This window comes from Aphelocoma coerulescens, chromosome 2 (assembly GCF_041296385.1).
Source record: "Aphelocoma coerulescens isolate FSJ_1873_10779 chromosome 2, UR_Acoe_1.0, whole genome shotgun sequence".
Lineage (NCBI taxonomy): Eukaryota > Metazoa > Chordata > Aves > Passeriformes > Corvidae > Aphelocoma > Aphelocoma coerulescens.
In genome coordinates this window covers 33,084,567-33,193,314 of record NC_091015.1, presented here as the reverse complement: position 1 = coordinate 33,193,314, position 108,748 = coordinate 33,084,567, and the positions used below count along the sequence as shown (strand labels likewise).

Sequence of the window (108,748 nt, the reverse complement as noted above, 5' to 3'; positions counted from 1 at the left end):
TGCAAGTTTTTCCACATGGCTCAGGCAAAAGAAATGTCATTCCATCATTTGTTTCCTGTCAGTGTCTTTCAAGTCTTGTCTGTTCATGTAGAAATGGAAACTTTATTTAATCTGATCTTTGGCCAAGAAATCCTCTCCCTGCTATCCTGCCAAACCATTGGTGGGGAGAAGGTTTTTCTTCCTTATACATATCACAACATAAACAGAATTGAATTCTATTTTTTAGCACTTAGCCATGAATTCTTATTATGTAATCCAGTTTAAAGAAAAAGATCTGGTCTGAACAAAATACTTATATTTTGGCAGATAAGGTACATTCAAGTCAGGGTTCCCCTGAACGAGACAAGCAGAGACTAAAATATACAGCAAACAGCAATAATCATAAGTTGATAACCTGTAGTTTCAAACATGAGCAATCTGTGATTGTCATGAGTGGAATTCTTTTATATAGGAAGCCATTAATAGTTAAAAATGGGAGCTCATTAATATCACTAATTTGGCAACTTCAGAAGATTGTGCTGCTTTTACATAGAACATGTCAAACTACTTGAAAGATCAAGAATAGCTTCAAAAAAAGAAATTTGTCCTGAAAGATCTGAAGAAAATCTGCTAATGATAACAAAACTGCGTATTCTAGCAGTTTATCAGAAAGGCAAATATTAGCATATGAAGGCCTAAACTAAGACTAGTAAAGCCTTTTTTCAGTTACTCTGAGGAGACTTTTGCATCCATTCTTAAACATTCTGCTGTTAAATTATTCAAGAAATGCACAGCTATGGCTATAATAAAATAGAATTTTCAAGAGAGGAAAACATGAATTATACACTGCGTACAACTGCTTACTTTGAAATGGTGGTTGTGCCTGCATTAAAAGCTAGAAATCTTAAGAATGGTCAAAAGAGCTGTATTTCACACAGCTTTCCCTCATGAGCCCTCAGCACTGAACTCTGCATTAACACCACAACACAGACAACTATTAGTTACCAGCATAACTAGAACGATGGCAGCTAGTTGCAGAAAATTTATGATCTCATGGAAAAGACTAAATGTTTCACCTGTTAGGATTTGCTAAGAATCAATCCTGGTAAAACTCATTTCATGTTAGACTATTTAGGTGGGAAAACTGCTAGAAAGCATTCCATAAACCAGATTAGTTGACAAAGTGAGTAAGATCCTCCAGGGTGAATGATGCCTGTCGCATACCTTGATTCATCAGATGAGTATCATATGTAGATATATGGTATAGAAAGCTCTCCTTTCCAACATCATTGAGAAAGATTCAGACTTGAAAATGTTACTAATTTAACTATTTCAAACCAGAAGAGCAGAAATAAGAGATAGTTGAGACCCTCACCATAATTCAGTAATTATCTCTTCATGGAAATATTTTGTTATTGAAACAACATTAATTTTCTATTGAAAATTTTTTCTTTACAGTCTGAATCTAGAATATAGAACATAATGGGGTTTGGCAGTCTGCAAAAGCATTATTTTAGAGTATTTCTTGTGCAGCAGATACCCATTGTTACTCTTAAAGAACATCAAGTAAGCCAAACTGGGAGAAGAGGGAGAAGTATACTAGGAGGGAGAGATATCCTTGATGGTCAGAGCTTATGAGTGTACTTGACATTGCCAGTAAATAACACACAAGCAAATCTGATTACTGAGTTCAGAAATTGCCACCGGAAAATCAGGTAGCATTTTGGGCCATAAAGAAGACAGCAAGTTTTCCAACTCTGTTCAAATTCAGTGACACTTTGGAGCTTATACTGACAGTCTAGAAAGAGCAGAAGATGAGAGAGAGAGAAAAACAGAGGCCAGAGTTCACAAAATACAGCACACCACTGCTGCCTTGCAGCGTGCAATGTATTGCCAAGAAGGAAAAATTTGGCTGGATTGCTCCACCCGGAAGCTGATGCTTATGCCTCTATTTGAGTTCATATTTTAGTAGTATGTGTTCCACACCCTCTTGGTAACATGAACGCAGGCTTGTTACAATTGCATTACTGGAATTTGTTTCTCCTTTTTCCTTTTCAAAAATCTAGTAATTTGAAGAAATAAAATTGAGAAAACAGCTGTTTATCTCAAAACAGCTCTCTGTTACTTATAGAATGTAACCTCAAATATTGTTTCCCATACCTTGGTTATCTGTCATGTACTTTGATTCTCTTTTTCCCTTCCAAACAGGTACTGTCTTGCTAACGCACCATCAATGAAAGTTCTCTCTTAAAGCTAGATTCGGTAGTCAATTTAATTTAGTGCATAAAAGCATTAAATACTTAATTATTGTGTTCTGTATGGCATCAGATAATGAACATAGGCCAGCCAAAAATATGCCTTTATTTTGGAAAAGCGATGTTCTTTGCCAAAGCATAGAAACAATATCACAGTGCTGCAGTCACTGTAGAAGTACAGGTTACCAGTTAGAGGCATTAGTTCTGTGCTAACACTAAAACACTCGAGTGAGAGAAAGAGAAATCAAGACGGGGTCACACCATTGAAAAGAAAAATGAGAACACTGACATCAGGTTGAAACACAAAACGTAAGAATTAATGAGTCAAAATCTGCAAATTTAACTATGCCATATTTAAGAAAGGGAAGGCACACTCCCATGAATCAGTATAACATTATAGAGGAAAAGGATTACATAAATACTTGCATGAAACAGAACAAGCAATTGCACGACACAGAAGAGAAAAGCTTGTGAAGGGTCTGGGCCATTGCCCAGGACAAAAACGGCCACCAACAGCTGCTATAAGGTAGCCAGCTTTGCACAGGCAGAACCATCGAGCCACGAGGGTAACAGAAAAGCAAACCCAGGAGCCCAGGTGCTGAATAGCGGGTGTGACAGTGAACCTCGGGGGTGTTCTGTGTAAAAGCCCGAGGATTTTACACCCGAGCCCGACGGCGAGCGGCCGCACCGCCCGGCGGCTCTTTGGCGCCTCGTGTCGGCTGGAAGGGGCCGTGCCGCCCCCGGCGCAGCGCGGTCCGAGCCTCCCGCAGGCACCACCGCGGGGAAAACGCGGGGGAAAAGGTGGGAAAAGTACTGCGTTTCACTATTGCTCTGCAGGGTTATGTTCCGCTAGCCCTGCAAGTACATTGTGCACCTTTAGGCAAGGGAAACCTCTTGCCATTTCACTGTCAAGTCAATGCCAAAATCCACACAAGATAGCTGGAAAACGAAGCTTCCATTTTTCGGAAGCTCCACTTCCTGTCCTTCGAGAGAAGGGCTGCATTCTGGAAAGCTGCATTACGTTACAAATACCCTGATACAGCACATATTTCTGGTAAGAACAAAGTAGATGCACACTCTCTCAGAAGGGAAGCAGCCCCAGAAGAACGTGAGAAGCTGTAACTTGTATTGGTAAGTATTTGACTAGACCGGCACGGTGGGTCTATTAGGTAATAGATCCTGCTCACCAGGACGAGAAAGTTCTGTCTAAACCAGAGGCAAACAGCACTCTTGCTACCAAGGCAAGGTATATTTACATACAACCCACCCATCCATTTTCACCTAACAAATAATGTCTGATTTGGTCATTTGTATGCTAACTGTGAAATGACAAAGAGACCGAAGAGCTCCAGGGTTCATCTGCTGAATGGCACTCAGGCCTGAGAGATTATTCCAGTGCCCTCTGTTAAGGGTGAGTGTTTTCACTTATTCAGGCGTAGAGTCATGCACACTTTAGCAGAATAACAAGATCCCTTAGTAAATAAGCTGAGAGTAGGGTTTGGACCTAAATATTTGTATATGCTGGTGTCTGGACAGCAAAAGCAAGTACTGCAAGCAGGCTGCCTCATAGCTCAGTAGAAGCAAACATACCAAAATCAAGATTCTACGAGTGAATGGGACAGGATGCAGAACCAAGAAGAAATAGAATGCAGAATTTTAACTGTTTTACCAAGGACTTTACTTAAATACAATTTATGCAAAAAATCTGTGTAATGAGGTTATGTTACTAGTTTTTCCTCTGTATTGTGTCACATTGCTCTACATAATACACCTCTTACAAATGCCCAACCTCTCTTCCAGGCAGTATTTTGTTATCTAAGAAAAATAGCTGTAAAGAAGGGGGAGGAGAGGACTGGACGGAAGGGTGAATGAAGGGAAGTGAGATTGCAGAGGTCTAAACAGCAGTCTGCATTAGTTTTACATCATGCCGTGTGAAAGAAAAATCACATTTAGGAATAGATGGTGAGGAGGCGGAGGCAGAAGGGAAATACAGGTGGGTACAAAACTGCCAACAGCCTGTTGGATCTGAGAGGGAAGTTGTAAAGAGTGCATGAGGAGCAAAAGTACTTGACCCTTATTTATCTGTTTTGGATGTAGTGGAATTTTCAGATAAGGAATAAAATGACAGAAACAAAAGAAAGGTTAGCTGCTTGTGCCCATGCCTCTATATAGGCATCTTTGAGAGTCCTACCAGTGCCTTGACTGCAATGCCTATCAGGCATGAAATCACTGGCTTTGGTTCCTGTAGGTTGTATGGCAGAGACACCATCTAATCAGTCCCAAATAATCCCAGCTGTAGGTAAACAGTTTTACTTCATATTTCAGTAACTCCAGCTTGTCCTGTAACAGGAACAGGAAAAGAAGTTTTTAAAAATAAAAAGGAAGGAAGCAGCTCAAGCAGAGCAACAAGGGGATGATTAGCTTGCATGGCAGTGTTCCTCCCAGACTGCACAGAGGACTGAAAAAGAACTCAGAAACAACAGGCAAGTAACTGGACTAGGAGAGGGGGAGGACAAGAGAGCATTATCCTTGTCTCCTATACTTGAGAACTTACTCAATCAGCTTTGCACAACTGTTCTACAAGAGCATATACAGGCAGTGAAGAGACTGATCTCATTGCACAAAGACATTCTTTCATTATCTCATTGCAAGGAAAGAAAGTAGATATTTAATATAGTGTGAGGTAGTAGTAACTCACAGTGCTACTACTGGTAATGCTCAGTGCCATTCAGAGAAGGAAAAAGAACACAGTGCACCAAATCTCCCGAAACAGCTGAGAGAGTGGGAGTTTAATAAATCCCAAATTCACTAACACTACAGTTCGCCCATGCATGGTGTTTTCAGCAGTTTAAGTGCTTTGGGGAGGCCATCTGAAGCTATACATAGATGCATGCCTGCAAATGGGTACCACATTACTATTTTACTATCTTTCTAAAAAGTAAGAGAATGCTAGGCATAAGTTTAACTATGATCATTTTTCACTTCCCACAATTGCAAAGCTGCCAAGTCCGTGCCAGATGCCTGAAGAAGATTTGTGGATTGCTGGAGGGAGTCTGCACCTAGTAAGTGAGTTTGAGATGTTGCTATTTTTCGTTTTCATTGTTCTCCATCCTCCCTGGACAGCAGAGGGTGGCATTATCATGAATGGATCATTTGTTAAGAAGGAACTTCTCATAACTTCTCAATATAAATTCACTTAAGTATCAGAACATAGGACACACTAGTGTATTACCTGTTTTAAGTTTAAAAAGACAACTGAGACAACTTACCAGAAAAAAAATGTGGAAAAAATCTTTTCCACTGCAAAGAGAAAACACTGAATGAAATTCTTCTGCCTTAACTACTGCAAATTTACATTGTATCAAGACACCAAATCCTGGGGTTTTTAATCAGGATGAAGATTCTCAAATCATCAAATTATGCCACAGCTTTCTTGAATCCATTATGTTTAAAAATTAGGGGCTGCTCAGTAACACTGTGAATCACTAAAGAGAATGGCAAATGTCCTGACTATACTGACCTATGCTGATCACTAGAAATGTCTGCACACCTCCCAAACTGCAGAAAGCACTGGCTTGTTTAAAAGTTAAGTTTAGGACTCTGAACCTGTACTGTAAAGGTAGAGATATGGACAATACACGCATAAGGCTAAAATACTTATTTTTAGGCAGGCCTTCTGATTTCCTATTACCTCTTAAATGTCCCAAACACTTCTTATTTACCTTTTAAATAGATTTTCTGAAGCTTGCATTCACTACTGCTATAAGAGTGAACTCATTAAATAGTCAGCAGAACAGTCTGTTGGCAATAGAACAAAAATTGGGAAATATATTGAACAGTGGGGGGCAAGGCAAAAGAAGGAGAAGATATTATAGGGAAATATGAATGTATATATTACCACTTAGACCTTTCTTTTAATATGCTGAGTAAAACTGGGATGCAGTAGTAATGCAAAAGGGTAAGTAAAGCATCCTTCCAAGGACACTATGTATCCCATGTTACTAAAGGAAAAAGAAAAAACTCTATTATGATCAAAAGACAGGCTGGACAAGTCACTCTAGGATCTCAGTAAAACTAATCAGCTTCCTTCACCCTCTTAATTTTTATGGGCCTATTCATACAGATAAGTTTTAGAAAAATTGCTTGTACTATTTTCCCCATTTATACTTAGCATCCTCTCTGCCCTTGTGGTCTGAAGTCTGGCAACTGATGCTAGCAGGAAGTTCAAGGATTCAGAATATCAAAATTGAAGCCTTTATTTTTTTTTCTGCCTTCTTCCACCGAAGCCTTTGCTCTATCAAACTATCTAATTGCAAGGAATCACTTCTGCTGCATTGCTCTTTCAGAAAATCAACTTCCTGTCCACTTCTATTCTTCCTCCTTCCTTGTCAAACTGTCTTCATAGATGTAAACCATGTGATTCAGCACTGATGGAGATCACTGACCATGCAGCCTTGTATAAAATTTTGCCTTTTCCCTTTCATTTGTAGTGAGCTTGAAAAGCATAAACTTTAAATGAGATATCCAACCATTTGTAATTAATACCATTACTAAGATACACAGTATTTCTCAGACTAAAACTCCCTGTAATACTTTGTACCACTGAATATGTAATTACCCATGATACTTATCAGCTGTGTTTGTAGTCAGAGACTGTAATGCCAGAAATCTTGAGTTTGATCATGCCTTCCATTTCAGCCATAACTCAGTAACAAGGTCATCGTGGATGCAATATCAAAAAAAGAAAATTAAGAACTTGCTGATGAAATGAGAAAGCTTGCTAGGACATAAGTCAATAGGGGTATGACCCTCAGGCCACATAGGTGGGGAAGTTAAAGAAGTTTTTTCTGGGCATGAATCATGAATTTTTCATTAACTGATTCATCTGTAACACAAGAAATTTTAAAGAGGACACATACAGAACAGTCTGTGTTTTTCATGGAAGGCTCAAAATTGGAGAAGAAAAATAGATGCTCCAGAGGAGAACACTATTTTTTAAATTAGCATGCTAATCTTGGGCACGATTATGACAATGTTTATCTAACTTTTTGCTTTCTTAGAGCTGAACACAGCTCATCACAAAACAGACTGTCTTTAAAGAGTAATTGTTGCAGGCTATACTGCCTTAAAATGTTCTAAAAGTAGAAATTCATGTTAATTAGAAAGTTGTTCATGTCTCATGAAGTACCACTTGTTCCGTGTTGCTGTTTGAGAAGGGAGCTGATCTGTTTTATTTATTTTACCTACCTTATGTAGGTGTATTTGATTCTGTTATTTCAAATATGTGCAGGATTACGTGTATAAAGTAACAAGGTAATATGAGGTAGTATTTTCTAAAAAAAAGCAGAAGTCCTAAATATTGGGCTATGCCATAATTACTTCTGTGTAAACTTTGAAAGCTGACTGTGTATATTTAAACAATAGCAGGCAATACGAAATCATTGTGATGATGCTTATTTTTATGTTCTTATTTCATTGTTTAGTCAAGCCTGTACAGACAATTTCAATGAAATCCAGATCAAAATTCTACATTTTTTAAAACTCTTTTAAAAATTACTGAATGGAAAGGTTAGAGACTAAAATCAGGAGTTCTGCTGGAGGGTTGTGGCCATGTAGATTGCTACAGTATACTGGAAACCTCTCCCCCATCAATAACAAACAGAAGGCATAACCTTTTTTGCAGTAGGTATATGTAGGCACTCTCCTTTTCCCCTGCTTCTCAGTTGAGTCAATCACAGTTCATGATAAACACACAGGGGAAAGACAACTACTAAGCCCTTCCTGTGGCATAATCTCATCCTACCACACAAGCTGTGGTCTTTTCTCTAAATGGTTACAGAGCAGAGAGAAGCATGCAAAAAGCTTCTGCACCTCCCACATTAGAATGCCATGTTTAGACACAGAAAACAAGGAGAAGGTCATCTCCATCCCCCTTGACTACAGAGTCTATAGCTTTGCTTGCCCAAACAAGGCAGAGCAGGGCTGTCAGTATTGTCTTCTTTACCTGTGCACACAGGCAAGGGTTAAGTATATAGGGCCACTGAGGGAGGGGAAGCAAGCAGAGCATTGTTCCCTGGAGCCATTTTTTTGAGTGGTCAGGAAGGCCTGAAACATAGTGGTACAAGTCTCCCAAAATACTGCCCAGAATTCAGTCTTTCTAGAGTTGTGTGGGAGTGCAGATGATTGACCCTGGCTGGACACCAGCTGCCCCCCAAAGCTGCTCTATCACTCCCCTCCTCAGCTGGACAGAGGAGAGAAAATATAACAAAAGGCTTGTGGGTCGAGATAAGGGCAGGGAGAGATCACCCAGCAGTTATGGTCATGGGCAAAACAGACTTGACTTGGGGAAATAAGTTTAATTTATTACCAATCTAATCAGAGTAGGATACTGAAAAAATAAAAAAAAAAAATCTTAAAACACCTTCCCCCATCCCTCCCTTCTTCCTGGGTACAACCTTACTCCCCAGTTCTCTACCTCCATCCCCCTCAGAACATTGGGAGAGGGAATGGACGCTGTGGTCAGTTAATCACATATTGTCTCTGACACTCCTTCCTCCTTTGGGGAAGCTGCTCCAGTGTGCACCCCTCCCACAGGGTGCAGTTGCTCAGGAACAGCCTGCTCCAGTGTGGGTCCCCCATGGGGTTTCCCTGCCAGCAAAACTGCTCCAGCATGGGCTTCTCTCTCCTTGAGGCCACAGGTCCTGCCAAGAGCCTGCACCAGCATGGGCTGCCCACAAGGTCGCAGCCTCCTTTGGGCATCCACCTTCTCTGGCATGGGGTCCTCCACAGTCTGCAGGTGGATCTCTGCTCCACCATGGATCTCCGTGGGCTGCAGGGGCACAGCTGCCTCACCATGGGCTGCACCATGGGCTGCAGGGGAATGAATCTCTGCTCCAGTGCCTGATGCACCTCCTCCCCCTCCTTCTCTGGCCTTGCCATCTGCAGGGGTTTTTCTCTCATACATTCTCACTTCTGTCTTATCTGGCTGCAATTGCTTCCACCAATAATTTTTTTCTCCTCCTTAACTATGTTATCCCAGAGGCTCTACCACCACAAGTGATGGGCTCAGCCTTGGCCAGCGGTGAGTCCATCTTGGAGCTAGCTGGCACTGGCTCTGATATAGGAGAAGCTTTTATCAACTTGACTCTGAAGTCACCACTGTAGCCTCCTGCTACCAGAACCTTGCCATGCAAACCAAATACATTGTGGGAACATTTTGCCTCTTGAAAAGAGCACAGTATAAATCCCTGTCAGATTTCTGTGTAAGTCACAGTCATTACCAAGGACAAAAACATAACCCTGCTTATTAGAGTAGATCCTCTTTTAGCCTAAGTCAGCATTGTTTGAGTCACTTTGCAACAGCCTAACTCATGTATCACCAGGGCATCTGCTGAGTTTTTGTGAATCTAACCCCTCTGCTATAAAAACTGAGCAGAAGACAGCCTTTAATTTCAGTGAAATCAGGAACAGATCAGTCCTTGGGAAGGTTATGCTTCTGACATACTGAATTATAGGTGTTTCTTGGGTGCTGCTTTTACTTGGTCCTGAAAAAATTCCTTGCCAGTTGCTCTAGGATCTTCTGATCTAGCAGCCCTTTCTTTCCTTAAAAAAAATGACTTCAGTAAGTTTAACTCAAGAAGTGGTATCTTAAAGGGAATACCTGATATTATTTCAGACACAAACAGTATGATGCTTATGTACTAAAAATAATCCTAGGCTATGTCGTACACCTTGTAATATCTGCGTAAGAAATGAAGAAGGAATGTAGCAATTCAAGCAGTAGCTGGAAGTAATGATAAATGGGTTGTAATTCTTGAGCTGCTCCCCACCATTGTAAAAGTAGAAGTGAAACTATTTTGACACTTAGCATACTCTTTTTGTCTCTTACCTAACCTTACTTACACTTTTAGGCTTACTTTTCATAAATTTAACAACTTGCAGAAAAAGAGACATCTTATTTGGAGGACTACTTAGTGGTCATTAAGTTACTTCTTGCCAAATTATCGAATAATTGCCTCAAAGGTTTCTGTAACATAAAATGTATTTGACATACATAATTGGAAGAGACAACATAAAACATATATTGCATCTTTTAAATAAACAAATATGTTTGGTTTACACAAGACTACATAAACAAGTAACAAAGACTTTGCTGGCAGAATTTTCTCACTGGGTCATTAAAATAATTCTGCTTTCATGCTTCTGCCCTTCCACGGGAATTGGATTTTTCTTTCTTTTTTAGTTTAAAATTACTACCATTATCCTTGCAGATAAAAACTTAACCACAGCATATTGATGTTAGACATGAATTTCACAGTAACAACCTTCTTTTAAATGACTCTTGTGACATTCTGAGCAGTGCTTTTTCTATCCTAGCTTACATTTTTTAGAAGTGCCTTCAAGCTTTTCATCTCATAATGAAGTTCAAATAGTAAAACACAATAGAACATAGATCACTGATGATCAAGCGTAATATAGGAGAATAAGCACACAGTGGACAGATTTTTAGTGATTGTAAAGTATTTGGTGCTCATATTTCTTCAATGAAAAGCTTACTTACTGAGAAAATGTTCATTCTTTCCTTGGATGTGTAAGAAAAAATTGTAGATCTGATAGTTTTGCCTTCTGCTGCAATACTACACTTTACAAAAGCGTTAATTATCCATTAGCATTTTTCTACCAAGATTCTCAAAAATGAAAAGTGCTACATCATGAACTCTGGCTTGTACCGTATCAAACTTACATTAATTCCAGCAGTGAGGCCTACCTTATGCAGTTTGAGGAGAGTATGGCTGTAGATTCCGCAGTCAGGACTACACAAGTCCTTCTCTAACCTCTAGAAATATAGGCTCTCCTGAGAGGGGAGAAAATGCTTGTTGCTTCACTGAAAGCTTTCCTAAACACCTACATTCTTATAATAACAGAGGGAACTGAATGGGTTCAATATAAAGAAGACTGCAGCATATAACCATAGCTACAGGAGAAAGTCACAGTAAATTTGATGTGATTTCGAAGCAATTTAGTTAGCAGCACACTAATCTGCACAAAACATTTATTTCAGTGAGCGTGATAGCAATATTTACCAAAAAATTAGTATCTCATGCAGGTCTGTAGATTAGGCTGATTACAATGAATTAACCAGCTTAAAGTTTGATTTTAAGTACAATTTTCTCATGAAGACAAGCCCACTTTCTTGGAACTTTGCCCACATTTATCACACTTGGACATTTTGTTCAGAGCAGACATAACATTTTTGATAATATGAAGTATGTAGGATAAAGCTGCAGTAGTTTGTCACGGGTGGGCTGATCCTCGCCCACTCGAGTTAGACAGGTTTTGGAGGACTTGTGAGAACAGCAGAGCTTCTCTCGTGATTAATAGGCACGCAGTGTTGTTCCATCTCCCAGGAAACGGTGCTGTTGGATTGGGGCATGCTGTGATGAAATGGCACTTGTGTCAGCCCTGTCCTTTGTTCCACTGTCTCCTATCAGATGTTTAGGAACCACCACCATTTCTGCTGTTCCCATATGAATATCATCACATTCTTCCTCACTACACTGCTCAGACCTCCAGAATAAGCAGCAGCCCTGATGCCTTTTTATCCAGAAGAATAAGTGTTTGAAATTTATAATTCATCAGTGATAATAGTCTTCAGTTTCTCCTTTAATAAGTTTCTCATCTTCCCTAGTGTCTCTGGTCAGCAGTTAGGGATCTAGCTCAGAGAACAGTAGGGAACAGCATTAAGCAGCTTACCAATACTAGCATTTGGTGGCCTGTCACACACCCCATCCACAGCAAGTCTGTTTTACAGACTGTAGGAAAGAGAAGGACCAGGCTCTTTCCCAGCATAACTTCAGTTAGGTCACCTGTTCACAGGAATGAAGATTTTTGTGATGTCCTTCTCTCCTGGAAGTCAAGGCAGGCATAGAACTGGGTAAACACAAGCAGTAAGAAGTGAATAAACTCTTCTAGGCATTAAAAACAGCAAATAGTCTTTATTTTTGTTTACCTTTGATCACCAGACCTGTACAGGGCAGTAATTTAACATGAAGACATTTTAAAACTTACAGTAGGAAACCTGAAATTAGAATTCAAGGACAAATTGAACACTACTTTCCCCATTTAAACTGCACAGCTCTTGCTTACAGGGTCTCTTTGTGCATGGCTAAGGGGGCCAAAATACAGTGCCCCAAAGACAGAGCATAACTGTCCTTCATCTGCCACCCCATCCTCCTCCTGTGTTCTTTAATATTGCCAGTAATACACCTGAGTTTTTATCTCAGAAGCTCACAAAAATACATCTTTAATGTAGAAAAATCCTTTTCATGCTTTTTTTTTTTAATGCAAGCATATTTTTTTGTATTTTAGCTTCATGTCCAAGCTAAGAAAAAATACTTTAAAATTTGAGTCTTCATTTTTCAATACAGTAACTGCCATCAGTGTTTACAACACAGTAATTACTGGTAAGAGACAGAAATGGGATTTCTTAATTTAATCACTGGATTAGATCATTAATCACCTCTGTATCTGATATATTTTACAATACAAAAACAACAATATTCTCCCACGGGTTATGTTATTTCAACCAACTTCAAAAGAAAAAAAAAATTCCAAACACTGTGATAAAAATCTATGTGCACTTTTCCTTTTTCTCTCTTTATGTTTGTGAAATGGAGACCAAAATAATTATACATAGGCATGTATTAAATACTCAAACCCAAAACCACTGGAAAACCAAATGATGGTAAAGAATATAAAAACTAGTTTAAGTTAAAATACATTTTTAAAAAACATACCTTGACATTTACCCTCCTATAATTCACATTTAAATTGTGCTATATTAAAACTCAGCTTATTGGTCAAATTTAATTCTTGGTAAGGAAACTCTTCTGGTCTTTTCTGTGCATCAGCATTTCTAGAGAACTGCAACTTAGCTGCAAGATTTGTGGAACCTGCTTTCTTCTCCTTTTGGAGGGCATCTTTCATAACAATATCACAGATCTAAAAGAGGGCAGACATCTCTGTGTCCTTTCCATATTTTTTTCTCCCATGAATGAAATGCAGTGTTCCTTCTCTTCTCAGTATTTCAGGAAAATAATCCCAATGACTATGACTATGGAAATCAGATAATGGCCAGTTTAACAGAGCACCTCATTAGACTTCAGAGTGACTTTTTTGTTACCTCACATCACTCTTGAGGGATTCTTCTCCCTCCCGTGAAATTGCAATAAACATCCCCCATTGTAGCTAATACTCAGGCATGGTAAGAGGGCACTCAACACTGTGCAAAAACCAGCACAGTTCAGTTCTGGAGACAGGTCAATGCTCATGCCTGGAAAGCCCTCCTCAGGGATACTTTCTGCAGGATCATTTAATAGCCTCTCAAATTTTGTATTCATGACATGACTGTATCTCCACCACACATATAACTCACCTTCTCATGACCACTACTCCCTCCTCACCTTCCCTGGACTATGAGCATTTAGATTTAACAGAGAGTTTCCCTTCCTATCATTCAGGAGTCTACAAGCAGAATACAAGGTATACAACAACCCTACAAGGAGAACATAGTGGTTTTCCCTTTTAATACAGCAAGAATGAACCTTACAGGTATACAAAGCTGACTTGGTCTCCTTCCAGATATCTTATTTCCCCCCCTCATTCAAAACATAAGCTTTAGTGCCTTCCATTAAACAGTGGAGAAGTAAATCTTTGCCCACTGGTAAAAAGGAAGATTATTATTTGACTGTTTCAAGATTCATCAGTTCTCACTCTCTGGTTCCCATGGAAACTATCCCCAGTGAAGTTTGAGAGGGGCTTTGTGTGCAGCAGAAATGGCAATAATTATGGAGAGAATTAGGTTTCTGCAAGGGAAAATCTTAAGTAATTTTCAAATTTGGTCCAGACCTTAGAGAACAAATCATCCACTAGTTTAACTTTTGCCAAATAATGAAGTATTAATGAGTATTTTGCTATGTTGATTTATAGTTCATGAGATTTTTTAGGGAAAAAAGGTACTGGAATAAAGAAGCATATTTTATCTGAACAGAGACCAATGTGATCAGCATAAAATAAAAAGTACACAGTTAGACTGAAGTTAGTCCAACAATGTTTTCTGAGAGAAGTTGTATCTAAATTTATAGATAAAATTCTGTTGTGAGAGGTGTATCTACCAACTCCCTTGAAACAGACTATTTCACTGCACCTCTACTATAAATTAATTTGATGGAGGAAAAAGTAAACTGGCCCTGCCTCTTCAGCAGAAAAATACAGAGGTAAGAGGTTACAGTAAAAAAATGAGAGGAAATAAAGGGCTGACTTAAATATGAAATTTGATAAGATATATGAGTGCTCTATTAAATTCTGGTCCTTGATGAATGAATTCAATGATGACAGTATTTCCTAAAAAACCTATGCTTATTATTGAATCTAGTTATGTTCTGTAGAAAAAAATTATATAGATTTAAAACAAGATGGATATTAGAAAGAAGTAGTTGTAGTGATGAGCAATATTACAGAGACATAACTATCAGGTAAAGTATTATAGAAATTATGATTAGTAACTATTTTATATCTCTCTTTTTTAAGATTTGGAAATAGAATAGGCAAAGAGACAGCAAAAGGAGCAGGGACACTAACATGGGGCCCTACTCAGTTAAGACTACATACAACAGGGAATTTAAACACGGATATAATTGTATAGCAATTCCAAAACTATAAACCAGGCATCTACAAGTGCCTACTCCAAGGGGCACCTCCCACTTAAATCTGGAAGTTTTCTGAAAGTTTTGCTTCTTAACGAGCCAAAAATGAAACATCTTGGCAGCTGTGTCACTTGCCTATTCTAAATGAAGACCCAAACCCCCCAGGTGACACTGGCCCCTAAGGAGCCAATACCTGTACTCAAAACACACCCAGCCTACAGCTGGAGCTCACAGTACTTCACAAAATGAACAGGTAAACCTTTTCTTGTAAAACACAGCTGGAGAGGACAAAATTGTTGCAAGTGTTTATTTTCCTACAGTTTCCTGCTGGTTAGAGCGCTCACTGGAAAAAAACATGAGACACCTGGGTTAAAGGCCTCTTCAGCATGAGGAGGTTCCTCTCTCCTCCTCTTTCTCCTGCCTTAAAAATGTGCTTAAATGGAGGGTAGGCAATGCAGAGAGGGAGGGAGGCAAAAGACATGATAGAGTACATGTTTACCACTGAGCAGTTCGGGCTGTCACCTGAATAACAAAAATACAGGTTGGACCCCTTGGACTTGTTTTGGAGTTGTGTTTAAAATGCACCAAGTCTGGAAGATGGGACTCTGCTCCCCTCCCTGCCAGGAGAGCCAAGTCACGAGTCATCCTCCTCCAGGCCCCAGCACTCCCAGCTTACTCACACAGCCTTGCAGCACAGCTCCCTCCCTAGTTCCAGCCTCCTGGGCAGCCTGCTAACTTGGGCATTCCCCTAGGACCTGGGAAATGCATCTTCAACATGCCCAAGTGAGCAGTAAGCCCTCCCAGTCAATGCTTGTGCTACTGATTCATGTATAAGAGATGTGAGGAAGAGGGAAACCACCATGGGTTTGGTGGGGGGTTGTGTGTTGTTTTTGTTTTTTTAAATAAAAGACACAGAAGGATAGGAACATGTACCAAACCTCAAAGCTTGCATGCACTGGCAGGAGAGACAGTGTGCCAAAGGAGGTGTCGCTGGCCCATAGAGAGCTAAATGCCAAAGCTGCAGAAGGAGGCAGAGGTCCCAAAACATCCCTGTTATTGCTAATTGGCTCAAAGCAGCTTCCTACTGAGAATGCCAATGCTTTCTGATCACTCTTCCCCATATGCAACATTCATCACCCCAACTGTTTAACAGAGGTAATTAGGGTGCCAAACACCTGGAAATTATGCACAGGAGCCTGGTGTTTCTTCCCTCTGAAGGCTAGATAAAATTCTAGCCTCTACGAAACACTGTTTTCCCTTTGTTAAAAATACATTAAAAATAAGCTTTGTATTCTGCTGGGTTGTCAAGGATAAATGTGCTGAACATTGAGATGCTCAGGCATCCAGCAATGAGAGCTGTAGCACAGGATAAACCTCATAGAGATAAGATCCCTGTCTGAAATCTTACCTATGCAAGCAATAAACATAACTGAGAAGAGTAATATGAATGTGATACAAAACTATTAGAATATTGAGTTGGTTAAAATAGAATGACCAACCAATATTGTGGGAGGAATATACCCCTACAGGCAATGCTAAAATCACAAGCTTTCTGCATAAAAGCAGCAAAACTGCCTTCAAAATTCTCTCCCAGTTCTGCTACATACATGAAGGAAAAACAGTAATAGCCTAGGCCAATAATTACCCCTTCCCATCAGCAAAGTATAAGTAAGGAAGGGAAAATCATAAGGAACTGGCACAACCAAAACAAAATAGAATTTTTTTATCCTTGGACTGGGGAGGGATGAACGACTACAGAAGTGAAAAGCTTTGCATAAAATGGAGTGGGGCTCAGATTTTGACCCTGCTGCTAGGGCTGCCTGAAGAAAGACATTTCTGCTTCATGAAAGCTGAAATTTCAAAATCTGGCTTTAAGCCAAACCAAGCTAGATTTTTCCAAGCTGATAGTTTCCAAACATGACTTTTGGAAAATAAGCAAGATGCTTGATTTTCCATCCAGCAATTATTCTGTAATGCAAAAACAGCATTTGTCATAAAACCACAGAATTTAAGCTTTAGCATCAGAATTTTTTTGGTTTTGTCAATGCAACTTCAGTTGTAACTACATGATTTAATAAAAATTTCTAAAATAATTGCATTTTTTGATTAATTTCTCTGTGAAGTTTCTGTCATTAACTATTCATGAGTAAGATTCATGATGAACACAAAACCACAAAAAAGGCAGGAACTGGACACAAAAATCAAGTCAGAAAAATAAGTACTAACTAAGAGAAAAGATGAATCTTTTAAGGTATGAGAATGAATGCAGGATGAAGGCTATGTACCTTATCTTGTCTCAAGAGCGTATGTTATGCAGAGCTTCACAATGATAGTGATTGCCATTAAAAGTACTCTGATATGGGCAAGACTAGTGGGCTGTGTGAATAAAGCCTTAATAATTCATTAAGACAAGAGCAAGTATACTAAAATTCATCAGAATAAATAGTTCCTTTCTCATTTTTTGCCAAACTGTTTCTGCTTTATCACTGTGCCACAGGAGCTTCAGCACAGATTGATAGCAGAGCCTCACTCCTGTATATAATCGAAGTCACAGTCTGACACACAGAGATAGTAGATCTAAGGTGTCCTAACCTCCCCTTCCTTCAGGCACAGAAATTCATTTGAGAAGTTGCCATTTTTCAACTGAAGGACATACATTCTGTCGTATATGTAGAAATACATGAAAATAGAATAGATGGATAAAAATAAGCTCAATCTGGGAGAACCCAGAATTTTCTAACATTCACCACTGTGAACTGTTAGGAGCTGCAGAGCTGTTTTGCAGAGGCCCGAGTTCGGAAGCCTAAGGTTGCCATCTTTTGGAATTGCGTGTGAATTGTGTAGCTCCCACGCAGTGCCATTTCATGAGGTCAGGAAAAAGCAGTAGCTTAGTGAACAAAATTTTGGATCAGACAAATTGTCTGTACTGCTAAAAACTCTTTACCTCAAAGTGTTTTAATCTCTAGTAGCATCCAACTTCAGAAGAAATTTCCATGCCTGTCATCAGTCCTCACATCACCTAGGTAATTTTAATAATAGTTCTACACAGGTAACTGTGAAGGACCTGAAATCAACCTCCATCTTCTGTGGAAATGACACAGAATCTACATTTGAAAGGAACATATGGAAAGGGTTTCTATTTTAACCTCCACCCAGTTCCCCTGCCTTGTCCCCATGCTCCTTCAAAGTGTCTTCCTCCTCATCCTGGATGAGAGCTGGCCCAGGGCCTACACCGGAGCTTTTCCATCTCCCTTCTTGTATGGAGTTACTTACTCCTTCCCTTCCATGTCCTACTCTGCACTCCAGCCTCCCCATATCATGCAAGTTGTGCTGTTCTCCCAGAAGATGCCATCTTTGCTCTCCTTTATCCAGTGTGCAGCAAATTGGACAAGAGGCAGCCAGTATTCCTCTTCTGGCCAATATGCCTCCTTTCCAGCTCAGGACCCAGAAAATGTAAGCAGATTAAGCTGTTTTCCAGAATAATGAGGTTCAGTTTTTATCCTCAACTTCAACACAAGTTGCTCCTGAGTCTAATGAGATTTTCATTTAAAGATACTATACAAAAGTCATATGCACCACTCTAGTGATGGAAATAGTATCTGTGTAAAGCAAATTTTCTTACCAACACCTCATGGTGGATATGCCTGGTACAGTTGGTGACTGAGAAAACTGGATCATGAATGACATGGGGACCATACCATCCAAAGTTCACTATATTCTTACTTTAATTCAATTCTCTGGCTTCTGTCAAGCCAAACTTGACAGAAGTTTGGTGTTGGCAAAGATGGCCAGCATCCTTCTGGGCTATATTAAGAAAAATGTTGCCAGCAGGTTGACAGGTTCCCCTCCCTCCACTCAGCAGTGGTAAAACACTCCTGGAGTACTGAGTCAAGGTCTGGCCCCCACAGTGTGACACAAACATTGAACTGGAACAATTCCAGCGAAATGCCATGAAGGTGACCAAGTGACTGAAACACCTGTCACACAATAAAAGGCTGGGAGAACAGGGGTTGTTATTGGAGAACAGATTGGAGAACAGAAAGCTCAGGGGAATCTTGTCAGTGTGTATAAATACTGGATGGGAGTGTGTAAAGAAGATGGAGCCAGGCTCTTTTCAGTAGTTCCCAGTAACAGGATAAAAGCAATGGACACAAATTGAAATATAAGAAATTCCACTTACATGTAAGAAAATACTTTATGACAGTGAGGATGGCCAAACACTGGAACCCTGGTCTAAACTAGGGTCTAAACTTCCCATCAGTTCACAATGACCATATATTTGCTTCCCATAAATATGTCTCCATGACCCTTTTCCTCAAAGGCATTCCTCTGAAAAATCCCACAGTTACTCCACATCACAGAGTAAAGCTCTTGTTACAAAGTCTGCAAAACTCTCTATTATTGGGTTGTTGATGGGTTGTGATTACTACTGACCCTGGCACTCTCACTGCCCCTTTTACTCCTTCTGTTTTCCTGTGTTCTTTCGTCATGTTGTTTTATACTTAGTGTGTAAACTCTGAGAATTAGGACTGGCTTTTTATTCTGAGATTATACAGCCTCAAGCACCTTATGTAAACCTAGAGTTCCTAGATACTATCGTAAAAGCAATCAGTAGAAAAATAGATCTGTTGATGTAAGCTTAAGAGAGTACATTATCTATCACTTTCATTTTTAGACACCTGTTCAAGTAGGTTTTCATTGTGGAAGACGTTAATTTCACTTAAGTTTAGCCATTTAACTGTCAGAGACCTCATGGAAAGACAGATAAGCACCAGCAGAAAAGCATTAATCTCACCTCAGGAGACTTGTCTTAGCCTGATATGATCCTCCCTCTCTCTTCATTTATTAGAAAGTGAGCATAGAGACATAAAATTCAGCCAGCTGAATTTTGCGAAAAGGCATCCTTTTGACTAGACATAAATCTACACTCTCATCAGTAAAAATCTAGCTTTGATAATTTTTATTTAGATAGCACGAACAAAATCTCATCTTTCATTTTCCCCCCCAAAATGTAAGAGAGTAATACAAGATGTCTATTAACACATCATTCATATGATTTAGTTACAGTATTATGCCTTACTAGTTGCTATCTTTCTTCTCAGAAGCTGAGAGGAGATTCCAGTGTGCATCTACTTCTTTGTGCACTGACACTGCTTTTTAGAAAACAACTGTTTTTCTCATCACAGTCTGTAAAGCTTCTATGAAATACAAAAAGGCATTTAACTGAGCTGTTCCAGTTTCAGTTAAAATTGCTTAAGATCTGGCTTAGGCATTTCTAAAATATCCTTCAATGCTTTGCAACTTAGACAAAATTGAAGCAGCACCAACGACCTAAAATTGTGGTGAGGACCCTGAAAGCAGTGCTAGACTAACTGCAACAGTTCTGGTAATAAAGTGCTCCTGTAAATGGCATTCAGTATTCTGACAGTTCTGTTTGGGTGAGGAAGAGACTTGTTAGAAGTACCAATGGATGACTGTTGTGATACAGAAAATGCTGAACTCCAGAAGTCTGTGATTAACAACTTATACAGCCAAGCAATTAACTCCTGCCTTTGCAATATAACTTAAGTTACAAAATGCCAGTGAGAAAAATTAGTTTAATTCCCCAACAAGCTGACCCAGGCTGTACAGTCTCCTACACAATCTGAAGCTAATTTTGAGTAAAAGAGATTGAGAGAGAGAACTTTTTTTTCTTTGTTGTGAAATTCAGTCATGCAGAGAAAGAACAAGCGTTTACTATTCTTTCAGAAAAAAGAAGTATCTGTGATGATTGCCAAGAAGAACTTGCTCATTTAATGATATGCAAAATCTTGGCCATGGGCTGGAAATATTTTAAGTTGCATTTGAATTTCAGAAGGAACAGTGCAAAAACTACTTTGTGCATACATAGCGGTCATCTCCAGGGCTACTCAAAGGAGACAGAATTAATTTGGGACCTTGCTATGCTTTATAAGTTTATAATAATGCAACTACAGGACTGACAAGCATGAGATCTCATCATTTCTGGAAGGGTGCAGAAGGGGAAAAAAGGCAGGCAGGATTTAGGTTTGGTTTCAGCAGCTTTAACTCATATCTAAGCATAATTTTACTCACTGAATAGTCTTAGTAATCTTTACATTTAAGTAATTACAAGAGAGTCTAATTCCTCACAAAAAATGTAGAAGGGAGAAAAAAACACATCAAACAGGCTTTTGAAGCTAGATATCAATTCAAGATTTAATGGCATCTTAAAATCAAAGGACAACTTTGCTGGCAGCACACTTCTCAAGATTATTCTACAGAATCTAATCCTGAATATAATTTATGTTGTTTTCCTTGATATGAAGTCATAAAGTCAAAGCTTTGCTAAAATATTTAAGACGGAGTTCAAGTTACAGACATTAAAAAGGAGGTTGTGTTATAAAGTCTTTCATCTCTGGCAAAAATTGTAGAATCATAGAATTGTTTAGGTTTGAAAAGACCTTTAACTTCATCAAGTCTAACCCTTAATCCAGCACTGCCACTTCCAGCACTAAACTATGTCCTCGAGCATCACATCTTCACATCTTTTAAATATCCCCAGGGATGGTGACTCAGCCACTTTCCCTGGCAGCCTGTTCCAATGCTTGGCAACTGTTTCAGCGAAGCCATTTTTCCCAATATCCAATCTAAATCTCCCCTAGTACAACCTGAGGCCATCTCCTCTTGTCCTATCCCTTGTTACTTGGGATAAGAGCCTCATCTGGCTACAAGCTCCTTCCAGGTGGTTGTAGAGAGCAGTAAGTTTTCCCCTGGGCCTTCTCTTCTCCAGGCTAAACACCCCCAGCTCCCTCAGCTGCTCCTTGTAGGACTTGTGCTCTGTATAACACTAAATATTCTCATGAATAATGGCTAGTTGAACTCAAAGTAGGCAGTTGAAGTAAAACTAAACATAACTTCATTGTTTTCGTTTCTTTAATAATTACAGGAGTCTGTGAATCAGCGAGATCTTATGGAGAGAGACTCTGCTGTGTTCCATGAATGTTCCTGTCCCAATATTTAAAGCTCAGCTATACTGTGACAGTCGCATGAGCGACATTTGAAGTCAGTCAAATAGTAATTTGATCATGTGAGCTCTTATTGCAAGCTAGGGCCTGTCTTGTCACCCTTAAGTGTATCTGCTGTACTTCTGGCATACACAAAAAGATTTGGTCTATACAACCCAACTTTTGTTACCTGATTGTTGAAGATTGTTCATACCTATTTCAAAAGCATAAACAGGAAAGGCAGAGAAATGTCAATTAAAAGCCATAATGTACTGTCACACCTACTTAAATATCAGAATCTTCAGTCCAGAAATTTAAATGGGAATATTCAGCTCTGTTCAACTATAGTTAATACCTAAATGTGTTTATAATCTCACAGCAGTTGCCCCATTCAAAAGCACTTTTCTGTGCTTTTACAGCTCCAACATCCTCCCGTTTGTCAGAATAACACATCTATCATTTTGTAGTCATTCTTCTCTCCCACCTCTCTGAGTATTTTGCCAAGCCCTGTTGATTCCCCCTTTATAATGTGTCCTTGAAAAACAAGCAAGCCCTTTCTCTCACTTCCTGTGGGTGAAACCTTTGTGTGAGTTCTGACTGCCTTTCTTCTGAAGTTCCTGAACTACTGCTACCTCCTCTGTTGCCTTTTCTAATTCCTACTTGGTACTTCCGCAACTGCTACAAATCCTTTCACAAAAGCATCCCCTCTTACAAACCATGAATTACCTTTCTAGTTTCCTCCATCCTAGCAAGCAAATATTTCCAGTTTTGCTTATCCTATTCTTTCTGATTTTTCATATTTTTCTGTCAATCTTATATTCGATTGTATTGGCACTTCCAAACTGACTCCATTCTGGCATTGATAATGCAAAGTCATATCCTACCCCCTGCAACCAACTTCCACTGTCTCCTTCCAGAATATATCAGTACCATACAAATCATTATTCTACATACATCCTTAGGGGATTTTTTTTTTCCCAAGGAAAGTTGGGTTTGAGTATTCCTGAATCAAACAAGAACTTTTGCACACAGCTTCCTACACTGGCCGTGCGACAGGCTCACATTAGAACTTCACGGGGAATTAAATACTGTAATTTCCAGCTTAATGCAGCTGATCTGCTACATAAAGATCCTCCTACGCAGTAAGTTCTCTCATGCAGAGATTCTGTCTTTGTTCTGACATTTTGCTGAGAACACATGTGTTTAGTTCGTATAATATAGGACATTTATTCCTTGTAAAAGCAAAATAACTCCCTGCCTTTCCCTTCCTGCCAAAAATACAAACTACCCTCCCTCTCCCTGCCTCAAATAAAAGCCAATCAACAAACCTCTAATTAAACTAAAGGACTTGTATCGTTAGCTTGTCTGGTGGCAACAATTTTACAACTTAAGGGATGGCACACGCTGAAAATGGAATGTTACTTTTACAGGGAAAATACCCAAATTTTTTCTTCAGATATGCAATTTGGAGTGGTTTAACCTTTATGAAATTGTGTATTCACTAAAAAATATGAATTTACCTTGTATTTTAACTATGCTTGCAGTTTCAAATTCAGCTACTTGTGCCTTACTGAAAAAAAACCCAACCAAAAAACCAAACAAACCACCAAAAATCTGTATATGACACTGTCCTAAAATGCCCACGTTTGGGAAGGCTGGCAAGTATGCAACAACTTTAGAAAAGAAGGATGGCAGGAGTGTTCCCCTGTCCTATGGCAAAAATATATCTTCAGTGTACAAAGTCACTTGTTTGTACCTTGACTGAAGTGCAAAATACTTCAGTTCTATTCTCTGTCTGGATGCTGACATTTGTAGTGCAACTTCCTACAAGTCAAATGACTGAATACCTCTCTGCTCTACCTTCATATACTCTGTGGGATCGCTTCTCTGTGGTTTTTAACACATGTGGTTGCTACAATAGGTAGCAAAATCCTGGGCTTTGCAGAACTGACTGATATGCTTCAGAGAATCTACTCTCTTTACACTTACTTTTAGGATTCCATTTACTAACTTCTAAAACACAACTGAAGGAAACAATTTTGCAATCTCTGCTTTCCTTGAGTTCTAGAATATTCCACTGGTTGTGTACAGCTCATTATTTCATTGACAAAGTTATTACAAGTCTACTGGTTAAAACCTTGTCTTAGGTTACAATGTAAGATGTAACCAAAAGTATGTATTCTGTCACCATTTGTTAAAACCAGGTGAGGCAGTGTTCTTTGTCTCTTCCGTGACACATCCCTGATAACTCCCTCCGGAAGGGTATCTTCTGTTAAGGAGCCATCCAGCCTCACTGCATAACTCATAAAATTACATCATCCCATTGTGAGATGCTCCGCTCAGGGGGAGGAACCAAGCATTCCTACCTGGGTATAATCTGAAGTTTGGAACACCACAGGTAGCCATTACCTACTGGATTCCCAGAGGATAAGAGTGACATAACCACCACTGGACCTTCAGAGGAAGACCAGACCCTTCTACAGGATCACTGCTTCAACAGAACCACATCTATCACTTCAGGACGACTGCAGCCACCACCCTGCCCAGGAGGGTGTCAGGTTGTATCCTGACTCTGTCAGGTTAAGCCAGTGTTTCTGTATTATTGCCTTGTTATATATACTAGTAAGCAGCTGTTATTCCTATTTCTCATATCTTTGCCTCAAAGCCCCTTAATTTCAAAATTAAAATAATTGGAAGGGAAGGGAGTTATACTTTCCATTCCAAGGGAGATTCCTGCCTTCCTTTGCAGACACTTGCCTTTCAAACTAAGATGAACCTTTTTGCCTAAAGAAAAACAGAACTGTCACCTTCAGTACAGTAAATAAACACTTTTGTCTTGGCATATACAAGGTGCCTGAGACTTTTCTTCACTTAGTTCCCCCCTGTAGGCCTAACTAACCAGAGTGACAACATGTATTCACAAAATACAGAAAAGGAATATATCACAGAAAGGATGAAAATTACAAACAAGTCAGGCTAACTCCCAAAACCTGGGCACTAATCCCTCTTGCCATCATTCTGGGCATACAACTTGCTCCTCCCAGCAGCCAAACTACATCACATGGAAAGAGAGAGCATGAGAGACTGCACACAGACAAGCAGAGAGGTCTAAATATTGCTCTGCAATTTTCACAAATCTGTACACAAAAGAGCAAGGAGCATTTCCATTTCTGCAGGAACGTTTTGAACAGAGCAGGGTACATTTAATACATGGAAGGAAATGCAGTGCATAAACTATCTTGCAGAGTTAGAGAAGGAAGAGGTTGACAAGGGACCCATAATTTAAAATTGGAAAACTATTTTGAACCTGTAAAATTGTCTGTAGTAAAATTGTATGCATAAATTAAGGTTGCATTTTAAACATTTGAAGAAAAGAAACTGAGAGATTTAAAGGTAAAAGTTCTAATCAGATGGAATAGGAAGATACACGCACACTAAACAAAGATTTAAAACAAATCTTCAAAGTAATTCTGAGTTGCTGGGGGAGATGGAGGTCTTACTCTGGCTAAAATATGAAAACTTCCAGAATGTCAGCAGATACAATCTATAATATTAAATCAAGGAGTTTTATATCTATGGTCTGTATTTGGCATAGAATTTGCTTTACAGGAGAAAATGGCACAGATGAAGATTTTCATTGTGCAGAACAACACTTCAGAGCAATGAAACTATTACATTTAAAATGCAGATTTGCCAACAATGCAAAAACTATGGAAATGACAGATCACAACCACAATTTGACTTAAAAATCTGGAATAATGCTGCATTTGAATTCCATCTCTTGCCAATTACTTAAAATCAAAAGACAGCTAGAATCTATTGAAAAATAATATGTGAATGCTTAAAAAAAATCTTATAAAAACCTGAGGAATCATTATAGGGCTTATTTTTCGCAAGACTTGTGAAACCAGAACTGTCAGGTACTAATGATGTTTTGTGGTCAGATTTATTAACCTGATGTTTTTGTAGGAATTTACAATACTCAGCTTTTTGCATTAAAAAAAATCCAGGAAAAGGTGTATAATAATATAGGTTCACATAACCCAAATGTTTTGCATGAAGGCAAAAACAGTGGGCTGCCAGAAAGCTGTAGTGTATTTCCACAGAGGAGCAAACCTAGAAGAACCACAAAGCACCTTTCCTTTCCTACTGCAGAAGAAGCTGAAAAGAAGAATTTTGAATCCTACTGATCTGAAGCATGCCAGCAGCATGTACAGAAAGGACTAGATCCAGAAATCTGACAATTAAGGAAAGCTTTGCCAAATTTTCAGTCCTGCACAAATCCTTTCTAAAGGTCAGGCTCACAGGACTTCTGACTTCCACATTACCTTCCTTCTCCACCTCCCTATGATTATCGGCCTACATTGAACAGCATTCCCAGTTCACAGTGGTAATGCCCACCTTCATTCATGAGGTAAAAGCACTATTTACAGTCTACTGCAATAACTATACTCTTCATCTACCTTGGCTACTTAAGCATTCACATGATTTCCTATCACCACATAGAGAAACCTTACCCAGAGAAAACTAAGATCCTGTCCAAGACTGGTAAGTAAAAATCTTGAAACATGAATGCTCAGAAAAACACTAATGCATTAACTCTTTGGGCACCCAAATTTAGAATGATCTAATTTTCCAGGATACCAAATTCTCAATTCCTTCTGAAGCCAATGAGAGTAGCAAACAACAAGACCCTGCCTAGGCTGCTCCTTCCCAGATTAATTTCTAGTTTCTCAGATCACCTGCCTTTAGCTCGCTGATCCTCCACCTCTCCAGATGAAATGTTGCAATTCAGTAACTCTCTGTGATATTTTCCCCCTCAGGATCTGTAATATTTCATAAGCTGAGACATTTGGCAACTGCTAGTTAGTTACTCTGCAAGCCAACAACACCACAACACAGTGATACAGGATTAGCTTCTCCTAAACAAAATATGTCCTACTTGCCAAAAGACATAAGCACTCCATGTGTGAAGACATGGCAGTTAAATAACAGCCACCTGAGCACAATCTTGTTTATATGTGGTATTTTTTCTGAAAACCAAAAACATCTGTCTCCTTTGGTACTTGCTATCTAGGGAAAAAGTGTTAATGTTTGCTGCTCTCAGTCAATATATATCTCATAAAATCACATCTATACAAGACACAAAACTAGGCTAAGATCCTTTATATGAACTCCACACTACTGAAAACTAGTTCTGATGTGTTTAGATAAGGCACGCCTTCGGATCCCAGTTTAAACAGAACCACATTCAACAATCCTGAAACTTCAGCCCTTCCAGCCTCCATGTTCTCCTGGTTGTAAATCCGATTATTGTACTCTGCGGCATGCTCTTTATTCTTTTGGTCTTTCTTAACTGCTACCCTCAAAGAGCCACTTTCAGCCTGGATTTCTCCATATTAGGTAATACTTTACACAAAAACGTTGGAGAGCACATGATACATATTTAAAAGAAATACAAGTATTTTACTGTTCCTCCAAGCAAAGTTTGTCCTGGAACAGAGACAAAACTTGTTCTTTGTTCTATGTGACCCTTGGCACTTTCTCCTAACATCACTTTCAAATTTCATGCCTTCAGGCTGAAAACATTCCATTTTTCATCAAACTGTTTTCTTAAATCTGCACATAACACACCTGTCACAAACTTTTGCTCTGCTCCTTTAAGGTCTTTTCTGCAACTCCCACACTCTTGGCAAGAGCTTACTCTAGGTAAAAATCAAACACCCTCCTTTATTCATCATCTAGGATGTAAGATTAACTTGTTTTTATCAAAGATCTTGCCTTAAGCTCTGGGTGTTGACTACTCCCATAGGAGGAACTACACCTTGTTCAGTGTTGGCCCATGTTTCCACTTCTTTGGGCTGAGAGTTCCTAATTAAGCTGGATCTATGTGTTATGTAACCTGGCCACTGTGATACTGACATCCAAGGTTTGGCATTTGCAAGAGTTCCTGCAAAGTATTCCATCCCCCAAATTATTTATAGATTCCATTTTGACATGGGAACTATTTCTCCAAAGCACCACTGACTTATTGCATCAAACATAATAAAGGACTTAAGTTCACAGACATATGCAGTCTCACCTATGATGATGCACAAGAAACCCTGAACGAGAATGTGCCACTTTCAGTCTAGTTACATTTCACAGATAATAAGTTGCTTTCACTACAAATACTGGTTCTAGGATAATGCCAGCCCTTTCCAGTAAATTTTGTAATAAATTATTTGGGCAAGGGAGAAGAGATGGACATTTTTGCCAGAGATTAGGATTTACTAACTCTGCATTCGCCAATGTGCTCATCTAGCTCATTGTTTTCTCTAATAATTCTTTTTGAGCTATTTCTGTGTATCCAGGGAGTGTATCATCATGCAGCTGCATTCCAGGGCCTATGCTCTGTTAAAAAGAAAAACAAAAAAAAAGTTCATCCAAACTATAAATATTCTCCTGTTTCCACACAGAGAACCTCTGAAGTACAGAGGACCTTAGTTACATTATCCTCAAAAGGTGCATAGCTTTGGTAAGCCACGTTAGCAGAATTTAGAAGCTTTCATTTTTCAGCCATTAACTCTGATAATTGTATTTCACAAACGCTTCTGAACAGACACTCACTCTTACCTTCCCAGGTGAGGGAGGTTCCTCTTGCTGAGGATTACAAAAAAGGCTGAAACAAGGAATTCTTGTAAGAATTGTTGAACAAAGAAGACACAATAATTAGTTCAGATTCTGAAACTAACTTAATCATCAAACTAACTTCTCTATGGAGAATTTAAAAGAAATTAAGCCAACTTAAAACCTAGGAATTTAGAAATGTCAGAGCTCACAGAAACAATGAGGGAAATATTAATTTAGTCCTACTTATACTGGACTAAGAAGTTTGCTAATCTAATACTACAAACAGACATTTTAAGAGATTCAGATGATGCTTCTGGTACTATTTTTGTCCCTATGATAAGTCATTACATGTACAGTATTTATTCTCTGTGCCATTTTACAAGATGCAGCTTTCCCCAATACAGAGCAAGTAAAGAAAAATCAAACTTACCACTGTCGAGGTATTTTTGTATTTTTCTAGAATAGCAGTTTGAAACCCAGATAGCAACATTAATTCTTTAAACCAACGTTGCCTAAAAGCTTTGACCACAGGAAAAACTGTGATGGAAATCAGTCAACAGGTTTGGTTTTTTTTAACTATAGTGTGAGCCATCAGTGAGCACCCAGCAGCAAGTATGTTTGAAATGGAATCTTTTCATAAAAGAAAAGCACACCTCAATATTATTTCACTCCTTGCTCCCTGACTGTGTCCTGAAGAGGGAGAGAGGGACAAATATGGGTTATTTGTACATATAAAGGAGTGAAAGCTTGCTATAATGTTGACAAGAACCAGTATTTCAGGTGCAGTAGATCATGTCTTAAAAGCCACAAGAACTACGCAAACAAGTGAAACTATAACCTCTAAAATAAGGCCAAAGTCGCTGTCACACAGGGCTGCTGGCTATACAAGTGCTGCTTCAGCAAACTGGAATCACTTGTGGGCTGGTTTAACTTACAGTGCACTTCTTATTTCTTCCAAGTTCTTTTTTTAAAAAAATTGTTCCTGTTTATCACTCCTATATTTGGATATGTATAACCTTCTTTCTCTGAACCCATGGTATTTTCCAAAATACATGCCAGATTCTAGAGACAACTACTACATTATGTAATTTGATCTTTTGAGCTCCTCTTTACACTTTAAAATTACAGTTAAAGATAAAATACATGGGCTAAATCAGTTAAAAACAGCTCATAAAATCTATGGTCAAATCTGGAAGTTATTTTTAATAACGTGCTTTGTTTCAATAAGCATCTGTTGGATGCAGTTGACATAATACAAAAATTCATAACCCCGTAATTTTTTAAGATTTTTTTGTTGTATATATTATCCTGTAGCAGTGCTGCATATAAAACATTTAGTTAAACACTGCATAAAAACAAATAGTGTGCTGCAGTCACAAATTACTACATTAACATGCCAAAAGGCTCCCAGTAAACATTAGAAAGACAGATGTACAAAAGAAATCAGAATCCTTGGAATGTAATTAATGGTGATATTATAAACTCCTCAGGACTTGCAAACTGGAACAAGAATTGCAGTTGTTCTCTTTATGCCTTACATAATGACTTGGTATACTAGTTGCAAACTTTACTGAAAGCTATACAACAATATAAAAATATTTTTCTCATAAGAGTGCCTGAAAAAAAAAAAGGAAGGAAAGAAAAAGACTACCCTTCCTTCTTTTGTTTAGGTAGGCTGATCTCCAGAAACACCAAACACTTGCAAGCATTCAGTACCTACGAAGATCAAGCTGGAACAACCTGTGCTCTAAAAGAGAGAGGCAAATGGATTAGGTTGTATTCCTTCTGCATGAAATAAACCTCCTAATGTGTCTGAACAACAAAATAAACTTTTGAAGTCTGCAGAATGCATAGGGAAACAGTAATTGTAATTTTTGCATCCCTAATATTGAGGGGTTTATACTCTGGAATTAGAAAGTTTTACCTAAAAACTATTGTAGTATTAGAAGCCAACTCTCCTCCTTGCCAAAGTAAATGCAGTAAATATGGAATACAGAACAATTCCTGTAAAAATGTCTCATTATTGCTCCCTTTCAATTAATTTCAATACAAGTAGTCTGTTAAATTACAGGAGAAAGAAATACTTACAGAGGGAGTATTTCTAATCAATATCAAATCATTGGTGGCTGATTTAAACAAGTTGTTGCATCCATATCACTTCATTTTAGGAATGTAAGGGTAGAATTCTTAAGTGCACTGCAGTAGCCAAAGTTTCTCAGGTGAGTCAGTCTGTCATGCAGGGCTGGGTCAGTGATGTGTGCTTTGGAATCCCAGCCTCAAGATATTCTTAACAAAAAAGACAGAGATACCCACCCACCCACAAGGACTGCCATGAAGGAAGCAGTGGGACAAGGCAGGCTTCTGTGGCACTTCCTTGCATGTCCATGACACACAACCTTTTCTTCTCAGGCAGTACATCTCACAAACATGTTTTAGACAAACAGAGCCTTCTTTCTATGCAAAGGTGGCAAAGCACTGAACACTATTACAGTGCTGCTATTACATTAAAAGTATGTTAACTGTTTTATAGGGCATAACATCTCAACATGCAATACTTGGAAAGAAAATGGTAGTTAACAAGCTGATGACAGTACAGATGTTTACAAAAATCAGACACTTTGCTAGCATAAAAATTATTGTTGGAAAGCTACCAGTGTTCTCACTTGTTAGTCTAAACATTACCATCATAGGGTGAGCTGGCTATCCGAGATTCTCATGGCACAGCTGCATCTTATGTATACTTACATAAGGGAATGAGCAAAAAAATCACATTTAACTTCAGACAGGAAGTAGGCCTACTCAAAATTATAAAGTGCCACAAAACCAAGGAGTACTTCTAGGCACAGGTAAGGGGAAGGAGTGTGATTTTTGCTCTTAAATACCTTTGTAGTCAAATTAAAAATTAAATATATTCTGAAAGTCTGTGCAGAATGAGAAGAAAAAAGTCCTTTATCTGGGATAATGAGCTGGCTGACTAAAACACCAGAGTATTTTGCATCTTAATGTCAGGGAGAATATTTATACTGAAGAGCCTCTTGCTATGTAAAGTTCGCCTTCGTGAGATGGATTAATGGAAATTTAGAGCTGTAACAAGACCGAAGTCGCATAGGGCAAAGTCTTCTACAGTTGTCTTTTTTTCCCCTGCTTATAAAGAGTTCAATAAGGTCAATACAATTTGAGTAAGACAGATTATATTTCTTTCTTCCAAACCTCAAAAGCATACAATTACTATTACTTTTTTGCAAATATGTTTGGCTTGCTAGGGTGGAAATGCTAATGAAATTCCATGAGAAATCAAAATTTTCTTTGCAAAATGAAGGAAGGTTATTTTCATGGATAATGGAAAATGGTGCAATTTTCAAATATCAAACATGACAGTCCACCAGAATGAGAAAATAAAAGTAAAAACTGATCTATTTGTTAAGATGGGGCTTTAGTTGTGGAATATGCTGTTCTAGTACAGGGACTACTCTTATATGTATCATTCAGAAAGCTGAGAGAGAGTAGCTCCCTAAAAGAAAATGTGGTATTTACATAGCACTGTGTCTTAAGTGGTTATATATGACATACACACACACCTACTCTCAAAATACATCACCATTTCCAAGAACTACATTTGACAATATTCTTCCATCCTCCACAGGGAGATTTGCTTTCACAGCTCAGCAGACTGCCATAGCTTTTGGGCTATGCCACAGATATTAAATGACAGTCAAAAATCAGTAATGAGTCCAGAAAGCATAATGCAGACAGTGGAAGTGAGACAGCATGGAATGGTCAGACCTGACACAGGTGAGCCTGGAGCTGGGACCCCAACCAACCCCTCCAGACGCCCCACTCACAACTCCACCAGCTGCAGAAGCAGCTGTTGAACACTAGAAAAAAAACAAACCACCTTGGTGTAGAGTAGGGATATAGGCTTAAAATAGGGTAAGTTGTTCAGAAAACTGTAGTTGCACGGGCTTTCACTGTGATGTTCTCCAAGAGCACACCACATCTCTGTGCACCAGGCAAGCCTGCGAGGTGTCCTGTCCTGCCCTACTGCTGGTGTCACAGAATCAGTGAATTGTTAGTGTTGGAAGAGACCTCTTAGAGATTATCTAGTCCAACCCCCCCGCCAAGGCAGAGTCACCTAGAGCAGGTCACACAGGAATGTGTCCAAGTGGGTTTTAAACGTCTGCAGAGAGAGAGAGTCCATAACCTCCCTGTGCAGCCTGTTCCAGTGCTCTGCTGCCCTCAATGTAAAGACTTTCCTCACGCTGAGGTAAAATTTCTTGTGTTCCAGTTTATGGCCATTGCCCCTCGTCCTGTTGCTGGGTACCACTGAAAAGAGCCTGGCACCATCCTCTTGGCACCCGCCTTTTACATGCTTATATGCGTTGATGAGATCCCCTCTCAGGCTTCTCTAGACTAAAGCGGCCCGCCTCGGCAGTCTCTCCTCATAAGACAGACGCTCCAGACCCGGAATCATCTTTGAGACCCTCTGCTGGACCCTCTCCATTAAGATGGGGTAAGGTGCGAGAGCTTTTGCCACGATGTTTTCCAAGAGCACAGCACACTCGTGGGCACCAGGCAAGCCTGCGAGGTGTGAGATGCCGCCCTCCGCTGCCCTGGCTCCAAGGGAGGGCACGGGGCTAGGCTGCGCTGGGCGAGGCACCTCAGCCGCTGCCTTGCCCCCTCCACCCGGGGCACCACGGCTTCGTCCCGCCACATCTGCACCACGGGGCAGGGCAGGGCAGCCCCCGCCAGGGGCCACAGCCGCTCTGCCCCCGCCCTCAGGGGAACCGTGTCCCGCGGAGCCCGCTCCCCACGGAGCCCGCACCGAGCAGCTCCGCTCCCCGCGCCCACCCTGCCATGGCGCGGAGAGGCTCCTCCCGGCATGCCCGGAATTTCCCGGCCGTGCTGCCTGGAGACGGCCGCCGGGGCGGGGCGGGGAGGAGCGGGGCGGGAAGGGGAGGATGCTGCGGCCGCCGCGGGGCGAGGCGGCGGTGGTGGCGGCAGCGGCAGGAGTAGCGGTATTTGGTGGCACAGAGGATGCGGCGGCGGTCGTGTCGGCAGCAGCAGGCGGAGGAGCGGGGAGCGATGCGGTGCTGCGCGGCGGGGCCGTGGCCGCACAGCGCCCTCACCACGCTCCTGCTGACAGGTTGGTCACAGCGCGGCTCCCCGCGGCGAGCGGTCGCGGGCCCCACCGGCAGCGGCCGGCCTGCGCCGCGGTACCCCCTCTGCTCGGGCTTCGCGTGCCCTCCCGGCGGCACCGGCCGCCGCCTCGCCCTCTGTCTGCGGCTCGCTGTGAGCCCCATTCCCGCTGCTCCGTGCCCCCTGTCAGGGCGGGGGCCGGGCTGTCCCAGCATCCCCCCATGCCGCGGCTCCGGCGGCTCCTGGAGGACGCTCCACAGGCGGCGCAGGGACGGCGGCCTGCGCGCCCCCGCCCTAGGACCGCCGCAGCCCCTCCCGGCACGACGGGCGCGCCCGAGCCCGGCGGGGCCCCGGGCTGAGGCAGTCCGGGGGCGGCGGGTGAGGCCGGGGCGAGACTGCCGGCGGGGCACGGGAGCCAGGCCTGGCTAAGAGCCGCTGGATGGCGCGGGAGGCTCCGCTCCCGGGGACTGGGCCGGGCCCGCTGCTCTTCTCTGCTCGCTCGACCTGGTGTCTGCCGCGAGAGACGGGCTGTTGTGAGTACGGAGGTGTCTTTTGCGTTGTCCTTTTTCTCCCTTCTCCCATCTTGACCACTTAATCCAACCGTGCCAGAATTAGGGGTTCAGAAAAATTCTTGATCCTGGTCCCAAATGCGTGAAAATAATAGCTTTCCTGCATTAGGCAGGCTTCACACCCGCAAGGTTCTTCACAGTGAAATACATCAAACAGCTAACACTTAACAGCAGCCCAGCCACAGGACTGCCTTTGTGAGACTTGTTGCACCAAGAGCAAGTTAAGAGCAAGAAATCTATTTAGGTTATTTTGAGTTCTGAGAGGTCAGTGGTATGTTATCTGCTAGCAGTTTGTTCTCTAGCCTCTTGAATAGTATCTAGGTACTCTGCTAAGACTTCTTTTACTTACGACCATACGACATGAGGCAGTGGATATATTAAAGATATGGTAAGAACTTAAGTGTGAAGTTGTTCAGTGTGACAATAAAACTTTGCATTTGTTAGATGCAAGACCCTGCTTTCCCCTTAAGTGGAAGTTTTTCCTGCCTCTTCTGCCTCTAACTCCATGACTGTTTGTGGAATAGCAACCAAGCAAGAACTAAGACAATTTAGAATAAGCTTTCAGTATCAACTGAAATAATGTATTTTAAAAAGGTCAACTAAAATGACATTCTAGAAGCTGAGTTGTGAGCTTACTCCACAAGTCCTTTCCAGGCTACATCGTAAGGGAAGAGGTCTTAAGGTTTTTTAGTGATAACTTTTCCACTTAAGGCTTTCTAAGGTTGGTTCAGTTAGATTTCATTGGTTAAAACAGAAGAATACATTGTTTGAAAGTGATGTAAAAAAGGAGAAATGAACTTTAATTCAATTACATTCTTTTAAGAGATATCTATACAAAATTTGTTCTTCGGCAAGGTAGAGATTTGTAGTATGTTCCTAATGTGAGTGAAACTGTCCCAGGAGCTCACCTGAGCTCCCCTCCATTCTCCCTAAGAAAAGAACTTCCAACCTCCAAGATGAGCCATAGCCCAGCATGAAGATCCATTTTTTTGAATCCTGATCGTAAGTAGACTTTACAGTACTGCAGCATTACTTAACAAGGGAAGAGACATCTTACAGACAAAAGGGCACGTGAGAAGTAGCATGGGATTTGTAAATAGATTTCTTTTAGTGTTCCTCAACTAATACAGATTAGTTTTTCCCATTTCTGTTGTAGCACTTGATCTACAGAAGAAAGCTGAGTTATGCTTTTTGCATTTCTTAAATTTGTATGAAAAAAGGCTTTTTGGAGAAGGACAGCTGCTGTCAGAAGGGTTGTCTGCCTCTCACTGTGCCTCTTACCCTGTCCTCCTTGAGGCAAAACATTATTTCAAAATCCAGGGATTTCAAGAGAATTAAGAATTTAAAGGGCGTAAGAGTGATTTCAGAAGTCCAACAGCTGCTCCTAGAGATCTAGTATAGTACTCAATTGAAGGTATTGACCCTCAAATGCAAGCTGATGATCTTCCACTGCTAGGAAAACATGGGACTTTGTTGTGAGAAGGGACATATAGGATTAAGCATTTCTAATACAAACTAGTTAGCTGTTCTCTGACTCTAGCTTCATAGTAACAGACTTCATAAAAGTTTGCTAAATTACACTAGTAGAGATGTCTCTCATATTAGTTTGACAAAGCAATGAATTGCCCCATATTGTGTATCTGCAGAGAGAGGGGTTATCAAAAGGTTATTTGAGTGACTGTGGCCAGTGGTTTTGCCATAAATTTCTGCACTTGAGGAGTTAGTTGTCAGTGTCCATGTTGTCCCTGAAACCCCTGTTTTATCACAAGAATAGGGAGTTGTAGAGCAATGGAGTCGTATTCTCCTTTCCCTATAAAGGGATCAAAATGGGGAAGAGCTCATTATTTCTCACTTTGCAAGCTGTGGTTATGTGGTCACATTAATTTGTGATAAGGCTGCACTGCTGCCAGAAAGCATTCTCCAGCCCTTGCACAGCTAGGGATTATTTGCTGCTTCCCTTGGTGATGAATAACTTGTACAGTGATGAATACAGGTACAGTGATACTGTGGATTGGGTCATCTGGCTGAAAACTAGTCCACCCACAGAAGTAGTTCACTGAAATATATGTGCTGACCAGGACTGGTATGGGATGGTTTCCACTGGTCTGTGCTAGGTGATGAAGAATGTGCTGGGAATGCCCCCTTTGAGCAGGGCTGCAGACATGCCTGTGTGAAACAGCTGTGAAATCACTGGCTGGAGCAGGGATCCAGGAGGCTGAACTAGATCCCTGCACTTGTCCTGCTGTTGACAGCAGAAGTGCTGTTGGCAACACTCCACTGCTAGGCCGCACCCTGCGCAGGGAGGCAGAACATTTCACAGATGGGCTGGTGTTTTCAGACTAACACCACAGCACACCTGCCCTTTTTCCTTTTGTGGGTGCAACCATAAGGGCGAAGAAGCAGGTTTCCTTCAGAGAGCCTCTGGATGTCTGTCTGCCTATGAAGATGCTGCCTGTACTAATCTGAGCCAGGTCAATACATAAAATCTACTGTCAACAGGTACTTACTTGAATAAGTAATTACATGAGGGGAAAAGCAACCATTCCATTAATATGCTTTTCATTACAGAAACATATTATTTATAGGCGGTACGTGGAGACATCTTAGAGGTCCTAAAGCCAGACAATAAGAAGTCAGCTTTATAGCAGAAGATGTAACTGTTCAATGTGTAGAGAGGCTTATTTTTGCTCCATGATGTTTTCAGATGTGGTTAGAAGTTCATTAAAGTACTTCAGGAGTTGCAGTCATGGAAGTAAAACCCTTTCTTTAGAAGAAAGATTATTTCCAATCAAACTAAGAAAAAATAATTTAAAATCTAGACAAGAGTATCTCTTTTTTCAGTATCTGAAGAGCTTTTGGACTCTTCCTGAATAGATAGGGATAAATTTATAGCAGTTACTATCAGTGTAGAGTGCCTTCCTTGGCAGACATCTAGAGGAAAGGAGGGAGTTGCTAGTTTTGATTACTTCCATAGGAATTTGAAAGACATGGAAGAGACTAGGAACCAGAGAATTCAAATATTAATTTCCCTCCTAATCAGCTGAACTGCTTTTGAAGCAACTAGTAGCAAGAAGTAGTAGAACTAAGAAGTGCTCTAACCTGAGAAGAGTTTTTGCATGAGTATCTTGCTGAAGTGTTTTCAATGTGAAACAAGGTGCTATGGATTGAGCTGAAGGCATGGATTTCAGTATTCACTGATGAGTATTGTTTGGTTGGAATTAACATGAACAAGTTACACAGGTTGAAATGATACATTGCTTTGTTAATAGCATGGTTATGGAGCTCATTATGTAATGACAAAAAGTATGGTTTATGTAAACATGGTCTGTGTCTAAATGTTGTTACATTAGCAGCACAAACAGCCAAAGTGTCTTTTAAATATAGCTTATTTTATTGACAGTCCAAGCCATGAAAATAAGAAGTTAGAACAACCTATTGAGCAGACAGAAATCTTAGCATCTTGAAATCAATGTCTTTTCTGAATTCTTTAGTCTTCCAGAACAATTTTCACCTCAGAAATTTGTAATGCAATTGCAGGGCTACCCTGATAATTCACATCAAAAGATGGTAGAAATGTAGGAGTCCTGGAATAGCAGGCTTACAGGGTGGCCTTCTCATGGGCCTTACGCTGGACCCACAGGAATTGACAATGTTTTCCTCACCTTCCTGGAAATGCTAACCTAATTTGGTTCTCTTTTCAGGCCTGCAGTAGGAGGGAGAATGGTGGCGGGTAAATGCTACTAGTAATAAATCATGAGGGTTTTTTTCTCCCAGTAGTTAATTTGTAGCATTCCCATGAATGCAAATGCTGAAGTTTAACAGTAAGACTGACAAATGTTTTATTTGGTTACTTTTCTTGAATGATTTAGGAGAAATGTTCAGATGTTACAGTAATTAATGGATAGCACAGGAACAGATGGAAAACCATTGCCTACTGAACAAGGATGAATAAGAACAGATCTGAGACACATTTCTGGGGTTGATTTGGACTTTTAAACAGTTTGAATGAATGGAATGTAGAGGAACCTGAGCAATCCGCGGTGGAGAACTAACACGAAATAATTCCTATTTCTTACGTAGTAGCTGTTGTTGTAGAGGGTTAGAAAATATCCAATCTCAATGTGAATTTCCACTGAGAGAATCCACTTTAATTCATAGTAAATTTCTGCCATGTACTACATAGTAGGTAAGAGGATGGTGCATGGAAGTTGGAAGAGGAGGGAGAGTAGGTGGGTGCTGCAACTTCTGCCTCCTTTAATGGATGATGTGACCAACTGGGCAAGTATCCAGTGCAGATACCAGTGGATCCTTAGTAACTGCCTGGCTACAAGCTCTGATTTCAGCTGTGGGCCAAGCACCTTGGTGCAGATGGTTCTCTCTTCACAGATGTTTTGTTTCAGCTTGCGGTGTCAGTTTCTAACTGTTCTGCTGTGTCATTCTCAGCAGCCCTTCAGAAAAATGTGCTGTGTATGGATCTGCACTTCCAGCTCTGAATTCAGGAAGGAGGACTGAGTCAGATGGGATATGCAGTAGAGGAGTGCAAGGGTAGCTTTTTGTAGCAGGGTTGTGCTGTAAGAGAGTAAGGGGCAGTGTAAGTGTGGCCCAAGGCCCTGGTCGGTGGCATCACAGTAACAAGCACGTGCTTATGTCAGGTCCCGGGGGAAGACAGAGCTGTAGGAGAGAGAGGAAGTGGTGGGGTTTGAGAGCTGGAGCTGTGGGCTCCTTTAATAGTGGGAGAGGTGGGCTTGAGATCCTACTTCAAAGGAGTAAGAGGATAGGTAAAGGTGCAGGATACTGTGTGGAGGTCAGAGTGCAGTAAAGGAATGGGGAAGGTGAAGTTGGCCCATGATACTTGGGTCCTTTTCTGATTGTTACATGGTCAGAAATTGTTGTGTGTGTCCTCTCTGTTAAACACTGAGTTGTTAAATATGATGCAAATGTACTTTAAAAAGGGAAAAAAAGTCTAAATTAATATAAAAATAATTTTTATTTATAAACCAACAAAATTGTAATTAAAGAATAATTAAAGGAAAATAGAATTGGAGTAAAGAAGAAAAAACTGTGATATGCTTCATCTGGGCATGTTTGAGTCCCAGGCACAGAGCTATGAATTGCTCCTGCTGTTGAAGGCAGTGGTGGGTTCTCCAGCAACTGTGGCAGCATGTGTAACAGACTGAAGAGCCTGACACTATTAACATTTTTTTCATCGTGAGTACAAGGCTGATTTAAATTAATTCTAAACTGTCTCTTTGATAAAATGCATGGTTTGAATCCCTGCATTCTGTAGTGTAAGGTCTCTTTTGTCATCCTTTAATCATATTCAGAGCTTCCAGGGCCTTCGTCATGTTGTCAGTGTGCTTGTTGAGGGCTCTGCTAGACAGAGCATTTGAACAGTGATCATATCCGTGTCAAGTACAAAAATAAAGTCTGCCTGTTCCTCCTTGATGTTGCTGTTTATGTATCAGCTGTTCTAGCCAGTGTTCTGGTGGAAACCTGCCTTACATCTCTAGGTTGTTACCCAAGCTGAGCATCCCTGAATTGTGTGCTCACAGTGTGTGTTTGGCATGCTGCTGCCTTTGTTCCTGGTGTGCAGCTTCATTTTATTCTATTGAACTGCACATCACTGATCATCTTTTCACCAGACAATGCAGACTGTTCTGTCATCTCTATTATTTGTCAGTCTCCTAGCCTTTGTTTTTACCTGCAAATTCTATCAGTAAATTTTATACATACAAGTCATTCTTTGCCTCCCTCCCCATCTCCCTCTCTGTCCCGCCTCTTCCCTCCACCCCAGTTGCATAAGGCTAATGCCAAAACTTTGTGAGACCCACTAGAAAGCTCATGTAAACAAATTAACTTTTTAGTAGCCCTATTCTCTTGCTTTTCATACCTGTCATTTGAAATCAAATCAATGGTGATATATATGAAAACATCACACGTAAACTCTAGGATCTGAAAACAGGCATACTGGTTGCTTTTCCCATTCCCTTGTGAAATGCAGCACAGCATGGAGAGGTGGACAGGTAACTTCTTCAATCCACACAGCTAAACCCAACACAATTTGGAACCCAAATCAAAGACACTTACTCGTCATTTATATTGAAAAACACATTGTGGAACTTGCCTTTTTTTTTTTTTAATGGATTTAAATATAAAATTTAGATAATTATGGATACTAAAATGATTTAGTATCTACTTTCTTGGTCAAAGTGTTAGGTGATAAGCTGTATAGCTAAGGGTGACATGTCATTATTACTGTCTTTATCAGAAAAATCTTGTGGGCTCACCAAAAGTGCCTAAAATGATGCATTAAATCCTTAATAAGGTTTAAATAAGGATTGTAATAAGTATAATAATTTTGACAAGAACTATGGTAACTCTAATACTATTCTCCATTTAATAATTCAGTAATCTAATCTTATATTAATTGTTTTGTCTGGTACTGGTGCTGGTTTGTAGCTGACAAGCCTCTGATTGCCCAGCTCATCCTGTTGAAATAATGGAGCAAGCTTGTTTGACTGTTTTAGGAATTTCTTGAGTTTTTCAAGAATTACTAAAATTTACATTTAAAGTCCTGTGCAGTACTAAATTTCATAATTGCTAGGATGGGTATTATAGTAAGACCTGCAATATAGGCAGGTCAGTTCAGCAGGGAAAAAAGTTGTTAGAAACACTATAGTGTTGGTATGGTAACTATTGCATTAACTAAATTATTAAATTTAAGTAATAAATTAAATTAAAAGTGCATTAAAAATGCAATTTTTTTTATTACACTTCATTCTCAATTCAGTTTTGGGTGTTTTCTGGTAATTATCAATAATAAATATCTGTCTTACATGCAAAGATTGAGTGTGGTGTATCTTTATTACTGCTTAAGTGAGATGTGTTTGGCCTCCTAAATTCTGTTTGGAAACTGTCTTGTCAGTAATTTAATAGCTGCCTGGTGTAACAGGTCAGAGGTTTCCACAGATGTTTAAGCTTCTTTCATGTACTGTGCATGTTTTCCAATAAGTGTTAATTTCTTCCTGCAAACTGGTGTATCTGTACACAAGTACTGCTACTTGATGTTACTGGTACTGCTGTTTTTACAAGGACATTAAGGTGCTAATCCAAAGCCATCTTTGATCCAGGGTTTGACATGAGTTCTCACTCCAAAACTATTTCAAAATAAAAATACATACTTATTATGGCCACTTACCCTTTCCTAGCGTCTGACTGCAGTGCCTTCCCTCTGCACTTTCAGTTGGCATGTAACTGTACAGACGGTATAGCTATTATTCATCACAGAAGAACAGGAACTAAAAGTGGGAAGTGAGGAGGGAGTTTTCTCAGGCACCTCTGCTGCTGGTGAGATGGAATCTTTCTGTCAGCTCCACAGCTGCTTTCTGTCTCCAGTAATCACTTGCTCCTCACTGCATTTAAAACTTCCACCTTCAGCTGCATGGATCCAGCTGATTTCAGGCTGTGTTCAAGTTGTGTGGGATGTAGACAGCCATTTTAATGGGTTCTTCTTTCAAAATTGATTATTGGTTATGCCTGCAAGGCATTCAGCCCCATGTGTCTTTATATAAGCATCATTATAAAAGCAGAGCTTGGTTATATTACTTTTCCTACTTTGACCGAAATACACTATTCTAGTGAAAGTGACTTTATATATGTTTTTGCCTGTTTGTGAGGTTCTGCCAGTGCAAATATACCTATTAGAGAATGCTCTTCCTCGTCTTTGTTATCTGTACAATTATGTTAGCAAAAGTGTCCACAGAGGTTTAAGCATTTAGCATGAACTTAGCTTATTTGGAAAAACGAGTGTCAAAGATGTTACTGTCAGAAAGATTATTATATGTTTATATATTCAAACCAAACACCTCTATTTTTTTAACCTGTGGTTCCTAAATTATGACTAAAACCAAAACATGGTGTAGAAGGCAGCTGATCCCATCTGATCAGATTGTTTGTGGAAGTCTGTTGATATGACTAATTTTTTTTTGCATTTGTTTTATTCTGGAAAGCTTTTTTGCTAAGCTCTGCTGATGGCAATAATGGAACTGTTAACTGGACGACTAAGCGAGCCCACAGTTATATTATCAGCAGAATAAAGGCTGTTCAGAAGAATGGTGAGTTTAGGTTGTAAATTTAAATCCCATGTTGGTTCAAGCAAACCTGCTTTTAATATTCTCTTGCTTTTCTAGTCATGTCCTTGTTTTAGGACTAGGGTGCTATTTTAAGGTAAGTAATTTGGAAAACTTTACATTTCTTCAATCTTCAAACATTCACAGACCTGTGTGTTCTTGTTAGTCTTCCCTGACTTTTCCTGTTCCTGTAGCTTTGCTTGAAATAATGGCTGTGTTTATACCTAATACTGCACATTTTCTTATCATGGCTGGTTCTTGAAGATCTTCTGCAGTTTGCTTAATACAGTAACTTCTCTGTAACAATTTGAAAAAGTCTTCTCACACATGAATGTAAAAAGACTATTTTACTGTCATTTATGCAAGTATACATCAAACATTGTAGCTAGTGCACACTGGCTGAGAAAAAGCTTTGCAGTGATTGCTCATCTAGGCAGGCAACTGGGATTGGCCTCCAGATCAAGTTTTTTCTGGGATTGTTCTTCATCTGGTAAATATAAGTGGGGAGAGAACCAACTGAAATTTCCAGAAACAAAAACTTCCGGGTGAATTCTTTCCTGAAGATCATCAACATACATGCTTCAACCAACATGGTGACTCTTCTAAAATTTATGGAGGTGGGGGTTTTCTGTTTCTGGTAACAGATGCACCTGGGATGCAGGCTGATAAAATCCTGTCTGAATTCCTGGCTGTGCCCATGTTCAAGACCTACAAGGAGATCTTGGGATCTATAGAAAGTCCTCTCAGTGATCTAGAAACAAGAAAGAGGAAAGCAGTGCTGTCAAGGTAGTTGATTCTAGCAGGAATCTGATGTGATCCTATGTAAGGAAGATTTTTAATTTCCCATGATTAGTTTTAAAGAAGCTTTTCACAGTCCCTGAGATTTTTATCTATCACAGGGAATTTGCTCAGATAATTCACAGCTGGCAGTCTGCTATTAGATTAGTATCAATTTGTTAAGTATATTCAGTTTCTTCCCTAGATCACCCAAGATGATGATTACACATTCATCTCCAGTCTCAGTCTTATGAAAATGATCGTGGGTTTTAAAAGCTTGCAAAGAAAGTAGCATTTCACTTATTTAATTTTTGAAAAGCTAGTGATAGCTGTAGTGGGCTGAAGACTCATAATTTTCCTTCTGATTCTGAAGAAACTTCATGGGGGAAAACAAGGAAGGCTTCTCTGACAAGGAGGGCAAGAACTTTTGAGTTCTTGATCGCCATACTTGTGTCATTATGATGTGTTTGTCATTACAAGATAAAACAGATTTCTGAGGTTTTTCCTTCTGAGAGATGTTTCTAGACTTCCACCAAGATCAGTGTTTATATCTGCATCAAATCCTTACTGGCATACATATTTCAGCAGCAGGGAATCTCATTGCTAGGAATGAGCAGGCATTTAGTGGTGGTAATAGGTTTCCTATAGCAGACAAAATAAGTATTACATGGTTTTTTTCGTAACTGCTGATTCTATTATGTTTTTTCTTTCTGAAAGAATTGCTTATGGAGAAAAAAATATGCATCACTTTTTCATTGTTTTTTGTGTTTGAAGTGGATTTTTGTTGTTGAGGAAAAGCATCAGAAATGGAAAACCAGACTTTTCTAGGTATTTAATATACTTCTAGCCAGCCACCATGTTTTTGTCAGCTCTTCTATTAATGTTATTGTACTTTCTCAGATTTTCTTGAAAATATTTTAAAGGAAATTAATTAACTTCCTTGTGCTGTTTCCAGTTCATTCATAGAATTGAGTGCAGAGGCTTTTTGGATAATTATTTGCTAATTTTAAGTAAATAAATCAACAATCTTACTGTGCCTAAGTCTACATAATGAAAATTACAGTAACTGGTTTATTAACCACACAGAACTGTAACAATTCAAATTTCAGGATAATTTTAGTTTTGTCACTAAGATAAAGTTATTAGAAAGGTATTCTGTTCAGTATTGTGTTAAAAGTGGTTTTCAAATATGGGAAAAAGCACATGCTGTGGAATGTGATCAATAGTATATCCAGAGCTATACATTCTGCAGTATCAAGCTTGAGGAGTGGGAAGTATCTAACTAAATGTGGAGGTCTACATTACAGATGTGTGCATCTCCTCTCAGCTGCCTCCTGCAGTCCATGGAGATCTAGTCAGTTTAGCCTGGAATCTAGGACATGATTCATCTCATTTTAAAGGAGAAATCAAATAAATCCACCCCTAGAAGAGTCTGTTTCTTCTTCACTGACTATAAAAGGAGCCTGACTAACTCAGTGGTGCATGTTGTTTCTGTAGGCATCTAAAATTAGGTGAGAGAGATTCCACTTAGAGTACGTGGTGCGAGGGCTGGAATGCCTGTGATTAATGCCTCATTAGTGGTGCCTTTTTAAGCAGATCTCAAGTAAGAAAGTTGGTATAATTATAAGCCTGGAGAAATTATACCAGGATTAAAAAATTACACCAGGATTAAAAAATTACATGAGCTTTATCCACATTTCAAATGTGTCCTGCTTATTGATCCAAGTGTTGAAGCCCCTCCAGGACCTACAAGCTTGTTCCTATGAGTTTGTTACAATGACTCTGAAGTGTCTTTTGGAGTCTGTCTTCCCAATGACAGCACCTCCATGCTGTATGGCCTATAATTCTTTTTGGAGATGTGATTTCTCATAAAGTTCCTTTCAGTTTGGCAAGCAAGGCTGGTAGCTGTGTGTGATTATCTGTGACTTACCATCTTTATCTACCACTTTTGTAAACCTCATCTCACTAACAAAATCTATTAGCAAAGATCAATTCTTTCAGGGCATTGACTTAAAATTCAGTTGTAATGAAATTAGTAATATGAGTGACTATCAGTCTTATTAAGACACCTGAGAAGCACCTATTAACTCAGTGTTCTCTGCTTATACTTACGTTTTGAAACTTGTTGATGAAGTGGTTTCTTATCCATCTAATTTATTGTAGTGATTTGTTTATTCTTCTAATTCATTAAAATATGTGTGTAGTTCTGCATCAGATGTGTTATACCTTAAAAAGATATGCTTATCAATTAATTTCGTGTTAAATAAAAAACAGCTTATTGCTTTCACGTGTGCTGATGGTTCTGAATTAAGTTTTCTTTAGGGTTTAATTCTTAGTCCTGTAAAACATGGCTTCATTTTTTTTTGTTTGGAATCAGTTTCACCTGACTGGCCTATAAATACCCATGTCCTTTTGTTTTATCCTTCAATACAAGCACAACATCTTCAGAAAAGAGCTCTCTAACCATAGCTTGAGATGTTTTTTTTCCTGAGCCTGGTGGTCTGAGAAAGCCTAGCTTTAAGAACTCATGAAAGTCAGCTGAAGTGCATTGCTATGTCCTTTTCTGCACAAAGCCTGAAACATCTGCCATTTCTGTTCAGTGGGGAATGAAAGCTGTCGATTGGTAAGGTTCCTCTGTATTCCTCTGTTGCTTTTTTAAGTGAAGTATCAGGAAAACATGATTGTATAATTCATTTAATGTATTTTTAATAATGTACCGTTTCAAATAAACCAACTATAAAATTACAATAGCCTTCCTCATTTTTTAAATTACAATTAAAATAAAGAGCTTATACAACTTTTGAAATCTTAGCATAGGCAGTTTTGTTTACTGCAGTCTTGGAAGGGATCCTGGACAAAGAAAGGGTTTGCTCTGTGTTCTGTTCTTAAATCTGTTAACCTTTTGTATCTAATATCTGTTGCTTCCTTCTCCCAGATGCCTGCATTGCTGTTGAAATGCATGAAGTTACCTACAGCATGTCTCATTTTTGCCTTTTTTCTGTCTCTTATCTCTCCTTCTGCTTTTCAGTGTACACAATTCTGTCTAAGGTGCACTCTGATCGGAATGTATACCCTTCTGCTGGAGTTCTGTTTGTTCATGTTTTGGAGAGAGAGTACTTTAAGGGGGAATTTCCTCCTTACCCAAAGCCTGGTATGAGATGCCAAGATCTTCCATATTATATAAAAATACAGAAAAAAATATTGTTTTAAAAAACTGAAGTCTATTTAGCATACCTTAGGTTCAATGTATAAGATAAACAGGACAAGTTTTAGTTTCTGTTGAAATATCTTCAAATTAAATAAAATGTGTAGTCCTACACTTTTAAAATATTCTAGTTTGTGATAATTTGTAAAAAGATGCATATAATTGTGTATTGTGACAAAATGTACTTAATTTGGGAAGGTGTAATAACACTATATATATCTGATATTAAGAAGTGTTTCTTTACTTTAGCATTAAATATGAAATAGTGGAAATTTAATAGTTGTCTGTTAAAAATGCTATTTATCTGATCACTGTTTCAGACATGGTATGTATCAGGCTATATGAAGGAGCAATTTGAAAGCATACAGTAAACATAAGACAAAACAGAAGATTCAATCAAATATGAGACTTCCTAATACTGGTTGTGACAGGTTAGGATATGTGTAAGCAATGTGGTAGGGGAAGAGAGAGAGCATTCAGCCACACATGCTTATTAACAATAAAAACAAATGAATGTATCCAATTTATGTGACTATTTTCCTATAAGAATAGGAAAAAACTGTGTACAGTGCACACATAATCTAAGCCTGTTTCATTATTTAACTTTTGAATTGATTTGAGAGTGCCATTATTAAGACTTCCTTTAAAGAAAAAATAAGCTTCTGTTAGCATTGGTTAAAATTTGAGTAAACATGAGTAAACCTAAATGTTTTAAAAATTTCTTCTCTTTGAAAAATGGATACCTGAGTTTTCATTTATGTTATATTGTGGTGATTGGCATAGTAAAGTTGGCCTTTGTCCCAGTTTTCTCCCAGTTTTGGCACATAGGTGAAAGGAATTTGGAAATTTTACTAATGATGGATTGTCTTTACAGCTGCAGCCTCTTGACATTTGTGTAATTCCAAGGCAATAGGAATCTGGCTTGAGATCCTGTTGAAATTGCTGTTCCCATAGACAATTGTGATTGTATGAGAAAGTCACTGTGAGGTCAGGTTTTGTCATGATCCTTTTATTTTTGTCTGCTGAGCTGGATCATTACCATGGCCTACCTTGACAAAGGAAGGGCAAACCAGAATGTCTCGCAGGTGGCTTTCAGAAGTTTGCCCAAATCATTTGTGCTGCTGGGAATTTGGTTTGAGCAGGGTGCTAATAATGCCAGGTTGTGGGTTCAAGCTCTGTACAAGCCATTCACTTAGGAGTTGGACTCCACGATCCTTGTGGGTCCCTTCCAACTCAGAATATTCTGTGATTCTGAATGCAATAGATTAGTTTACTGGGATGTCCTGAGAGAATTGTGAGGGAAGTTGTGTTACACCCAAGTACTGGTTTGGTGTGGTTCTGGTTCATTTTATCAGATGTGTAAATGCGTACCTGAAGAAAGACTTGTTACCCTTGGGCAACACGTCTCAGTCTCTTTGTCCCTCTCTGGAGGAGATGAGAGCTGTTCATTCTTCAGTGGGCTTGGTTTCTGCCTTCTGTGCCAGCCTGCCTGTTATCTTCTTTCATCACTTTTCCTACAATGCTGTTGCCATCTCAGAGCTGAGTTGAAGTGCAGGGCAGAGGCTTGGAATGGATTTGACTTGAGTTCTGTGCCTCAGATGCACACTGTCTTCGTGGTGAGGATTTGGTACTGGATCAGGCATGATTTCATTTACAAAAGCTAAAATAAACTGAAGTCAAATCCAGACATTTGTAAGAGTATCAATAAGAACCACGAGAACTGATGTACTGGTTTGACTTGAGGGGTTTTTACAGATTTCAGCTGGACCACTGTATTTGGTAGCCATCAGTGGATCCAGTTCACAGGAATGTCTGATCCTTTTTTGAAACAATTTGTTCTCTAAATTAAAATGACTGCCAGGCTGTTGGTGCCAAAGATCTGTATGTGTATCCTAATGCTAACAGAAGCTTTCAGGCATTATTGATTACACAGTCACTCTTTACAGTACACTGAGTACCTGAATCCATCATTAAAAACGTGAATAAAAGTAAGTTGGGAGGGGGAATTAAAGGACTGAAACCTTTGTGCTTTTGTCTGTAAGGAGGTTAGATGCTTCAATTTGAGGTGGAACTGAGCTCTAAAAATCAGACCCAGTAGTTACTGAACATGAGCACTCAGTTAGCCAAGATTCTAGGAAGTACCAGTACATTATCTCTGTAGTTGGTTACACTCTCCAGGTGTGAATTTCTTAATACCTATAAGTGCTAAGTAATAGTTCACCTATTTCTGATATGGTAAATGTTAGCAAATTTTAATTGTTTTTTTCTTTTTAGAAAGGTTCAGAAAACACGTGAAAGCAGAATTAGACTTCCTAGTTGAAAAATTAAAATCAAAGCATTTAGTGTTTTCTTGTAAATATTCTAATATAATTTTTCTTATCTAGGTGAAATAAGTAATGATCCTATAACATTTAATACCAATTTAATGGGTTACCCTGACAGACCTGGATGGCTACGCTATATACAAAGGACACCATACAGTGATGGAGTGCTGTATGGCTCACCAACTGTAGAAAATGTGGGCAAACCAACCATCATTGAGGTATTTTCTTTCAGAAGTTCAAAAATATGTATTTTGGTTTAGAGTGTAAGGTTCAGAACTGTCAGTAACTTCCCCCTTATTTTTGAATAGTTAATTGCAATATTAAAAAAGTTTATAAGCCATGGACACAGACTTGTGATATTAACATTTTCTCACAGGTAGCATTTTATCCTCCTTTGAGAGAAAGCCAGATTGTTTGACAGTTCATGTTTTACTTAAAAGGTACAGCTAATAAGAAGCAATAACTAGTTAAGCTGCATGCAGTACCTTTTCACTTTTGCCTTTGAACTTTCTAAGAGGCATTTCGTTTCAGTAAATTATGACTATACTGAAGTTTTACTCAAAATACAGAACAAAAAAAACCCCCTTTGTAAACAACTGTACTTGAAGAATAACTGAATTCGTAACTTCGTAACTTTCAACGTAAATATGGGCCAGACTTTTCCCCACTAAATTAGTGTTCAGTCAATAAGCAGTTGTGGGATTATTTTTCTTGTTTGTTTGTTGTTTGGTTGGGTTTTTTGATTTTGTTTGATTGGTTTGGGATTTTTTTCATTTTTTCTTCAAATATCCCCTTGTTCATTATTCATGTTTATTGGTAGGTTTCATTTTAGTTAGCAGTTTTGTGAATTTAGTTCTTATGAGTGTAACAGTGACCAAACTATATTTCTGAGAGTTAGTTATTCAAATGTTTAAAAACACTAATTATTCATTGAGCAGCAATTTAAAGGGAAAAGGGACAATATTTTCTATCATGTATTTCATAGACAGCAGACTGGATCAGACACTGTGTGGTTCACGGTGTTAAGAAATCTGCACATTAACTTGCTCCAACCATTTTGCTGCTTCAGCAGTGTATTTGTCTTAAACCCTTGATTTTTTTTTTCTAAATTGCATTTGATGTAGTTTTTCTTCCTCAAGAATGACAGCTCTGAATGTTAAGTTATACTGCAGATAGTTTCACCCATGCTTGATTTTGTATACATGATTCTGTTTTGATTTCTAATAACAATGGACAAATAACATTTGAGAATTGATCATGTGCAGAATTTCTTTCAGGCTTTGCTTAGTTTCATGTAGAGGAAACCATTATTTAAAATTGCCATGTTTTGCATGTGCTTTTAGATTCTAGGATCTATATCGAGACCTCCATTCTAAGCATGACCCCAAGCCATATTTGAAGTAAATCTTGCCTAGCATACAAATTAATTCCTTGCAGTTCCAGTCTTAGATGTGGCTTTTGAATTAATTCTATGGTACGTGAGGAGGGCAGATGGCATTTGATCCTCTTCTTAGTGCCCTCTGAGAGGAGTGATTGCATCTTCCTGGCCTGAATATAACTTCCATCATGGTATAATTCCTGAGGGGGTGTTGTGGGTAGGCCAGTTAACTGGAGGAGACCTGACCATTAGAATAGCCTAGCATTGTGCATAGCACTGCAGTAGAGCAGGTAACATTCTTGAGCTCAAGCTCCTTTGAAAGCTGTGCAAAGACAGTCTGTGTTTGAATGAATGTTCAGGACAGAGGCAATCTCTGCTATTCCTTGATGTGGTGCATGGGCTATGCTGGCAGCTCCCACTGCTGGAGTGGAGGCTCACAGTGAGTACTGCTCCTCTAGAGAGCCTGTACAACCAGGGGTTTGATTTTCTGAGTACTAGTGGTTCAACTGCTGTTGAAATGACCCTTTGAAAAATAACAGAATTGGGACTGGAGAAATCTCAAATTTATTTTCAGGTAATTTTATAATGAAATTGTAACATTAAATGAGATCTGATTATGTCGGTTAAGCTTTTCCCTCTCCACTTAAACAAACCTGCAGTAGATACTCCACAGCATTTTTCTTTTCATTCAAATCCTTTAAAAGAAGTGAACATCTGTTACTTTTATTTATTTAATAGTCAGTGTCACAGTGGTTTGTGGCTTGGTTTGCTGAGAAGCAACATAGTTCTGTCACTATTGTCACTCCTCTGCCTCTCTGTTCTTGAAATGAGTGAAGTCTAAAATTAGAAAGGAAATTAGTCTTTTTCAGTTTGTTTCATGAAAGATTTATCACCTTGCAGGGAAAAAAAAAGGTAGAGAAAATAATACATAATTATACTGCTATCCAACCTTGTTCTGTATTTCTTACGAATGAGCACTTAATTGTAGTACAACCTTGGAGTACAGTCACCACTGAGAAGTAGCCACTTGCATGCATTTCAAGTATCCTAGATATTTAAACTTTTAGATTAGTATCCTTGTATATTTTATTCATGAGGGTGTATGTTTCCAGAAATAAGAGTCACAAATGTTGCCTCTACCTCCTAATTTTCACTTCCCCTACAGTTACAGATTCTAGGATTTTTTAAAAACCAGTTGTGTTGGAGCATTATTTTGAATCCATTCATGGAGTGAGACTTCACTGTGGCTAAAGCTAGAACGAAACACCAGTTCCAAAGATGAGAATTTCTGGCATCCCACTTTTTCCTTTAAAAAACCTCTCCATGCAGTTTATTTCCCTAGGAGCTATTGATGAATTTAGATGTTACAGTATTGATGGAGGAGGATTGGAGGCTGCACAGGGAAACGGAGAAAACAATCTTTCCTTATGGTGGTTCTTAAAGGTAACAGAAGAGAAAAAATACACATGTGTAGCAGAACACTTCTATCAGGACCAAAATATATAATTTTCACATATATCCCTTTGGTAATTGTATTTGGCTATAGACTGGTCAAGAAAATTTCAATATTCTCTACTTGAAGGTAGTACTGCAATAAATAAATTGACTTTACCTTTTGAATTTTATATTAGTGAATAAATGTTCATACGCTTCAAAATAAGGGGCAAAGCACTTAAAAAACTGATAAGTATTTCTAAGTTATCAATTTAGCTTTCACTGATGTTTGATTTCTGTAATTTTCATTTTTCAATGTTTTGTAATCCTATCTTTTTCACTCAGATCACTGCGTATAACAGGCGTACCTTTGAAACAGCAAGACACAATTTGATCATTAATATAATGTCAGCAGAAGGTATGTGTTTTAAACTGAATAAGCAAAACCATCTTATGGGCTCCTGCTTTTGAAGATAAATACTGTAAAATAGTTGTCTGGTGTTCAAGCCAAACACAGGCACAGGGGAGAAGTAAGAGAATTTTTCCTGCTTTAATTAATTTTGGTTTTTAGTCCAGATTATTTCTGTCATTCAGGACTGTTTTTCTTCACTCACAGAAAGCTGTTTGCATCTTTGTTTTTCATTAAACTGTTTCTAATTTGAAATTTCCCCATCTTTTCAAATGGACCTTAGATAAAGGATTTCATTGTCTTTCTGCATATTGTTTCGTTTTCTTAGTCCTGCGTTTGCCTCATGCAACGAACAATTGTGTGGGCAGAATCAGAAAACAATAGGTTGTGGCAAATATGGACATATGGACCTTAAAATTAGTTATTTTTATCACATTTACCTATTTACATTCTGGAGTGTTGTGGGTTAGAATCCATTGTTGCTGCAGATCTGTTTTGACCCCCAAATTAGCATGAATATAATTATATCTGTTTAATGAAGTTTTACCAGCTGATACTCTTTTCCTCTAGTCTGCTTCTTCATCTCCCAGTTGTTTTATAAATAACTGAAGATTTTCAGCTCAAGTAGCAGCTAATGGTACTCACTATTGAATTAAACATAATCACATTAGGTTCAAAATGAGCTAATTCAAACACAAGATTTTTGGAAAAGTGTATCAGTCATAAAGTAGTATTGCATTAATCATTACTCCAGCTCTTTTGGAGATTTTTTTGATTTATGGAGCCTTTGTTTAATGCAGCACTCTTTTTCATCACAAGTAGATTTTCCTTTACCGTATCAAGCGGAATTCTTCATAAGGAATATGAATGTAGAAGAAATGTTAGCAAGTGAAGTTCTTGGTGACTTCCTCGGAGCAGTGAAAAATGTATGGCAGCCAGAACGCTTGAATGCTATAAACATTACTTCAGCCCTTGACAGGGGAGGGAGAGTTCCACTTCCCATTAATGACATGAAAGAGGGGTAAGCATGTGTCAGTATGATGTTTTTGCTTTACTTTTTGTTTTTTTCTTACTGAAAAGCCTAATATTTTTGCAGGTTTTCTAGAAACTTTGCAATTGCTGTTTCATATTTTGGAGTTAGTTTACCCATGTTTGGAAAAATTTACTCATGTTCGGAGCCCCAGTTATAATATGGATTTATTGTGTTAGATACCACTACAACAGGACACATCTCCTATATATTAATGTTATAATCCAAGAAATACTAATAAATTCCATTAATTATAAACCAGTTGGTAGTAAATACATTTTTTTTGTAATCCCAGTTTTACTTCTGAGCAGTCATTTGGCATGCTTTTCAAGTTTTTAACCATTCCCAATTCATGAAACTCAAAATTTTGAAGCAAAATATGATAGAGCTTCCAGAGACACTTCAATTTCTGAGAGCAGTTAGCATATAACATTGTAATTTTTAGCTGTACTCTTAGTGAGTTAGTTATGTGATTCAAGAGCACTGTTGACTTTCTTCTGAAAGTTGTAAGGTGTCTGGGGAGCTCAGGTTACTGAGTGTAGGAATGGACTGTTTCCAGTGGTGATTTGTAACCATAAATACTGTTCTGAAATACTGTACTTGGAAACTAGTAAGGATTTGGTTTTTTCAATGTGGTTCTGATAGTGCTTTTCCCTGGTGAAAGTAAAGATGCCTAGTTATGTTTAGATAATTTTAGATACTTCGGAGTCACATAGTATCTAAGAAAGGGGTGAAGGTTCAAAATACAAGTGGTGTGTGCAGAAAATACTGGTTTTTAGAGTCCTTTTGTGTCTCTGGAGTTTTTGAGTACATTTAAAGAAGGAAAGTGACTTCTGTACTAGCCAGAGTAATAGCAGAGTCACTTGTAGTAGGTGGCTACAGTTCAAATATTTAGTTAGATAATGCCTACTATGACAAGTGGCAACCAGGACCGAATTTCTGTTTCATTATTACCTGGTGCAGCAGACTGTATTTTACAGCAGTGTTCCATATATCTAAATATGCCAATGAATAATACAATTAGTGTAGTAGCTCTTATTGTATGTATGGTAATGCTAAATCAAGTATTAGGTTTACCTTCAGCTTTCAGTATTCTGAAGCAAATTTTGTTGGCAGTGCATAGCTACAGTTTGGAATCTTTCAGGAGAAGCTGGGGGTTTAGCATGTGCATATCTGTATTAGGTTTAGCAATAATCATTGTGAATTTAATTTGAAAACATGGGAAGAAACTCTTTTAAAATACTATGATGAGTAAGACTAAAGATTTTCTTAAGACAAAATGATGCTATTTTAGTACAATTCTCAAAAGTAGTACTGATTTACTTACATGAGGAAGCCACACTTGGAGCTCTCTGACTTTGTAGAAATTGACACCACTGATGGTAATGAAACATTTACACTAACAAGCAAACCAGAATATGTTGTAATAAAAAAATCCTTTTGATTTCAGTCTGTTACTTACATGCTTAAAAAGAGAAAAGTATACTATGAAGGAAAATATTTTTAAAAAGTAATTTCTATCTTTAAATAACAGCTGAATGCTACTGTGTACAGCAGTAATGTTTGGAAGAGTACATAATTGTCCTTTGGGGATTTTTGAGACATCCTGCTGGTCTGTCACTCATCTCTTTCTGCAGTGTGTATGTGATGGTTGGGGCAGATGTTCCTTTCTCTTCGTGTTTACGAGAAGTGGAAAACCCACAAAATCAGCTGAGGTGCAGTCAAGAAATGGAGCCTGTAATAACCTGTGATAAAAAATTTCGTACTCAATTCCATATTGACTGGTGTAAAATCTCTCTGGTGAGTTATTTTATTGTTGCATAAAGGCGATGTTTGTAGAAGTACAGCTGAGAGTTTTGCCAGTTTGGTCAGACAACGTTGCCAATTCCACTTTATTGTGACTGATTTTTTTTCACCTAGCAGACACTCTCAAGATTGTGAAAGGATTTTGCTATGTAGGCTAAATTCTATTAGAGTTGAGCCCCAGTGAAACCACTGTATTTGTTTTCACTAACAGGGTGTTCTATAAATGGCTAGAGAACTCCAGGGCTTAATGCTGATACTGCTGGTTGTGCTTGCTTCCCTATAAAGTGTGTGCATACATAACATATTTTCTCAGATACTGATTCTACACTGACCAGTTAATACTATGCTGTTAAAAAAATGTTTCTGAAAATTCTCTAAAACATATTTTGTATTAAAAATTAAATAGAAAAAGGAATGGAAGTAATGTTGATTAATGAAATAATAAATAGGAACGTTCTTCTCAGTCAAATGCAAGAAAAATGATAACTGAACACTAGAGTATTTGCCATGAAAGGAGACTAATTCCCAAAGAGGCTTTTTAAGGTGGTTTTTTTTTTTTAGTTCCTGCAAGGAAAATCAAGAAATAATACAGTATTGGAAGAGAATGTTGCATATAAATTTGAACAATGATGCTGAAGGTATAAAAAATAAATTTAGATGATTGTTGAGCTGCTTCAGACACTACCCAGGAGGAAGCTGAAAGGGAGATAATTAATGCTTTTTATAATGGAAAAAACATGTTGAGTATAAGGAAAGGTATTCATACACAAAATTGATTGGATAACTTCCAATCTTTTCTGCCTATACACTGTAAATTAGGAAAGCTTCTAGAAGGTTGGAAAATACTTGTTTCAAAAGAATACCCAGATTATTTGCTTTTTATTTGCTTTCTGTTGAGAAATTGTAAAAGGCACAAGTGTACACAGCAATACTCACCAGCACCTGAAAAATAGCAGAAGGCAGCTGGTCTTTGGCAAGAACATACTATGTCAAGTCTTCCATTTCCTTTTACAAGGAAGAAGTAGAAGCAAGGTGGAGCAGCAAATGTCATTCCTTTTCGGTGAGGTTTTTGATACTGTCTCACGAGCCCAGGAACATGGCCTTGATGAAGCTAGGACCTAGTGGAGAGCTGGTTGGTAGCCATAATCATAGCAGATTTAATAGTAATTCGTGGCTATTCCTCATTAATAGCTGGATGATGGGATGTGCTTATTAAATTAAATTTGTAGTTCCCCATGAAAGTGAAAGGATCTGCAGGTACATTGAAGGACACAACAGAATTCAGAAAGGTCTTCAGAAATTGGAGAAACAGTCTTGGAAAACAGGATGAATTTTAAAAGGAGCAGCAGAGGGATAGTGCACTAATGCAAGAACAGTCAGCAGTGCCCATGCAGAAAGAAAAGCAGCTGGTTAGGAGTACTTATTTAGAAAAAGATGCCTGATAGTGGCAGTGGCTCATAAACTAACCATAAAGCAGCATTGTCATGCTGGTTTGAGAAAAGCAGAGATCATCCTGGGATGTATAACAGGAACAGGCTTTTAGAGAAGTGTTATTTTCTGCAGCATCTGTAACACAGCCTTCTCCAATTCAGCACTTGTTTTGGCGGTGTGCCACAGTAACTGAATTTAAGCTGTCTTAGGGGTGTTCAGTGTTGCCAGCAGCATTTCTTCTGTAACCTGCTGCATCAAAGGGAAAAGGGAGCCAAGTTTCCCTCTATCTAATCACAGTCTGCTTTTCACAAGGCAAGCTGAGAGACAGAAATTCTCCCCAGATCTATGGGCTGGGAGGGAGTTGAGCTCTATTTCCCATATCCACAATGTAAACAAGTGATAGAAAATAGAGCCATCATATCCTTATCTTCCCACTGTTTATGAGGTGGCATTGGCAGTTAGCACCATATCAAAGAGTGGATTTAAGTTTGGGGGTCCCACACTCTGCAAGGATGGGCAATGTAATAAATACTCCACTTGAAGCTGCATTCTGACAGCTTGTTCTCACACTGACCTCTGTCAGTCACATCAGTAAGTACCTATTTTTTGTGCATTGTTAGGGTTTGAGATTCAGCTAAGCAGCCAGGTGGAACTCAGTGTACCTAACATAAAAGATACTGTGGAATTAATGAGCAGAGAATACATAAATTAATTTTTGTTTAACAAACACGTACATATATATATATAATGTGTGTGTGTGCATGTGTGTACATTTGAAGCTCAGAAGGATCTCTGGAAGTTCATAAAAATCTCTTCACCTATTGCCTAAGTTGTAATACAGCGTTTTATGACTTGAAGTGTAAATTATAAAGAAATTACCATCAGTTGCAAGATTTCTCAATGAACAGTCAGACAAAAGGTCAAGCATGTAAGGAAATATATTTTATTTGTATTAATGATCTGGAGATCAATGATCATAAAGCTAGCACTGATAAAAACTGACAGTAACATCTAACTGAAGATAAAAAAATGGATGCAGAAAATTAGGGCATCTGGGAATGGCAGTCAAAAGCAATAGGAAATTTAGCAGCAAAACAGGTTTGTATTTCTAGGATCATTGGGTACAGACACACACACACAAAAAATTGTGACCAGGAACGCAGCTTTTGGAAGCTAGTTGAATTTGTGTGAGGGAGACAATGAGCTGTCCTTGGCATCTCAGTTGATGCCTCTTGACCTTTTGAGCACTGGATGTAAAGCTCAATATGAAGGAGAAGGAGGAGGAAGAAAATTGTAGGTACGTGACTCTTCATTTTTGCCACCTTTATACAAGAGAGGACAGCATTATTATTTAGGAAGACTAAAGAAATGGATTAATTAATAAAAAAGAAATCAGAATCAGTTAATTAGTTTGCACTAAAGATGTTTACTGAACTTCTACTTAAATACTGTTTGTGTGAGATATACCTAAAATTAATCCGTAAAAGACATGTAGGCACAAAACAGAGTAGTAATATTACAACATTTACTTATCACACTGATCAGAAGCTTCATAAAATGTAAGCTTCTATTATTTAAAAAAAAGTGATTGGATGAAATTGTATAGAATTTATCAAATGTGTCATATGGATCTTTTTATATGTTATGGTTAGTTAAATACCCAACTGTTTTTACATTCTGTTGCTTTGTTATTTAATTGTCTTTTTTTTTTCTTCTTCTTCTTTTTTTTTCCCTGGGCATCAGGTTGACAATACAAAACAAGTTTCCACCTTTCAGGAAGTGATTCGTGGAGAGGGAATATTACCTGATGGTGGAGAATACAAGCCACCTTCTGATACACTGAAAAGCAGAGACTATTACTCGGATTTCCTAATTACACTGGCAGTGCCCTCGGCAATAGCACTGGTGCTTTTTCTAATACTTGCCTATATCATGTGCTGCCGACGGGAAGGAGTGTGAGTACTTTAACATGCTAATAAGTAACTAGACTTTTCTGAGATTATAATGCATAGAAGGTTATTTGTTAGACTATCTCCATTCAGTTCATTATAAACATTTAAAGCAGGCCAAAAGATATCTGCTTGTAATACTGAAATATTTCGCACTTAAGCATTAATTTCCAAGCAAGTGGATATAGGGCCTTTAGTTGTTCTAGAAAGGGTTAAAATACTCAACATATGCACAAAACTCCTCAAAATATCCACATGTGCACAGCTCTCCAAAATGACCCCCTAAAATACTAATAAAGGATCATTGGTTCAGGAGAATATTAAGTAATTTCTAAAATGCTAACTTTCATAACATAAACTGGGTTGAGGAGATTAACTGAATTTAGACATATTATAAAAGAAAAACACATAAAAGGAAAGCAGCAAGTAACGTGATTTCTGCCATTTCTTACACAAACTACAATTTCATTTTGTCACAGAATTTATTTTAGCCAGAAGCTTGTTCTTTAACCTGCATTTTTCATTTCCCTGTGTGTGTCTGTGTGTGTCTGTCACCACTATCACATCTCTCTACGTGCGTTCATCAAGGCCTCATCATAAACCCCATTGCAAATGCTGCCAAGTTGCATTTAGCAATAACCTTGTCAGCATTTCTACATCATATACTGTTTTCATCATCAGATAGATTAATGTTCCAACTATCAATGCTATTATTTAATTCATAAATTTTGTTTTGTTTTTAGGGAAAAGAGAAACATGCAAACACCAGAGTAAGTGTCTTCTTTCCTGTTATTTTTCTTTTACCATTTAATTTTCATTCTCAGTAGCTTGTCATGCTTCATACATGTGTGTCATAATCTTCTTTCATTCTCTCTAATTCATGGTTTAATTCATAAATGTGAAAGCTGCTTTTAAATCAGAGTCTTGGCAAGGATAGAAGAGCAGAATAAAAAGGGTTTGAAATTAAAGATTGTCAATTCAAAATAAAATAGTGCTGTTAGAATAAGTATGTTAATATGCAGTCAATACTCCTGGTTATTGGACTTTTCAGCCTGTCTTTTAAAGTGATTGAAATGATGAGAAGAAATATCCTGGAAAGTGTCCAGTGCCTATACTATGGAGCGTTTTAAAATTAATTTACAAGCTTTTATGAATCTACACAAGAATCAGGAGTTAACCAAAACTTTAACTGCAGCAAATAAATGGAACATCAGCCATAAGAATGCACAGTCTTGAATCCTATGAAAAATATCTATTCAGACAGAAAAATCTAATGGAATAATTACTACCTTAAAAATGGAATAAATCCAATATTTAGTAATTTAACTGTGCAAAGGTTGTAATTTTTGCACTGTAGTCTGTAGCATGCATCAGTCCTTGTACTTTAAGAATAATAATAATAATTGCAAAAGTCTCTCCATTTTGATAGAGCACTTAAAATAGATACTCACTGTTTTATTTCCTTCTGACACAGCATCCAGTTGGTCCACCACAGTGCTATCCAGAAATCAACCAAAGAGCTTCGTGACATGTCTAAGAACAGAGAGATCGCGTGGCCGCTTTCCACGCTGCCCGTGTTCCACCCTGTGACGGGCGAGATCGTCCCGCCCCTGCACACGGACAGCTACGACAACACCAGCATGCCTCTGATGCAGACACAGCAGTAAGTGCTCACACTTGGTTCTTAATGCTCACTGGGTTGCACAATCTAACTATAGATTCCAGTTTGTCCTCCGAAATGTGTTTCTTATGGAGGATTCAGTAGCTCTCTAGCTCAAGATTGCTCTGATGTTTGCATTTGCAGCAGAAAGAAAGGCCTTCTGTTATAAGATTAAATGGCTGGCTTTCAGTCTGAAGAAGCCAAGAAGCTTGGCGTGGAACAGCTAGATTTCTGCATGTTTTGGAGAAAAACTACATTTGACAGAGGAATCAATTAAAACTGTTCTATTTTAGACATCCTGTCTCTTGAGCCCTGTCTTTGGGGTTCTGGTATGAAACTACCACCAACTTGGTGGTAGTTTCATACCAGAAAATCCAGACTTTGTAAGTGGTTAATCATGTACCTGTCACACACGGTTTTGTGTTCGAAATGTTGACATTGAACAGAGGAACATATTCCATTACACAGATAATAAATTCAGACTTGCCAAGAAAAACGCTCATAGGTCTCTCCCATTTCCACTGTTGCCACTCTTTCCAAGACAGAAACCAGAAAAAGAATGAATTCTGGTTTTAGAGTTCATTTATCAGTAACTTAGTGAAACTAATTAGACAGACCCAGTGCTTTGCACATGTTCTAATTCAGACAAGTCCATAGAGCTGTAGCAAAGAGGCATTTCTGGAGAGGTTTGGTTGAAGTGCCTGAGGCTAAGCAGATCTGAGGCAGTGGTCTCAGAAGTGGCTGGCATTTTTCAGTGCTGTGCTGTAACACCAGCTCCAGCTGGTATCTCCTCTGATGGCAGGCCTGCATAGCTCCAGTGGTACTGGTCCCGTGCCAGCTCTAACTCAGCCCTAATTTACACATACTTGTCCTAAATTCCCTTCACTATGTAGATCCATGCTGCAGGCATGTTTTCTTCTCCCTGTCCCAAAGCTGAATTCTCCAGAAAGGACAGCTGTATAAATTATTCCTTATACAAGTGCTGCAAGGTGCCCTGCCCCATCTTTTACAGCTTCTCTATACAGAATAGCAGTTCTTATGACTGGGGTGCCAAATCTTGTACCAAAGGCTTTCTTGAATTGTACATAGGGTGGTATTTATCTGCTTCACCTACATTGTAACCCTTAATTCCTTTCTGTAAAAACACCTAAATATCTGGTAGCTGTTAAAATAGACACTTAAGCAGGGCACAAAATGCAGCTTTGCCTTGATGAATGTGTCAGACCAGTTCACTTAAGTGGCTGACTGTTCATTCATTCCACAGCCAATAATTAAGTTGCAAATGCTGTCACCTTTGCTGTATTCATGGAATATGGAATATTCATTTACAAAAACCAAACTTCGCTAAACATCAGAAACCCATGGTGATTCTTGTTATCTCTGGCATTTCACCAAGTCTGAGCCTTCTGAATGTAGCTGACAAGTGAAATAATAAGAACCACTTTAACACTAATTGTCTTTATTTCATGGTCTTTGCCAACCTTTGAATATCTGTATTTGCACAGTGAAAAAAGATTATTGCTTCATAAGCAAAAAATTGAAGTGTAAATACTGAGCTTTCATCATAATACACTTCAGACTTTGTATGGAAGCATTAAAGATATTAAATGATTTTTTATAGGAACCTGCCACATCAGACTCAGATTCCACAGCAGCAGAGTGCAGGTCAGTACTCAGAAAATACTGTAATTATTAAGTGACCAGTGTGGAGGAAATTCTAGTCAAATTGTATACAGTCTGAAGACAGTGGAAATTATTTTCAAATAAAGTGTTACAGCATTGTCATTCTAGATTTTTTTTTTTGATACATCAGTGAAAAATTTGGCATGGGATTGATTAGACAAGAAAGAAATGCTATGTTAGGACTCTGCATGAGAGGCTGGAATTTGGGTCAGCTAACTTAGAAACCTCATAGAAGTAATTTTCTGTTATGTGAAGCTACAGCCGGATTCCCAAATGTAGTTACATGGTTCGGATTCTGACACTTGATAGGAAATCCAAATTTCTAATTCCCACCAATATTAGTTAAGCTTTGAAGAATGAGCTCTTTATTGCAGTTACCAGACATAAAGAGTTGATACTGGGGAATCTGTGGTGAGGCACATCCATGTTTGAGGTTTCCTATGTCCTAAGTCATCACTTTTATATCATTCTCACAAATGCTCATGTACTGGCTGAGGTTAGGAATGACCCATCAGACTGTGGACCAAGGCTGACTCTACTTAGCATCTCAGGTTTGAGAAAAACCTACAGCCAAAGCCATGTGAGAGGGGATAAGGACCACACAGGGAAAAAGTAGAGGCCAAGTATAATTTTTAAATATTCAAAGAGGTATTTAATCAAAACTCTAGAGAGACACATATCTTTGGAACACAATGTGGGAAATACAGCTCCAAGTGGAAGATTTGTTTTAACTTAGGAGTTACATAAGCAACTCTTTCTTTTCATTGAAAATCCTTCTTCTTCATTACTGCTTTCGGGGATTAAAGGAGAATTTCGTATGACAACATTTCAAAGATTTGAGGCAAGTATATAATAGATGTTTCTGCCCATGTGGGTTGTTTTGTTATGTGGAAATTAAAAACATAGGTATAAAAAGTCTGACAGCAGTTCTGATAGCCTTGCTATTTGTGTGCTTCATTGTATGCTGGAAATGGTGGATGACCCTGGCAGTCAAAGCCTTGGTCCAGAGCCTCTAGCACTGGTTTGGGTTGACATTTAGCACAGCTCTTCACACTCAGTACTGCAGGAATTTAGAAGGCAGAATAAAAGTGTCACACTGCTGCTCTTCTGCTGTGACTGTTTCACGACAAGAATTTGAGTCTGTCTTGCAGCAAATAAGATGCAAAATCACCTGGTGATACTGTGACAGCAGTGAGGCATTTTTGCAAAGGTATGAAATACAAGCTAGCACAGGTCTGTCACTTGTGAGTCTCACTGAAAAACTGCCCTAAAATTAGATCTTAAGAATTCTCCCATGTCTGTTTTTTCTGTAGTACATTATTTTTGTAGAATACAACTGTTCTTTCTTATTCATCACAGACCCTGCCTGTGACAAGCTCTCAGAAATGCAGGGGGGCGGGAGGTGGAATGTATTTGGGACAGTGTTTCCTCCTCTTCCCTTAGTTTATAATGACACCTTGCTTTGTAGCTCAGATGTGCAGGTGATCCTGCAAGCACTTCCATGACATGATGGCATGTGCTTCGTGCAGCTTTTCTAAAAGGATATCCATAACTCTTGATCCCAGATTTTTAGAAAGTTACAATTTAAAACAAAATTCAGGCACTACTAAGAGTTTTTTAGGAGCATGAGTACAAGCTTAGCAATCGATTTTATTGATCTGTTCTGGTAAGAAATTTACAGAAATAGAACACCTAAGGCCAAAAAACCTGTAGAATGAGACATTCATTGTTAAATTTTCTTTCTTTCCTATAGAAAATACCCAGTAATATACTCAGGGAATTTAATATATTATCAGTCACAGCTATGAATAAGAAATTTCTATTTTAAATCTTCAGTAGACCATATTTAGTATTGAAGAGCAGACCATGGAGAATAACTGTTGTCCACTTTAGGAATTATCTGAATCCCCAGTAAGGAATAGTTTTATTTTAACCTTATATAAAAAAGCAGACTTAATAGCTCACATAATGCTTGACTATTTCACAAAGTTAAAAGTTAATTGGGAAAGAATTGTGTGAAAGGTGACCACTGGCATCTAATGTTTATTACACTGATGAAAATTGTTACTGCTCTCCAATATGAAAAGATACATTAGGTTTTATAATTGTCTCTCTGTCAATAGGCAGAATTCACGAGGACTGTTTAAATTGCTTAGATGGAAAACTTATAGGGTATTCCTGTAATGTGAAAAAGCAAATACTGCATGTACACCATGTCCCACCTTTTCTGTTTTGTGCCTCAGCCTCCCTATGAAGTCTCTTAGATCCCAAATAGAAAGATAAATTCCCCGTTAAACAACCTTTTCCCAGCGTTCTCCCTTCCCAGAAGAATGCTTTGTCATGTATATGGCATCTTTTGATCCAGGTTGTACTTGTAGTGTTTCTTGAATGTGGTTGGTGATAAAGGAATAATAAATACTATTTATGTGCTGTGCTTACATTTGACAGTTCAGTATTGTTGAAGTATCATCTGCCACTGATGGATTATATAAATTCTCATCTATTTGCAGGTAAATGGTATTCCTGAGGAAAGAAAACTAACAGAAGCAATGAATTTGTAATCTAAGAAGGCAGCAAATTGTCTCACTTCCTTATTTGTTCTGGTTGATGCATGAATCTTTCTGGTGTATATTGTGCATGCCCACAGTATTATGATGCTTTCAGTGCCAGGAGTACAATCACTTCCATATAACTGATGTACTGTATCCTTTTGTACTTTGGACATTTTTGACAATTTGTAAACACTGATAACTTTTTATATTTGTTACATTCAGAAAGTAATCTTTAATGTATATATATACATATATATATATGTATGTGTATATATATGTATTAATAAATATCAAGCTTTATTCTGTCTTGTGATCTCTCCTGAAAGTTTTAACAGGGAAATGAAAACTTCAGAGATTTCAGACTGTTAATGGGATGATATAATTGCCTAATATTTGCACAGAAAAAGCAGTAGTATACAAGCATGAAAACTTGCAACATGATGAGGCTGAGAAATAGTACTGCACATCTAATAGGTATTAATTTTTTAGAGATTACCAAATATAATGAGCAAAGTTATTTTTGAAAAATAAATAAAGAAATAACCCCCCCAAAGAAAATAACTAAAACTACTCATGATAAAATTCTTTTACCAGATATTTATGCTATTTGAAAGCTTGTAAGCAATAAAGCATTTAAAATCTGTCCATTCATTCATCTGGTTATGTTAGAAGAAACTGTTACAAACTATTGTAGGCAAAAATTAATGTCTGCAAATAAACAAGGGTTTAATTTGGTACAGTATACCTGGATTAACTCTTTAAAAACACTCTTTAACAGGTTTTTTTTGTGATATGCCAAATAAACAGCCCCAATGCTGTTTATTTTTTGTATCTTCTACATACTTTTTCTTTTTGGAGCAACAAACTGTTGCAGGAGAACTAGGTATCCAGTAAACCAGGGATTATATTTTCACATCTTTAACTAAGTTCTTTTTAAGGCATATTTTGCTGGGAGGTGGTTTCTTTGAGAGGCATTTGTCCATGCAGCTGAAAGCTTAATAATATATGGACTTTGCTAAAAGGATCTGAACTGGGGTTTCCATATTTTTCAATAGACAACTATAATTCATCTACTGACACTTTTCACCAGAGTTTAAATGAATTTCTGATGCTTCTTTAAATCTTCAAATGCAGCATAACACAGGACATCAGGGTCTGCAGCTGTGACAGCTGACACCAACAGTTGGGGTTTTACCTCAAAGCATCATATTGTTTTAAGCTGACACTTACGCTTTGTCTTTTTTTCTGTAATATTTTCTCTTTCAGAAGCTGTATGTTCATCAAGACATTGCATTGTAAGCAGAAAACTGCGTCTGCTTTAAAATTGCTAAATGCTGGCTACATTTCCTTAGCTGAGGTTCCTTCCTGAAGTCTCTGCTAAGAGAAATTTGAGTAATTTTGGAATTTAAGACTGAGGATAAGAGGAATCTGTAAAATGAGGCCATTTTGTAAAAAGATCGAAGTAGTTGCTCTCGGTTTTGTGGGTTTTGGTTTGCTTTTGTTTTTCTCTTTTTACAGTTATGACCCTGTTCTGTCACAACACTTTAATTTACATTCATTTTTAAGCATCAATGGAGTGTTTGTAGGCTCGGACCTGAATGCAGGATCTCCGCAGACAGAACGAGTCCTGAGCTGCTTTTTAGACTAATGCTGTGCAACAAGTGTGATAACTATGGCAGCAAAGTATATAAGCAGTGCTCAGTACATGGTACCTACTTGTATATTGTCAAACCTTCAGCATCAGTTTACAAAGCTGTCCAGCATGCTCAGCACAGCCCACAGAATGTGGCAGCAAATCCTGCTGGTGGTTGTTAGACCAGGAGAGGTGGCTCAAGGCACAGGCATTCAAGTTGAGAAATTAAAGGCAGTTCCTAAAACAGGTGGATTAAAGAGCCATTCCTACTCACTTTCCAAGTGGGATCCATCACGCCTTCCTACCTCATCCAAAAGATACCAGGGAAGAGACTTCACCAGTCAATCAGCCTCCTCAGACACCCCCCCCTTCTTTCCAGCAGCTTGGGTGGTTATCAGTGAAAAGTGAATTACAAAACTGCACACTGAGGTTTATAGTAAATTAAACATTTCATCTTTTACCCAAGCTGAAAAAAAATCAAGTACAATCAGCATTTGGCTTCTATTAGTTTATACTACTGTTTTCAAATGTATCAGCTGTCAGTGTTTTGAAACCAAAATGAATGGAATGGATTTTAAATAATGATTTTTAATGCAACTTAAGATTAAACTTTGTAAATAGTACTGGGTGTGGATCATAGCAATTTCTGATAACTCCAGGATGACATGACAATCAATGGATCTACCAGTTGAGCTGCTCCCACCTTATTTGTATTAAAGTAACAGTGCCAATATATTTAAAGAAATAAACTGTTACATACAGGCATAAAGAATCAGTTTGTAGCAGTGGAGGCTCCACCTATTTTGGAAAGAATCTAAGGATGTGGGGCACTCAGGTATTAAGAATACCTGAACTATTTTATGATTGAAAGCTTCATTTATCTGAGGTAAGTTTAATAACAAATTATTTATTTTTACTTATTAGAACAATTACTCTGAAAGCATAGATTTATAAAGCTGGTTGAAGAGACTTAATGGCTAAAGAATTAGTAATAACTAAGACAGTAAAGTCACAGCCTCTTTTAACATTATATGATGGCAATATGAATTGATAAAGTGTTAAGTTGCAACCAAATTAAACAGAAAGCCCTACAGCTGTCTTTGTACATACATGAAATGTATAATCTAATAAAATGGAAAACACAAAGTAGTGACATTGTTGCCTGGTTATTTTACAAAAGGGTGCCTGAACAACATTGTTACACCTTTTAACGTTGCAGACACAATACTGCATGGTCAGGTCTGAGAACTGGGGTGGAGCTAATGGTGCAGGGTTTAACTGGGGCCGATGCCTAAATAGATGTCCTAACTGGAAAGGATGGAGAGGATTTGCAGTACTTAATGTCTAATGTGGGCACTCCCTGATTCTAAAATCAGGATCACAATCACAGAATATGCTGATTTGGAAGGGACTCATCAAGGTCGCGTCCAGCTCCCAGCCCTGCAGAGGACCATCCCCAAGGGTCACACCATGTGCCTGAGAGCACTGTCCAAATGCTTCTTGAACTCTGGCAGCCTTGGTGCTGTTAGCACTTCCCCAGGGGAGCCTGTTCAACCACAATCTGGGTAAAGAACCTTTTCCTGATATTCAACATGAACCTCCTGACACAACTTTAAGCCATTTCCTTGTGTTTTGTCACTGGTCACAGGACTAAAGAGATTGGTACTTCCTTTGCTAAATGAGCCCCTTCTATTGAGAGTGGCATTTAAGTAGCTAAAGTAGAATCTAAATTCCTTAACTCAGGCAAGTCTTAAAGTTGGGTTTGGTTTCTTGATGTTGCCAGATCAAAGAAAAGCCAAGTCAGTTGCTCTGCTTTCCTGCAGAGCTCTGTTGCAGAGTTCCTGGCAGGGAAAGTATCCGACGCCTCCGCTGCGGAGTTCTGCTGAGGGCCCCCGAGCTCGCTTTGGCTACTGGAGCTGTAATTTCATCAGAGCAGGGACATGCAATTTACTGCAGAGCAATCTTCTGCATTTCATCTGCCTCGGTTTGTGATACAGTGAACTGCAGCGCAGCTGGAGTCAAGCAATAGAAAGTTTTTACTTAAATGATGCTGCTCCCATTACAAAAATAAGCATCCACAGCACATTTATTTAATGTTTAAATTACTTCATATTTTTACATAACCTGAAAAGAAAATATATTTATCCCACATACAGTAATAGTAAACAAGTGCATTATTTCAAACATTAAAAATAAATCTTTTAACCAAGTCTGTACAACAGATAAATAGAATTATATCTACAATACTTAAGTTGTGAAGAACATAACAAAAATAATCCCTCAAGCTCACAGTTCCCTGTTGCTCATAATACTGGCATAGATGAAGGTTATGCTTGCTATCCCCCACTACGGTGTCCACCTACACACTTTCCTTCAGTCAATCAAATTTATTGATCAAGGAGGTTAAATTCCCAAGCATTGGAAGTAATATGCACACAGAACAAACAGCTGAGTTTCTTTCCAGTATCTTGAAAACAGCTGGCAGGCTTAGTAAAACTGCTAAATTTGGGGCAAGTTAATGATTTCTTTTTTGTTTTTCATGATGAATGACTGGTCATTCTTTAACAGAAACTGTTCTCCACCACACAAAAAAATAGAAATTGAAGTCATTCTTTTCACAAATTTGTTTTGCATTCATTCATGGCTGTGAGATTGAATTCAATGTTTTACCTGGGATAAGAACAAAGACATGCATGTGACAGTATATATGGTACAAATTAGGATTCATGTTGCTTATAATCATACATAATTGCACATATGCTTGGAAAATAATATTGCGCTTATGTTTTTGACTGCTAACAAATAATAGCAGAAGAATAAAATGAAAAAGCAACTAGAGGTCGAACTATCACTTGGACCAAACCCACAACCAACCAAGAAATGTCCATAACTTCACTGATAAGTAGAACATAAATAACAGCTTGTCACTGCCACACTGAAGGACTATTTCTTTCAATTACAGGGTTTTTGCTAAAGGAAAGAATTAGTAAGAAAGACTGGGCACTACTAAAAAGGATGGGAAAAAAGTTTTCTCCAAACAGCTCCAATCTCATTTCACTTGTAATTCTGAGACTCAACCACTTGCATACAACAAAGCTGACCATCAATCCCTCCTCCTCATGATACCAACAGATTGACTTGCATCCTTTTAAATGTAAATATTATTACAGCATAGAGTATGGCACCAGTTCCACAATAAGACCTAATTCAAGGTCACCTACAAACACAGGGAGACGGTCAAAGATCACCGTTCCCCTAAGATCTGATGGAGTGGATATGACGGGATTCCATCTGACTGAAAAAGGTTGGAGGGACTTCCAAAAATTTTCCATCTTGAACTGAGTCTGAAAATTATTCGTTTGTTCACTGGGGTTGTATACAGAACTACATACAGTTAAATGAATTAGTGGAAAGTTTGTGAGAAAGCAAATAATTTAGGATAAAACCCCAAATTTTCTTTATAAAAAAATTTAATCTCAGAATTCGCCGTATTTGCTGAACACATCTTAAACTTCTAAAAAACCCTCCAAATATTATGTAAACTTGTATATAATCCTCAATCACTGAATTGATGATTACTTTTTACTTCCACATCTAAAGGGTTTCGTAGAACATGTACTACCACTTGCACCCAAAGCACTGATTCCTAAGCAGCCATTGCCGCTTTGTTCAGAGCAGTGCCCTGGTTTCGGTGGCTCAGCTCGGGCGCTGGCTCCGAAGGCTCCGCGTGTGCTGCGTTTGCTCCCTGCCGAGGATGGCAGCGCGTGCCCCGCGTCGCCGTGCGCTGGAACAGCCCCTCGCCGGCGGCTCCCCCAGTGCCAGCTGCAGCCTGTGACACGCCCGTGATACTGCTCAACGTGTCCCGTTTCAACAGATATGTAAACAGAAACAAACATCCAGTAGAAAAGACTCGTTTTCACATGCAATTCTGTACAGTGCACTCTTGTTTCTCAGATTATTTGAGAAGGCTATTTCCACACAAAATATGTACATTTCCACTATATACATTTTCCACACGCTTAATTTAAATGTCTTCTTGTACCTCCAGTTGAGAATTTTTGTTCAGGCAGACACAAAGTAAACCTGAAGAAAGTTTCCAAGTTAATGCCTTGACTGATCTTGCATTGCTGAGAAGAAGTGTAGTCCAGAAAAAAATCCAGCTATGCATAGCAACCTTTTCAGCAGAGTTGAGTTATCTTTAGGAACCACAATCTGTGCTAGATCATTAGTGATCTGAGAAATCTCATGTGCCACGCACACAAATATGAAAGTGCTGACAAGAACGTTAAACATTGGATATCCAGGAATGAGCACCAAGATCCCCTTTGTGTCTGCTGCCAGCCAAATATGGTATTGGCAAATGAAAAGCTGAAAAAAAAAAAAAAAGCTTAACAGTACTTATATATGTAAATATTTTTACTAATCCAAACCCATGCAATTACTATTGCATCAACTGACACACTTCTGCTTCAGTAAGAAGCTGTTTTCCACATGTCTTTGATACAAAACAAAACTATGAGCTTGTTAAATCACAAAGTGAAATGGGTTTGCTTGGCCCTTAACCAAATATGGCTCAGGGGAACACTGGATACATTCCATCAGAGCAGGGGAGAATCTGCCTCCCTCAGTTACTGTCTCTGGTGAGGATCTGAACTGATGTGCCTGCAAATAAGAGAGAATGCTTCACCTACTGATGAATGCACTCCAGCTCCCTGGAGCACCTAAAGTTCACCAGGAATTGGAAGAGTGAAATGTGACCCTTAAAAAAACCTCACAAAATCCTGTACTCCAGATACACTGTATTGCAATGAGTTTCTCCTATAAATATATTTTAGTAATACAATAAAATGTCACATTTAATATCACTAAACAGCAAATAAAATGGGAAGCAAGATAATTCCTACTGTTTCAAAATACACACTTAATGGAACAAGGTAACATTTGTATTAAGAAGGGGTTTATTTGTTATGGTACATTTCTTTATTAGTCACAAGAAGCTATCTAGGGCAAGCACATTTATAAGTGTACTTACACTAGTAAGTATAATTCATGCAAATTCTTCAACTGGCCTAAATTTTTATCTTCCAACTGCATACACCTCACAGCATTCTCCAGCATTTAATCCCCACTCTCACAACCTTAAATCACCCCATCCCCTAAAACAGCACAAGAATTAAGCTTGGTACTGTGATATTGCTATTACAGCCATGATTTTTAAGCGCAACAAAAACTGTAAAAACAAAATAGGTCAAACACAACAGCATGGTACTCATTAAGCCAATAAATGGTTTCTCTATTTATGTGTTATATTCCAATCTAGACAATTGCATCACTTTACATTTCCAAGTTTTAATTCACTGTACTTCTGGCCATTCTACTTACCTCTAAAGAAATTTTGCCAAACCATGCGAAGAATGAGCTATAAACAGATCGCACATATCCGGGAATGTTCCTGATGAGGATGAATGCTAAAATCTTTGTTTGTAAAAAAAAAAAAGGTAAAACAAAAAAAGTGACTGTGGATGACAAGCTGATTGATTGCAAACACATAAAAGGTGTATCCATTTTCACTGCACTAGGTGAAGTGCATCATGCATTAAAATTTATTTAAAAGCTAATAAAAATATAAACCAAACAGAAATCAATGCAGGTTATACTTAATAAAGTAGGTATTGAAAATAAAAATATTTTACACATATTCTTACAGAATAGCAAGTCACATTTATATCTCCAGTAAAATCATGGCCTTGATGCTGACAGATGTTACTATATGCTTACTAGGCACGGTCATAAACATGTTTCACCATGCCAGCATAAAATGAAGGTGGCCACAAATCTGAGTTAACCCTCAATTTTTAAAGAAAGGGTGCAAGATGGACAAATTAATATTAAAAAATCATGTCCCACGTGCTGCCCCTCAAGAGAGCAGGAAAAATTAATGAGAAAAGAAACAGGGCACAGAATGAGACAGCTGGGGTATAGTGGGGCAGGGGACACAGCAGGAGGAAAATCTAAATTTAAGAAAACCACATGGATGGCCCTGTGGCCCACCTCTTCCCTGCCTGAAAGCGACTAGAGGGTCCCATAGGCTGCTTCCTACACCAATACCTCCCAAACACTCATGCTTTTCTACACCTTTCTTCCCCTCCACAGCTTTCTTCTTTTCCACTGCCATGCAAATAGTCAAAAGTTGGGTTTGGACTTAAACAGTGCATATGAAACCTACACTAAGGACATCCAGATAAATCAAAAGCACAATCACAGTGTGCAATTTCAGTGCTTAAAGGCAAAGAAAAACTGACCAGTGTTGTTAAACTCTTTTTCACTTTCAGACATGGGAATGAAGCTTAATGTCTGACATTCCATGCTAAAGCACAAATATATTTTAAAGCAATTTTTAAAAAAGCCCAAGTAAGAACAGACTAGATTCTAGCACCGTACTCAAAAGCACTAATAATTACCTGCACCACAGAAACAGAAGGATGTAGCTCATTGCACTCTGTCTTGTTTTTACAGCTACTAGCCCAAATAGAGTAGGTCTAAAAGATATTAAAAAATTAGTCTGTGTAGCAATTATATGTAACATTTAAAAATGAAACAAGAGCATGCTGTTTTGAATTGCTTTAGTATTAGTTGGTTCACTGAGATGTGGGACACTAAGAAAAAAAAACTACATGACTTAAGTTTTGTGTTTCTCTCAAATTCTCCTTTGCAACTGATGAATACTTATCTGATGAATAATTATTAGTACAACTTTTTTTCATCAAAAATAGATAAGCAATCAAGTGTGGAGATAAGAGCTGTGTTATCTACCATGTTATTTTTATGATCCAATTTTCTTTTAAGCTTTGCAATGAACTGAAAGAGTAATGATGTTTTCATCTACATCTGACTGAACAGAAAAATATTTTAGTGACTAGATAGGTAGGGCTGTACAGAAAAAAATCAGCTGAAATATTTCCAGATAAAGGTTTGATTTTTCAAGGTTTGTATTAGATAATATTGACTAAACAAGAACATTGGAAAACTTATTTTTCAGATATTTACAAACCTGATTATACTAGGTTATAATAGACACTTACCAAAAAGGACACAATTGAAATAAATAATAAAACATTTGAAACTCTGTTGGAGAAAAGAGGATCTCCTTTTCCTTCTGATATCATCTGACGTTTCTGCAATGCCAGATAAATAAAAGCAAACAGCATCCCATGAAAAACCACCTGTAAAAGACAAACGGAATGCAATGAATATTACATGACTTTTACAAGTACTTCAGGTATAAACTCTTAATAGAAATACTACCAGAAAAAGTATTTTTAAAGCTATGTTTCAAAAGGTCCTTTCCCAGATTTGCTGAAGCAAACAAAACCAGATTTTCTATGTGAGATAGCCATAAACTGCATTTTTAACTCAACTCAAAACCTACAAATAAAGAACCTTTACTAAGCTTCAGAGAGCATTAAAGACAAGATGATAAAATTTCAAGAAGCTTTCAAGTACCTACTATTCCCTTTGCAATCTATGCCACCACTGAAAAAGGCTTTCTCTGGAGAAAAACCACGAGTCTCTGGCTTTCTCCCAAGCTGGCAGGTGAAAACATTCACGAAGCAGGACAAGTGCTTCCCTCTCTCACAGATACAATTCTTCAACAGAGTGTTTTACAATCTTATGCCAAGTTCTCATTAGCTGGCAACACAAGGCTGTTTCAGGCCCATGCAGTGCTTGTCCTCTGTATTTATTCTGAGCTTTGCTCTTAGCAGCACCACCCAACCCACACTGCTCACAGCAGCCAAGCTGCTGCTGGGGAGCCCCGGGTGTGACAATGCTCTGCATCCCAGATTTCACCTCCCAGAGACCCCAGCGGGAGATGTGTGCCCCTGACCCCACTAAGGGTAAGTTTAGCACATGAAGGCTTCCATCTTAGAAACTCCACTTACCTCTGCCAAGAAGGAAAGAAAAAAAGACCAATGTCTCCCTGTTCTATTCCCCCACACTGTAGGGTCAATAACTGGAAGGAAAGCACTTTCCCAGTGGAAAACCATTTAAAAATATGTACAATAGTCTGGTTTGGGAACCAAGACCCTGATTTTAATGTTTTAAATGTTACCTTAAAAGAAATATATCCTTAACTGATACAACTTCCAAGAAGTATTATTAAAAATGCTACTACAGTAATTTTCCTTGTATTTCAACAACTTGAAATGCTACAGGTGTCACATGTTCACAGTAAAATTTTTGAGAAAAGACAGATGTAGGATACTTTATACTTCAATTTTTAAATCCAGAAGCAAATAAATCAACCTCCATCTTGTAAGCAAGGCTTTGATAGACATTTGCAAGACTAAATTGGGCGCACTGAGGCAAACTCCTATTTTCTCTGGAGGAAAGGAAAACAACCCTCCCTCCTCCCACAAATCAAAACACGCACTTAAAAGACCAGTATAAATTTATGCAAATGTTACATACATAGCGATCCAGCTTCCACCTAAACCACCATTCATAGACATTCCCATTCAGTTCAAAACACTTGGACAATGGCCAAAATGAAAATATCTTCTCAAATGCACCCTGTGAAAGATAAACATGGCAAAAGCATTAACACTGATGTCAACTGTATTTACTAAATTTACATCAATAACATGTTTAATATTATTCTATCCTTATTTTGCTAGCTACAGGGCATTAGAAAAATAACAGGATTCCTTAGAAGCCTTTCCCTCACAAAAAAAAGAAAAAAAAAGAGAAAAAACTTCTTCACAGGAAAGAGTTTCAGTTTTGCCTCTCCTTAAGGTATTAGCATGCCTTCCATTTTGTACTGCTCTCAAAGGGAGAGATCCACTGAGATGTTGTGACAAGGAATATGCACTCCACAGTTCAAAGAAGACCACAGTTCAACAGGCTGAAAACCAGTGAGGGATTAAAACCACACAACCCCCCTGTAGGATCCTGGAGTGACAAACTCTGCCCTGACTTCTGTCAGCAGTACTTACAGCATGCAGGGAGTTGCTAATTTAGCCTGAGAACCAATCTTGTGATGACGTATCAAAGCCAAAGACACAGAACTTCATTATCACCATACCACCATAAGCATCACCATATGCTGGCAAAACCCAGTAGCTCTAAGCACATCAAAAAACCCCACCTCAAACCCAAAGCACAGCCCCTTGTATTTACTACATTCACTGCAGTACATTTAAAATATGTCAAACATAACAAACCAATGAGTAAGACACACAATTGTGGTTTTTTTCCAGCACCCACACCAATTCAAACATGAAAAGAAATCAAAAGTTTCTTTTTTTTTCTTCTGTATTTATGATACTGGAGCAAATGTACATATTGAGAGCACATTAAAATATAGAGACAGGTAATAATAAACTCTTAGGTCATTAAGGATAAATATAGCCAGGATTTACTAACCTGAGAATATGACAGAAAATATATACATGTCAGTAAGCAAATCAGTTTCAGCAGTAAACCAAAGTGCCATAGGCAGTTCCCTGAGGAAGAAATATCATTATACTGTCATTAATTTTTCAATAGCAAACCCCAGGACACATTAAATAATAAGTGCCAATTATTTAGTGTAGTTATGCTTTGTAATAGATCCGTTCATAAATAAATAAATATTAAAATATTACCAGCAATATTTTATCACTATCTACATTTAAATTTTACTTTAAGCCATTAAAATAAACATTCACAGCAATTAACAACCTATTAAGCCTAAACTAAGCCTCATGTCTAAGACAGGGACAACATACATAAAGAAGAGAATTCAGGTGCTCAAACAGAAACACTATTTTAAAACCTCTGCTTTCCCAAACACTCTGCACAGGCAGTCCTTACTCTAAGTGAATGTAAATAAATATATATATAAAAATGCCCGTTGTTTGTCATGTGAAACAAGTAGTGCAAATATTGTAAACTTTGGGATACTAGTTTTACTTCAAAGTTCAACTGCAGGTCATTAAGGGCAATTATCTTGTTAAAACAAGCCTGAGAAACTGCTCCTCAAAGCTGTAGACTGGTATTAAGCTCTACCCAAGCCTCAACACTGCAACAGAGATCATCTCCCCCTCCTGCCATATAAATTGGCAGCTGTGAACAGGCTCATAAACAACTGAAAGTTGTCATTGAAAGATTTTCTAGTTTCACAGTACACTATTGCTCCGAAGTACACAAGGGTAATTTCTCGGTTTCTGGAAGAGAAGTGCCTTCACAGAAAAATAAATTAAATTGAAGATACCTGCCCTTGAGGTACCTTGTAAAACTACTCTTTAAGTGCATTTTTGCAGCATCTATTCCTAGTATATTTTAGTATATTTCATTGTCATATCTTCAGGCTATAAAATGGGGATATTCCTCCATCAATAGGGAATGAGGACTTAAGGCTTTTAAGGTTTTAGTTCTAATTTAGGTGAATTAAATAATAAGCATTTATCACATGCTTTACAGCTTTTCAATGAACTGCAACACATAAACTGAGATTTCACTTCAGTTTTTATTGTAAATATTTGTATCACAAGACATACTTCTGATAGCTCACTTAATCTTAGATACTAGGATAGCCAGCCCCATGTTCTTATTTGGCCAGCTAAGGCAGAATTGGTGCTCAAGATGGACAGACACCTTGGCAACACAGAACAAGAAATCTAAACACGCCCTGTTCACACTGCACCCACGAGCATACGACAGACACCGCCTCAGCAAGCACAGACACTGCAACCTATGATTTTCATTTCCATTCAATACTAATATTACATTATTAATAAAACACATTTCTGATGATCAAAGCCTATTAAAAAGCATTCTAATCTGACTGTAACCAGAGGCAGAGTTCTGTTATCAGCTGTTAACATTTTTCAACTGACCTAATTCATCTATGACAGAGTATTTCTGTGAGCAGCTGTTTAATGTATTTTGACTAACAAAAAGACTGAGATCTACTAAGAATGCCATTTCTATAATTTTTATAATTTGCTATAATTTGCCATTATAGCAAAAAGGAAAAAAAAATCTTACCATTTGCTTTTTTCTGAACAATCTGAGGCCATACAGCTAAGGTGGCATAAATGATCATAAACCAGACAGTGACTAATGGCACAAAGTAGTAGAACTGGTAGGGTCGGTCCATCACTATGCACAGTACCACAACCAAGAAATTGAGACGAAATAAAACCTGGGGGGTGTCAGAGGACAAAAGACAGAGGATATATAAACTGGGAGGCAAAGCTGAGAAAGATGAGGGCATGTTCCTTTAACACTACACAAAAACATCTATGTATGTTATATCTCACATGCTGATTGTATTTCGATTGAAGCACGGATAAAGTAGTACAGGGAACATCAGCAGGGCAATGGAAGACTGCAGGTTGATTATGTGGTTCTGGACCTGTCCTACCCTGGCCTGCTTGCTTAGAGATTGCAATGAAAACAAGGTTAACCAGATCTGACTACTTCTCAGGCTAGGGACCAAGTATTCCAGTTGCTGGATGCTGTTAATGTCCCTGTTTTTTCACTCCCATAGCTACCAGGGCTAGCTCAGTTAAAGCCAGGGTAATGCCACTACCAGGCTGTAAACATATATTTAATAGGGACAGTGACCTGAGTTACAGGACAATGCAAGACTTCACAGCAATAGAAAATACACACTAGGAAAAAAAAGTAAACTGCTACAGTATATGCTGCAAAACCTGGAAGGGAAGCCACTAAACCAGGTATGTTCGACAGTATTGTTATGGTGTGAAAATTATTTTTCTTTATTAATAAATGTAGGCTTCAATACACTGTCTTTGGAAGCCCACCTGGCTTGTTACTCATGTATTGCTATATATTGTAAATTGCTAATGCAATGGAAATTCCATTGCTATTAGCAAATACTTGTCTTGATATTTCAGAGGGTACATACTTGCAATTTTACATTGTAAATATCATTTATATGGTTTAAGTTTGTATTAGATAAACACTACCAACTAAACAGATCAGATTACATAGACACAACAGCCATTTTTATTGTTTAAACCTTGGTTAACTGATCTGATATCACATTATTTAGAAAGTATGGACATATTATGGATATTTTGCTATCTGAACAAATTTATTTATAAAAATAGTAGGCAGATATTCTTACCTGACACACTCTGTATACACCAAAGTCCCCTTTTATCCAAAAATATGAGAAGTGCCCATAACCTGTTTGAAACAGATACGCAGCAACCAGAACTCGAATGTGCATGTACACAGGCAAAAACTGTTGAGAAAAATAAAGTACCTTTTATAAATGGCCATGTAAATGTTTGGGCTTTCCTTTCCCCCTCTATTTTAAGCTATTTCTGCATTGCAGTAAATCACATTGAACTAAGAAAAGAAACACTGTGGTACACTGCCCTATTTCTTACTAAGTTCTTTTGGTGTCCCAACCTCTGATGTTAAAATCAATTTCTTCTCTTTATTGCTCTACACTTGCCATATTCTATTACTAGTTACGAGAGACTGAAGACAGGCTCCTTGAAAGCTCACCTTCAGCAGGTTCAAGTTGCTAGCAATTAAAAATAAATTAATGTAATATTCCACACAGAGGAAACAAATGCATTTTTTCACTGGTCAAGTAACATATATGTTTTTATCAATCAAATCTACACTTAGAGAGAAAAACTAACTCTGCTAATGCCATGTTTAAAACTTCTGGAACAACAGCATTACTTATTCATTCTATTCAGTTCTAATGCCCATTTACACTATCTTTCTTTTGAAACAACATACCCAAATTGCATTCCCACTAAAAAAAAAAAAAAAAAAAAAATTCAAATCACTTACAGTGCTTGCTCCAGAGATATGATAAATCAAAATAACAAGTTGCATCCAGCCCTTCCATTCATCAGTCTGTTCTCTATTTAACACTTTAGTCTAATGCAAAACAAAACAAGAGTGTTGCTATTCCAAAAAGAACAACGAACATCTACAAAATGAGGAGAAAAGGTTCAAAACAATAAACCACTTTATGGGTAAATGATCTCAACTGTAAAAGTCTTGTCTAGTGGACACAGATTTAGCATGATTTACACTCTCTTACAGCTGAGCTCTGATCAATTCCAGTTTGAAAGAGTGTGAATGACTAAAGTGGTCACACCCATATGGCTTCAAAAGGCCTTTGCATCTAATTCTATGCAAACATTATACTGCTTGAGAAAGCATTTTTTGCAGATGAGTTATACTGACTTTGAAAAATTAAATACTTAGCAATTGGTTATTTCACATACAAATTGGGAAACAACATTTTAAGCAGGATGTCAAGGTGATCATTACCTCTTTGGTATTTTCAGTATAAAATACCCCCAAAACCAAGATATAGACGATTGGTATGAAGAAAGATGAATGTGTGTAAAATTTATTTTCCTTCATGAAAAGATTTGCTCTGTCACACAGATAAAAATAGGTCATGATTAGACCAAGTTTGCAAAAGCATTGTAAGAGCATCTCTAAAGTAGAAATGTTAGGTGTGCTGATGGCAGGTTTCTTCTCCTCTCCACTTTCCAAATCAGTGCATGATTTGTTCTTCCGATAATTATTCCGATGAATTAAGCTGATAATTAAATATCCAATAATGGACAAAGTAAAGAAACAGAAAGCTATCTTCTGTATCAGAGTGAGAGGAGGCTGAGGCTGGCAGCAGGAGCCATCAATGGGCTTCATTATTTTATTGCAGTAGACATTCATAAGTATCATTGCATTCTGTAAAAAAAAAAATAAGCAGTTTTGGTATTAAATTTCTAATAAAAAAGTTAACATTTCCATCAAAAGAAATTTTCTTCTGCATCACACACTGACATAAACCATGCAATTCTCCCTTATCATTACAAAGATAAAATCTTCCAGTCCCACTTTATACCCAGTTGCATTCAATAGTCCAGTCAAAACACCTCTTCCAAAAAAAAAAAAATACTTGAGCTTCTAGAGGTAAGCAAAAATGCCTAATCCTAGAACAGGAGGATTCTCTCTACTGGATGCAGAAGGTCTATAAATGAAAAATAGCTCACTAGCTATGGTCCTAAAGGGGCACAGTAAGACAAGTCTCTAAAACATGACAGTGAGACTGAAACATGTGGTAAGATGACATTTAGTTCATCCAGTACTTTCAAGCAATGGAAACCTGCAAAGGAGTGGAACCAAAAGTGACATGATGGGAGAGCTCTTTCAAATAAAGGGCAGACTGAAAAGCTCAGAGGGGCTCACTGCATGCATATATATATTGGTTAGTAAAAGAGAAGAAATAAAGTCAGAGGCACTCCATGCAACCAGGAAGGTCTATACTGTTTGTTATCTTCTTCATACTCCCTACCAAACCAAATTTTCTGGACACAAAGGGGAAAATTTAAGACTTACTTCTTAGCACTGCTTTACAAGTCATTACCACCTTAACTCATTCACACACATGAAAACATGAAGTTTGCACTCAGGTTCTAAAAGATCTAGTGGATTAACAGCTATTTTAAAATAGTTATGCACTATTGCATTTGCTATTTTTTTAAAAATGCCTATAAAACTGACTGCACTCCCACCCACTGGGATTTTCTGAACAAAATTCCCTGACAAATGCAGTTCTCATTACACCCATATTGTTTGCAATTTCAGAGCATTCGCTTCAGATCTTCTTTTACTATTAATACTTTTAATGTTGACCAGTGATAAAAACACTTACTGTATCTCTGCTTGATTCAGGGAGATGCAGGCCATCTGCAGACTTCATGATAGTTTCTTGTGCTATCAATTTTGATACACTGAACACTTTAACTTTAGCTTTGGAATTTCGGGAGCTGCTGTTCAGAATCCGAACAGCTGCTTCATTATAAGCATCTATTTTCTCATTAGTGATCATTTTCCGATTTTCACTCAGCATATCTTCATAAACAGGATCTGAATTTGCAAGGACAAAGAATGAACACATTAGTCTTCTACTTGTCAAAGAGGTTCCTTAGCTCAAGTTGCACAGGCTACTTTCATTTAAGAGGTCACAATTGTTTAATTGTACAGAAAAAATGTACAGGAATAAATGACTGCTACAGTTACTAGAGTTGCTTACAATGAAATGTTCTTATCACCATTCCCTATTAATGCATATGGACTTGTAGGTTAGAAAGCTCTGGCCAGACATGAATGCTTGCTTAATTATCTGAATCCAGGAAAAGCACATAATGCTGGAGTTCAGAGCTGCTTATGCTTTCTCTCAGCAACAGAACCTCCCAAGAGAAGACTCTAAAGGAAAGAGGGCAGAAGACAGGCACCAGAACAGACATACAAAAAAAAAAAAAACAAACAACTTTCTCAAACCCTCTAGTTTCTGGGGGAAAAAACCAGCTCATTTCTCCTAAGTGATAGGCCACAAACATATTCCACTTGCTCCTACTGATTCCAGTTTAACTGATGGCAGAATCTCAGTTTTACAGAAAAAAGGGTCGACTTAATTGCCTACAGGCTTCAGAAATCATGTAAAGCTTAAAATAAAGTGATACGGGGTTCTAGATCAAAAGGTCAGCTGGAGGTCATAAGGTTCCTGTGAAAAGCTGCTGCTGTGACACATTCTGTGAGATGCAGATTTACTTTAGCTACCTCACGCCTATGTTTGGATAACCAATGTCTAGACAACTCTGTGTACAGACTGCTTCTCTTCCCATTTGGGCCATTAAGACACTCAGAGATTACCTAAATGGACCAGATCCTTAGCAAGAGGATGGTGGGACATGTCTGACAGTCAATTGCTTCTGGTATAAATAAACATGGTTTTGAAAGGAATGGGAGAAGACTGATTTGTTTATTCAGATTTACCTCTAGAACCACCTTTGATAGGCACTTGGATGTGACTGTAAGGGTACAGCTGGGTATATTGCTCAAAATCTGCCTATGCTTCTAACTAAGGTGATGATAATCTAAAATGCCATGTTCTGTGACAGAGGAACCAGGAGAAAATTCTACCTATGAGCTCATTCTTCAGTTTCAGGGAAATAGTTTAGTTTTATTGAAGAAAAGCAAAACAATGTAAGCTTGGTGCCATAATAAAAATTTCACTGACTCATTGTGAGCCATGATTTCTCATCACAGGGTAGAGAAACAAGTTTCATTCTAGAGACTTAAATTCTCTATACTCTCAGGAGTGTGTCTATTCATTCCAGACACACACAGAGGACACACCTGTTCAACCTCTCCTATAATTAATATAATCTGAAAATTCAATTGAACAAAACCACAGGAATACTGCTGTTGCATGCACTTGTGTTCTTGACTCCCAGGAGGTATGTATGGAGCACAGCACAGGGAGAATAGACCTGGCATGTTGAGTCTGAGAGTAAGCTAACAAAGAATTAAGAGTTCATAGTGCAAGTTTTTCCTGCCAGAGCTTTGAAATCTCTATCACTAGTAACAGCTATTTAGGTATCAGCTTAGTTAAAACTGCAAGAAAGGACAGACTGAGGTTCAAACAACACCTTTTTCAGTCTGCAAGTAAGCAGTAGGGATTAAGTTTTCCATATCCTTCAACATCATGATTCAACAGACAGTGACGGCACAAATTGTTACCTACTGTTCACTACTTTACCTTGTAAGACCCAGTAAACATCACTACTTATTGCTAATTTTTCCAAAAGAGGTGCAATTGAAGTGATATTGATTTTATATTGTGCAAGGGCTTCGTTGCTGCCATTGTGAATCTTGATAGACCACTGGAGAAACAAAGAAATAGATTCAGAACCTGTATGTCTGAGGAGTCGTAATTGATTCCCTTGCTCCATTAGTAGCTATTTTTCATTATTTCTATACAGCTAGATTTCTTCAGTGTCCTATTCAAAAGTGCTAAAAAAAATTCTTTTGGACCAAGCAGCTATCCAGACAGATAATTACATTCAATCACATCATCTACAAACAGAGTATTTAACATTCAACTTATGTGTATATTTGGCTTTTCAGAAATTAAATGACACGAGATGTTTTAATTCAAAGTCTCTTGGTTTTATCCAACGATGAAGTCGCAAAGCCAGTCTTGTTACTGAAAAATCATGGCCAGCTCAGTCAATTCTACCCTAGAAAAACTGACCACAGCAAGAGGTGCATACAAACAAAACTTGATGGTGGTATCAAGTTCCAGTATTTCCATCTGTTTTGCAGATATCCACTGGGACAAAAAAAAGGGGCGGGGGGAAAGAAAGCCATTTTAATTTCTGGTTTAATCTTCTATAGGAAATGACAGGGAGAATGCTACAGCCACACAAGAATTCCTCCTAACTTTTGAAAATTATTTCCCACACTGTATGAAAAATGGATGTAGCATTTTTTTAAAGTTACTGTATCTATACTGATGTAGCAAAAACTAAAAAAAGCAAAACCAAAACAATTAGCCTAAATTTAGCGAACTCTAGTTAAATATCTACATAAAAATTTAATTGTAAGACAAGTACACTGATTAATGCACTTCCTGAAAATATTATTCAATATAAATTAATACTTCATGAAACCAAATAACAGACAGCTGCTCTGAGAACTCACACTGGAAAAAAAGAAGCAGTTTCTCCCAGCAGCTAAATACTTACTTTTGAAACACCAACAGAATTTAACAGACAGTTAGTTAAAGCAGTGTTCCATACAACAGGAAGTCAGGAATTAAGAATCAGAGCACTGTAGTGACATTCTCAGAGAAGCTCCTTTTCCCAAAATAAGCAAGCAACTGACTTTTGTATGAGCTGGAGGAACTCCAGCTTTTAAGACTTAACTTCTATTTATAAACTGTTATGCAGTTGACATCTTAAGGCAGACATGTCCAGGCCAAAGACAAACTCAAGAGCTAGGTTAAAGACAGGTAAATTTCAAAATGCTGTTAAGTCCAAGAGCACACACCAGTTTTAATCTACTGGCAGGTTACCACACCAGTGTCAGCTATGGTGAGGTTGCTGATGTGTCTGATTTTTGAAGCTTTTAGTTTTTTGGAAGTCCCTTAAAATAGGGGATGTTTATTTTTGTCCAACTTTGGATATCATATTAAATGTTTTGTATAAATATACAAGTGTTAAAAAGAGCAGAGCCTCCCCTGCATACTGTTACTTTGTATCTCCTGCTGTCCACAAAAGGCAACAAGCTACGGCTAATGTATACATATGAGTATGTATACTCACTACAAGTGTCCTGTAGTTTTGCAACCTGAGCTTCAGCATGCCAGAACATTATCCATATATAATGGTATTTTCTGTATGAAATACAATGACTCATCCTACATTCTAAGACTGAGAAAAGATATTCTAGGCTTACTACGATTCCTAAAACTCAAATATTTGTGTGGATTCTACAGAGGAAGGGAACTTAGGGGTTCAACTAAAGGAAAAGGAGAATTTTTGATCCCTCAGGAAATGTGTGGAGGTCTACATACATACATGGCCTCCCCTTAAAACTGAGGGAATTCCTCCTTAGATGGGCACGCCCAGAAATTTCCAGATTGGTAGAGTGCCTCAATGTCTCTGAACCAAACTGCTTTTGAAGGATTTTGTTTAAAATGCAACACATTACTCCCCCCCTTTTACATTTCAGCTGGTATGAAAATATAATAGCTAATTCCTTTCAAATTCCAATTCCCAAATATATGGAAGTAAGGGACATTAAATGTGGAAATAATGAGATGAGCATTTGTTTGACTTGACTGTATTACTAGAACAGACTACTTAGGGGAGGCTGTTGAATTCCATCCCTGGAAGTTCTGAAGAACTGGTTGACTCTTGTCAAGTGCAACACAGGTAGAAATTATCCTGCCTGGTGACAAACTGATGGGTTAGGACACCTCTTCTGGTCCTTGTCAGCCCTGTTTTCTGTGATGTTGCAGTGCACAGCCGTGGTGGAATCTTTCAGTGGAACAAGATTCCAGAACTCTGATCTGTTTGGTTGTTGAATTATCCATGTAAAATTATGAATTTTACCTCTCTCTCTCTCTCTCTCTCTATATATATACATATAAAAGAAATAAGTGCAGTCAAAGAGACCATCCCAGATCGGGCCATGCTCAAAAGTAGAATTTTGTGAGTGCAAAAGGTGTATTAAAAATACACCTCAGTTAGTATACAAATACTTTATTTAACTTTTGAAATTAATAATCTGCTTTTAATTAAAAACTTTATTAGCTTGGTTAAAGCAAATTAATGCTTATTAACCAGTATTGCTGACAAAAAGCAAGTACTGTACATCACACAGCTATAATAAAGTACACCTGATATTTTAAAACTACTTTTTGTAACAGCACATTCACTGAAAATACATATTTTATTATAAACTGGGTTTAACAACTTGATCATGTAACCAACTTGAGAATATTAAAGTTATCCTACAAGAACTTCCTTCTTTACTAAAATCCCCCATGCATGTATAACTTACCGTGGCAGCTCCTACTACAATTATATGAGGTTTTGCCACAGAACCCTAAGACACAAAAATAAAAAGGAATTAATTTGAAAATATTCGTAAATTATACTTATTATTAAGACTCATACCTTAATTAACTGTGACTCACTTGTCCATCAGCTAATGGTTACAAAAGAGTAGACTGCAGATATATTACAGAGAACAGATACCTGAATTTTCACATAATAGAATCTACAAAAGCCTGAAGTATCAATAAGCATCTACAATCACAATCAGTTTAGCAGCATAAGTTCTCTTTAAAAGCTCTTTAAACATCTACTCCTAAGGTCATCAAGTAAACACTATTGAACTTTTTATCTCAGTCTCAGCATTGTCAAACATCTGTTAGAGCTGTTGCACTGACCATTGTTACCCCAGGGGTCTGACAGTTCTATGTAGGACAAGGACAAGGGCCAGTGCACTCAAACACAAGAGCATACAGAAACAAACAGTCCTGAGCACCTCAGTACCAGTTTTACCCTGGCATAGCAAGGAAAACTAGAAGCTCTCAGTTTTTGTAGAAACCACAGAAAAAGAAATCCAAATGATAACTTCAGCTATCATGATGGAAAGTGTTATGCAAGAATGATCAATAGGCTAGCAAAAAAATAGTCCCACAAGAATCACAGTGCACTACTACTAAATAACTCCAGGCTATTGAAAGGTCAACTAAGGAAGAAACAAGAAAAAAATTATTTGCCAATCTGTAAACATATTACTTGTTGTCAGAGTTACATACAGAATAACATGACAAGCTGCATCATAACTGAACCATATAAAATAATTAGTAATTGAGGGAGATACTGAAAACAAATAAAATCAAGGAATTCTTGATTTTGCAAATTACCTTTGACCATCACTCTGAAACACTCAAATTATCATATAGACAAAATCATTGAATCATAGTATATCTCAAGCTGGAATAGACCCGTAAGGATCAAAATATTTGGCCACATTGAAGTGGAGTCATTGCAGCCACAGAGGAAGCAAAATGCCAAACCAGACTGAAATTCTTTTAGCTCTTAACAGGATAAATTAACTTGCTCCTAGGAAGTAGGTTTTTGTAGTTTGCTTAGGGTTTTTTTGGTCCGAGTGATACCATCTTTGGAAGACCAGGAGATACCCAGAAACATATACACCAGTAAACATCCCCTTTTCACTACTCTGAAGTCAAATTTTAGATCTCTTAAAACAAACCTCAGTCCAAGATTTGATACGCTGCCTCATAGAGCCATTAACTTCTGGATACCACAGAAAATCCTGTAAAATAAAGGAAGAGTTTCTCTGCAAGCTTAAAAGACAATCAGCAGACTAAAACAACAAATGCAAAAAACCAAACTAATTGCCATCAATTCAACTGTAAAGGAAAAACATTTGGCTCAGTGTGATCTCTTTATAGTTAGCATTAAAAGCCTGACATCTTACTCCAGCATGGAAAACAGAAAGCAAAGAAAAAAAAGGGGAGAAAAAGCCAACAAACCCTCAAAACTTTTCCCACATGAGAAACAAATTTTTATTTGTAGTTCAGGAGTTGGAATTTCACCAAGAAGGTAATCTTTTAATGTCTGCCAAATAGGATGTCCTTGGGTTTCCAATGCAATCAGGGATAAATCCAAGGTCACATCTATAACTTGCTAGAACTTGCTTTTTGCTCTATTTTCCACATTTTTACCAGCAGGTTTTCTTTGTTCCAAAGCTTAAAACAATTGATAGCATGAAAGAATAATTTTCAAACAAAACCCAAACCTAACAATTTACCTTACAACTTCATAAACTATCAGCTGTTTAAATCTAATAGTGTCATGGCTATTAAACACATTACCTACCAGCATTCTTTTAGATGCCCAGAGCAGTGCTCAGCTTTCATCTAGGACAGTCTAGACTAGTGCTATTATGTCTCCCAGCTAAAGCCATGACTTCCTAGCATTTAGTTACTCCTTAGGACAGCACTATTGGATAGTCTAAAAATACATGTTGAAATGAGATGGCAGGGACTACACGTGCACAAACTATTGTGAGGAAACTTTGTAACGCAGAATGCTGAAACACCATCAGCAGAAACACTCCTCTGGATGGTTACATTTTGGTAGTTCGCTTGAGTACTGTCAATTCCTGATTTGGCTGTGGAACCTGTGAGCAACCATGCAGTCCTCTGCAGTGGCTAAAGGACAGAAGAGTCACTGTGATGACTAGAAAGGGCAAAATTAAACTCTCCACTTGTTCCCAGTAATTTTTTCTTTTGTTGGTCAAGTATTTTCCACATATGGATTACTGGGTCACAGCCAGTCTGAATGTGGAAATTCAGCTACCATGCCAATAATGTCGAAGAGCAACACTTCATCAAAACAAGGAAGCAGCAGACTGGGAATATATTCTTAACTACCTAGACATCTCCCAAAAGCCCAGACCTGCCATCTCAAATCTTGGTGGTTAGGCACCTTCCAAGACTTAAGGAGTTTTGAAGACGTGATCCTGTCAGGCTAGCTCAATGCAAATCACACTGCATCAGTCCCTTTGTCCTGTGTTCTGTGTCATCTTTTCCATCATTCAGATAACCACATGATGAGCCACGTCAGACCTGAACAAAAAGTAACTTTTTGAATCCAACAAAGTAACTTTTTGGCTGACTGACTCCTGAAACAACCCACTCCACAGCTTACCAGTGCTAGTTACAGCACAAACACAGGAACATACTGTGAAGGCCAACAGAGTTGGTTAGCACATGCTTAAACTGCCATGGGCTTACACCCTAAAATGTTATTCTGTACCCAAAATCTTAAACATGTACACAAACAAATACTGAAAATTCACATTCAGACAGCTCAGCAAACACACTGCTTCTTTGGTTTGGTGAACAGAGAATGAGTTTTCTTCAGGGAATAAATAAATACATGACTAGCACAATCCCAGCACTGCTGATAGCTGTCATGGGAAGCAAAGAAAGCTATTGAGGACAGCATTTCCATTGCCAGGGCAGAGGAGAACAGAGCCCTTCAGAAAAACTAGCCTCAAATACTTTGTTTGTTTTCTTTTTTTAAATATCCACATTATAACCAACATTGTGCTTATTTCTCCATGAAAAAACAGTGTAAGGAATACTTGTTGAGATAGCACAGAAAACTCAATGGTAATTACAATTACCAATCCAAGGAAGACCCAGATACATATTCTTACAGCATGAAAAGAGTAAACTTCCTGGCAAAAGCTATTGTTGGAAAGGCCAAATTATGAGACCTGACAAAAAGAAAAATTATACACAGTTCCAGAGCTTATGCACAAAACTAAGCCACAATACAAGTACTCCATGCCAAATTCTCTCAAAATATAGTATGTTATGATACACTCTGAAATATCCATAAAATATTTACAAAGAATGTTGATGGTCTTAACCTTGACTTTACAGCTCTGACTGCAATTTCAATTACATTGTATGAAATAGTAACATGATTGCAGTTTAACACTAGATAAAAACTTACCACTTTAATTGCAGCAGATTTATCTTCAAATGGGATATTTCCATGCTGTCAAAAAACCCCAAAACAATAAAAACTAAGCAAAACTTTTAGAATGAAAAGAAAATATTTACATACCTATGCTAACTTGCTCTCACCCAAAGGTTTATCTTCAGTGGAAAGGATTTTTCTTGTATAAACATGTCAGTGTACTCACACAAAATATTTATGTTGCTTTCTTGATAAAACAAGCTACTCGAATAAACAGTTATTTTTCCTGGAAGAAATCTAGCCAACAAAGTCTGAAATGCTTTCTGGTCACTCTGTTGCAAAGGTATTGAATCTTTTCCTAAATTTAGCCTACCAACATAAGAAATACTTATGACTTTTCCCTTTTTCCTCTTTCTTTTCTTACACTGCCTTCCTCCAGCCTTCCTTTTCATCTGCCCATCTCCTTTACACAAGCAACACAGTTTTAGTTAAAGAATAAAAGAAAACAAACTCAGGCAGAAATAAAATCTAGAATGCATTATTAAATTTTCTGAGTGAAAACTGTAAGAAACCAGAAAGGAAGGGGTCAGATATGCATATACCATCCTCCTTTAAAATTACTAAATACAGTATTAATTTCAATCCAGGTCCATAAGAACAAGTGTACTTCTCTTCTTCAAATTGAGATCTTGATTTCAATAACACTTGACAAAAGATACTCTCAACTCAAAATCCATTATAACACTCTATCATCTCACCATTATTTTTGGGCAGCAAGAGTGACCTAACCAACTGACTAGGAAAAACAGAGTTCTGGGATCAATCAAACATCTTGTTTTGACAAGAGAAAGTGACTGCATGCTGAATGCCGCACAAGCTGCCAGCTTGCACTTCTAAGTGACAGGATTACTAAATAATTGACAAATCTGATGTACTGTTGAAAGTGAAAGGTGTTTTTCCATCACATATATACATACATCTATGAAGATATTGCCCAAGAAGGATGATATAGCAAAAGAAATCAACATTACGTTCAACAAATGATACAGCTATATCTTTTCTTCCTCCTTCCACCTGGCTGTTTACATACTTCACCTTATAAAACTCAGACAGCTCTTCATCAGTGATCAAGAAGAAGGTAAGACTTGAAGCTATTTTTAGTTTCAGCTTCAAGTTAGACCTGGAAATCTGTCATTGCCCCAAGGATTTTTACGAACAGATTAGATCAGCAATTTAACTGACATTTTAAATGACAAATTATAAGGCACAAATTACTACTATTTAAAGAAACACAAAGGAGCAATCATTTTCTCATCAAGAAACCAAATATGAAGCATAAATTGCCATGGGACAAGTCAGCTTCATTAATTTATTCCCAGGCTGCTGCAAGCTTTCTCCTGAGCTTCCTAGTTCTCTTCTCAGATTCATAATTATCTCATCTGTAACCAAACAATTATTTTGGTATAATCTTGTTCTTCTTCAAAAGACCTTTCTGTGCTTCTCCTTCCTGATGGCTAGGCCAGCAAACAGCATAATTTGTTTTTCTGAAGTTTAGACAAGAGTTATGAGGTAATTGGGAAGAAAGAAACAAAAAAATCAATCACCAAAATAAGCTATCTTACCTTAATTCCCTCTTCTTTGACTTGAGGATTTATGAGTTTTATAAATGAATAGAACAGCTGTCGAATTCTAGAATCTCCTATAAACACAACATGTTTGTCTACGAGGCAATTTTTTGCTTCACTGTAAAACAAAACAGTAACAGTAATGTTACAGAAAATATATATCTTAGAAAGAAGTATTCTGAAATTCTACAGAGCTATATAGATTATTCTGAACATTATATCCAGCTCTAAGGCGTGGTAATTTTTTTAAAAACATGCTGAGTTAATAAACAGTTTATTGCAATTTGCACAGAATTGAAAATGAACTCTCTTGCTAATGTGATTAGGCAAACAACTAAGCAGGTTTTTCCTATTATGTCTACTACAAATATAATAGTCTCAAAATGGTAATATACAGCATAATTCAAAAAAACCCCCAAAACTTCTCTTACTAGGAGGTGAAAAAAAGTGATCAGTAATTTTGTTTAGGATATTTTTACTTGCAATTTGACACGTATAAAATAAAGTGAGCAAGAAATGACACTACAATTACTACAGCTGCAGTCAAAAAATGACTCTTCTTTCCAGAGGAACAGAAGACATGAGTTTCCTTACCTATTTTTATACTTATGCATCATACAACTGTGAGGCTGCCATACTTTTTCTCCAAGAAATCTCCCACTGGACAGAAGATACTCACATGTATCACCACCTTTAAAATGTTATATTAAGATTAGAATTCAGACACATGAAATGTAAAACATAGCCCCATTGCTGTTATAAAAAACAATCTGACAATATTTGAAAAACAGAAATTGAAATAATCAACAGTAGTAAACAAATTTAACTGATTGTAAATACATCTTGTACAAGTTTCTGCAAGTTGCTTTTTCACTTATTATACAACACTGTGCTGTAAATCCCAGCCCCAGTCACAAAATGTTAGTGATCCCACTTCTGCTGTCAGAAAGATGTTATGACTTAGAATGGCATTTCCTTTAAAATTTGCCAATCCACCCTGCAATCTACTATCCAGAATATGCTAACATGAAATTAAAGAATACAACTGTTGAATAAAATAATCTTCTACACAGAATCACCATGCACAGCATCTTGTATAGAACACAAAACTCATCACAACATTTGGAAGAAAGTCTGTTACATCTCCCTGTTTAAGACATTTGGTCACGTGGTCACCTTAGAACAGGTGACATGGATTAATATGCAAAAAAAAATCCCAAAAATATTTACATGTCAATTTGCTGATCATTCTGAACTGCATTTATCTTTTCCAGTCAATAAGTTTTATGCTAATTAAGATTAATCACTTTACAGGTGCTGATGTTTCAGGTCATGTTAAGTTTCAAATATCTCAGTTGTGAAATCAGTGACTGTTATCTTCCCAACTCCATGTCAGATTCTGCTGCCTTATAACTAAACACAACTGAACACCATTCACTGCAAGAGAAGTTGCTCTCCAACATTTTTGTCATACTTGGCATTTCCAAGCACTGACAAACAGTGAAATGGCTGTGAATGAAACGGTAGGGACTTGTTCTAGCTCGTGCAGAAACAATGTACCACTGCCCTACCTCACAGTTTCTTCACTTCATTACACTCAACTCATACTTTGGTTTTCAAGCAACACACTTCCCTGATCCTCAAACTTGCAAACTCTACATGTAGCAAACTCTACATGTAAACTATCCTTTCAAGTAAGTTGCATAAAAAACGAAACTGTCAGGAATAATAAAAAAACCAATCTAATCAAAAGCAACATGAATTTGATAATGAGGTGACTTAGAGTTATTCCTGATATAAAGTCCTCCACTTTGCAGATGATGACAACTAGGAGATGTATCAAAGTGATGTAAGAGTGAACCATGTAGAAGAATACCTATGACTAATCAGACTCTCTCTGACATCCATTAACTTGCTGAGAAAGATGCATAAGAAAATAAGGACAGTTATTCATGGTCAGACCAATGGTCAGTCTAGCCTGGTATTCCACCTTCAACAGGGGCCATAAGCAGATGCTCAGAGATGAGTAAGAAGAGGGCAAGTAAACATCACGTTCTTGCCTAATATTGTCCCAACTGTGTTCATTTCAGGGACTTACTAAACTGGACGTGCAGTCTTCAAGTTTTTAGCACCCACAGCATCCTTCTACAAGAGTTTTCTACATCCACAGCTGATGCTTGAAGAATCATCTGCCTTTATTTGAAATATGGTTTCTACTAGATTTACTTGGCACTCCCTGGTTCTTCCATGGGACAAGGCAGCTTGGACTTATGTCTGTCATGATTTGTAGACCGCTATAACTTCTTTCTCAATCAAGTTTTCAAGACTGGAGGATGTCCTTATCTTGAGGTCATGACCCAAGCTTGGTGTCTCTGTACTCCATGGCACTCCCACCACAATAATTGCCCATAAATAGATCAATCCATCATACTACAGTATGCTCACTGAAGTAACATTCTAAACATCACACATGGTATATGTTTTAAACATAGAGACAATAATTCATGTCAAGGGATTATGCCTTCTTTCCCAACTCCAGGTACTGATTATCTCATTATTGCCCTGAGCAATAATTAGAAAGCTCCTGAGACTCATTAGGAGCATTACTGATGTTTGATATCTTCCTTTAAACATAACAGTAGAAAACAGGGGGAGAAGATGAGGGAGGGGAATAAAACAAAACTGAAACAGCAGCCAAGAAAGTAAACTGGAGGTTACAGACCAGACAGTGCCTCCAGGAATGCTCAACTCTGGCTTTAGCAGATGAAATAGCAGCCAAAGAACAATGCTCATTTTAATACACCACAACTTCATCTTAACCATCAATGAGATCTTAAAAGAAAAAAAACCAAAACAAAAACAAACAACAAAAAGCCCAACCCCCAAAAAACCCCAAAATCTGAGAAAAAGAATTCCAAGTGCCATTGTATACACAAAACACAGACCATTCTTTTTAAATTCTTTCGCTGTGTAAATTATCCTTCCAACACATTACCCTTTTATGCTCACTTAGATACACTACATTACAGGTATACAAAGTGCATAATTTCTCTGAAGTTTATTATGCTCATTATTCTAATTTATCATTCCTCAATATTGTGGTTATTCCATTGAAATTGTGAAATCTCAAAGTCTTCATTCAGCATCAGAGCAGACTAAGTTTCCCAAAGCTTTCTCTAAAAAGCATACTCTCTTTTTCAAAGAGCTGGAAATTCAATTGTTCTCTATTATTCAAAATAAAAAATGTCATTTTTAACAGAGTCTACTACTGTTGATTTTAAGAATGCAAACTTTTAAATAAAAGCTTATTTCCAAAAAGGTTTAGGACTGTACCTTTGAAATAGAACAACTGAAAAACATACAGCACTAACTTCATAGGATAGTATGTAAACATTCAATCCACTTAACTCTTCACAAGTTAAAGACAGTTTGTACCTTCTCTTAATTCACATTCTTTTGCAAAAAATTGTAGGTGACCCCTAGCACAGTCTTCCTGAACATGAATCTGACCTTTCACAACCCCAGTTCAACATTTTTTCAAACAAGCAAATTTTATAAAGGCAAGTTTGACTGGGAAGTACACTGGGCTGCTCCTATCTATTACATGTACTTGCATGGCTGAGGCCAAAATTAGATAAAACCTTAACATGTAATGACAATCAGACAAAAGGGAAAGGATAAAGGCACAACAAACACAGCAATCCCTTCAGTGGCATGGCCTGGCTTTCACAGCCTGCAACCTCAAACCTGTTTGCAGCCCCACCTCATCTGCCCTCTGGAAACTAGAATAACCCTTTTGGGGATATTTTTGGTATAAAATCTTGGTATAAAATATCTTGTGTGGAAAAGAAAGTGCTTTCTTGCTATCACTTTAACTGTATTGCCTGCTAATTTCATTTTTCAGTTGATACGTTTTCTGTTGCAGCACAGTAACAATCAATTTACCTTCCCCCAATAATTCCTAATATTTGAGATCATTAACAGGTTTCTGTCCAGGCTACAGAATTTTATTCAATTTCATTATTTCTCGTAGAGAAGCTGTTCTATTCTTCTGCCATTTGTGCTGCTCTTTTGTACACGCTTTCCAAGTTCTATTATCCCACTACTAAGAGTGGGTGACCAACACCACTGAGAATAAGTGAGGTGCCAGTCAGCTTTAGCTGTGCACTATCAGTGAAAACCTCTGTTTTTTTCATTAATTGTCAAAAGTACTGTGGCATTTGCTGAATTTCAACTGTTTGATATCACTGAAGGTTTGCAGAATGATCTCTTCGATAAAAGCACCTCTGCTTTTATCCATCCTAAAAGTTCTGTTGTAATTTTTCCACCCTCCTTTTCTAAACTTCTCTTTTGAACATTGTATGTTCACAGAAGCCCAAATTGGGAACTCTGTTTTCACTATGACTCCACATCCTCCTACCTTTTAAACAGTTACGGGAAAACCTCTCCCTTACCCTCTAATTGCTTCAAGAAACTAAAAGCCTTAGGCAAAAAAACTTGAAATGTTTGTAACAATTCATACAGACCATATCAATTTACATGAAGGCCAGCAGATTCTCACCATTTTGCAATCTGAGACTCACTCCCTTTCTTAGCTCTCCCAGAATATACTGAAATTATGCATATATTATTTTCCTTGTAACCTGCTTGATATGGCAGTCTCTATTTTCTTAGTCTTCCAACGCCTCTTTAAAAGTTTGCCACTCTCCTCCTGTCTAGTTTTGTGACTCTCTTGTGCCTTAAGGAACACTGCACAACAGGTAAGTTCAATTAACTCATGCTTGAGCTACTCTAGAATTCAGTAAAGGCTTCCATGTCTTCCAATTTAATACTAGTCGGTTTATCAGACTTACTGACATGCCAGCTAGAGGGTAAATCTAGGGAATTGTATACATAAAGATCCCTACTCCTTTTCCCATTTCTACAATGAACTGTCTCAGCCTTGTTTACCATGAATGCTGGCAGCAAGTGTTAGAACACGACACCAGTTGTCCTACAACAAAGCCTGGATGACCTCCCTACAGATCAACTTTTTAATTTACCCACAAAAACATACCACGTTTTTTAGCGTGACACAGAAACAAGTAAATATTTCCTTCAGCAGCTCCATTTGCATTTGCGGATCATGCCAAGACTCTCTGCTTCACGGCCAAAGCAGCCCTAGCGAGGAGGAACGAGCAGAGCTCCCAGCGCCCCGTAACCGAGGTGCACCCGGGCGCAGCCGGTCACGGCCACAGCTGCGCTCGCTCGGTCCCCAGAGCTTGTCCACAGCCACCGACAACACGTGAAACCAGACAGCTCTTTACTTCGCTTCATCCACCAAAGCGGCTGGTTTCTTTACGTTTGAGGCGATGGTTCAAAGAGTGAAACAACATATACCAAATCTCGTACCAATTAAGACTTTAACCACTAATTTCCAGGCAATTAGTCATTAATCATGCCGTGCGGGAACGAGTGACAGGGAAGAAGTCACCCTTTACCCCTGCAGCTTCACCTGCCGCAGGCCGGGTCCCCGGAGCTGCGGCGCGCTCTCAGTGCAAACACCGCATCGCCACAGCCCCGCCAGCCTCACTCGCCCCTTTCACTCCGCGGGGCCTCGCCCGACCGCCGGGGCCTGCGGCGACCCCCAAGCCGGGCCCGCAGGGCCCCGTGGGCCGGGTCCCCGCCGCTGTCCCCCAGGGTCGCGTCCCGCGGCAGCTGGCGAGCCGCCGCGCCACGCTGCCCACACCGCCGCGGCTGCCTCGGGCGGAGGGACCCACCGCTCTCCCTACACGGCCACGGTTCCCGAGCTCCGCCGGGGCTCTACCGGGGCTCCGCCTCCCCGGCCCGGCAGCAGCGGCCCCCCACGGAGCGCCCGCGGCCGCCCCCTCACCTCGGTAGCGGCGGGAGGCGGCGTGACAGGCGGTGAGGAGCAGGACGGCGCCCAGCGCCAGCGCCTTGGCGCTCCTCACGCTGAAGTAGTAGTTGATCTCCCGTTTGCCCCCGGTGTAGGCCAGCGCCGCCATCTTGGCTCCTCCATGACAACAGCGTGCGATGGGGCGGGCGGGCGCGGCGGGGCAGCACTGGGTCCCCGCCGGCGGCCAACGCGGACCCCGCCGCTGCCGCCGTCCCCGCCGCCGCGGCCGAGAGCAGCCCCACACCCCGCGACCGCCGGGGCGGGGCCGGCGCCCCTCTCCTAGCGCCGCCGCTTCCCCTCGGCCGCCAGCGGGCGGCCCCAGTGCTCGCCTCCCCGCCCCGCGGCGCCGGGGGGATGCGGTGGCTCCCGGTGGATCCCACCGGATTCCTCTGCGCTCAGCCCGAGCTCCGCGGCTGAGGGGGCGGCGGCGAGGCGGAGAGCCTGTGGGGACTGTGCTCCGTGAATGAGTAGCTGGGCGAGGGTCTGTGCCGCACACGGTCCGTAACTGGCACTGAACAGGGAGGGCTTCTTTCCAAATAATGCGATTTTTTAACACTTGTCACTCTTGTGTTGACAAGGAAATGGTCATTCCGGTCTGGGAGACGCTCACTCCCTCTGAACGCGGGTAACTGTACAAGCAAGCTGACACACTCACAGAATCACAGAATCAATTATGTTGGAAAAGACCCCTGGGATCGTCGGGTCCAACCTATGACCGAACACCCCCATGTCAATTAGACCATGTCACTAAGTTTAAGGAAAGACATCCAGGCTTTCCTTGAACACTTCCATGGTGACTCCACGACATCCCCGGGAAGCCCTTAATCACCTTTTCCCTGAAGAAATTCTTCCCAATGTTCAACCTAAACTCACCGTGGTGCATCTTAAGACTGCGTCCTCTCATCCTATAGCTATTTGCCTGGATTAAGAGGCCGACCCCCACAGATTTACCTGGGCTTGGGGGATGGATGAAATGATTGCTGAAATCAAACTTTGCTAAGATTTGCAAAAGGGAAATTCTGCTGCTCCACAAGCAGCTACCTGAGCTGGGCAGGAAATCTGGGCTCTGAATCCAATCCCTCACCAGTGATGGGGCTGGGAAGCTGCCACCAAGCCCGGCAGGCCTGGAGCAGGGCAGGTTGTCACGGGAAAGACATTTCCACAGAATAAAGTAACCATATATAAACTGCATAAACAAATCTAAAACTTAGGAAATGTGTGCAGTATATAGTCACATGAAGATGGGAAATGAATATGGGAAATAAAGAGTGAGCATTCATCAAGCCTTGGGTGCATGATGAAGTACATACTGTACTAGACAGGTTCCCTCAGATCCAGCAGAACTCTTTTCATTAGGACTGGCAAAAAAAAAAAAAAAAAAAAACAACAAACCAACAACAGAAAGAGTGTCATCGTCGTCCCCCCCTTTTCTTTTTAAATTTTTTTAACTGAATGAGTAAATAATAATAATTAATTGTCTGGGTTTTGAACACATAAAAAGTCCAATTTTCATTTCACTAACCGTTCATTTCCCTGTCATCCAAAAAAACCCTAATCTGAAAGTTCTGCAAATCATTGAGTTTGATTATTCATTTAATAATACATGAAAAAATAATTTTGTGGAGAAAAAAGAGAAGAGAAACATTTGAAAAAAACCCAGGAAGTCTACACATTGCAAACAAAGCTTTATTTTGAAACGTTATCTGAAAAACTGATGAACTTAAAGCATTATGCAAACATCATGTAATGTACGTACAAAATGCAAGTTCTAAGTATTATTCTGCTGTGTGCTGTTACTATATATATAATGTATATCCCATTTCTATCCAACCAATGTCTTTACTATCTGCCAACATATAGCCCATACTTATTTTCTATTCAAGTCTGTCTGTTGATTTGTTCACTTTCTCAGTATTCTTTTTAAATAATAAAAGCACTATTTTAAAGTGCTCAGGTTTATTCTCTCAGGGAGAGAGAGAGAAAAGGTACCAAGTATACAGATGGGTAGTTACTTGGTTATGTTTTTCCAGAAAAACCCCAACAAAACCAAACTAAAACAATGACAACAACAAAAATCCGAACAAACCACCCCCCCCCCCCCCCCCCCGCAGTTCTGGTTGTAGTAGGGATTATTTTGCTCCATAAATGAAAAGTTCTCATGGATGCATTATTTTTTGCTCATGCCTCATTCAAAAATACAAGAATTTTCATAGCCTTCTTTCTGTGAACAAATCTTCTCATTTGTTAAAATATTCCTGTTAGTGCTTCAGTTTCTTTGTGTTCATTTCACGTGCATTTTACATTTGAAGAAGCAACTCAAACATTTTTTAACATCTTCTCTAGCTAGAATATTTTTGTCACTTCTTGCACTGTTGCTCATTAATAATTCTTAATCTTATGAAATATATCTTTCTTGCAGTCATTGAAGACCACAGATACTCTTCTTCATCTGTTTATTTGTTGATGAAAAAGTGAGATTTTTCATCCAACTGAAACATATTTACTTCAGCTTGTCTCATTCTGCAGTGTAACTATGTTAAGTTTGAGGGCTACCTGGCAAGTCTGCAAGGTGCATTTATGACCATGAGTGCAGCTCAGAACTTACCCAAATTACTGCTATTACTATAAGCAGTGTAGATGCAGAAACCATGGGGTTCTGCCACAGCTCCTGTGTTGACTCAGCTTCTCAGGGTGGCTGCAATGCTTAAGCAGGGAAATTTAATTTTTAATTTTTATTCTCAAAATCATGAAATGAATTCAACTCTCCACAACAAGGTGGAGAATTTCAGGGATCTTCAACTAAATCAGCTTCTTTCTCTGAAAGAGCAGCAGGAAGTAAAATGCTATCAAAACAACCATTCCTCTGTTTATAGATATCTCAGAAAATTACAACCCTTAGAAATAGTAATTCTGTCCTTCAGCCTTTGGAGGGCTCTTTTGGATCTGCTGCCTACTGCTGGAAGTCCCTGGGCGTTCCTCATTTGCCATGATGACCTAACACCAGCCTTCAGTAATGCCTGAAAACTCCATGTGTGGATTTCACTTGTGTTATTTTAGGACTGTACAAATACATGCTGATACTGTTACAGGTTGAGCATCTTAATTAAGATAATTCCCCTGTGTATATTAAATATTTATATGGATGTGAGCAAGACATCTGCTTTTGCTTCCTTGCTTCTTTGCAGACATTGCTTAGGTGTTCGATAATTGAGATCCCCTTTATTCACTCAGAAGCTTTTGTCTGAAGTGCCATGAGTTAGGAAGTGGTTTGCATGCATGTAGTCTTGCTTCTAACAGGTTCCTCCCTGTTTTTCACAAGCTAATTGAATTTGGCATCATGACATATACCTAAGTAATTCACACCAAAACCACTATATATAAAAGGCCTGATATAAAAGGCTAATTGGGGATTGCTAAGTACCCTATAAAACCAACTCCAGCCATGAACTAGTATTAGCTAGAAGCAGCTTTGTAAATTGTGTACCTACTTTTTTTTTGTCTACTGATCAACTAAGTGTGCTGGAAGCAAACCAGAAGTCTGCTAGCTGTTCTGATCAGTCAAACCTCAGCTTTTGGTTTGCAAATGCTTCAGCTTCCTGTTGGCTTTCTGCTTGCTCTGCCAGAAGCATCAAGGGCCATCAGTGGGAACACCTAGAGCAGCCACAGAGAGAAGATCCAGAGAAAAGTGTTTCCTTTGAGAGGCAGAGGAGACGTGACACTGTTGTGCATGTGGGATAATGCCTATGAATATTAAAAGTCAAATGCCTCTGGAAGGATTTCACATTTCTTTTTTCTACAAGTGTAGCCTTGGCTTAACTGGATTAATGATTTTCATAAGAGACTGTGGTGTTTTGTATGGTCACTCATGACTGATGCTGTCATTACTGTGGTTTTTGGCTGCTTTATTTCCTCTATGAGTCAGTTTAATAGCAGTCAGGAATAAAGGGGTTCATCCCACCTAATTCCATTCACTCATAGAGAACCAATCTATTTTAAACTAATCATCACCCTCCCTCTGTAGAACTGGAGCAAGTAAGGTGGTAATTTACTCGTAAGTTAGAATAAGGTGAACGACTTACCATGAAGAATGGTGACTTTCTGTTCAGTTTAGGAAATGAATTTAAATTGGACAGACGTCATTTACATGGGTATAATTTAGATGAGGTAATTCTTCTTTTAATGCTTCCTGACGTTGCCTGGCAGGCTCAGCATAAATGGAAGGAGAACTTTGTTTCACGGGTCAAACCTGGCATGTACGTACGAGTTTGCTGATAAACTGAGTTCACAGGAGATGTCCTTTCTCCTGTTTACAACATTACAGCCGTATGTAGCTTCTGGAGTTGGACCTACTGTGTCCTCAGGCAAAGGCACAATGTAATCAGAAGGACTGGGAGCATGTAAAAAGATAAAATGACTGCTGTATATAAAGTCAGCTATAACAGAAAGCTGGTATTTAAATATTCTCAGTCAGAGGAGTAGTGGGGCATTCTCATGTGATATTTTCCATTTTGAGTTTTTGTGTGGTTATAAAAGTATAATTTTTCACAAGTATATATAGGAAGGAATATAAGCACCAGAGCTGGAAGACAAATTATCACTTACTTTTAATCTTTAAGTTTCATAAGGAAAATGATCATGTGTTCATAAGGAACATACTGTTTGTTAAATGATAAGTAGAATATTCCCTACATTAACTAACAGGTTAAGTGTTGAATAATTAATTAGTAGATCTGCCATACCCCAAACCATATCACTTCTTAGTTTAAATGGTGCAGCATTGCCAGATTGCTCTGGTCATATTGTAGTTCCAGAAATAAAGCTACATTTCCAATGGATTCCTGGACAGTGTACTATTTTCAGTATATACTTTTTGTCTGGGGAACTTTTAGGTACCTGCCAAATGATGGCATCAGACATTTTAATTGCTGGGTTTTCAGCCTCATAATGGTAATAAATTTTTCCCTAAGAATCAAGTTTCCCTGTTGCATGTGTATGCCTGGTAGCCAATACTGTAAATATTTGATTGCATTAATGAAGAGGGATTACAAAGTGTAAGAAGTCTTTTTCTCAGTGGACTTGTTCAATCAAGTAGTGTGGCCTGAGTACTGCCACATCCAAATGATGAAACAAGTATGCCCTCAAACCTGTAAGATCTTGGAATTCTATCACAAATTATTGCTTTTACAGTTTCCTAATTTTGTAACACTTATAAAAATGGTTTCTCAATTGTCTGTACTAAAATCAGACTGATATTAAATGAAGTAATTAGGAAATCACATGTACAAATGCCATATTTAGCTTTATCACTAAGAGATAAATACATCTGCTGTTCTATAACATGAGGCTTAATAGTGTTTTCATTTCAGGCTCTGTGGGTCTGAAATAAAAATGGATCGGGTGAAGACAGGGAAGGGAAATGGGCAGATAGCAAATATTTAAGTCATCTGTCCTCTTTCATTAAGGACAGTCAAGGGGCCTCACCTTTCTGCATCATGGGAAGTGTCATTGCTGTGCAGCTGCCCAGTCCTGAGAAAGGGGCTGGGAGCCAGCTCAGCTCACTAGCACTGTCTTGGGGTGACCTTATGATGTGTATCCCATATTGCTGCCTATGCCCAGAAATTAATTTCTGTGTCTTTCTATGCCTCTAAACTGAGCCTGAGAGGGGAAAGGAAAAAACTGAGCAAAACTTTTTCAGGGAAGTGTGCAGCTTGTTCAAGGTCACACAGGGATAGGAGGGGTTTTTTTTCCCAGCTGCGGCAGGGGAGCGAGGAAGCACCCGGCTTGCTGTGTTCCAGTCAGTTTTGGCCAGTTGTTTCAGTTTCTTGTTCTCCGGAGAGAGAGACTGAGAGTTGGACTTTGCTTTTCCTTCTCTGGAATTCTGGATTTTCTCCCTTTGCTACTGGACTGCTTTTCAACCTCAGAGCACACTGGGAGGACTTTTCATCGGGCACAGAGGGCCTGGCCCTGGCCCAAGCCCCAGCGCCGAGGAGACCAAAGGGAGGACTCTTAACACTTTCCCAGGTTTTTCCTCCACAGCAAAACATTTTATTATTTAGCCTTATTTTCCTTTTCCCGTGTGTTTGGTAAATAAATAGTTTTATCTCCTTCACTTTCCTTCGAGGAAAATTCATTTTTTCCCGAACGTGGGGGGGAAGGGGTGCTTGTGCCTTCTCTCAGAGGATATATTTCTAAATTTGGCCAAACCGGAACAAGCACAAATTATTTTTCTTTCATCTGCTTACACTTTATCCTCAAAGCTTTGTATCCATCAAAGTAAAGGGTTAAGAATGTTTGATTTAGATGAGTTTTTTGGTATGCAGGTATAAGTTTTTTCTATTTCCCCTCCCCTCTCTTTTCTTGACTCCTGGTTGAGGGAAACTGGCAGTCACTGTTAGTCCCTTGTCAAACTGAGTTATTCTTTTTTCATGAACATTTTGTTTCATATTGTTCCTCTTTCTGCTTCTCCCTTGTGCTCCCAGTTGTGCCTTCTTAAAATTCAGAATTCTTATATTTACAAGACAGCATTTGGAAGCCTACACAGCCACAGTCCAAGCTTTGCTGTGTTTGTGCAGCTTTATAAGCCTTTTCTTCTGCCTGCCAGCAATACAGATGCCATGTGATGACCGTGTTCTCTTTCAGCATCTCTGCACTAAATCCCTGCTACTTGAAATCAATGTTTTTAGGAACATAAATTTATTTTGGGCAGGAAAATTATTTTTTCTTATGAAGATTCCAGTGCCAAGGCAGTCTCTGTGGCGCAATCGGTAAGCGCGTTCGGCTGTTAACCGAAAGGTTGGTGGTTCAAGCCCACCCAGGGACGTGTTTTTCCTTTTCCTCTGCCATGGCAGGGGATTGGAACCAGATGACCTTAAGGTCTCTTCCAAACCTAGCCATTCTTTAAATTTTAGAAACTTGGAATTCTCTGTTTAGCCTCAGGTTCACTTAAACACTAGTTTGCTGAAGGATCAGCAATGGAACAGACTAAAATATTTCTATACATTGTTATTAAAAAATGAAATTGTGTAGAAATAGTTTCATTTTAGCAGGATATTGCAACCTTCCCCATTCTGTCATTTTCGTTTGTTTCTCTGTTTTGTTTCTCTGTTGTGTTGCTTGTGAGCTCTAAAGGATCTGTGTTATTTTATGATGTTGAAAAGTAAATGCGTATCTACAAAATATCAACAGGGGCTACTGTGCACCTCAGGCTTAGAAAAGATTTTTCATTTAGGAATTAACAGGTAACTCAGTAGTTGTGCCATTTCCAGCAATTTTGTGTAAGAGCCTGTTGAGTTGGAATCTACAGGAGAGCTATTGTTTTTTGCTTCTAGCTTTAAATCTCCAGTGCATGGCACACTTTAATAATTGCTCAGATGGCAGGCAGGTAGATCTAATTCTTTGATGTGTTGTTTTTTCTTACGCTTTAAAAACACTTGAACTGAAAGGTTTAACTAACAGTGTATGATTTTCTGTAAAGCATAAAACCAAAACAAATCTGTATGCAGTGAAACCACTGGAGCCCATTATCCTTCAGCAGCTTTCTTGTGGACTCTTTTTCAGGAACTGTAGTGATAGGGCAAGTAATAATGGGTATAAATTGAAAGAGGGAGAATTTAGCTTAGATATAAGGAAGAAATATTTTACTGTGAGGGTGGTTAGGCACTGGAACATGTTGCTCAGGAATATTGTGGATACCCCGACTCCAGCCATGTTCAAAGCCAGGTTGGACAAGGTCTTGAGCAATCTGGTCTAGTGGGAGGTGTCCTTGCCAGGGGCAGTCAGGACTAGATGGACTTTAAGGTCCATGCATACCCTTTAAAATTCAATTGTTCTATGATTCTATTTTATGAACTTGCCCTTCTCTCACAGAGCTCTCTGTCTCCACAGATCTGTTTTCATGGTACATGCAAAGCAATTTGGAAATGGAATCCAAATCCCAGTTGGTTTTCAACACACTAAATCCAGATCATACCAGATAAGGAGTTTAAAACTGCTATTTTTTTAGAAGTCATGCTGTCCTAAATTTTAGAGCTTCAGGTTGTAGAAAGCTGTGAGTTTAACAAAAAGAAAACTATTAAACTTTGTAATCATGCTAAGAAACAGATGAAGGAGTCAGTAGAAATCAAAGCAAGTAGTCTTCATATTGTGTCTGGGCAGTGCATTGTCCATATGGGTGGCAAAGAGGTGAAGGAGTTGTCCAGGCAAAGCCCACAGAAAAGAGCTACTGAGTTGTTGCATATGAAATTTCCACGGTGTTTATGTAGAGTTAACATAGAGAATGGATTTTTAGCCTAATCTGCAGCAGAGAGTAAGTAGAAAGTAAGAACATTGCTGTAGACCTAGAAAGAAGGTGTGAGACAAACTCAATTAATCCAAAGGTCAGACCACCAGCTTGTCTTGCACAGGGAAGGAATTCTTAACCTTAACTCTAAATCCCTCCAGAAAATTGGAGACTACTAACTAAAGCAATAGTTTCAAAAGTTACAGGAACTTTATGGAATAAAGTATTTGAAACTGTACTCCAAAATCACATATGGAACTGAAAAAGTTCAAAGAACCTCTTGTATCTGTCTGTATCTATTGTACCTATTGTTCAAAGAACCTCTTGTATCTATATGCTAATTAAAGTAGATGAGAGAAATGAAGCAAAACTGTAATTCTGCTTTTTGTCTACTGTGAGGCAGGTGCTCTTCATGGGTGTGGTTTGCTATCTTTGCTATTCCTGAGAAGAATAAGCAGAGGTCCTTTGGATCTCATTGCAGAATCTGGGGAACAAATAATTTTGGCAAAATGGGCCGCTTCTGTAGGAATTGAAATTTTAGATGACTGTGGTAAAGCAAATGTGGTATAGAGGCAGGTACAGACAGCCATAATAGCAATGGATGTTCTTTCAAACTGAGGAATTAGAGTGGTCTTATTCCCTGTTAAATGCTGAAAGATGAAAATAAATGAGAAGGTAGCTCATTATTAACTAGAAACAGTAATGGAAAGCATTTTTCCCAAATTAAGTCAGGCTGTGTTTGAGTGACTCCTCTTGTCACACATTCTAGGCACTGTTGTAGAGAATATACTGGGATATATTGGGATCCGTGACTTACACCTCGAGGTGTTAAATACCTTAACCAAAAAGTAGTGGTAAATCCCTTTGAATAAAATTTCCCAGAAAAAACTTAATGCCATTATGGAGGAAGGATTTAATGAAGAAAAAATCCTGCCCTTTATACCACTACACAGAGAAGATAATTTCAGATTCATAGAACCTGACAACTAAAAGACTAAATTTAATTATTGTCTTTTTTTCTGCCCTGAGTGAGCCTGCAGTTTGCTGCCAAGAGCTTTCCTGTTTGGATGAGTGTTCTTCTCATATGTTATGCATATTTAGGGTGAGTTCTGATGCTGATGTTTTGAAGAAATAGCCTTTAGGATATTCTTGGTACAGAAGATCTTGACAATAACAACCCTGAGATTAGCTCAGTTGGCTAGAGCATAGATCTAATAACACCATGGTTGTGGGTTTGATACCTCTGTGGGCCATTTCCTTAAGAGTTGGACTAGATGAGCTTTGTAAATCCCTTCCAACGCAGAGTATTTTGTGGTTCTGTGAATGACATTGAATTCAGGAACAAAAGCCCTAGAAAAACAGGGGCTGGTAATTAGTGTGTGAGTCAGTAGGTGGTGCACAACGCCTATGGGAATTCTGGAGAACTGCTCTGCTGTTTCACTGTCTTCCGAACTGGCAATTGGGAAAAGTTTCATTTCACCTCAAGGTCCAATTTCTGTAGCTTGAACACAGTAAGATATTGATAATAGTTATTGGAATTTATTATATATATATATATATTTCAAATGCTTGTGTTCAAAATAATATTCAAATGTTGTATTTGTTTGTTTTGATAGTTATATTTGCCTTAATGAGAACCATCATTTCCTGAGTAGCTGGAGTGTATACATAAGCATGGAATCATGTATAGGAAATTTTGCTCATGTAATATTCAACCACATGTTTTCCAGGAAAGGATAAATTTATTCCAGCCTTAGAATATAGACATGCAGGAATTTCTTTGGTTTTGCACTGAAGATTGCATTCATTAAGCATCTGAGATTCATGGGAGAGTCCTACAGAAAATTAGTGGATTTCTAAGGAGCTCAGAATGAGGCATGAGTAAAGCTAAATGAATTAGGGATTACTTCTGTTTGCATGTATAATAGCTTTAGTTAAGCTTGCTGGTATCTCATTGGAATTGGGTACACGATTTTAATACTGTAAAACACTGTATCAAATGGATGGTAGGAAGGCAGATTCTGGGAGATCCTGTCTGAAACCACTACAAGAAAACTATTCAAAAGTCACGTCAAAAGCTGCAACTTAAACATGAGTGGTGGAAGTGTAGATATTATCTGGTAATGTTGTTTTATCACTCACCTGTATTAAAGGGCATTTGTCTGTAGCACAGTATTCATGTTTTAGACTGACAAACTCAGATCCTGAAGACAATTGGCAGTGGCTCGTGTTTCTCCCCACAGGGCTGCGCGGTTCCAACTGCCCCTTCTAGAATCGCGCTGCATGATTGGAGTTTCTTTTTGCTCCATGTTGGTCACATGGATGGTGCTCTCCTTGCCTTTAGTTTTTACTTACTATGGCCATATTAGTGCAAAAGCACATACTACAGAGAGCCCAATGTGCTGCCAGCTGAGCCTGCTGCAACAGGAGACAGTGTGCATGCATACAATAAGGCATATTTGAACTGGAGACATCAGAAGTCCATTTAGATACAATTTGAAGCACTTACTGACAGGAGCCTTTTAATCTCTTTGGCTCCTGGGGGGATGGCATAAGAGAAGCTGATAGAGAGAACGTATTTATAAATCACCCAAGTGAGGGTCATCAGTCACACAGATTCCAGGGAGGAAAATGGTCTGAATGCTGCAGTACTTTGGTTTATACAATTGTATCACAAGCGAGCCCTACACGTCAGTTGTCTCTCTACCCAGCTTTACAGAGCTTCTCCAGCAATTCTGTTCCAGTGTGGTACAGTCAGGGCTTGCTGCAAACTTTGCCTTTCACTTAGTTACTCCAGCTGTCTTCCTTTTCTTCCAAGATTCTTTAAAAAACTTTAATCTCTTGTTTTAGCTAATTTATGCTAATGCTCTAGATGTGTTGCTGCTGATAATGAAATTCTCCAAAGATAATAGTTACAGGGAGGCAGACCACTCCCAGAAACAATTAAGATCACTTTACCAGAAGTTTATTCAACATCTTGTATTCCTAAAGCTAGACAATATGAAGGCTCCCTGCCCTGTCTGCCATTTATCTCTCTTATTTTCAGCTATGATCTTTGAAAGACAGTTTCTTCAATATTGTACATAACATAAGCAAAATACTTGATCATGCAGTAAGTTCTGATGAGCTCAAAACCTGCAAAGCAGAAGGAGTATCTTTTCGGTGCTAATGAGCCTGGAATTTGTGAGGTATACACTATGTATTTTTTCAGGCTTAATTTCCAAATGAGGCTGCTTTTCAGGCAAAAATCTGAAAACACATAATTTGGATGTTAGCAGTGAGCTGATAGAAAGAAAGTATTCTCTGCCTGGGAGGACATGCCATGGAATAGATCACAGAGAGCAAAGGAGAAATCAGAAGATGACAAAAAGAGACAGTGTTTGTTATGTGTAGTTTCCTTTCTAAACTCAAGTGTCCCTCCTTTAACTGTGGTTTGGGGTTTTTTTTCTCCCCAGGTAACAAAGGTTCACCTCCCTATCCTAGCATTAACCTTTGCATACCTTCTAGTGGATTGCATATCCTGAGGGATGAAATTTTAACTTTTCAGTCCTTGTACGAAGTTCCTGTCTTGTAGTTAATCTATACAAGGAAATAAAGTCTTTCCCATTTTCAAATATCGAATTACTGTTTTTACAACAACAAATTTATTTTGAAATTGTGAAACAATGCTTAAAATACTAATATTTTAAGAATCATCATGTTCCAATGAGTAAATGCAGGTATTTTAAAAACAGACCTACAGTATGTTTTACTCAGTGAAGAAAAAATGGGGTATGTTTCATCATGGAAATTCTCATTTTACTAGTTCAGCACACAGCTGCAGACACACAGCAGCTGCACTTAAGATCATGTTTTAATATTTGCCCTATTTTCCTTAATCAATTAATTGCAAGCAAGAACAAAAAAACTGTCTTTAGAAACAGATTTTAGTGCTTATTTCCCCTTGCACCATTTAGAGCTGCCTTCAGACTCTCAGCTGCTAATCTTTGGAGTGGTGCTTTCTTCAGGTTACAGGGACTTGATTCTGGATATTTTCATCATGTCTCCCTTTGGGGGTTCCAGCTGACAGAACACATCTCACCTCTGGCCTTACCTGCTTTTGCTGTTGTCTTTGTGGTCCTCTGGGGTTCTCCCAAGCACCTTCCCAATAACAAAAACATGGCTGTTGGAATTGTAGTTCATTTACAGTTTTCAGCAGTCTTCTAAAAGGTCTCAGAGAAGAAGTCTTTGCTTCTCATGGTGGTTTGTGTGACAGTAAATTATTAAAGTCAGTAACAAAGGTTCAGCATATGGTTCTGTGTCTCATACACAACTGAACAAAGTGTTAGGGCCTAACAAACACTGAGTTTCCTGACAAAACAACTAAATTTGAGATTCTTGGAATAGACTTCTGCACATCCTTTTTAAAGCACACAG

General features: G+C 38.6%; 2 protein-coding genes and 1 non-coding gene across 14 annotated transcripts; 2 read left to right on the top strand and 1 right to left on the bottom strand.

The window, feature by feature from the left end:
- Positions 1-33,513: 33,513 nt before the first annotated feature.
- LOC138106412 (epsilon-sarcoglycan) lies at positions 33,514-66,796 on the top strand. 9 transcript variants are annotated; one of them, XM_069006981.1, is made up of 12 exons: positions 33,514-33,697; positions 42,269-42,373; positions 46,194-46,316; positions 48,755-48,912; positions 51,852-51,924; positions 52,738-52,936; positions 54,583-54,745; positions 57,926-58,137; positions 58,875-58,901; positions 59,606-59,794; positions 61,413-61,456; positions 65,293-66,796. In XM_069006981.1, exons 1-12 carry the CDS (start codon positions 33,589-33,591, stop codon positions 65,346-65,348), a joined length of 1,458 nt encoding a protein of 485 aa, XP_068863082.1. In that variant the 5' UTR covers positions 33,514-33,588; the 3' UTR covers positions 65,349-66,796. The 9 variants fall into 9 exon arrangements, with proteins under 9 accessions (XP_068863082.1, XP_068863074.1, XP_068863073.1 ...); XM_069006973.1 differs by lacking the exon at positions 42,269-42,373; XM_069006972.1 differs by lacking the exon at positions 42,269-42,373 and having other exon boundaries at positions 52,735-52,936.
- A 352-nt stretch (positions 66,797-67,148) lies between these two features.
- LOC138106410 (N-acetylneuraminate 9-O-acetyltransferase) lies at positions 67,149-96,375 on the bottom strand. Of its 4 annotated transcripts, none has more exons than XM_069006968.1 (18): positions 96,031-96,375; positions 90,753-90,849; positions 90,156-90,276; positions 88,567-88,611; positions 86,288-86,350; positions 85,064-85,108; positions 82,254-82,377; positions 80,364-80,578; positions 78,971-79,396; positions 78,482-78,571; positions 77,796-77,915; positions 76,688-76,844; positions 75,083-75,162; positions 74,129-74,230; positions 72,742-72,882; positions 72,121-72,198; positions 71,042-71,134; positions 67,149-70,027 (listed from the first exon to the last, which is right to left on the bottom strand). In XM_069006968.1, exons 1-18 carry the CDS (start codon positions 96,161-96,163, stop codon positions 69,761-69,763), a joined length of 2,397 nt encoding a protein of 798 aa, XP_068863069.1. In that variant the 5' UTR covers positions 96,164-96,375; the 3' UTR covers positions 67,149-69,760. The 4 variants fall into 4 exon arrangements, with proteins under 4 accessions (XP_068863069.1, XP_068863072.1, XP_068863071.1 ...); XM_069006971.1 differs by lacking the exon at positions 96,031-96,375 and adding an exon at positions 95,653-95,676 and having other exon boundaries at positions 67,150-70,027; XM_069006970.1 differs by lacking the exon at positions 96,031-96,375 and adding an exon at positions 95,550-95,615 and having other exon boundaries at positions 67,150-70,027.
- Positions 96,376-102,800: 6,425 nt separating this feature from the next.
- On the top strand, positions 102,801-102,874 carry TRNAN-GUU (transfer RNA asparagine (anticodon GUU)). Its single transcript has one exon. It is a non-coding gene; the product is annotated as a tRNA-Asn (tRNA).
- Positions 102,875-108,748: the final 5,874 nt, after the last annotated feature.

Coding starts and splice junctions, on each gene's coding strand:
- LOC138106412 (XM_069006981.1), top strand. CDS start 33,589: ATGCGGCGGCGGTCGTGTCGGCAGCAGCAGGCGGAGGAGCGGGGAGCG. Junction 46,317..48,754: donor TCCTCCTTACCCAAAGCCTG/GTATGAGATGCC, acceptor TTTCTTATCTAG/GTGAAATAAGTAATGATCCT. Junction 51,925..52,737: donor TAATATAATGTCAGCAGAAG/GTATGTGTTTTA, acceptor CATCACAAGTAG/ATTTTCCTTTACCGTATCAA.
- LOC138106410 (XM_069006968.1), bottom strand. CDS start 96,163: ATGGCGGCGCTGGCCTACACCGGGGGCAAACGGGAGATCAACTACTAC. Junction 77,916..78,481: donor ATATCTCTGGAGCAAGCACT/GTAAGTGATTTG, acceptor TTTTCTCAACAG/TTTTTGCCTGTGTACATGCA. Junction 74,231..75,082: donor ATTTTCTGTCATATTCTCAG/GTTAGTAAATCC, acceptor TATCTTTCACAG/GGTGCATTTGAGAAGATATT.